Source organism: Tenrec ecaudatus, chromosome 10, assembly GCF_050624435.1.
Source record: "Tenrec ecaudatus isolate mTenEca1 chromosome 10, mTenEca1.hap1, whole genome shotgun sequence".
Classification (NCBI taxonomy): Eukaryota; Metazoa; Chordata; class Mammalia; order Afrosoricida; family Tenrecidae; genus Tenrec; species Tenrec ecaudatus.
Window position 1 is genome coordinate 158,453,711 of NC_134539.1, and position 138,893 is coordinate 158,592,603.

At 52.6% G+C, this 138,893-nt stretch overlaps 7 protein-coding genes, 1 non-coding gene and 1 pseudogene across 12 annotated transcripts in view; 6 read left to right on the plus strand and 3 right to left on the minus strand.

Moving 5' to 3' along the window:
* The first annotated feature begins 1,975 nt into the window (after positions 1-1,975).
* UTS2R (urotensin 2 receptor) lies at positions 1,976-3,073 on the plus strand. The gene has a single exon (XM_075559714.1). It carries the CDS (start codon positions 1,976-1,978, stop codon positions 3,071-3,073), a length of 1,098 nt encoding a protein of 365 aa, XP_075415829.1.
* A 6,024-nt stretch (positions 3,074-9,097) lies between these two features.
* On the minus strand, positions 9,098-25,451 carry OGFOD3 (2-oxoglutarate and iron dependent oxygenase domain containing 3). The gene is made up of 9 exons (XM_075562426.1): positions 25,279-25,451; positions 24,030-24,247; positions 22,599-22,674; positions 22,235-22,277; positions 19,428-19,492; positions 18,942-18,998; positions 14,190-14,343; positions 12,670-12,793; positions 9,098-9,392 (listed from the first exon to the last, which is right to left on the minus strand). Exons 1-9 carry the CDS (start codon positions 25,356-25,358, stop codon positions 9,256-9,258), a joined length of 954 nt encoding a protein of 317 aa, XP_075418541.1. The 5' UTR covers positions 25,359-25,451; the 3' UTR covers positions 9,098-9,255.
* Positions 25,232-39,983, plus strand: HEXD (hexosaminidase D). Of its 4 annotated transcripts, none has more exons than XM_075562423.1 (14): positions 25,232-25,784; positions 25,970-26,016; positions 27,456-27,587; positions 31,485-31,594; positions 34,917-35,004; positions 36,255-36,419; positions 37,214-37,418; positions 38,220-38,291; positions 38,372-38,567; positions 38,656-38,738; positions 39,043-39,121; positions 39,191-39,292; positions 39,389-39,478; positions 39,574-39,983. In XM_075562423.1, the coding sequence occupies exons 3-14, from the start codon at positions 27,504-27,506 to the stop codon at positions 39,743-39,745; spliced, it is 1,446 nt and encodes a 481-aa protein (XP_075418538.1). In that variant the 5' UTR covers positions 25,232-25,784; positions 25,970-26,016; positions 27,456-27,503; the 3' UTR covers positions 39,746-39,983. The 4 variants fall into 4 exon arrangements, with proteins under 4 accessions (XP_075418538.1, XP_075418539.1, XP_075418537.1 ...); XM_075562424.1 differs by having other exon boundaries at positions 25,232-25,740; XM_075562422.1 differs by having other exon boundaries at positions 25,232-26,016.
* A 118-nt stretch (positions 39,984-40,101) lies between these two features.
* On the minus strand, positions 40,102-45,637 carry CYBC1 (cytochrome b-245 chaperone 1). 2 transcript variants are annotated; one of them, XM_075562429.1, is made up of 7 exons: positions 45,619-45,637; positions 44,617-44,741; positions 43,849-43,890; positions 43,568-43,641; positions 42,805-42,901; positions 41,532-41,676; positions 40,102-41,221 (listed from the first exon to the last, which is right to left on the minus strand). In XM_075562429.1, exons 2-7 carry the CDS (start codon positions 44,699-44,701, stop codon positions 41,104-41,106), a joined length of 561 nt encoding a protein of 186 aa, XP_075418544.1. In that variant the 5' UTR covers positions 44,702-44,741; positions 45,619-45,637; the 3' UTR covers positions 40,102-41,103. The 2 variants fall into 2 exon arrangements, with proteins under 2 accessions (XP_075418544.1, XP_075418543.1); XM_075562428.1 differs by having other exon boundaries at positions 45,540-45,634.
* A 7,224-nt stretch (positions 45,638-52,861) lies between these two features.
* NARF (nuclear prelamin A recognition factor) lies at positions 52,862-71,126 on the plus strand. The gene is made up of 12 exons (XM_075562430.1): positions 52,862-52,968; positions 53,409-53,484; positions 54,922-55,002; positions 59,026-59,169; positions 59,811-59,943; positions 63,051-63,185; positions 63,924-64,042; positions 64,502-64,634; positions 65,796-65,859; positions 66,861-66,998; positions 67,187-67,344; positions 67,890-71,126. Exons 1-12 carry the CDS (start codon positions 52,889-52,891, stop codon positions 68,129-68,131), a joined length of 1,503 nt encoding a protein of 500 aa, XP_075418545.1. The 5' UTR covers positions 52,862-52,888; the 3' UTR covers positions 68,132-71,126.
* On the plus strand, positions 54,214-54,375 carry LOC142460679 (U1 spliceosomal RNA). Its single transcript, XR_012786842.1, has one exon. It is a non-coding gene; the product is annotated as a U1 spliceosomal RNA (small nuclear RNA).
* Positions 71,127-91,089: 19,963 nt separating the features above from the next.
* On the plus strand, positions 91,090-119,845 carry FOXK2 (forkhead box K2). The gene is made up of 9 exons (XM_075562431.1): positions 91,090-91,508; positions 107,054-107,248; positions 109,784-109,931; positions 111,103-111,249; positions 114,064-114,257; positions 114,750-114,925; positions 115,478-115,774; positions 115,941-116,150; positions 117,072-119,845. The coding sequence occupies exons 1-9, from the start codon at positions 91,105-91,107 to the stop codon at positions 117,266-117,268; spliced, it is 1,968 nt and encodes a 655-aa protein (XP_075418546.1). The 5' UTR covers positions 91,090-91,104; the 3' UTR covers positions 117,269-119,845.
* Positions 119,846-123,894: 4,049 nt separating this feature from the next.
* LOC142460157 (peptidyl-prolyl cis-trans isomerase A pseudogene) lies at positions 123,895-124,525 on the plus strand (annotated as a pseudogene).
* Positions 124,526-125,832: 1,307 nt separating this feature from the next.
* The window catches only part of WDR45B (WD repeat domain 45B), a 13,426-nt gene continuing 365 nt past the window's right edge, over positions 125,833-138,893 (minus strand). The window contains exons 2-10 of the mRNA XM_075562432.1: positions 135,336-135,410; positions 133,534-133,635; positions 132,806-132,893; positions 131,988-132,082; positions 129,128-129,318; positions 128,521-128,606; positions 127,791-127,892; positions 127,266-127,387; positions 125,833-127,056 (exon numbers count right to left, since the gene is read on the minus strand). Of these exons, the coding sequence (XP_075418547.1) occupies positions 126,950-127,056; positions 127,266-127,387; positions 127,791-127,892; positions 128,521-128,606; positions 129,128-129,318; positions 131,988-132,082; positions 132,806-132,893; positions 133,534-133,635; positions 135,336-135,410 (968 nt within the window). The 3' untranslated portion in view covers positions 125,833-126,949. The remainder of the gene's footprint in view (positions 127,057-127,265; positions 127,388-127,790; positions 127,893-128,520; positions 128,607-129,127; positions 129,319-131,987; positions 132,083-132,805; positions 132,894-133,533; positions 133,636-135,335; positions 135,411-138,893) is intronic.

Genomic DNA, 138,893 nt, shown 5'->3' on the forward strand with positions numbered 1-138,893 from the left:
ACACCACTGGGTGCACTAACTCAGAGCGAGTTGTCCGATGTTTGCCTAGTGGGAAAAATGAGTTCTACGTAACCTCTGACACACCCCGAGTCTGTCTTTAGGGGCACCCTATCATATATAACTCGCTGTCATTGAGTCAGCAACCCTATAGGAAAGGGCATCCTGCCCTGGGAGTCTCTGAGACTAATGCTTTACTGGAGTGGAAAGCCCTATCTTTCTCTCAAGGAGCTGCTGGTGGTTTAGAACTACTGACCTTGCAGACCACAGCCCAAAGCTTAACCACTATACCCCAGGGCTCCTCTGAAGATGATATACATACAGAGTGTGTGTGGTGGACGGGGACGCATGGTGACCACTGGGACGGCGTAGAGCTGTGTCCTGCGGTTTCAGAGACTGTCCATCTTCACAAAGCAGGCATCCTTGTCCTTCTTCCACGGACCGCCTGATGGGTTGGAACCACCAACTTCACAGTTTGCAGCCAGGTGCTTAACCCCCGGTGCCACCAGGGCAGGTGGTTGGTAAGTTGGGGAAACACAGAGGCTGTCTGCTCCCATAAAGATTTACAGCCTGGGACCCATGACTCGGTTGGCTGTGAGAGGGATTTCACTCGATGACCGTTGGGGGCAGGGGGTGATGAACAAAACATACCTTGGGAGAAAGGTCTTGTCTGTCCTAAGGACGGAAAGGTGAGGCCTTGAAGACGTGCCCAGGACCCTGGCTCTGTTCACAGACTCCTGCACCTGGGGACAGGGATGGAGGGGGACACGAGGGGCTGCCCTGCTGTGTCTTGCTTCCAATAAGGACTTTTTTCACTGCAGCCCTGCCCCGAAAGGGGTCCTGCTGGGCACACACAGAGGGACAGCAGGTCCTCCCGTGCCCCCAAACCAAACTCCTAACTTACTGCCATTGAGTCAATTTTTGACTCGTGACTCAGCTGCATCTGCCCTTGGGGGTTCCCGAGGCTGTAAGTCTTGACAGGCGCAGGCAGCCACATCTTTCCCCCTTGGAGCAGCGAGGGGTCCTGGAACTACTGACCTTTCACTTCGTCTGCTACACCAAACAGGGTGCTATCACAAGTCTTTTTTTTTTTTTCAAACGAGTTGCTTTAATTCCAGATGGTACAGAATTCTGGGCATCACAAAGACTGAGCAGCTCTGGCAGGTTCTGGACTGGGTTCACTCTGACCTCACAGCTAAGACAGAAATGGCTGAGTGAGAAGAACTAAACATTGTATGATTTTTCTTCTTTTTTACAAAAGTTTATTCTTAAATGTACAGCAGGCTCCAAGACAAACACTTCATTCTAACTATAAGTGGCAACAAAAGTTCTAGTAGGGAATCCAGATGTCTACACAGGAACGGGATCAAGGGCCATCATTGCCTCAGCCACCAAGAACAGCTCACTTTTTGCCAGATTTCTTCATTCCACCTGTGGCCAGGGCCCCTTCCCGCGGCCTTCGCCTTTAGCTCCTCCAGTTTCTTTTGTTCTTCCTTCTGTTTCTGCTTGAAAGCCTTCTCTTCCTCGTCTGTCTCCTTGTTCTGCTTCTGGGGTTGTTTCAGGGGCTTCTTCTTGCCACCTTCGCGGCCCGACATGGCGCCTGCCGCCCCTTCCCCAGACCTGCCACGGAAAGCCAAGTCTTTTTTTTTTTAAACATTTTATTAGGGGCTCATACAACTCTTATCACAATCCATACATATACATACATCAATTGTATAAAGCACATCCGCACATTCCCTGCCCCAATCATTCTCAAGGCATTTGCTCTCCAACTATCACAAGTCTTAAGGAGAGGTTGGGGCCCCTTCCGACCGCCATACTGGACCCCAGGGCACTGTGCCGTCGCAGGCTGTGTGGGAGTGGAGGGACTGCTGGCCCACACCCACAATGGGCATCTTCTCCTGCAGGACCAGCTCATCACCCACGGATGCCCCTGCTCTCTCCAGGCCCAACCTGGAGCTGAGCAAGAGCGGGTAAGATGGCACTGAGGCCCGAGGCAACTGGCAGGTTCCCAGGCCTGGCCCCGACAGGCAGCACCACTCCTGAGCTACCCAGCAGCCCCAGTATACCCCCCAACAGCTCGTGGGCAAGCCCCATGGCACCCAGCAGCTCCCTGGAGGACCTGGTGGCCACAGGCACCCTGGGGGCAGTGCTCTCGACCATGGGCCTGGTGGGCATGGCCGGCAACATGTACACGCTGGTGGTCATGTGCCGCTGCCTGCGTGCCTCAGGCCCCCTGTACGCCTACGTGGTCAACCTGGCGCTGGCCGACCTGCTCTACCTGGTCAGCATCCCCTTTGTGGTGAGCACCTATGTCGTCAAGGACTGGCGCTTCGGGGACGTGGGCTGCCGTGTCCTCTTCAGCCTGGACTTCCTGACCATGCACGCCAGCATCTTCACGCTGACAGCCATGAGCAGTGAGCGCTACGCGGCCGTGCTGAGGCCGCTGGACACGGTGGGGCGCGCTGGGGGCTACCGTAAGATCCTGGTACTGGGCACCTGGCTGCTGGCCCTGTTGCTGACGCTGCCCATGATGCTGGCCATCCAGCAGGTGCCCAGGGGCCCCAAGAGCCTCTGCCTGCCCTCCTGGGGCCCACGCACCCACCGCGCCTACCTGACGCTGCTCTTCGCCACCAGCATGGTGGGCCCAGGTGTGGTCATCGGGCTGCTCTACGTCCGCCTGGCTCTGGCCTACTGGCGCTCGCGGCGGGCCTTCCTGGGACCGGGGCGGCAGCTGCCCAGCACCCGTGTGCTCTACCTCATCCTCAGCATCGTGCTGCTCTTCTGGCTCTGCTTCCTGCCCTTCTGGCTGTGGCAGCTGCTGGCCCAGTACTGCCCAGCCCTGCCGCTCAGCCCCGGGGCCGCACGCCGCATCAACTACCTGACCACCTGCCTCACCTACGCCAACTCCTGCCTCAACCCCTTCCTCTACACGCTGCTCACCAAGAACTACCGTCAGCACCTGCGGCCTCGCCCCCCACAGCCGAGCAGCCGCCCCCAGCACTCCTCGGCCCGCTCGCTGTCCACCGAGATCACCATGGTCACCCGGGCTGCCCCTGCAGCGACCAGCACCTGAAGGGCCTGGGCTCCTTCCTGGGTCCCCACACCTGACAGTTAGGGTCCCCGTGGGGAGGATTCCAGAGCCCAGGCCCCTGGGGACTCCCTGTCCAGCTCTCCCTCCATCATCTTCTGGACACTGCCTGTCCGTTGTTCATTTCAGCCTCCTTTCCCATAGCAAGCAGCACCTGTTGGGTGGGGTCGGGGTGAGGCCACATCCTGAAGACCCCTCTGAGTGGTCTTGGCTGTAGCTTCCCAATGCTAGTCACGCTCCTGAGCAGTCAGGGCTCCTCTCCCGGCCACCTGCCCCCCGCGGGACACTTCCCGTTGCCGCTGCTGCTAGGCCCCGCGTCTGCACGGCTCCACTCTGTGGCTTCAGCTCTTGAAGCAATAAAGCCCTTTAGCCCTACAGCCTGCCGGAGCCTCACCCTGGGGCGGCATGGGGGACCGGGGAGGACGGGCACAGTCCAGCAAAAGTCCCAAGGATGAGCTCAGGGAGGGAAGGGCTGTGGGTCTGCATGGGCAGGTGGGCCTGGCCTATGGGCCCGTGGCAGGTCCAGCCTGAGCTAGGCCTCTGAGTGCCGCTGCTTCTGAAATCAGCCATCATGAAGCTCTGGGGCTTTCCACGCTGGTGAGGCATGCCCTGATGCTGGTCACTCGTGGCCTCAATGCTGCCCACATGTGGCCGCAAACCTGGTTATACGTGGCTCAAAGCTGGTCACATGTCCCCAATTGCTTTTCTGGCTAATGGACACTGGCACCGAAGCTGTGGGTGTGGTGGGGGTGGAGGTGAGGAACAGACTCCAAGATGGGAGTCAGCAGGAAAGGAGGGGTGTCAGGCAGAGGTGCAGAGCCAGGCGGCAGGTAGGGCCCCTTTTGCTATACTTAGCTGGAGGGGTGGGCTCTTCATCAACGGGCTGGCTGACGGCAAGGCCCCGGGAGCAGCTTTGGTCAGATTCTCTAGGAGCAGAACCAGGGACACACACCTACACAGACCCGTGTCCACATAAGCTCACTGTCCCTGAGTCAATTCCGACTCACTGCAACCCCGCAGGGCCCTGTGAGTGTCTGAGACTGCACATCTTGATGAGAGTAGACAGGCTCACCTTTCTCTGGGGAACTGCTCTGTACCATCAGACCTCCTTTAAACACCTTTATAAAGAAATTGACTTCAAGGAAATTTAGCTCAGACAGTCCTGGAGGTAAGTCCCAAATCTGTGATCAAGTATCAAGCTGAGGTTCCTCCTGACTCACATGCTTGCAGGGGCCGACAAAACGGAAGGTTGCAGGGTGGTAGGAGCTGGGAAGATGTAAAGTCTACAGGTCAGATGTGAGGCTGCTGGCTCAAGTCTCAAGAACAAGAGATCCAAGAATTAGGAGCTATGCAGGACTGAGGGGACGCTTTGCCCAACACCCATAGCTGTTGTTGGAGCCACAGCCCCAAGGAGGCTGGCTGTTTATTGTTGGGATGCTCACGTGATAGCACAACTTGGAGGCTGATGACATGACATTACTGAAGCATCATCAGTCCAATTGCCACTTAGCCACTGGGAATCAGCCAGGTTGGCACACACCATTAACCATCGTGGGAGATCCGGTCAGCCCTCACACTTGGACAGGGGCTTCCTACAGGTCAGCAGAGGGACGGGGGCCTGCGGTTGGATGACAGATACCTGTGCCTACACATGCACACCTGCACCTGTGCTCATACCCAGGTGTGTTCAGCCCTCAGCATTCCCCCAGAAGTTTCTAGATCCCAGGACTCAACACAAGACCTGCCAATCAGATAGTTACTCACACACACGCACGCACACACACACGCATACACACGTGTGCACACACGCGCGGGCGCACACACACCCCATTCCTTGGCATCTGTAGGGCGACTCACTAAGGGTTTTGGGTGGAGGGGCCCTGCCTGTCCCTCCCTGGGGGAACACCCCTGACTACTGTACAAGCAGGGAATGTGGAGAGTGAGCACTGCCCACCAGAGTCCTGACTTATTGGGCGTCCCAGCCAGCGACTGGGGACATGGAAGAGCCAGGCTTTGATCCAGAGCCCTGGTAACTGAAGTCAGTCACAGACATACACAAGGGTACACACACATATCCTCTGACATGATCAGATATGCATTCACAGGTGTATACTTCACATCTCTCCACAGATGCTCACCCATCCACCTGCTCACACATTGTATTAGTCTGGGTAGACTAGAGAAACAAATTCATAAGCACCCATACGTGTATAAGAGAGAGTTTGATATAAAGGGTGATTGTACATTAAGAAAGCATCCCAACCCAATCCAGTCCAAGCCCATAAGTCCAATATTAGCCCCTATGTCTGATACTAATCTAGAAAGTCCTCTTCAGACTCACAAAACACATGCAACGACGCCAAATGCAGGACAATCACAGGCCAGTGGGTAGAAAGCCTTTGGATCCAGTGGCGCTGTAAGCATCTCAGTGCTGGCAGGGGTCTACACGGGACTTCTCCAGCTCCCAGGGCACGGGGTCTATCAGCGTAGTGCCATGTGTCATGTCAGTAGAGAGTTTCCAAGGGAGTGAGCAGAGAGAGAGGTGTCTCCTGCCTCTCAGGAGAAAATCTAGGAATTCCCAGAATCCTCAGGGGAAGGCCATGCCCACACAGAGGCCTTATTGACTATAACCTGATTGATAGACTAGACTCCACCCCTTCACTCTTAATCCTCTCAAGTCCCAAATTGACACAAGATTATGTAACTACCACACATGTACACACACTAACATGTACATCACATGCCTATAATCCACACACATGCACAGTAATGTACACCTTTCCACATACGCAGGCACATGTGAACACCTCACTCATACATCCTTACACATGCACATACACATGAAGCCAGACATGCCTGTTCACATGCTCACAGTCACATGTGAACACCTCACACCCATCTACATATGCTTGATCACACATGTACAGAGACTCACATCACACACACTACTGCCCAAATGCTCACACATGTACACAGGTTCACATGTATATACTCACGCACAGTCTCTCTCTCTCTTCACACTTCCACAGCCTCCAGGCTACTGCATCAGGCTCCCCTGGCCTTCCAGGTCTGGGTCAGCACCTACAGCCTGGACGCAGTGAGCAGTCTGGCCCCAGCTCGGACAGTGGCTGGCACAGCTGGGGCATGATGGATGGAGGCCTCTCCTGGCCCAAGAGCCACTGGCACAAAACCCATGGGCACCCACCCCCTTGCTCCCTGAGACCTGTGGTGGCCGAGGGCTCAGGGCAGCACATCTGAGGAGAGTCTGACACAGGGTGGCCAAGGACAGACTCACCACCTGCCAGAGCCTGAAGATGAAGCTTCTCTTAAACAGCTGACTTAGAACTGCTGCTCACGCTGGTCAGTCACCTGCTCAGAGTTGGCACTGATGAGTCTGGCCCCTTGTCAGCTAGGATTCCATCTCTGTCCCAAAGTGTCCCCCAAGCCTCCTGCGCTGCCTGCCGTACTGCCGCTCTCACCATCCATCTCTGTCCTCATGGGTGTGCCCGTCTGACAGTCACATGAGTGGCCACACCGTACCTGGTTGTGTCCAGTGTCTCTCAGCGTGGCTCCAATACGCCTCCACGTGGCAGGACACACCCATGGGGTGAACGGTATATTCCACACTGGGGCCGTGCCACACTAGCTCCCCATTGGTCAGCCGGTGGACACAGATTGAGCCTGTCTTTGGGGCTCTTGTCAGTGGTGTGAAGTGTCCTCCAGCCCCTGGGTGTGCATGCATGTAGTCCTAGTGCATGTTGTCTGAGTGTGTGCATATAGTGCTGGTGAATGCATCTGAGTGCATATGGTGTGCACGTAAGTACATGTGCACGTGTCTGCACGCATGTGTGTGCATTTAGTACATGTGCATGTAGTACTCATGCATGTGTGGGTGTACATGTAGTACCAGTGCATGTATCTGAGTGTGCACATATGGTGCGCACATAAATACATGCACATGTGTGTGCATGTATATATGTATACAAGTATCTGAATGTGTACGCTGAGTGTGTTCATGTGCATGTACCTGTGTGTATGCATATACGCGTGCACATATCTCAATGTGTATATGCACACACATCTGAGTGCCCATGCATGTACATTGTGCACGAGTGTGTGTGCACACATGCATGTGTGCACATATCTGAGTATGTACAGCTCAAGCAATCTGTGAGCCCAGCTGTTCTCTCCCACTGCTCCAGGCTGACGCGCTGCTCAGAAAACACACACCTCACACGTGCGGCCTCTGCTAAAGGGCCAGTGGCTGGCCTGGCCGTCCACCTGGCCAGCATCTGGCAGGCAGGTTGTGATCGTGGGCACTGGCAGCAGGTGGCCATGGCAGTACCTGGCTGTCCATGGTCAGCACTGTCATGAGGAGCCCCCACCCTGCCACAGAGGCAGACCCTTGCCCGAGTGTGGAGGCCTGGCCAGCCCTCCCTAGAGCAGCAAAACTCAGCTGCAAAGGGAGTTCTGATTCACTGTGAGGAGGGTGTGCTGCAGCTCCAATCAGCCACACCAGCGGTGGGGTAGGGGGCAGGCTCGGAGAGGCTGTAAGATGGCCGAAGGGCATCCTGATGTCAAGGAGGCATGAGATAGGTTGGCTTGGGTGTCTGCAGGGGCCTGTAGGGACCCTTGCTGCTGTGGCCCCCATCAGATGAAGAGAAGAGGGTGGGGGCTGGAAGGCGTGTGGGGCGCAGCTGGACTGGGCTTGCTCCTGCTCTGCAGGTGATAGACGGGCCGTCACTGTCTGGCAGCCACATTCCTGGCCGGCAGCATCTGCTGATCAACCTGGTCAGGGCTACCGCCGACTTCGGGGATTGGGGGGATCCACATCCCAGGCTGCCTGGGGCTTGGCCTTTCCTGCCCAGGGTGAGGCCCCTTGTGGGGGCATACACATTCATTCCCAGAGTGCAGTGTCCACCACCCTCTACCTGCCGCCGGCCCCCATGGAGGAGCCCCCTGGAGAGGTGAGTCGCACCTGTAGTCAGAGACGCCCTGTCCAGGAGCAAGACCACCACCAGACAACCTGGCACACACCGGGCAAGGCCCTCAGGGTCAGGTGGGGGGGGCCATGTGGGGGAGGGAGGAGCTGGCTATTCGTGAGTGATCAAGGGTGTCAGATTGATCAAGAGTGTCAGATTCCAGTCTGGGCCCTCACCCCCCACAAACCACCAATTCAGAATCTCTGAGTGGAGAGCAGATTTAGGGCAAAGGACAGGAAGTGAGGCAGACAGTGGCTTGTGGACCAGCCCTGAGCACCCTGTCCCCAGGTCTGCACCAGGCTGTCCCTCTCCTCCCTGCCTGGGGGCCACCTGGGTGCGGCAGAGAGGTCAGAAAGGTCATGGCTGAGTCCCCTCTCTTGGGCAGCTTCTTCCACCTCAGGGTACCTCCAACTGCCCTGCCGAGACCCTGGCCAGACCAGGGGCCACTTCTGAGTCACCTGCCCAAGGTCACCTCCTCCTGGGGCTGGTTTTCCCTGGTCAGTTCCTGCCCAGTCTCTGCCCGTCCCCTCCCACCTTGCCCTCATCCTGTCCGGCCACAGGCCTCCGTGGGGCTGCCCTCGGACAGGCACCTCTCTGACATCACCAGCAGGCCAGTTCACAGCACTGTGTCCAAGGAGCCCAGACACCTGTGGCCCCGCGCGGCCTCCTGACGCACCTGGGGCCAGCAGCTCTTCCCCAGGAGCTGGGGCCACACAGGTCACAGGCGTCCTAAGGCCAGGTGAGCCGGGGCTCAGCCACTCCAGCATTTTGGCCAATATCCCTCCTTTGGCCCAGTAGAATCACCCCCAAACCCCCCCCCCCCAGGAAAGACCTTCGCTGCCTCCAGAGCTTCCAGGACCCTCTGTGACGGTCACTGTGTGGCTGGCCCGCCCACAGCCGCCTCACCATGGCCACGCTCAGGTCAGTGTGGCATCCGGCAGAAGAGCCCTGGCTCTACCCAAATCCTGAGGAAGGAGGCGAATTGGGGCTCCTGGTCAATGGCACCCCGAAGTAAACACACAAATGCTGGTGACTCCCCGAATTTACTCACAGGCGAGAGACAGGAAAACATCGACAAAGCCAACTGCAGCAGCTCCGTAGGCACTCTGTGAGGGGTGGGAGTGGGAGTGGGGGAGACAGCTGTCCTAGGGGCGGGGATGACGCGGTGTGGGTGTCCAGCTGCAGCTACGTGAAGGCGGGGTCGGCGATGCCGTGGTCGGGATTGCAGGTGAAGGCGATGGTGATGGCGTAGCGGGTGCCCCAGCGGACCTTCTCCACCCTGTGCAGGTTCTCGGACCCCGAGGTGAAGAAGGAGACCCGGCCTGAGAGAGGGAGGGAGCGGCATGGAGACCTGTGCCCCGCGGTCCCACCCCAGAGTCCCCATGCACGTGGCCTTGTGCGGAGATGCCCTTCTGGTCCCAGGTTTGTTCTCTTAGGACCCTCATTCCCAATCGTGTTGGAGGGTGACAGGGGTGCCACAGCCAGGACAGACAGGGCCCACCGTCCAGGGGAGACGTGGGGAGGGAAGGGGAGAAGGGAAGCTCCTACAAGAGGAGCAGGGGACCCTCCGCCCTCCGTCTGAAGAGGGCCAGGGGGTCAGCCTTTGCTTGTTTACATGCTCCCCGGGTCCCACTACGTATGGTGGTCTGAGTAAACACTGGCCCCAGCAGACTGGTTCCCCCTGCTGCCATGTGCCTCCCGCCCGCCCAACCTGCCACTCAGAGCTGGGCCCTCCAAGCTCGGACGCTGGCTCTGGGCCCCTAAAAAGGCTGGAAGTCCACCTAGCAGACCATGCAGGTGTGAACTGAGCTTAGCTGGCTTGTGGGTCTGACTGGCTATCTCTGAAGGCAGGCCCAGGACACCTGGGAACACAGCCAATGTGCCGCCTCGCTGGGCCGGCAAGCGTCTCCAGACTGCACGCAATGCTTCTCTCCATGGGTAACATGGGTCCGTCTGACTTCCTTTCTTTCTTTCCTATTACTTTCTACGGCTGAAAAAATGTGCTCGGTCTCTTCCTGCTTCAACCCAGCCTGAAACACTGAATGAATCCAGGACCCAGACTAGCCTGCCCAGCAGGAGCCGATAGCCAGGGCTCTTGGCAGTGGGGCAGAGCCCGGCTCCTCGGGTCCTGGCACCGGGGAAGGGACGAACGTCCCTGACCACCAGGCAGGCTCTCACCCTGTGAGTGCTGAGAGCCCGGAGCTGGGGGCCAGGCTGACAAGCAGACTGCCGAGTCTGGGTGCCCTGCTGAGGCCCAGGCACAAGCACCCTGCCCACGGCTGCGTGCTATTGAGTCACCGAAGGTCACACCTGCCACCTGAGCCAGCACATCTACTCAGGGGCTTCCCGGGAGAAAGGAGGTACTCACAGACAGCTATCTTCATAGCGGCTCACACCAAACCCCTGCGCAGGTTCATGGACCCTCAGGCCCTGGCCCAGCTGCTCAGGGGGATGGCAACTCTCTCCAGAAGAGGAGCAGGCTTGGGACAGGAGCCCGAGCATGCTGAGCCTCAGACATGAATTCTGAGGCTAGCACCAGCTCCTGGACTGTCCACCAGAGAAGCCAGTTGTCCATGCCTGGGCCAAGTCAGGAACTGCTCAGTTCTGACACCACATTCTTGTAGAGCGAGAATCCTAATAAATTCCACAGTGACTGACAGGGAGCAGTGTGGAGACATGGGCCACAAATCCATCTGTCCTCTTCTTTGTGTCTCTCTGGAGGGGCAGTGCCCAGACCAGCTGGGCCATAGCTGAAGCACCGACATGTCTAGGGGACACCTGTGCACTGACCCCCAGGCCTGGGAACGGTGTCTGCCAACATCTGTGCAGAGCAGGCATCCTGAGGCGCCCAAGTTGAGGCCAGGTGTCTTGTCCCCACTGCCCACACCTTGGACCCCTCCTCATGACAGCTCACCCTTGGTGGGAGTGCCAGCCAAGTCCCCATGAGCAAATGTGTTACAAACCCACATCTGGACCTGATACCCCAACACACCCTGGCATCTCAAGCCACCTGTCTGGAGCCACAGGGCCTAGCTCTGCATGCAGCACGGAGACAGCTGATGGCACAATTTGCGTAGCTGGGTCTCGCCTTGTCAGGCCCGAATGGACACTCTCCAACCCCATGGATAACTTGTAACCAACAGGCGGTGCCAGCTTTACCGGGGCCCTCGGTGAGCCAGCACGGAGTCTGGATGTGCTTCTGTAGCTACTTAGGGACTGACAGGTGGACAGGAGGGATGTGAGCCATGAAGAAATGGTCACCACTGGGCCCATGGCCAGTGGCCAGCACCGGTATTTGCCTGGCGAGGCAAATACCAGCATGTCAGCCCCTTTGGACCTGGTGGAGTCATGGTGATGCATTGGACTGCGATCTACAAGGTCAGCAGTTCAAAACCACCAGCCGCTCTGCAGAAGAAAGATGGGGCTTTCTACTCCCATAGAGAGTTACAGTTTCGGAACACCACAGGGGAAGTTCTACCACCCCCTACAGGGTCGTGATGGCAGTGAGAGGTGGACCCAGTATCAGGAGAGAGCGGTCCTGTCCCCGCAGAAGGACATCACGCTTGGGAAAGTAGGAAGGCGGGGACAAAGAGCAAGGCCCTGGGCGACAAGGATGGACCCATAAGGGTGACTGTGAGGCTGTGCAGGGCGGGGCGGGGGGGAAACAGAGGGAGAGGGGTGTTTCAGTCTGTCGCACAAGGTCGAGGGTCGCGGTGAGTCAGCACCCACTTGACGACACCTCCAACAACGGCAGTAACAGCCCCAACAGACAAAGCCAGGCCTCCGCCTCCCCTGCCATCTGCCCGGTGCTGCCCATCCACCTCTGTGAAGGCAGCCGCTGCCCTCCCAGGGCCCCCGCGCTCACTGCCAGAGGCCGCTGCTTAAAGCAGCAGCCAAGGTGGCAAGTTGACCACCAACACTGCCCGTGTCTCAGCTCTCTGGGTCGCCTCCTCTTGGGCCACCAGCCCCACGGGGCCCTCCTGCGGCCTGGCATGAGAGCGCCCGCCACGGGTCGCCCTTCTCACTGCTGTGTCTGCTGCTGGAAGCCAGACGTGGAGCACCAGTGAAGGCCCCGAGCAGGCAGCTACAGGATGGTGTGTGTGCTGGGAGTCACCCATCCAGGAAGCACTGTGTGCCCCGGGTGCCATGTCTCCGCTCCCCTCTGTGAGGACATCAGTCCGAACAGATCAGGACCCACCCTCCCCCAGGACAGCCCCACATGAACTGTTCACACCAGCAGTGTACCTACTTCCAAACTGGGGTGCCTGGATCGGGTCCTGAACACCATTCCCAAGGACACGCCTTGACCCAGAGCCCATCCTAGGGTCACGCATGGTCTCGCGGTGAAGGGACGGAATGCACCCTACGCACCCCAGCCCCCTCACATCTGTCCCATCCTTTACACTCAGCCTCCCCCCTCACACTCAGTCCCACCCTTTACACCCAGCTCCCCCTTTCACACTCAGTCCCACCCTTTACACTCTAGCTCCTCTCTTACGCCCCAGCTGGCTCATCACACTCAGCCCTGCCTCCCACACCCAGTCCCAGCTTCATGCCAAGCCCCTCCCCTCATACCTACCACTGCCCCCCATATCCTACCAGCTCTGGGCTCCACTGTTTTGTTGGCCCCCTCCTCCATGAACACAAATCGTCCCCCGCCAAAGTCTTCCAGGTAGTCGGACAGGTAGAGCAGTGAGGTGTAGTCGAAGGACCCGTAGGTCACCTGGGGAGCCGAGAGGGGTGAATCAGACCCCAACGATGTGCCCGGAGAACTGCCGCTCTCCATGCAAGGACAGGGTCTCCCAGCCTTGAGCTGGTGCTTTCTGGAGGCTAGGGTGCAAAACGTCCCCAAACATGAGGCCTCCCACGCCCTGCAGGGCCACGCGCCCTGCCCACATGCACACTCAGGCCAAGGAGACAAGATGTCCACTCGGGCTACATCTCCGAGGTCGCCACCACCCACGGGCCATTACACGGGCCAGGCGTTGCATATCCACACGGAACGTCCAGCAAGGGGAAGTGTGGAAAGGGCGAGTCCACGCTGTCTCCCGAGGGAAGCTGTCACGGTGTCACGTTTCACGTGACACCACACACGTAGCAGGCCCAGAGGACAGATGAGAACTGTCGATCTGTGTGGGGGCAGTGGCCTCTTCTCTGTTCCTCAGCACTGGGTTCTGACAGTGGCCTCTGGGCTCAGAGCCCCATGCTCAGGCCTCAGTTTCCACGAGGGTCCTTATCTTGCTGACAGGAAGAGAGCCACTGTCCTTCCTCCCTACGTGGTTCCCCGCAATGAATGACCACTCCATCTCCAGGCCTCAGTCCCCACCGTGAAGAAATGGAAGGGCGAAAGCAGTGAGCCAGGTGGGAGGGGTTCCTGGCCCAGGGCAGGGGGTGGAAGGTCACCCACGCATACGGGTCCTCCATTCCACAGCACACACTTAGACTCCTGCCACTGACCAGTCCCCACCGGGGAAGGGTCCCAGTCTCTTCCCACGCCTGCCCCCGGGGTTTCCCGTCTCCTCTCCTCCTTTCCTCCCTCGGCAGACGCCTTCCTCTGTCCTCCTTTGTGGATTGTTCTAAAGCAGCGGTTCTCGACCTGTGGGTTGTGACTCCTTTGGGGGTCCAACAACCCTTTCACAGGCGTCGCCCAATTCATAACAGTAGCAAAATGACAGTCATGAAGTAGCAACGAAAATAAGTTTATGGTTGGGGGCCTCACCACAACACGAGGAGCTAGATGAAAGGGTCACGGCATTGGCAAGGTTGAGAGCCACTGCTCTAGAGGGACCTGGTGCCCGGGGTCACCCATCACTTTACAGCTGGACGGTGAGGCCCAGGCGGAGTCCACCTCCGGCCTGAAGAGTTCCTCGCTGTCTGCGGCAGAGGAGCCCGCAGAGTGGATTACGTACTCACACCCATGAGACTCACAGTAAAGTGCACCAGCACCCAACAGCACTGGGGTGCTCGCGGGGTCTCACGTCGCTCGGTCCCAACCGCAGCAAACAGAGATGCCCCTTCTACCACGTCCGTGTTGTCTGACCACATCGGGGCACCCCCTCTCGACGGCTGCGGCTGCCCCACCCCATGCACACACACACAGGGACTGGGCAGCTCCCCACCTTGTCGACGTGGGCATGCCAGTACTCGTCGTGCGCCGTCTGGGCCTCGGTGCTGTTGATCCGGGAGAAGAAGGTGGGCTTCGTCAGGTACAGTGAGGATGCGCTGATGCCAAAGGCTTCCGCGATGGCGAGCTGCACTTTCTGCCGCACATCCCTGCCATCCAGAGACACCTGCGTCACCTGGGGCAACACTGTGGTGCAGACAGACCCCACCACGTCTCACAGGGCTCCACTGGGCCACACAGGACAAACAGGAAGTCAGGAAGGTGAAGAGGAACGCAACCCATGGGCCCCCCCACATTCACACACACAAACACCTAAACATGTGTACACATGTGTGCATGTATACATTCCTATACATGTGCAGTGCACACCTATGTACAGAAATATATGCACATGTAATGTGTCTCCTCCTACATATGCATGTGTACCTATGTGAACACATTTACACATATACACACATATTCCCACACACATGCAGTCACAAACATATGTACACAATCTTAAGCAGATGAACACACGTGCACACACGTACACATATGTACTCACACATATCCTTTCATGTACATGCATACACCCGTGTGCGCGCAGGTGCACATGCACGTGTGTGCATACGTGCAAACTGCACGTGTTCGTGTGTATATATGTGCGGGTACAGATATACACACATACACATCCATACACATATGCACACACATCCTCAGACGGAATGTCAGATGCCAAACCAGAAGTCCGATGGCCACTTGTAGGGATAATGACAAACAAAGCAAGCATTGGCTGAGCTTACCTGCACCTAAGGACACGTAGCATACCTGATGTGCATACACACAGACATGTTTGCATACATGCATGCCCACACACATAGGCACACAAGCTTTTATCTACCCGTGTACTTACCCACCTACATCAGGACTCAACAGTCCCAAACAGTTCAGTCATGGCCAATGGAGCAAAACCAGAGCTGAACCCCAAAGCTGAAGCATCAGTGGGAATGCCCAGGAACCAGTGCAGGGGAAAGCCCTGGAGCAGGAGGCGGGTCCCTGCCAGCACTGGGAGTGCCACACAAACATTCTCAGCGGCAGTGCTGCTGCCGTCTTTGATCCTGGCGCCACTGCTGCGACTGTGCCAATCGAGAAGTGTGGTGGCTGTACGGCACCCACGCTGCCCTTGTCTTCAAAAACGGAGGCTGAGTTTCTACCCAGCAGGGTGCCAGCTTGTGATTCTTCTTGTTACAACTAGGGTTCTGGTTCACCCACATTTTATAAATCTGAGTTCGTTCTGACGTTGCTTGGTTGGCCACATCTGAACTGGGAAGAACCAGTTCAAGGCCCTGACCTACAATCAGTTCCAATCCACAGCGACCCTAAGCACAAGAGTGGAACACTGCCGGCCCAGCGCCGTCCTCACAATCGCTCCTGTGCTCCAGCCCGTGGTAGCAGCCACGGGTCTGTCCATCTCACCAAGGGCATTTCTCTTGTTCCCCCCGCTTGACCAAACAGGATGTCCTTCTCCAGAGACTAGTCTCTCCCGACAAATCCAGAGTCTGTGAGAAGAAGTCTATCCACCCTTGCCTCCAGGGAGCGCTCTGGCCGCACTTCTAACAAGACAGACTGTCCTTTTAGCAGCCCGGAGTACTGTCAACAGTCTTCTCCAGCACAAGTCAAATCCATCGGCTCTTCTTCGCTCTTCCTTATTCGGTGTCCGACTGTCACGTGCACATGAGGTGACTGCAAGCACCCTGGCACCTTCGTTCTCACAGCAACCGCCCTGCCTCTCAACACTTTAAAGAGAGGCTGCCCAATGCAAGGCGCCGCGTGACCTCCTGACGGCTACTCCCGGGACCACAGTCGATTCAGTCTGACAAATCCTTGACATCGCCAGTCATTCTGTGCCATGCTGCTGCAGTCGTGAGGGTGTGGGTCTTCATGGCGTTGAGTCGTGCTCCACTCCGCACTGACCGATGCTGAACACTTCACCACCAACAGGAAGCACTATCAGATACTGAAGGTCAGAGAGCAGATGGATGCTTCATGAATGGAAGCAGAACACGGCGACTGTCCCTGCATTCCTTCCAATCCCAAGAGGTCACTGAAGGCATGGATTTTACATTTATAGTAAATCCCAGGAATCCCACCCTGGGAAACGGTTGGCTCCTTCCAACAAAGCCTGAAAGCGGCTTCCTGATTTCACCCACGGCAGGTTCTGCAGCGACAATGCACAGGGGAGCGTGCTTCTAACTGTGAGAGAGGTCACATCGAGGCCAGATGAGGTGGTGACCTCAAATTATCTCCATAGCCTTACAGACACTCTGACGGTCCATTTGCGCTGTCTCAATCCCTTCTAATGTTTCCTGCGAGAGCCTCTGGTTGAAGGCTTCCTTCCCACTTTTCCTCAGGGATTGCCAGGGGCCGTCTAGGTGTGCACGCTGCACCTGCGCCGGCAGAGCTGCCATTCTGGTGAGACTGGCGGTGTCTGGTCCTCTCTGAGCCGCGGCATCCCAGTCTCATTTTTCAGTGGCTTTCACGGGGTGGGGGTGGGGGGTGGGGGCAGTCCCCATTCACAAGGCACCTGTCCGGGGCTCTGTGTCAGCCAGAAAGATGATCCAGAGCGCAGGGCTGTCTGGCTCCTCTCCTTCCTCCCATCCGCTGCAAGCCCTCGGGGTCTCCATCCAGGGTTTCAGACCCCCTCAGTTCTAGGACTTCAACACCCAGCAGCACACAGAATGGCTGGGACCTCCTGACCATCCACATCACACGGGTGGCCCTGAGCCATTCTGCCACAAGGAAAGCAGGCTGTGTCTCCACACTGCCCCTCAGCCACTCGCTGCAGAGATGCTCAGGGCAATCAGGGTGAACTCCCCCGGAGCGAGCCTGGTGTCACCTGTGCCACTGCTGGTCGGAACCATTGGGCCCTGCCTCCGGGCTGTTATGTCCCCTCAGAATCCGAGCTCTAAGCCCTAACCTTGGTACCAGGGGTCAGAAGCGGAATGGGGTGCCTTTTGTTATGCTAATGAGGCAGGATCAGACAGAGAGGGAAGTCATGAGGGGAAACAAGCTGCAGAGAAAGGACCTCCTCTGCAGAGCCAGAGACTGACTGAGTGCTGCGTGTGTGTGCGCGCGCCCGTCCCCAGAGGCCTGTCAATTGAGAGCCCCAGAGGTGTTTGGGGCACAGCCACAGGAGAGAGCAAGGCCGGCCAAGAGCTCCTCAAACCCCTTGGCTGCCTCCTTGCTGGGCCAGTAACCTGGGTTCAGAGGCCAAATCCGGTTCCTTGGAAACTTGATAAGGGGCGATATCAGCTGTAGCTGTATCTCCAGGCAATGAGGTGTGAGGTTAAAATGACCCAGGCAGTTAGGGTCGGGTCAGGTGGGGAGGGCCGGTGAGGGGGTACAAAAGGCAACACCAGGGCCTTGTGAGGAGAGGATGTTCTGTGTTTGACTGGCAAGCCCAGGACCACACGGGGGACCAAATTCACACACACTCACATATACACTCACGCTCACATATACACTCAGGAGCACAGTCACTCACAGAGACACCCCCCGACACAAACACACAGTCACTCATGCATAGACACTCTTAGACACGCATAGATACACAATCACTTACACACACCTCCTCAGACACACAGTCACTCATGCATAGACAAACATCAATACACAATCACTCACACAGAGACACATCTTCAAACAGAGACATGCTAACGCAGACACACTCAGACACAGCAACACTTACACAGTCACACACACAGATACCCTCACGCACACTCAGACACTGTGGCAGTTACATAATCTACTATCAATGTGAAGGGGTGGAGTCTAGCCTGTCAATCAGGTCGCAGCTTGATGACCTCATGGAGCTACGCTGATGGAGCAGAGCTCTGGAGCTGGAGGAGCCATGTGGAGACCCACACCAGCATGAGATGTTTCCACGGCCACTGAATCCACAAGATTTTCTACCCACTGGCCTGTGATCTTTCTGCATTCAGTGTCATTGCATGTGTTGCCTGAGTCTGAAGAGGAATTTATATAGACTGGTATGGGACATACGGGATACTATCGGACTTAGATGGACTTGATCTGGACTGGACTGGGATGTTTTCATAACATACAATTACTCTTTATATAAAGCTCTTTCTTATACACATGGGTGTCTACGAATTTCTTTAGTCAACACAAACGCACAGAGACACATCCATATTTCACAAAAGACAAACGTGCACACAGACAAAAATGCCCACAGAAATGCACACACACAGACACACGGAGACACTCATGGGCAGCGACACATAGGGCCCGGGCACACACACTCACAGTGGAGCTGGGCATCAGTACCCACTCCCTGCATGGCATTAGAGTGTGGTTGCTTTGGTGAGATGGCTGGGGGCGTAGGGCAAGCCTTTCCTGCACCGTCCCTCCCACTGAGTTGGGGCCTCAGCCTCATGCTTGAAGCGTACGTAGCTCGGCCGTGGGAGCTCTGTGGGTGAGCCTGCTTGGCCCAGCGCCGGAACCCCGACAGGACCCTCCAGCCAGGTACTTTAACGGCCATGTTCACGGACGGAGCTGCCTCACTGGAGCAGGCCTTCCTGCCCTGAAGGCCACAGGAGGGACCGTCAGTTTGAAGCTCGGGACACCAGTGTGGCCTCAGACCTCACTGGACGGAGGCTCAGCCTCGTCACCACAGGTTCATGAACTCAAGGGGTCTCTGATAACCCAGCTGCCCACCCACTCCAGTCAACTCAGCCCAGCCTCTCACCGGTACAGCTGGAAGTCCTCTTCCGAGAAGACTGTTTGTATTTTATCCCCAAAGTACCTGTGAAAAAGTCAAAGTCTTAACCAAAATCACCAGTCACTTTTCCTTATTTGCCCCAAATTTAGTCTTTCCTCTAGTTAGCCACGTAAATCCCTGAGTCAGCTTGTCCTTTTTATCTGACAGCTACTTCATTTCCACCTTAAGAAAATGGAAGGAAGGTGGGGGCCAGGGTGAGGAAGGAGGAAAGGAGAGAGGTGGCTGACAGCTTGGGGACAACCCTGCCACCCCACTCTACCCCTGATGGTCAGTGGTACCTGGTGAGAGTGACAGACCCCCAACTACCCACCCCCTGCAGGCTCCTGTTTCTCTCGTGGGTATGAGCAGGCTCACCGCAGGCTCCCAGCCCAGGACTCAGCTCTCCCTCCTGTTAGGGCAGTTTGTGTGGAACCCACCTGTGGCAGGTGCGAGGACAAGCAGCCTGGCTCTCACCTGTACAGGTTCACGAAGTGCTTCCCCACAGACAGGGCCCCAGAATGCAGGTCCAGAATGGAGGCCTGAAAGAGAGGTGCCAGGAGGTACACAGCAGCACCTTGGTAGCAACCTGGTCCCTGCCACTGCCCTGCTTCTGTCTACTGACGGAACTCTGTCACCTGTCTCAACAGAAGTGAGTCAGGTCCCTGCCACCATCTATGGACGGGCCTCTGCCCTTTCCTGCAGCCTTAGTCCCCCCCTTCCATGTGCATCAGATACAAGCTCAGAGCAAACAGGCGATAGGGGAGGCCAGTGACCTGATAAGGCCCTTCTGTGTCACACGTCTCCCAGCACTCTAGATGGAAGAAGTGGATCACGTGACTGCTCACCACCACCAAGTCCACTCAGATCCGAAAGGAGGGTCCGGCTGTGACTGTGCGTGTCTCCCAGGTTGACCAACAGCAGTGGTACAATTCCAATGAAATGCTAATGGGGTGCTCTGTGGGGTTCACAGTTCATTATGAATTTCATACGAAAGAGCAAAGGGCTTAGAAGAGCCCAAAGCATTCTGGATAACAGGACATGATGTGGGGATAAGCCTCACAGACCTAGAACTTCCAGGCAGGCCAGGCTGCGTAGTCGAGGCTGGTGGAAGAGGCTCTGCAGACTAGCACAGGGCATGGAGGTCAACCCCACGCACAAACACAAGGGGAAGGACAATGTTGGAAAGCGGGCGGGAAAATGAAACTGGATCCCTACACAATACACAACACTACCAAAAGTGTAAAGTCTACATGAAGATAATCGCCTCATGATTTTGGATATGAAGCAAAGTCTTTGCACTTCTCCACGGAAACCAGGTGTCGGGAAAATGAAGAAGAGCTTCCTGAGAACACCAGCTTACTGTCGGTGAGGCTGAGCTAAGCTGCTCAGCCACCACACGCGTGTGGTGCCACGGCAGTGCTGGGGGCGCAGCTGTGTGCTGGCTCAGCTTTTCCACTGGTGGCCCACCCCCCACCCAATGGGTTTTGATTTGTAAATATTGGGGCCCTCTCTTCATAATCGTGCTGTGAACAGAAAGCACAGGTGTGTGGTCTCATTCAGGTCTACATCCACGAGCGAGGTAAATGCCACACACCGACAGTACAATTTCCCCATCATCGTTGTATAACTCACTGAGTAAACTTCAGTGTTTCCCATTAAAATGCACAGCTCAAGGAGGAAAAATAAACAAAATCAATCAACCAACTAAGCTTTAAAAATGTAAAGGATGTCTTTCATAAGATATAGGTGGTTCTCAACCTTGCTAATGACCCACCCCTTTCATCCAGTGTCTCATGTGGTGGGGACCACTCCCCAACCATCAAATCATTTTCGTTGCTACTTCATCACTGTCATTTTGCTACTGTGATGAATCGGGCGACCCACAGGTTGAGAACCGCTGACCTAGGGGCCCTCGTGGCTCAGTGGGTTTAGACATTTGGCTGCTAACTGCAAGCTCAGCAGTTCAAAACCACCAGGGGCACCTCAGGAGAAAGATGAGGCTGCCTGCTCCTTTAAAGAGTTTTACTTTTGGAAACCCACAGGGACAGTTCGACTCTGTCCTCCAGGGTTGCTGTGAGTCAGACACGACTCGATCGCCGTGATGGTCTTCTTGATGTTGTTGAGACGATGTAAATAGAACAACCCAAGGCCACTGAGCTGGGAGGACTTCTGCCATCCTAAGGACAGGCCATGGGGGAGCTGTTTTAACACATGCAGCCAGCAGAGGGCAGTCTCAAGGAAATACTGAAAAGCAATATAAAAAAATCAACAGCAAACAATGGGCAGAGAAGCCCATTTCACAGGAAAGAGGCAAGGTTCTCTGGAAGCTGGCTGGGCCCTCAGCAATGCGGGAAGAGGCAACCAGTCTACAGCCAGCTGCCTCCTCACACCAGCAAGTGAAGCTCAGCTCTCCTTTCCGCCATGCACAGTGGCTGGCACCCTGCACACACCCTGGGATCCACTGTGGTCACTGGGCCAGGGGTGTCCTTGGCTGAGCCGGCCCAAGACCTGAGGGAAGCGGAGGTAAAGGGCAGCCCCCTGGAGCTGGGCGGGAAGAAAAGAGGGAGCCTGTCTTTCAGACTCGGGAGAAGGTGGTGCGCAGAGGAGAAACCAAGCCACGGAGCAAGTCTGAAATATTCCGGGGAAGGCCGCCGTCACTCTCCCCAGAGGTCTTCCAACTCGGGCTCTCTCGGGAGCCGTGGTTCAGAAGCCAGCCCTCGAGCAAAGGGACGAGAGCAGGACCTTCCCGCAGCTCCCACCCTACTTGACGGCCCCCATCCTCAGGGTCACAGCAGGATGCCACCAGGACGGGTCTTGGAGGCAGCATGAGCACAAGATGGACAGCCTTCTCCCTGCCCCCGACTGTGGGGCCTGCAGGCCCTGTGGCTGAAGTTCCCTGTAAATGGCCGAGGGCCCCTGAGGCTTGGGGGCTCTCTGTGGCTGAGGCTCCCATATTGTATCCTCCAATTGCACCCTGGGCTGTTCACCACACCACCCAGCCTACTGGATCGCCCCCCCCCTTCAACAACTAGGCCCCCCCTCCCCCCCGCCAGACCACTATCCCAATGTAATGAATACAAAGGAACCCTGGACCAGACACTGTGCTAGCCCCTACCAGCAGAACACAGCCTTTGCAGAGGGACACGCCCATCCCAGGGAGCTCCAAAGGGTGCTAGGCACCAGGGCCTGGCTGGGGAAAGGGCGGTGAGGGGCACAGGGGCGGTGCCTGGTCCCCGTGCCCACTCCCCCAACAAAAGCCACCTGGAAGCAGACACACTTACCCCGCCGTCCGATCCTCCCAGCGCCAAGCCCTTCTCGGCGATGCTGCAGAAAGAGGAAGTCTCAATAGGGCACGGACTGTGTCCTGGCACACATTGGTTAGCATGCCATGCCAGCTGGTGGTGCCTGGACCTCTCGGCGCCCATTCCGGTTCATGGAGCCCAGTAGCCCACGAGGTGCAAGCTTGGGCCGTGAGCTTATGGAGAGAGGCTAGCCTCTAGAATGTTCTCTGTAACCAGCACTCAGAGCAGCAGCCCGTCCCACTCCGGGAAACCGAGACTCACACACACACACACCCTTCCCCCCACCCCCAGACACATGGAGGAAATTTCATTTAAAAATGACAAAATAATGGAGTCTTGCTACCTGCGAACCCTCATCGCCTCCTCCCTGGTGATGACTAAGTCCGAGACACCCCGGCCACACTTCCTGGGAGTACATCCTGGGGAGAGACGAGGCCAGGTGAACCAGGTCAGCCCCAAAGCTGGAGGGACACCCCCAAACAGAGCCCAGCTCCCAGAGGCCTGGCCATGAGGGTCCTGGGCAGCATCAGGGTGGGCAGACCCCATCCATGGTCCAAGAGCTGCTGTGGGCTGAGCACACGGGCTACCAGCAAACCCTCCTTTCAGAAGCTCTGTCTGAAGTCCAGGTGCAATGGAGCACACTGCCTGGCGGGGCACCCTCGACAGAGGCAGTCACTCTGGGAGCGCTGGCACTTCCCTGGCCCTTGCAGCTGCACGGGTTGGGGACACCAGCTGGACACCAGGTGGCAGGGCTGAACCATCATAGGCTGCAGCAGGCTGGGCCGTCGCTGGGTCATACTGTCCTGCAACATCAGGGGCTGCCGCACCTCGCATGCGCGCTCCTCTTCTCCAGCCCTCACAGGAAGAGGGGTGGGCACCAGTCCCTTCCAGACCACGGAGGAAACACTCATGGCCCGGGCTGTCTACAGCCCGGATCCGCTGGGAGACAAACCTCAGCCGCTTCCTCCTAAAGCAAGGGAAGATGGGGGACTTGTGCCAATGACAAACAGCAGCGGGTAGTGAAGCGCAGCAGAGTGGGAGAGGGTCGAGACCTGCAGGGCGAGTGGCCCAGTGCGCTCAGACCAGCTTCCACACTGGGTAGCGGACTTCAGCACCCTGGAGAGCTGCCTATGGACCTTCAGTGGTCATGCAGTCCTCCGCGAGCACAGTCAGCAGTGTGGCCAGGCCCAGGCCTGGGGCCTCTAGGGACGGTACCCTGGAACACCTACAACCCGGCAAGTCACCTGGCCTGGTAGTCAGCGCTGCCCTCTTCCAAGTTACTGGACAGTCTAGGCCTGGGCCTCTGGGACACCTGGGTGCCATCTAGCGGTGACAGCGAGGAGTAAGGGTTGACCACGTTGAAAAAGGCCACCACTCAACCCAGACACACAAATGTATTCACACACACACATTGACATCCATACACATGCGAGAGACAAGCAAACACAAAGACAGGCGCACGAGCACTTGGAAACACACACAGATACGAGCACCCAGACACACATGAGCACAGACACACGCCCACATGTGTGCAGACACATTCACACAGGCACAAAGCAGCCCAGAAACACACACAGGCACACACACACAGGCATGAGGACACAAATACATAGGCACACAGAAACACAACACTCACACACAAGTACCCCTCACATTCACAGAGAAACACACAAGCACACACACACTCTCACACTCACTCACTCTTATAGTGCACTGCCTTGCCCTAACTTGTCAGGCCGTTCCTCTCTGGGGTAGGGGACAACCAGCACTGTACCTTCGAACCTGCGGTGGCTGTCATAGTCCTCAGAGCAGGGCACCTCTATGAACCTGCCCAGCAGGACCTCACTGCGGTGGGCCAGGACGTCCGTGACACCATCATCGGCCCACATGTGGCTCCAGAGCAGGAATGCGGCCAGCAGGGTGCAGGTCCCTAGCACAGAAGTCTTCAGCCCTCTCCTCAGGGCCTCCTGCTGGGCCTGGTCCTTCCTGGTGCTGCGGGCACACAGGAACAGATGTGATGCCACCCCTGGGTGTGCTGACCCTTGGTCCTCACTAGCAGCACAGGTAGGAGCAGCCCTTGCACACACACTCAGTACCCACGTGTGATCAGGGCACACATGCATGCTGGGCAGGAGCAGTGCTGCGAGGAGAATGAATATGGTTACTGGTTCCCCGGGTTTCGGTCTCAGCTCTAGTTCTCTGGTCCTTGCAGGGGCCCCTCGCCCAAGGCTTCTCCTGTAGCCCCCTCTCCAGAGACAATGAATTCAGGCAGGCACCCTCCTGGTCACACCGGGGTAGCTGGTTGGCAACTAGCAGAGCCAAAAGCTGACCACTGCTCCACTGAGCAGGAGGGCATGTGGACTAGACAGGAAAGGGTAGGCTTGGCTGTGGGCAGGTGAAACGGAAAGAGAAGGGTCACCCCTGTAGGTGAGGCACAGGTGCAGGGTGGGGTCCAGGAAAGAAGCGTGCAGCCACACCCAAACAGGGGGACCCACGATTTTCTGGAGTATGAATACCCCAAAAAAGGGACCATCCAAGCCACTAGCTCAGAGCCTCCCCTGTCGGCCAGTCACACCTTCTCCAATTTACCTCGACGCTGACCCACAGCTGGAGGACTGAGGACCAAATGGACTACTGACGAGTGGGGTGGTCTCCCAGAGGCCACGACCACCAGACAGAGCCACACCTCGGTCCCTCCCCTCCCGAGTATAACACGCCCACCCCTAGTAACCACGCCCATCATGGCTGCTCCGCCTCGCCCGTCCTGGCAAGATCTCCTCCGCCTCACCATAGAGCCGCCCCTCCCACCAAGGCTATGCCCACCTAGATGCCTACCTTCCCTCCCTGCCCAACCACACGATTCCCACGCCCCTTTAGGCCCCTCCCACAGAGCGGCACTGCCCCGCCTCTCCCTAGTAGGCCACACCCTTGCTGCCACGCCCACCGCGTTGAGCCACCACGCTCCTTCCAGCAGGCTCCGCCCCCCGCCGCAGCAGCCCTGCGCCCTCCCCGCTGCCCACCACCTGCTCGGCCGCCGCCGCCGCTCCACCGCCCCGCTGCTGCCTTCAGGGGCCTTGGGCGCGCCCCTCCGTTGGGGCGCCATCGGGCCGGGTCCTGGACTCGGGCACTGAGCGCCGCGAGAGGTGGCGCGAGGCCGGCGCGGTGCGGGGCCGCGGAGTTGGAGCGACCTGCTCGGCCGTCGGCGCGTGGACTGGCGACCAGGCTCGAGCAATCGGCGGCCGAGCGGTGGGGCGGGGCCGGGAGAGGGGCGGGGCGCCTACGGGTCTAACCCGAGGGAAGCTGCACTGTCCCGGGGCCTGCCGGTGGCTGCAGACTACCTCCCGGAACTGGCCTAGACTTCGCGGCCACACTGACCCCCAGACCCCTCCTGGTCGATGCTCTAACGCTCTGTGCGCACCCCTCAGCTACCTGAGGACGCTTCCCTGCACTTGGCGGGCCTTTTGCCTCTTCGTTGTCTTCGTGAGGTCTGTCGCCTGGACTGGTCCAGCAGTGCAGGGTGAAATCTGAGGCGAGTGAGGGAGTGAGAGAACGACCCTGTACCTGCAGAACTCAGATGCCTCTCGGAAACTGCCGAACTGCTGCTTTCGCTGACAAAGCAGGGGCAGTGGACCCAAATCATTTTACTGGGCTTTCCCTCTCGCAGGCGGGATCCGGGGATTGAATACCCACTTCTCTCTGCTTCCTTTTCTTTAGACACACAGGAAGGTGTGTTAGTGGAACCATCTGGATGTGCCTAGCAGGTAAGTGATGTATGTTCTGTGCATGGTCGCAGTGCAGAGGTGCCCCAGGCCACTGCAGACCGCAGCTCAGAGCTGCTGCTTCTGCATCTGCTCCTGAGAAACAGCTTCAGGTTCTAGAGTTTTAAAACTATTTTTTTAAAGCAGCTCGGCTTCTCAGTGTAATTATTTCAAACACTCCTCCAGCTGTTAAAGTAGGGGATTGCTTCAGAATCGCGCACCGGGATGGAATTGCACATCATTTCTTTATAAAAAGTCAAGGTAGGTGAATCTGCTTCGATCCTCTGTGCTCACTAAATGGTTGGCAGTTCAAAGCCACCAGCCGCTCTGTAGGAGAAAGAACAAGGTCACTTACTGTGAAGACTTCGGCCTAGGAAAACCTAGGGCAGTTTCACTCTGTCCTGTGGGGTTGCCAGGAGCCCACGTCCACGCAGCAAAACACCCACCGTTCTATAGAGCCCCCCGTGGCATGAATAGCTTGCACAGGACAACGATCCTAAAGTTCATGCTCACTCAGTGGCTCAACAGACGAAAGGGCAGGTGACCGGCTTCCATGAAGATTACAAGGTTTTGATTTACTGTGTTATGGATTCCCTAAGGCTATTGGAACATCCTTACACAGAATGAGTAGAGTGAATTATTGAAGTAACTCTATGTTTTTCCCCAACATAATCCTTTCTGCTTTTATTATACAAAGGGGGAGGACAAGATTTCACTGCTGTTCCATTATCATCCAGATATTTCCTCCAGTATAATAGGAAAACTGTCATCAGCTCTGTTATACTTGTCGTGTGCTGTTTTTTCAAATTATCATTGTCTTATCTTAAGTCCTAACAGATCCCTGGTCTACAGTAAATTGTGTAGCCCCCCACCTCCCAATGTAATGGAGCTGACTTTTGCTCTGGAAGTGCAAATTGTGCTATCCAAAATGAAATTGAGAATCCATCTACAAAAAAAAAAAATCATAGCATGGGGCCTGCTTTTAAAATAACCCGCTTACAGTTTGCTGATCTGAGGAGAGCAATTACATCACATTTTTATTGTTTGCCGCTTCTGAGGTGTCCTAACCTATTAACTCCCCTAATAAGCCGCCTAATTGTAAAAAAAAAATGCTTAGAATTATATCAAACTGTTTTCACTGTCAAGATTTGCATATTTTAAGATGGTTTTTAAGACAGAGAATTTATTTTGCAGCCCTTTGTGCTGTGGGTTGTAGCTGTCTTAGAAGAAAACCATGCTCTTCCCGCCTCAGGGCGAGTTAGAGTCAAAGAGCAGAGTCCCTGCTTGTGTTCATAGAGAAAAGCTCCTTCATTCATGCATTATTTTATAAATAGAGTTTCTGCTCATTAACGATACCAAAGTGAACTGAAACTGACCACGGGAGAAGAAGGGCATAAAGGAAAACCGTGTCCCTGGTTTGTAACTCTGAATGTCTCTGCCAGGAACCAGCGCCCAGGCAGGAGGAATCGAAGCTCACCAAGAATACCGAGATGGCAGGCTCCTCACCGTTCCCAATGCGGGTAGTCCATCTGGACCTTAAAGGAGCACCACCAAAGGTCTCATACCTCTCGGAGGTAAGGATCCCTTTAATCTCAAGAATCACCTGTTGCCTTGGGTTCAGGCTTTAAAGTTGTGAACAATATTCTGTAGAAAGGCGTGCTTCAAGAGAAGAAAGAAAGAAGGCATTCTAGAGAATACAGCTGTAGGGCAGGATGATAGCAGGCACATCGATTCTTCATTCCCCCAAATTCCTTCATGAAAAAGAACAGAGCAATCAGAGTAACAAGGGAAAGGGAAGAAGAAAAAGACAGAGAGAAAGAGAGAAACCCGTTTGCTGGGCTTGCCCCGCATGAATTTACGAATTCCCATGACAGACAGCCTGGCGCCCACATGAGGTTAGCAGCTGGGCAAGAGGTGGTAAAGGCAAGGGAATTCCACTTGTGCAGAGATCACAGGACGTACAGAAGAGCCTGGAAAGCAGAGACTTCCTCTCATGAGGGGACTAGGAAAGTTTTCACAGGCTCAACTGAGGGTGAGGATGCAAGGACCCACAAGAGCATGCTGAGAAGGCCCAAAGCCTCAGAGCTCAAGGAAATACCAGAGCCCCACATGGAGAACAAGAGATTAGGGAGAGACTCTACCTGGAGCTGGGCACCGACACTCAGTGAAGGAGAGAGACGTTTCAGATACCGGAGAAGGGATCCAGGGGGAACAGCTATAAAAGATTGCTGTAGCTACACCACCTTCAGGAGACAGTACCACTCCATGTCAAGACAGCCAAGAATCCTCACAACTAGACCAACAGGTCTCGTGATTAATGGAGAAACACTTGTCAAGAATCTCATTTTGTGGGAGGGAGGGGGATAAATGAGGAGCTGATGCCAAGGGCTCAAGCAGAAAGCAAATGTTCTGAGAATGATGATGGCAACAAATGTACAAATGTGCTTGACACAATGGATGGATGGATGGATGGATTATGATAAGAATTGCATAAGCCCCTGATAAAATGACTTAAAAAAAAAGAATCTCATTTTGCTTGGATCCACAATCAGTGCTCAGGGAAGCAACAATCAAGACATCAGGTGATCTACTGCACAGGACAGATCTGCACAGCCTGCCGCTGTAAGGATGAAAGTACCCCTGTCCACAGCCATGTGCTTTCATCGCCTCATAGGCAGGGAAGTTAGACGAACGCACGCACGGGCATTATGGTGCGGGTGCCGTCGCAACATAGGAGAGCACCAGGGACTGTCAGGAGAACGACAGACCACCTTGAAGGAAGTACAGTAGAACGCTACGTAGAAGCAAGGATGGCGAGATGTCACCGTTCCCTAGAAAAGGGCACCAGGCTTGGTAAAGTGGAGGGTCAGTGAAAAAGAGCAAGGTTGTCGAGATGGATCGACATGGCGGCTGCAACAACGGGCTCAAACAGAACAATAGCGAGACGGCGCAGTGTCTTCTCCTGCTGTGCATCGGGTCCCTCCGAGTCGGAAATCAACAGCACCTAACACGCAGCCCCTGGTTTCTAACACTTGGTGATAACAATAGAAAAGGACCCCTGCGGCTGACCATCTCTAGCCCAAACATACGAACATGTTCTTAGAAACATAAGAAAATGTATATGTCATCTTAAAATGAATAGAGAAAAGGATTGCAGTTAAAGATGTAAGAAAAAGGGTCTTTTAACTAAATAACATTATAAAAATGACAGTGACCAGGAGCATAGAACCGCAGAACACATGGCACAGTGCTGCAGCATTTCATATGAGGACAAGCATATCAAGAACAAGATGGAGACTATCGGGGTGGGGGGCACAACTTGGAAGTAGAAAAATTGTAAAAATGTGATAGACAGCAAGAAGGTGTGAAAAGATTGCTGGTAGAACTCAAGAACCAATTGTAGACGAAAGAAAAAAATTTCCCCCAGAAATGAAAACCAAACTACAAGCAGTAAAAAAATAAAGAGACCCGACGTGAGAAAGCAGCTCTCTAACAAGTTGAGCCAGGGTCAAGAAGGGCTCAGTTGCAATTGAGAAAGATAGATTGAGATATAAGAGAGAAGATAACAGAGGTGAGGCTTTGGGGGCTGGAGCAGCACAGACTCCACGGCCCAGAACGTTACTGATGCACAGTTCTTGTCACGTGTCCTGCATTCCATGACAAGTTCTCACACACAGGATTTGGTGACAGTTTGTTTGCAGGCAGACAAAGAAGCAATGATATTTCAGCCAGTTTGTCTACAGCCTGGAGGGGAGTGTCCCTGGAGCATGCTGTGTCTCAGCAGTCTCCCAGGGACAGGGGAGAAAGTGTTTTATCTTATTGAAGGCAGGACCTTCAGTGTCCAGCTCCCTGGGTAGGTAGGAGCTGTCACCTCTTTCCCAAGGGCCTTGCCTAGCCGGGTGGTCGTGACTTACTTGGAGAAGAAAAGGAGACTCACACTGCCCCATCAATGCACTCTGTTGCTCAGAAGCCCGGGGCAGCGTTCTGCTCCTGGTCTCTGTGTTCAGCGAATGTAGCACCAATATCTTTGCATTCACAGACTTTGGCACGTATTCCTTTCTCAGAATTCATCTTAAGACAATCTGCGCCCACAAGTACCAAAGTGAATAAATTACAAACCCAAACTTACTTCCATCCAGTCAGTTCTGACTCCTAGTGACCCTCTATGGGAGAGGACTGCCCCTTTGAGTTGGTGAGGCTGTAAATCTTTACAGGAGCAAGAAACGTCCTCTTTCTCCTGAAGTGCTTCCAGTGGGTTCGAACCGTTGGCCTTGTGGTTAGCACTCCCGCATATAACACACTGCCACATGGGACTGCATGGAGAACATCATCATCAGAAAAGAAACAAACATGAATAAAGAAAATTTTTAAGCGTTTTCACAAATTGCTAGCTATCGAAGATTGGCAAAAAAGATCCAACTTAGCTATAGCAGGAGTCGCCTTTTCAGTTCCCTGCTGCTGTGTCACAGACCACCTTGTGTCTCTGTGGCTGCTCTGGCTTGGCGGCTGCTGCCTGTGGTTGGAATCAAATCACCTGGCAGCTGGAAATGCCTAATGCCCAAGTGGTCATGCTCTGTGTTTGACAGCTTCTTTTCAACATGGTGGCCTCAGGGCAGGCAGTATCGCAAGAAGGCAAGGGCCGAAGGGTAAGACTTCTTTAGGTCTGAAGATCTGGGACCTCCCGCCTCACACCGCATGTGTTACTTTACTACCTACTATCGATAAAGCAGATCTTTACCAGCCTAGATCAAAAGGAGGGGCATCAACTCCACCTCTTGATAGGAGACACTGTGCATACAAGATCATGAGGTTCAAAAGTCCCGCAAAGAAGAGAACTACATCAATGGTGTAGAAATAATGCCAAGAGACTTCCCATAGAGAAGAGTTTCCTGAAATAAAAGAATTCTTGAATCTTAAGTATTAAAAGGACATGCCACATACCTGGGAATTTTTCTCTAGAATGATACACCATTGTATCTTCTACTAAACATTTCAGACTTAGAACATGAAAGAAAGAAAAAAATCTACTGGGGCCTCAGGAAAAAAGACTCGCTAACTCATACAGGGAGTGATACCCGGTTGGCATGGCACATTTCATCCGGATCGTTCCATGACAGGAGACAAGAGAGAAACAGATTTCAAATAGGAAAAATAAAGGTAAGTCCAGAAGCTCATGTCCAGTCTTGTTGGCCTTCAAATGTAGAAGCCACAAGCCAACTATTATGATATCCAAGAGCTGAATTCACTGAAGCTCAAGCTTCTGATATCCAAGAAAGGGCTTAGAGAAACTGCCCACCGCCACACGCACTCACACAGCAAGGCGACTACCAACCAGCCGCTCACTGTCATAGGGTCGATGGCCCTCTCTTTCTGCATCCTCTCCAGACTAGAGCGGACAGTGTCCCCAAGCTGTGTTTGTCCCTGGGTGTCCAGAGGGCCCCTGTTTCAGAACACCGTTCTGTCGCCTCCAGGTTTTCCCTCTGTTCCGTGCCCTGGGTGCGAACGCCCTTCTCATGGAGTACGAAGACATGTTTCCCTATGAGGGCCACCTCAAGCTGCTGCGAGCCCAGCACGCGTACAGGTATCTGTGACAGGAGCCTTCCTGCAGAGGAAGCAGTGGGGACCCCGGGTGGGGGCTGGGCGGGAACTGGAGGTACACAGAGGTGAGTCCCCCGCCAATGCTGTGAACTTGCTCCTGTTTCACTCGTCTCTAGGACCAGGGGCTTCAGAGAGATCATGGACAAAGTCCACCATGTTTTCATCCCATTTTCCCACAGAAAGCTCTTTGAAATCCTCTGGGACGTTTCTTTTTTATAAGAATACAACCTGTTCGGAAAGGAAAGAAAGCCCAATTTCCAAAGAGGCAGCGGTCCCAGGGGTGAGTCTAGGGTCCCAGTACCCTTTCTGGAGGCACAGTTCCATCCATAGCACCCTCCAAAGGAAGAAAGTGGAATGTGGTCAGTCATGACCATTTGAAAAAGAGTAAGAAAAAGTAGCCCCAAGAGAGGCCTCTTCTGCCAGCACCATTCTGGTCTTTCTCCCCTGAAGATAGGATTGTATGGTGTGCACAGTGGCAGGTCGTGCCCCGAGGGGTGGGGGCTGCTTTTTAGGCCACAGGTGAGAATGTGGGGTGGGGGGGAGCTCTCCATAGGACCAGATGTGGCATGGTCGGAATGCACCCCACTGGCTTTACCAAAATCTCCGTGGAAATCAGTACCCTGCAGAAAACCGGCAGAGGCCTTGACTGAGGCTATGGGGAAACAGGCTCTTAACCAGATATTCAAGAACAGGCGCATACTCTTTGTTCCTACGCGCTCTGCACTGACGACCCCCCACCCCCACCCCAGGCGCACACCCAGCTGTGTGGAGGGAGGGGTCGATAGGAAGGGTGCCACCTCCAGGAAGGCAAGGCCACCTCCAGGCCTTCTGTCTCGGTCCACGGTGAACGGGATTGTTTGAAGTGCAGCAGAGCCTTCTGGGACTTGGACAGGGTCTTAGAGCAGGTAAAGATAGGGGAGCTCCGGGGCACAATGATGCCCCATTGGGCTGTTAACAGACCAGCAGTTCAAGACCCCCAGCTGCTCGGCAGGAGAAAGAGGTGGCTTGCTGCTCCTATATACTAATAATTTATAAATTATCAAGGGCTCGTGAGGGTGGGAGGGAGGAAGAAAAAATGAGAAGCTGATACCAAGGGCTCAAGTAGAAAGAAATGTTTTGAAAATGATGATGGAAACAAATGTACAAATGTGCTTGAAACAATGGATGGATGGGTGGGTTGTGATAAGAGTTGTACAAGCCCCCAGTAAATGTTTTTAAAAAAAGAGTTACTCACTTGGAAACCCACAGGAGCAGTGCTGCCCGCGCTGTAGGGTTGAAAGGGACTTGTGCCGCAGTTCAGCTGCAGCAAGGTCCGCGGGTCCCTCAAGGTGGGTCACGGCGTCGGTGCATGGGAGACAAACCACGCGACTCAAAGGTTGCGGTGACTGTTCCAATTTTATTCATGCAAAGCTTCAACTTATATATTCTTTTTATTGGCTTAAAGTTTATGGCCTGAGGTCATTCATCAGGAAATTCTCAGACCACAAAACCGTGATGTTACATAATCACATTTCTTTACTCTCAGTGAGATACACATCATGATTCTTGGTTAAAAATTAGTACATCTTGAAACTAAAACTGTCTCAACTACAAGGGTGATAGACATAAAGCTTCTAACAACAACTGAGCACACTTCATCCAACTAGGGCACATTGTTCTAACTATGAAATCAATAGAGCATTAATGTATTTCATTATCAATCACAAAAGTTACTTGGAAGGCTTTGGCTGTTCTTTCTGTTCCTTCTTGGGCTGTTCCTCTAGGGTTTTCATTTCTTGTTCTTTTCCACTAAGTTCCCATAAATTAAACTCCCAAAAGTCTTTCTGTACCAAGGTATGAGTTGCCTCACAATAGGTAGCTTTGCGTCAGTGGACTTCAAACATCCCGGAGGCCCCTCTTCTTGCTAACCTTTCCATAAAACTTAAACTACTCAAAGGAACGTGTACACCTTCTTTGTTAACTATTCTTATGCCATTCTTATTATGAGCCCTCGTATAAGGTAAATCAGGGTCAGCAACTCTATTTCTCTTTGGGAGGGGGATACCATATTCTCCCCCCTATGCAGTAACCAATATCAGGAAAGGGAAAACTGTGGGAAGAGGATGATAAACTTTTTTAGGATCTTGCACAAAAGTTTCCAAACGAGCCTCTGAGATTTCCGTGGGTTTCGGTTGCAATAGCTCAGCCTGCTCAAGATCTAACAAATTCCTTAAGGGGGTTTCTGGCTTCCAGTTTCTAGTGTTATTACACAATACACTTTGCACACAGTCAGGACGTGGATCTTTCAAAGCCATAGGAAAGGGAGTAACCTCAAGTTCTGGGGAATTTCCTCAGTGGACATCAGTTGATTCCTAAAAGGGGAGGTGAGCAAAATTATCAAGAACCAGAGAGCAGCTACAATTATCAACAATGATATCAGGCCAGTAATCCTAAAGTGTTCCCTGGAGAGACTTCCTTGCTGGAGCCTTTGAATGCTCCTCCTCCATGAGCTGACTTTGTCAAGGCCCATGGTTGGAAGTGATCTCGGCAGACTTGGCGGCGGGAGCTTTGTTAACGCAGTTTAGACAGTGAGTGCGAGGCTGACGGGCTGTTGGGAGGTCCAGACATGGAAAGGTGCAGTCTCGCCTCCTCTTATGAGGTGGTGTGTTCCTAGGTAGCAGCTCCCAGCTGAGGACAGGACAGTGGCCCTCCCCAGGGTGGCCCCTACAGCCCACGTGAGCTCGAACATGGGCTCTGGGCCTCTTCCAGCAACTAACTACTGAGGAGGGAGGCAGATTCCCAGGCCCACTCGCCACTATATAGAAATGTGGAACGCCTTCTCAGGTAATGGCCAGGCTGCACTTGCCCCTGGCAGGACTTGGCCCTGGGACCAGAGCCGAGTAGCTAGTGCTGAGCAAGGGTCCTGGAGGACCGGGAAGAGCATCCCCCAGGTCACAGCGTGGGAGCCTTCCCTAGGAGCGCCACTCCCCTCTGGCCTCTGCACACAGTGGGCCCTTAACTCCCGGGAGGCCCTGCAGTGTCTGATGGGAAGGCGTGTGTTGGCCTAGGGGAGTGTGCACAGAGCTATGCCGGGGGACAGAGGTGTGACTTCTGTGGGTGACTTTTGTCTCTCCCCAGATCCATTCCGTTGACTCCCTTCCTCTCATGGCAACCCCAGAGGGGGAGGGGGAGGGGGATTGCCCCACAGGGTGCCCAAGGCTGTGAGTCATATGGAAGCAGAAGGCCACCTCTTTCTCCTAGGGGTAGCTAGGGTGTTCCAGTCACTGACCTATGGTCAGCGTGACCCTGGCCCCCGTGTCTTGCAGTCCCTCGGAGGTGAGAGCCATCCTGCACCTGGCCAGGCAGCACGAGCTAGAGGTGATCCCTTTGCTGCAGACATTCGGGCACATGGAGGTAAGAGGACGGGGAGGTGGCCTGGGCCCGCGGGTAGGGCTCTGGCTGAGGCTGGCCAGGCTCAGTGCCCAGGCTTGGGGGAGCTGGCAGGACCAAGGAGCATTGTTTTTGTGGTCTGTGCGTGGAGGTAAACCTTCAAACAGACCTACGGCGTTTCCAAGCTTCTGCACTTCTGGGCCCTGGCCGTGGGTGTCCGCACCCTGCCAGGCCAGCCGAGCTCGTCTGCCTTCAGCCGTCCCCTTCAATTTAACTGGAAACGCTGCTCCTGGAAGAGGCTGTGTAGGACATGTCTGCTTTCTTCCTTAAGCCCGCCCTCCCACCCCACCCCCCACATGCCTGGGATCTCCCTCCAGTGAAGTAGTTTGGTCTCCAGGGTTTAGTGTCTCCCGCTTGCTCCATAACCGTGTGCAGAGTCCCCATGAGTTGGGGTCGACTCCCTGGGCAGCAGTGGCTGCCCTCAGCCACAGGTCAGGGGACTCACAGGCAGGTCATGACACCACTGACTGGACACTTCCTTAACTGGTGCCCTTGGCACGCTTGTCGCCCTGGTGGTGGTGGCTTTTGCTAGTGGGTCAGTGGCCTGCCCTTCCCTCAGCGCCAGGCACTGGTGACCCTGCTCAGGTCGTGATTCCAGGGTTTGCCCTGCCTGCTTGCGGGCTGGAGCGCTCAGAGTGCAGCCAGTTCTCAGGCCTGCCCCGTGTGGGGGGTCTCCCCCGTTAGCTTTTGCTGGGGTATTCATGTACCCCAGTGGTGATGGAATTGCCCAGCGTCTGTAGTTGTCTTGGGGGAGAGGACCTGCTGGCTCTTGTGCTGCTGGGCCAGCCTGTCTGCATGTGAGCTGGAGTGGGCTCTGTCCTCTCCCAGCAGCAACCCTCAGGGTCTGTAACCAGTTGGTGGGGGTCGGGGGGGAGACTTGTGTCCTCAGCTTGTCCAAGTTTGGGCGTCAGGGGACCATCAGCCCAGAGCCCATCCCCCCCCACCACCTGAGGCAGAAGTCAGGTACCCCTCCACACTGACCACCTTAGCAGTCCAGACCCAGCCATCCTGTACGCCACCTCCAGTGATGGCCACACAGACCGCAGCCTGTGTTGACTAAGTAACAGGACAACGCAGACCAGGATCAGGAAGCACCAGTGCTGGACAGCTCTCAGCCCCCTCTGCCCACAGCTGCCCTGGAGCCCCAGCTCTCCCCTCCCTCCCTCCCTGGCCTCAGTGTCCCCACTGAGCCTCTGATGGAGTTCTCTCTGCAGTTCGTGCTGAAGCACAGGGCCTTTGCTCACCTCCGGGAAGTGGCCCTTTTCCCCAACACCCTGAACCCCCACGAGGCGGAGTCGCTGGCGCTCGTCGGAGCCATGGTCGACCAGGTCATGGAGCTGCACCAGGGGGCTCGGTGGCTCCACATTGGTTGTGACGAGGTACGGGCCCTCCCCCGGCAACATTCTTTTTACTGCACTGCTTCTCGCTGCTGCTGCTGCTGCTGCTGCTGCACAGAGAAGCCTTCCCCCCAGAGTAAGAAGACAGGCTCCCCCAGGGACAGCAGTCAGGCGGCTGGGCCTTCCGTGGATGCGTGTTTGGCACGTGACTGGCGTCCACCTGAAGAAAGGTGGTCTGAGATGGTGGCAGGAAGGACAGTTGGATAGGCGATGGCCTGGTGACCCAGAGTCTGAGCAAGCACCCGGCTGCCAATCAGCTGGCCCAGAGCCGCCTTTTCTCCCAGAGAAATCTTCTCTTTCTGGTTGTGGGACACACAGGACCGCAAATGCACCCACGGCTTTGTTAAAACTCGTGCTGGGGTGAGCTCACTCCGCGCCCACCGCCTGGCTAGTTCTGGAAACTGCTCACACTTGAACCAGTCCCGCAACTCCATGCCCCGGCTAACCTGGCTGCCACTGGGTCGCCCCTCACCCATGTGGTGGGTGCTCAGGGCACTGATTCTCATCAAAGGCTGGATGGTGCTCCACCACATGGCTGGGCCGTGTCCTGTCCCTCCGTCTGTTTGTCCACTTGACAGACAAGGTCATTGCAAGTGTGGCCTCTTGTGAGGCGTGGTGCTGGGTTGGAGCTCCTCCCCCACCCCAGTGATTCTCCCCCACCCCCCCGCCCTGACCTGTCCAAGGACCCTTCACTGGGGACCAGCAGGGCCCAGGTCCCCTCCCTCCAGGGGCCACAGTTCTCCCCTCCTAAGGGCCCTCGTGGTTCTCGCCCTCAGGTCTATTACCTTGGGGAGGGGGAGGCCTCGAAGCAGTGGCTACAGCAGGAGCAGAACAGCCAGGCCACACTGTGCCTGTCACACATGAGGGCCGTGGCCAGCCATGTGCGCATCCGGCACCCAGACACGACACCCCTGGTGTGGGATGACATGCTGCGTGACATGCCGGAGGGCCTCCTGGAAGGTTGGACCCCAGCCCACCTAGGTGGGTGGGTGGGCAGACCTGGGCAGGGGGTGGCTTTGAGACCTCTCATTTCTAGAGGCAGCCAGGCAGGCCAAAGCCTGCTGCTTTCAGGGGTCCTTGGGCCAGTGGCCCCAGGTTGTGTCCAAGCCCATGGATCAGGGGTAGGGGCCCATGGGTAGATCTGAGGTAGGCTGGCGGAAGAGGCCCTGGGTGCTGCCGCCCTTGCCCACCACCCTGGCTGGCAACCTCAGCCACAACCCCCATGGCTGGCCTGCCTGGCCAGCCATCTGGGCAAGCCAGATGGTGGCAGAAGCAGCTCCCCATCCCAAAACGACCCAGGCTGGTACTCCCACACCTCCAACAGTCTGTTCCCGCCAGGCAAGAGCCCCGAGCAGACAGCCGACCTGGTGGCACCAGCTGCAGGTGGTCACTTAGCTCTAATTAGAGTGGTCTGCTCCATGTGTCCTCTAATGGCCCCTGCTGGACATCAAGGCACAGCCCACCTCCATCCTCGAAGATACTGCTGGGCTGGTACAGCGCCTCAGTCCCTCAGGGCCAGTGGAGGAGCTCAGCTAGCCACCCATCAGCTGCTCATGAAGGATGCTGTCTGGTCACCGGCCTCCTTGACAGTTGAGCCTCAGAAACCTTGTAGGGCCCCGAGATGGTTCTGCATTTCAGCCCCTTGGAGGCATCTCCAAAGCAGTGTGCGTTTGTGCATGTAGTGCAGGTCCCAAGAACCAAAATCTAGTTGGGACAGGACCTGGGTTGGGGACAGCAGAAGGATCCCCTAGCCCCATGGGAATATGTCCCCTGTCCCTGCAGAGTCCGGGGTGCCACAGCTGGTGGAGCCGGTGCTCTGGGACTACAGGGCCGACCTGGATGTCCCCAGCAAAGGTCAGTGCACATCTAGGCCTGAGCACCCGGCCTGAGACCATCCGGGGGCCCAGTGAGCAGGTCTCCTCTCCCCCCAACAGTCGTCCTCATGGAGAAGTTCCGCTCGTGCGGCTTTCCCCGGCTCTGGGCCGCCAGTGCCTTCAAGGGGGCCACAGGGGCCCACCAGGCGCTGACCCCCGCCGAGCACCACCTGCGGAATCAGCTGCAGTGGCTGCAGGCTGCCCAAGCCGGGCCCGCTGGGGCGCTGCAGGGAATCATTCTGACTGGCTGGCAGAGGTGTGTCCCACTGGGTGAGGGCAGGGTGGTGGGCCCGGGGGCCCCAGGCCCAGAGCAGGGCAGCCCCTGAACCCTCTCTGGGCCACAGGTACGACCACTTTGCGGTGCTGTGCGAGCTGCTGCCTGTGGCCATCCCGACGCTGGCCATCTGTCTGCAGTCCCTGTTGCATGGTGTGCTCTCCCCTACTGCCTCGGCCCAGCTGGGGGAGGGGGCACTGGGCAGGGGTCTTTCTCTCACATCCACCCTGGGCCAATGCCTACCCGGAAGGGCAGGGTTTTCTGGGCGGGGTGTGGGCTGCTACTGTCAGGGCGTGGCGCTGCAGCCCAGGTCTTATATAAAGTCCCACCCCATGGGGCTCATGGGAGTCCATCCCCTCAAGAAGGGGCCTGTGCCCACCCTCAGGCCTCAAGGTCCCCAAGGCGGAATGGGCCGGGGCCCTGGGGCCAGCTTGGTGAGTCCACCCATCTGCTGCAGGCAGCTTCAGTGAAGAGGCAAAGGCCATGGTGCAAAGCTGCCTTGGGGTCTCCAGCCTGGACCTGACTGACTTCATGAGGTACCCCTCCCTCCACAAGCCCCATCCCCTCCCTCAGACCACCATTCTCACCCCCCCCGCTCTTGGCAGGGAGGGTGCTTGCTCCTTTCCCGGCAGTGACATACTCGCCCTCGTCACGCAAGTCGGCCTCCATCTGCGGAGCTCTGTGGAGGCTCTGCTGGACGGGAACAGGTGAGACTCCCCCCCCCCCATTCCTGCCACCTGCACAGGTAGGGTGGGACAGGGCCACCTGGTCAGCTGGACCCTGGATGTGTGTGGTTTGCCCAGGTACGTGACGGGTTGGTTCAGCCCCTACCACCGCAGGCAGAAGGTCATCCACCCAGTCATGGTACCACACATCCAGCCTGAGGTGCTCAGGTAATGCCCACACCCTGAACCTAGTGCCACCCTGCCCCAGGGAGTGCCCGCCTTTGGCGTACCCTGCTGGAGCACAAGGCTTTCTGTCATCCTAGCCTCCTGGGCCGCTGGGCCACCCTGCTGCCGGAGCTGGAGGCCGCCCTGGCGCGCGTCTTTTACCCAGATGCTGTGGAGGAGTGGCTGGAGGAGAATGTGCGCCCCAGCCTCCAGAGGCTGCAGAGCCTGGCCCAGGACCTTAGCCAGGCCATCGGCCAGCCGGGGCCCTGAGTGGGGGTGTGGAGCCCGCAGCCAGGCAGGTCCCATGGACTCGATAGCAGGAGGGGATCCTGAGAGCAGGAATGCCCCAAAGACAAGGGGGAGCCCCATAGTGGGGTGGGACCCTAAGGACACCCCATATTGTGCTGGGACCTGAGAGCCCAGGGCCAGAGACCCAAAAGACTTCCCCACCCATGTCCAGGCTGCTGGCACCTGCGGGGTGTTTGAAATAAAGAGGTGTGGGATCGTGTGAGCATGACTCTTCTGTTCCTCCCTGACCTTCCCCTTGGTTTCCAGAAGGGCCTGCAGACCCTACCCCTGCTTTGGAACATATCCAGCCCTAGGGCTTGGGCCCTTCAGACTCAGGCTATAGCGTTTTGTACCTTTATTTAGAAAAAAGAATATTCAAACTTAACCATGTTTAAAAAAAAGAACTTTGGCATTGAAACCGCCAGGTCCCCAAACTAAGGGTTGCTTGGTGCTATCCCCTGGTAAGGCGGGCAGAGGCTCCTCTCCATCCAGGGGCCAGGCCTCGTCCCGGCCATGGCTGTCTCGTTCCGGGGGAGGCAGCTTGGGCAACGTTAGCCCTCCAGGGCCTCCAATGCAAGGCCTGCGGCTGGTGGTACCTGGGGCAGGGCTGGGACGAGCACGGCACCCCAGCAAGGGCAGTGGGCTGAGCACTGGGCTGCCAACATCAAGGTCGTCCACTGAAGCCCCAGCTACGTGAGGGGACAACACAGCCTGCTTCCAGGAAGAGCTGCTGCGCCTGCTCCCGCGGAGCAGGTCCACTGTCCCGTCGGCTGTGAGTCAGGACGGGCAGTGGATTTGATTGCAGGAGCAGGAAGGATGGAAACCAGAAGACTGCTCCGGGACAGGGCTGTCAGTGCCCTGCCCGATGTCACCGCTAGAAGCAGGATCTGGTCTTTGGGGTCTTGGCTGAAGGTGAAGGGAAGGGCGGCACCACAGCCCACTGTCCCTCCACCCCATGGGCCTTCTGCGACCCTGAGGGCTGTGTGCCCAAATGGAGAAGGGGCACCAAGAGGGGAAGGGTGCAGAGGTTCAGACCATGCTGCAGGCATCCACGTCCACCAAGGGCCTGCGGTCTAGGACCTTTGTGTCTGTGGCGTTGCTGCCCACCAGGGCCACTCTCCACCCAGTGCCCTACACGCAGTGTGGGTCCTGGACATGGTTGGGCGGTTTGAGGGGAGGGGGTGGAGCCCAAGCCCCTCAACAGCCAGGGGAGCCCCAGGCAGACATGCAGCCTTGGGGGGTCAGAGCTCAAAGCAATAAGTCTAGGGCACGTGGTGGAAGGGGTACAGGACCCCGCCCAGTGTGCTAGGAGGGGGCTTCTAGGGGGCAGGCCCGGGCCCTCAGCTGTGGTGCCCTGGGTCAGCCTCACTGTCGCTACTCTGGGAGGGGTCTCCAGGGCTCTCAGGGCGGTGCAGCTCCAGGAAGCTGGTGATGAGATTGGCAATGGCTTCCACATCGCTGAGACCAGTGCGGAAGAAAGAGCAGTTGGTAACTGGAGGCCCCATTTCTGCCCCACCCAGGCCTCTCACCCGGGGCCAGTCAAGCCTCTAGTTCTGCTGACACCCATAGCCTGGAACTGTTGGTACATAACCCGCAGGCACACCACCTTCCTGGGGCACCCCAGGCACCCCTCCCCCCACTGCACCAGCATGCACTCCATCCCTGGGCTCTCTCCTCCTAATCCCACCTATCCCACCAGTGGGTTGATTTCCTGCCCACCCCCAACACTGACCAGTGCTGGATGCCCCCACCCGCCCAGAGCTCTCACCTTCGGTGGCCCATGACTGTGCTCTGGGTGAGGGGGTGGGAGAAGCCTGTTGCAAATCGTAGCACAACCACGTAGCCCTTCCCAAAGTATCGGACCTTCTCCTCCTCGACATTCACATCCCGGATGTCGCTCAGCAGGACCACCACTGCAAGGGTACAGGTCAGCGAGACCCCCACATACCCACTCTGTACCTACAGACGGGGTTCACGTCCACCATCGGGCGAAGGCCCTGTGCCTTTACACTTGGAGGTGCTCCCCAGCAGGCACCACCCAGCCCTCATCTAGATGTCAGATGACCACGAACACAAAAGATTTCAGAGGAGGCTCCTACTGGCCACCTCCAGTCCGGGGGAGGGGTCATCGCACTGACTACAGTCGGCAAAGCAGGTGTGGGGGCGCAGTCAGCAAGGCAGTGAGGCCTGTGGCAGCCTCACCACCATGGAAGAGCTCATTCCTGAGTGTTACCTCTAGCACGCCAGGCATCAGCTGGCCTCGAAGTTGTACCGCCCCACTCTGCATCCCTGCCATTCCCAAACTCACTGCCACCTAGTGGCATGTGTCTCAGCAAGCCTACTACAGGACAGGATAGAGCTGGCCTTTGGGGATTCCAGGACTTTTGATCTTTTCGGGAGCTTCCTCCTCCTCCTCCCCAAACCGCTGGTGGGCTCCAACCACCAGAGCTCCAGTGACTGGGTTATGCTTCCTTTACCCACAAGTTTTGGGGATAGCTGCTGGGAGACCACCCCCATCTCAGGTACCTGGGCCAGCCCCTGGATTCTGCAGCCCTTGGGGGCCACCAGGAGCCTTAGCACAGGCCCCACCCCCAAAGTACCCACAGCCTGAGACCAGGCCACTATCCTCTCCCCACTTCCCTCCAGGGGCCCCAAAGCCTTGCAGGGTATAGTGTCTGCATTCATTAACACAGCAGCTGTTGTGTGTGGGGGGGGGGGGGGAATGGGAGGGAAGAAATGAGCAGTGGGGAGGAATTGTATGGTGGATGGGAATTAAGCACCCCCTTACCCCCAGGAATCTGAATATTCCCCTGGGGCTTCTCTGCACATTGCTGAGTGAGCTCGGGAAGCCAGGCTACAGCAGCACCTGCCTTGCGGGGCACCTGAGGCTCCAGATGCCCTGCTGACTCTCCATGCACAGTAGTCAAGGGCACTGGGGTCCCCTCAAGGGCCCTCCCTCTCTAGCTGCAGGGCAGGGTCTGAGGGAACCAGATGCACCCCTACAAGAGCTCAAATCTGCAGTTGCCCCGTGCCAGCCTCACCTTGTTCCTGGCCTGCCCTGCAGAGAGTCAGAAGCTTCTTGTACAGGCTGGCTGTCTTCAGAACGGCTTTCCCAGTGCCCTTGTTGAAGATGGCTTCCTGGCAAACGGGGCACAGGGTGTCAAGTCTGGCTTTGGGTCTGCATGGTGGCCACCTCACCAACTCCAGAAGGCTTGGGTCCCACCACACCAAACAGAGAACACCCACCACCACCCTTCGCCCCACACAGACACGGGTAGAGTTACAGCCCATCACGCGCTACACTGTCAGTGAGCATTTGGGGTGGGGGGAGGTCTGGTCCCCCTACTGCCCCTAACCCGTCAGCCCAGGGTCGTCTCTCAATAGGACCAAACACCCTGAGTCCTCTTGTCCCTTATGAGGAGAGGGCAGTCACGTTGGCGCCAGCGCCTGGAGAGAAGGGCAGCCAAGAGGGAGGACTGGAGGGAAGAGGTCAGCGCACACTCGGGCCACGGGCAGGGGTGGGAGTGCATCTCCACTGAGGTTGACAGACTTGCCCCATCTTCTTCAGTAGGTGGCACCCAGGGCTCAAGATAGTCATAGGAAGCTTCTGAGAGGAAATGGCCCAGGACAGCCATAGACCCCAAGGTGCCGCCCAAACCCACCTGCAGGGCAAAGCGGTGTAGCAGGTCACATGCAGAGCCCATTGGACATGACCAGGCGGGGACCCGGCTACAGTGAGGTCCTACCATGCCCGGGGGTGCCACCTCCCTGTAGCCCCGTGTGGCCCCTGTGCCCAGCCCTTACCTCCCACTCCTCCAAGTTCTGCACCGCCACGAAGAGGCAGCCAGTGACATAGAAGAGCTTCCAGCCCAGACTGTCTGCAGGGCACACAGAGCTGAGGTGAGGCCTGGCCTGCGCCTTCCAGGCAACAGGGGCCGGAAGGGGTCTACCTGGAGGACTGCTTGGCCTGCAGGGCCCTGCCCCCACCCCACCCCACGCCTCTGGCCCTCAAGTAACCATCTGGGGACTGTTCCTCTTTCCCTTCCCTGGCACCGCGGGTGTTAGCAGTTGAGGGTGGCATTTACCTCCACTGTAGTAGGCGGCAGCCAGGCCGATGGACAGGATCCCTGCAGAGGAAAGCCAGCCCTTATGCCCTGTGCCCACAGCCTTCTGTGGCCAGTGATGGGCAAGATGGAGGGAAGCAGGAGCTGGGGTAGGGGGAAGCAACCAAAATTCTGAAGCCTTCACAAATGTCTATCTACACAGGCTCAGAGCAACAGGCCACACAGAGAGGGGCCCAAGAACGTGTGGTCTGAGAGAAAAGCAAGCCCAGCCCCCAGGAGTCCCGGTGCGTGCAGCAAGCACAGCTGCCACCGCCCCAAGCCTCCTCTCACCTGTAACAGGACCCTGCTGGGGGGCAGGAATTGGGGAGGTACCCTCCCCCTCACCAGACTCAGCACAGGCATGAGCTCAGCAAGTAGGAGCACCCTGTTTATCATATCCCAGCGCTAGTGTGGCATGCAGCAAGCTTTCAGTACAAGTGGTTGGTTCCCGTCCTTGTCACTAGACCCAGTGATAGCTGAGGCAGAGTGTGAGTCACAATCATTGAAGTTGACAAAGGAACCTGATGTGTCTGAGTGTGATGGGGAAATCCTGTGGCCTCAGAGAAAGTGCTGCCAAGGACATGAGGTGGTGAGACAAGACCAAGTGGGCATGAGTCTGTTATGAAACTGGTAGAAAAGAAACGAGTTAGTCCTTGTGATCTGGAGCTGCAGAGCCAAGCGGGAAAAACGGATTCACCTGTATGCTCTCTAGAGGTCATGTACTGGTTCTGCAAAGACCCAAATACTTACCAACAAGAAGAGACCAGGACCTGATGCCGGGGGCTCTCTTCAGGTGGAGGCGGGAGCCTGTGTGCACCTCCACCTGCATATACATCCCGGCCACTCTGGGACCACCCTCCACAGGGCACCAGGGGCTAGGGGAGAGCAGACACATACAGGTGGAGCCCTTGGGCCCACTGGCCAAAGCCAAATGCAGACCAGCCAGTCTGACCCACCGCAGACCCCGCCGTCGTCCCTTCAATTCCACTCCCGAAGGCTAAGGCTTGCTACACCAAGCACCCCAGCAGCCTTCAACCTGAAGCCCACAAGCGCCCCACCCGCACCCCCTACTTAGCCCTGCGCTGACTTCCACCATGAGAGGAAACAAAAAGGAAGGAAGAGGAGTTAGTGCTTCTTCTTTTAGTTAGGTTTCTAAAATTCTGGTCGCAGGGAGTCCCTGACTCGGGCTGCAGCAGTCAGCTCTGCCTGCCCGCCCAGAGGGCCGCTAACAGTCTGGGAGCTGAGAGCTACAGTTCCGGATACTTCCTCGGCCAGACTCCTTCCTATGTTGGGTCCAATCAGGTTTCTTATGTAAGTCATAAAACCACTGCTGTGAGGTGGATGCAGCTCCCACTGCCCTGCAGGACAGAACGCTCGGAGGGGCTTCGGGGCAGTCCATCCTCACGGCATCGGGCGACCCACCCGCGGCAGAGACGAGAACGCTTCCGGGCGCCCCAAACCCAACACTCCCCCCCACCCCACGTCCCCTGCCAATGGACCGGGTGCCTCTCGTCCACGCCGCCAGGCCGCCGCACTGCCCCAGCCGGCCTCCCGAAACTTCGGTGCAGAGCGCAGGGGACACGGGAAAGAAGCGCCAAGCCTCGCCAGTCTCGAGTCCCTGCCCACACCGCCCCAGCGGCACAGGTGGCCAGCCCCTGGCCGAGCGCGCCTACCGAGCAGACAACCGCGTCTGCGCCTCGGCGACGGACCAGAACCCTTGGGGAACGAATGGAGAGCGGGAGCGACACTCACTTCCGGACTCTCTGGGGCGGGAGCGAAACTCACTTCCGGGCCCGCTGGCGGGAATAGCGCTCACTTCCGGGCTGGCGGAGGCGGGCTCTCAGGGACTGGGACGACTTCCGGAGTCGACGCGGAAAGAGGGAACAGAGCCGCTCAGGCTTCCGTACGAGGTGGGCGCTGGCTTCCCTCCCCTCCCCTCCCCTCCCCTCCCCTCCCCTCCCCCCGACTGCCAATTTAATATTGGGCCCCAACCTGCACTACATGTCCCAAGGGCGTGTCAAGAGAGACTAGTCCCTGCTGAAGGACTTCATGGTTGCTAAAAGTAGCGGGCAGCGACAAAGAGGAAGACCTTCCACAAGACGGCTTGATGCAATGGCCTCCAACTCTGAGGATGACGCAGGTCCGGGCAGTGTTTCAGTCTGTTGTACTATGTGTTGCTTTGTGTCAGAACTGACTCTATGGCACCAAACAACTTGGACTGGGACAATGTGAAATAAAGCTCTCCTTGGATGGCAGAGAGAAAGATCAGGTTGTCTAGAGGCCTGTAAAGGTTTACAGTCTTGGAGACCCACAGGGGCCTCTGAGTCAGTATTGATTGGATGGCAGTGAGTCTGGAGTTGGGTTGGCTGTGTAACAGAAGAAATAAAATGCAGTTAGAAAATACAATGTGGGTAAACTGCATTGGTGACGGGGACTTATTCTTCGAGACCCAAGGAACCCCAGATTACCCTATACCTGGTTTAGAAGTATTGAAACTTAAAGATACATACAAAAGTATGGAAGTACTCATCTATGCCCCCCAAATTGGAAGGTAAGTATCTGACCAACCAACTGGAAGAGATCTCTAATGTACCCATTCCAAAGAAAGGTAACCCACAGAATGAAAATATTGACCATTATTATTGATATCAGATGCAAGTAAAATTCTACCAAAGATAATTCAACAACAGTTCCAGTAGTCCATTGACAGGGCACTGACAGAAATGCAAACTAGTTGAGAAGAAGATGTGGCATGAGGGAAATCATTGCTGACAGCAGATAGATCTAAAAGCAAGAGAATGCGAGGAAGATGTTTTATTGTGTTTTATTGACTATGCAAAGGAATTCGATTGTGTGGATCATATGGGATAGCCATGGGAATTCTAAAACACCTCATTCTGTTCATGTGGAACCAGTGCATGGGCCTAGCGGCAGTCTTTTGACCAGACAAGGGTATGCCACATGGTTTAAAATCAGGAAAGGTGTATATTAGGGTTATATCCTTTCATCATACTTATTTAATCTATATGCTGAGAGAGAAAAAACCTGAGAAGCTGGATCATATATGAAGAAGATCACTGCATCAGGCTTGGAGGAAGGCTTATTAACAACCTTTAATAGGCAAATAAGCACTTGCTGATAGGAACTAAAGACTACAGCCTTCAGTATGGATAATAACTCAATTAAAAGAAAACCAACATCTTCACAGCTGGACCAGTAACCAGCACTGTGATTAACAGAAAATATTGAAGTTGTCAAGGATTCTATTTGGCTTGGTTCCACAATCAGTGGTGTGGAAGCAGCCATCAAGAAATCAAAAGGCATATTGCATTGGTCAAGTCTGTCAATACAAGACCTCTTTAAAGTACTGAAGATCAGTGATGTCACTTTGAGGTCTGGTGCAAGCCAGGGTATTTTCAGTTGCCTCATACACATGCTTGTGAACGCTGGATAATAAGGAAGACCAAAGAAGAATTGATGCATCTGAATTATGTGAAGAGAACTAAAAATACTGGGGCTTTCAGAGGCGCCCTGATGGCACAGTAGTTACAAGTTGGGCTGTGATCTGCAAGGTCAGTAGTTCAAAACCACAGCTATTCCACTGGAGAAAGACAGAGTTTTCTACTCCCATAAAGAGTTTCAGTCTCAGAAACTCACAGGGACAGTTCTATCCTGTCCTATTGGGTTGCTATGAGTCAGCACTGTCTGCATTGAGTTTGGTTTGGTTTTTGGCCATAGCTTCAAGATAAACAAGTCTGTCATAGAAGTATAGATCTTATGCTCCTTAGAAGCAAAGATGGTCCCCAGAAGAATTTATTTCAGAGGACAGCACTGAAGCTGCAGCTCAAGGAGAGGGACATGTCTGATCAGAGCACATAGGAACAATTGAAGGGGAAGGAAGAGAGTGGAGCACATCCTGGCCCACCAAGCCTTGAGGACAATATTCCCGCTCAAAACAGCCAATCCACAGAAACGACCATATGGCTGGCCCCACTTTGAAACATGACATCCCTCAGTGACCCATAGCCCTACAGGGAACAACACTGGAGACACAGTGTAGGAATTGCACCTGAACTGATCCCACCACACCGAGGCAAAACACTAAGGGCGTGCAACCGAACAGCAAGGGGAACAGAGCAACAAAGTCCCCATCAGACTCGACTGGAAAATACTCCTAAAGGACAACAAAAGTCCTTGAACTAACTACAGGCTTTTCTTTATTGTTGTTAGGTTTTGGGTTTTTTTTCATTGGCTTGTTGTTGTTTTGGGGTTTTTTTGTTGTTGTTGTTGCTTTGTTTTGCTCTGTCTTGTTTTTGTGCATGTTATTATTTCTGCATGTCTGTCTAAATAAGAAAAGCTGGATGAATTATCTGGAGGAGAAAACAATGGGACCAATGGTTCCAGGGGGACATAGGAGAGGGAGAGGTGGGGAAAAAGGAAGTGGTGTTAACCAACCCAGGAACAAGGGAAAACTAGTGATCCAAATCGGTGGTGAGAAGGGTGTAGGAGGTCTGGTAGGGCATGTTCAAGGGCAATGTAACCTAGAGGAATTACTGAAACCCAAATGAACGCTGAGCATGATAGTGGGACAAGAGGAAAGTCAAAGGAAAGAGCGGAAAGAACTAGGAGACAAAGGGCATTTATAGAAGTCTAAATAAAGGGATGTACATATGTAAATATATATATGAGGATAAGGAAGTATATATGATGGGGAAGTATGTATGAAGTATATATGAGGATGGGGAAGATCTATGTGCATATACTTATAGGTTTAGTATTAAGGTAACAGATGGACATTGGGCCTCCACTCAAATACTCCCTCTATGCAAGAATATTTTGTTCTACTAAACTGGCATTCCATGATGCTCACCTTCCTGACACAGTTGCTGAAGACAAAGGGGGTGCATAAGCATATGTGGTGAAGAAAGCTGATGGAGCCCGGCTATCAAAAGATACAGTGCCTGGGGTCTTAGAGGCTTGAAGGTAAACAAGCAGTCATCTAGCCCAGAAGCAACCAAGCCCACATGGAAGAAGCACACTAGCCTGTATGATCATGTGGTGTTGAAGGGATCAGGTATCAGGCATCAAAGAACAAAAAATCGTATCATTGTGAATGAGGGGGAGTGCATATTGGGGACCCAGGACCCATCTGTAGGCAACTGGATATCCCCTTACAGAAGGGTTACGGGGAGGAGACAGTCCAATCAGGGTGCAGTGTAGCAATGATGAAACATACAACTTTACTTCCTAAATGATTCCTCCCCCACTGAACCCCCCCCCCCCGCCATCATGATCCCAATTCTACCTTACAAATCTGGTTAGACCAGAGGATATACACTGATACAGATAGGAACTGGAAACACAGGGAATTCAGGACAGATGATCCCTTCAGGACTAGTGGTGAGAGTGGCAATACCGGGACAATGGAGGGAGGGTGGGTTGGAAAGGGGGAACTGATTACAAGGATTTACATATAACCTCCTCCCTGGGGGATGGATAACAGAAAAGTGGGTGAAGGGAGACGTTGGACAGTAAGATATGACAAAATAATAATTTATAAATTATCAAGGATTCATGAGGAAGGGGGGAGTGAGGAGGCAGGGGAAAATATTGATACCAAGGGCTCAAGCAGAAAGCAAATGTTTTGAGAATGATGATGGCAACAAATGTACAAATAAGCTTCACACAATGGATGGATGGATGGATGGATGGATTGTGATAAGCATTGTACGAGCCCCCAATAAAATGATTCTTAAAAAAGAAGGATGGTGAGACTGTCAACTAGAATAGTCATCAACTTCCAAGCTTGCATACCCAAGACTGCACTCCTATCATACCCACTCTAGGCAGGTCTTTGACAGACATACGACACTGGTGACTAAGAAAGAATAAGCAACTGTTGGTCCAGGGTTGGATATTGGCGGGCGGGGGGTGGTGGTGGTGGTGGTTGGTTCTTGGTCTTGTTAGTGTGTGTGTGTCTTTGTGTTGCTTTTGTTTGTAGATCTATTCTAAGTCCATTGTTGGCACGTGACCTAGCCACTCCCTCATCTTCAAAAGCTACGGTGAGCATTCACCCTAATATCACTTGATCAACATTAAAAACAATGCTATGTGTCAGAGGTAACAATCTCAGTCCACTGGAAGAAGCAAGATAAAGTGGAACTAGCAAGTAACTAATGCACAGAGCTGAGGCATCTTGATGAGGTTAAAAGGCATAGGAACTGCTGAAAATGGCATTCGGAATGATCTTCGGGAGCTTTCAATGGATGGAGAAATGATCCAGACAGCTGTGAGAAACATTGTCAACACCCCAGCATGTGTTAGTTCCTCTTGGTAGCTGGCCAGCTGGTATCAACCCTGACTTAAGACTGTACCCTGAGGGGGGTCCAGAAGGGGAACTGGGCAGACTGCCATTTCCCATATGAGGTTACAGATGGGTGATCACGAGTGCTTACTGACAAACGCTCAAGAAATCCAATTTGTACCCACTTTAGCAAGAGAGGACTTTATTAGTTGATTTTTCAAAATCCGGCATCCAACTTCAGAAGACAAAATGGGCTGGTGCACCCAACATTGGTTTCATAAGCATCATATAGTCCCTAGCTCACAAGTCCCTCAGTGACAGAGTAGGATGGAGTTAACAATCCTCCTCACACACTGCCTATTTCCTTAATTTAAACTTTCTGTCTATGGGGGCAGATTCCCTTCCGCTGAACCCCCTTGATTAATCAGATTCACATGATGCCATTGCCCAGGTGCAGGTTTTTGGTGATAAATCAAGTCCAGAAGATAAATATTAAGGCAGTGTTTCTCAACCTGTTTGTCTCAACCCCTTTGGGAGCCGAACGACCCTTTCACAGGGGTCGCCTGACTCATCGCAGTGGCAAAATTACAGTTATGAAGCAGCAGCAAAAATAATTTTATGGTTGGGGGGGTCACCACAACATGAGGAACTGGATTAAAGGGTCAGGGCGCGGCATTAGGAAGGTTGAGAACCACCATACTAAGGTATTTGAACTCGATAACACTTTGAAGAGCAAAGCAATAAAATTGAAGCAATGGAAGACCAAATTAGTGAGCTTAAAGACAAATCACTAGAGACTATAACAATCCATAAAAGAACAAAATGAAATCTCAAGTAACAATTTTGTAAAGATGTGAATTCCAAACATGATCTCCAGAGTCAGTGTAATCCCAGTATCAGTATATATGTATTTTTAAATTCAATGGCATTCTTCACACAGAGTAGGAGGACAACAACTGACCTTTAATTGAAGCCTTCAGGATACTTGGGAAACCCAGACATGAATATGCCTGTTTGTGAGCCCATTCAACCTAAACCAAACCCACTGTCATCAGTCTGATAGGACTTACCGAGACCTACAAGACAAAAGTTGAACCATAGGGTTTCTAAGATATCGATCTTTATGGACAATGATTGCCCGTTTTCTTCCTCAGACATGCTTCTGAGTTCAGACCAGGGCTTCAAAGCAATGTGGTCAGCTGCCAGAGTTGAGCAAGGTTCCAATGCCTGTTTACCACTGGGGTCAATAATTCAACATATAAGAGATTTGATTGCTATGCAAGACATTTGTTTCTGCCCACCATAATGGAATTGTTTCGAATCTGGCTCAAAGCCCTCATGTGAACTACTGACCTGTGTTAGCCATTGTGCCACCAGGGCTTCTTGTGAACACTAGAGATGGCAGTTTTTGGGTCACTAGGAAAGTTAGCCCAATCTTTGTTGTTATTCGTGCCACTGAATTGGCTCTGACCAATAGCGATCCTTTGTACAACAGAACGAAACACTGTGCATTCCTGGACCATATTCTCATTGTTCCTATGCTTGAGACTGCAGCTTGTTGGGGGGGCTTCCTCTTTTTTGCTGCCCCTGTATTTTACCAACCATGATGTCCTTCTGTAGGGATTGGTTTCTCCTATCAATATGTCCAAAGATGAAATCTCACCATCCTTGCCTCTATGAAACATTCTAGCCATACTTCCTCCAAGATGTTGGACAGTGTAAGATATGACAAAATAATAGTAATTTATAAATTATCAAGGGTTCAGGAGGGAAGGGGAAAAATGAGCCGATGCCAAGGGCTTAGCCCTATAATGCCTGTATTTTTAATTTCAAGAAAAAAAATTTTTGTTTTTATTCTTTACTTTCAGTTATCAATATATATAACAACCAAAATATATTTTTTAAATTTTGCAATGTTTTTAAATGTAACCAAATCGTTACATTCGTCCATAGATTTATAATACAAGAATAAAAAAATGTACCTTCATGTCTATATTATTTTTCATCTTATTTTATTATTAAATAAAAACAAACTGAAAACTTATTTATAAAATATAATACAAAATTTAGTTGTTTATAATTTTATTGTGAACTTGAACGATTTTTTTCTTTTGTGATACAAAGATGAACTTTGATTTTGTTGCAGAAAAATACTGGCGCACTCTTGCCATTTACATTTTTGCATCTTCCTTTGTGACCTCAGGGTAATGGGGAAGACCATCCAAACGGGTATCTCTTCCAGGGATACTTTTGGTGGCAGGACTTCTTCTCTTTTTGTTAGCACGCTCAACATCAGTAAAGCTAGTAGAAGGTCTGCCTCTTTTTGTTGGTGTATTACTCTTTCCTTCAAGAAGAAGAGTTTCGGCGATGCTCATTTTGAGCTCTTGCAGACTTTGGGAATTTGTGAATTATCATTGAAGTGAATCTTGGACTTACATCTTCCCATCTAGCTCTACTTATCACTTCCGATACAATAGGACAGATTAGTTTGCTCTTCCAATATAAACATGAAACAACCATCATCCTTTTTAAGATGTAAGCAAGCAGTCATCCGTCCTTCGTAAAATTGCCAATATTGAATCTTAACGGAAAATACCAAGGATCTGCCATTGAAAAATGTGCCCTCGTGGTACTGCCTCAGTCCACACGCACCCCGACCAGCGCGCCTGCGCACTGCCCACAAACGCTGAGCAATACTGAGGCCTGAGCGGCGTCTACATGACACGCCTCAGGACGGCGATGGCGGCGGGCAGAAGCAGCGTCACCTCAGCTGAGGAGAGGTGGCATCCCGACACCAGGTGGGCACGGGAAAGTCCGGTTGCGAGTTGCTAGGGCCCCCATGCCGGCCAGACTGGCGTGATTCCCCACGAAACCCCAAGCTGTCGTCCTACAGAAGGGAAGTGAAAACGCCCGCACTGGCAGGCCTGCGGGCCTCGCTGCTTCCGGGCCAGGGTGGACTCACGCTCCGCCCCTACGTGCTTCGATTGGCTCTAGGGCCTGTCATGCCCCTTCTCGATGCTCTCATTGGTGTAGCGGGCTCCGTTTGTGGGTGGAGCCATATCGTGCCTTCGCAAACCTCTATTGGTTTTAGAGATTGCCCCGCCCCATTCCTGCGCTCTCATTGGTCTAAATTATTCCGTGTGAGCGTGAAGCCGCACCGCCCCCGCGCCGGGGGCGAGGACAACAAAGGGCTACGGGCGGCTGTGGTCGTGACCCGAGTCTCCGGTGTTTCCTTCAGGGCCTGGGCTCTACCCTCGCGCCAGTGGCCCGCGCCCCGGGATCTCCAGATGAAGTGTGAGCACTGCACGCGCAAGGTGAGCACCACCTGCTGGGGCTGGGTCGCTGTGAGCGTCCGTTCGTCCGAAGAGGTGACGAGGGTCAGGCTGAAGAGTCAGCCTGTTTGTCCTCGGAAACCTCCAGAGGGTCCCTCCGGAGACAGGGCTGAGGGGTCCAGTCCCCCTGTGAGGGGGTCGGAGGGAGCGGTCGGGGTCAACTCGTTTGTCCTTTGAGGGGCTGGAGGAACAGGTCAGGGTCAATCCGTTTGCCCTGCGAAGGAGTCCTGGGCAGAACCGGAGTCATGGCCGGCCCGTTGGTGAGGGGCCACCCTGATGGGAGAGTTCGGGTTCCTAATAACAGTCCCTGGGAGAAGGGCCTGGGCCCACTCCGCAAGCCACCTTGCACTTAGTGTTTGTTGACTGCTTTGGGATGAATTCTCAGTGTTGTAGGTTTCGGCCTGCTTGTCTGCCCCGTTATAAACTCCTGCCATCTAGTTCTTTCATAGGACAGACTAAAATGTGCCACAGGATGTCCGCGACTCAAAGGGGCAGCAGCCTAATCGGTCTCTCCCCTGACAGGCGGGATTTGAACTGCCAACCTTGCCGTTAGCAGCCCAGCCTTTGACCACAACACTGCTTCCCATACACTTTGAATCAAAGCACAGCAAACCAAAGCCAAATCTCCCACTGTTACCACTCGGGACAATCTTACCAAACACTGTCCTCACTGTGAGGCCAGGGATTTAGTAGTCAAAACTTTGTTTTTGCATACTTTCCTGGCAGGGGAGATACATGATCAGGAAGGTGTTTTTCCCAGGGCGAGGCTCACCCATTGCACTCCGGGTGTGCTGACCTCTGCGATTTCCCCAAATGTGGGAAACTCGACTGCATAATGTGTGGTCGTGGGGGCTGCGTTCGCGCTCTCCCCTGTAAAATAACACCAACTTTGTTTTTGAGGAAGGAGGGCATACTTTTTAGGAAACTTGCTTGTGGTGAGAAAACAGTTACATGCACAAACAGTGCTTGCCTGATGATTTTGCTTTGTTTTTTAGAAAAAAACTGATCATATCATACAGGCTATTCTGTAACTTGTGGCTTTTTTTACTCAACACGATGTGAGATCTTTTCAGAGCCTTGCATGGGGATCTAGGCCATCCTTCCTGATGGCTGCAGCTTTCATAAGTACAGGTGTGCCCAAGTATCCCCAGGGGCATTGCCTTGTTGGTGGAAAGCCACATGTCTTATCATTTGTTGTGATGGCCAACGGAGCAGGTGTCCAGGTAGCCTTAGCAACAGGTACTTTTCTTTAAAAAAAACAAACAACCCTTTTGTTGTGAATTGGAGGTTAACAGAATAGGCACTTTTCATTTCTGTAAAAGAGATTTGTAAACAGACTGAATGATCCAAGGGTATGGTGTTATTTAAGTAGGTACTGTGAGCTGAATGATCGTCAATAGGCTCCCTTGCTTCTTTAAGGAATGCAGTAAGAAAACAAAAACTGACGACCCAGAAAATGCAGTGGTGGCTGCAACGAGTCCGGCCCGGGAAAAGGAAGAAGTGAGTACATTTTACATCAGCCTGGAATTGACTGCCACTGTTGTCTTTCTCTTCTGTGGAAACTCATGTCACTGCTCTCAGATAACCAGAAGTGAAACTGAAGGAGTGAAGAGGGGACTTTCTCAGGGCCTGTTTCATGGAAGCCAATCAGCAGGGTACTTACCCAGGGAAAGGTCTTTCCTAAAGCCCGCCTAGTCAAAGCAAAATGCATTGGAAACAAAGAAAGATGCCACTTTAGTCACTGAATAGTAGTGATGTGATATTTAAATTTCAAACTCTTTTTTTAATGCAGGTTCATTTTTATCAAAAGGAGCTTTCAATGAATAAAATTTAAAGTAATTCAAGATCTTGAATTCTAATAGTAAGACTTTTTTCTTACCGGTTTCTTATTTAATTAAGGTTTTAACCCTCCTCAGCTAGAAGTGATGGCTGTGTTTATGGGTGTGTGTCCTGTGCTGGATACATCATGTGCCTTGGGTTCAGCCCCGCTCAGCCCTAGAAATTTCAGGTAGACCCTGTGGTTATCCTTGCCTTACAGATGGTGGAGACGTGGGGTTGCCCCTTCCAGGAGAAGCGACAGAGGACTGTACAGGGGGACTTCACAAAGTTTGTTGGCAAATGGAATTAAAAGACCATGGAATCCTTCTAAGAATTGTTTTGAAGCCCCCTTGTATTTTCCTTACAGTCCATAACAGATTTTCTCTTAAAGTTTTACTGTCCCAGAATGACATTTGTTCTAATGTCCAGCCCTTCTGGGTCTTTAAAAGGCTCCAGGTTAGAGGGCAAGGAGGCAAGGTCCCTAAAGCCATCCTACAGCAGTGGAGGTGAGGAGAACTGGAACCCTAAAGCTAGTATAGCCCATACATGCAGCAGATCAGGGGCAGCCTCTGGGACAGATATCCAACCCCTGTGCGCCTGACTTCTTATGGGTTGCTCAGGGAGTTGGGTTGGTCCGTCCATGTGGTGAGCGAGATAAGGCTTATACCAGCCCTGAGCTCCTACCTTATCAGCTCGGTAAGTGGAGACTCTGCTTAGAGAAGGGCCAAAGGTGAGAGTTAAGGGTGTGGCTTACTCAGCCCTTACAGGGGTGGTGTGGGGCAGGGGCTGAGGTTCTTTTGGTAGTGGAATTATCAATGGGGGTGTCTGGGGGAGGGGACAGACTTGTGTGGATTGAGGCAGGTGACAGAGCCAGCATGTTTACACTTCCAGGGTCACCCTTGGGGAGTGGCTTTGAAAACCCAGGCAGAGGATGAGGCCTGGTAAGGGACAAATGGTGGTGTGCCAGGGAGGGAGTTCAGTCTGACGCTTATGGACCTGGGTCTGGACAATACCCAAGGGAACAGACTTTAGAGGTTTCCAAGTGGAGGAGGGATAGGACAAGGGAGGGAAGAGAAAGCAATGGGTGTAACTTTCATGGGTGTAAACTTGGGTGACATTAAAGAAGGAGAAATCAAGGAACAAGTGGAGGAATATTGTTGACTTGAGAGTCAAGATAGCATCCAGGTAGAACCACCCACTCGGTGATCCTGTTGTTAAATTAGAAAATTAAGAGATAGGCATGGTAAGCGAGCCTGAGGAAAAAACAATGAACTGAGGGTTCCAGATGGGGAGGAGGTGATGGGGGAAGGAGTGGTGAGCAAACAATGCCATAGACAGGGAAACAACTAGACAATTAAAAGCAACAACGAGGAGGACGTAGAGATCGTGGGGGTGTTGGAGGAACAGCAATCTAGCTGAGGAGAATTACTAAGAGGCAGAAGAAGGGCGAGTGTGATGATGGGACAGGAAAAAGGTACAAGGAAACAGAAAATCTAGGAAACAAAGCTATGGACAGAGGTATAAACATAGGTGTGCACCTATGTAAATATATTAATTCATAAAAATAAAGGTATTGGCCTATATACATATATTTATATGGCAATACATGGAGGAAGTGGACGGACTTGGGGTCTCTGTTCAAGCCCTCCCTTAACGCAAGAACATTTTGTTCTAAAAACCTGGTGTTCTGTGATGCTCATGCTGCCAGCATGATCACTGAAGACAAAATGGGTGCATAAGCAAATGTGACGAAAGCTGGTGGTGCCTGGCTATTAAAAGATATAGCATCTGGGGTCTTAAAGACTTGAAGTTAAACAAACAGCCATCTAGCATAGAAGCAACAGGCCACATGAAAGAAGCATACCAGCCTATGCACGATCATGAAGTGCTGACAGGATCAGGTCACAGGTGCCAGAAGACCCCCCCCTCCAAAAAAAAAACAACAACACACATAGTGTGGAGAATGAGTGGGGTTGGAGCAGAGACCCCAAACCCATCTGTAGACCATAGGATATTCCCTCACAGAAGGGTCACAAGGAAGGGATGAGTCAACCAGGGCCCAGTCTAGCACCGATGAAACACAGTATTCCTCTGGCCCCTTGAGGTTTCCTCACCCCCCACTATCATGACCCTAGTGCTGACTTTCAGTTCTGGCTATACCAGAGCATATACACTGGACACATGAAATCCAGGTCAGATAAACCCCTCAGGAACAGAAATGGGAGTAGTGATGCCAGGAAGATGGGGGAGCAGGGGAAGCTGATCTCAATGATGGATGCGTAATCCCCCTCCTTGCCCCCCTGCCACCGGTGAGATGAACAACAGAAACGTGGGTGAAGGGAGACAACTATCAATGTAAGATACGCAAGCAATAATAATTTATAATTTATCAAGAGGTCACGGGGAGGGAGAGAGAGGGAAAAAGAGAAGTTGATACCAAGGACTCAAGTAGAAAGTAAATGTTTAGAAAATGATGATGGCAACATATATATAAATATGTTTGATACAATTGATGTATAGAATGTTAGCTGTAAGAGTCCCCAGTAAAATGATTTTTTTTTTAATGTAATTTTAAGGATGTTGATCTGGAGCTTGGGAGAGAGGGGGCACCTGGAGTTGGAGATCTGTGAGGTGTGTGGGGCAGGAATGACAGGTGCTTCTCAGGCCAATGGGTACTGAAGCTGAGGCATCTGCTGGAGAGAAAGTTGACACCAAACACCCACAGCACACTTGAGACAAAACTAGTGCAGAATCACGTCCTGCCAAATGGAAGAGATTAGGAAACAAGAGGAGTAAGTGGAAGGAACATGAGTGGGGGTGGGAGCCAGACTTTGACTATGGAAATTTCCATAAGGAAAGGCAGGTGGCAAGGCTGTAGGGTGATGCTGCTGGGCTTAGGGGTGGCTCTGGTATGAGCCCCTCTCTGGGGTGGTTCTGGGACCTTGGTGAAGGTGATGTGCTCCGTTCAGCCGCACACATTTTTTAAGTACCAGTTGGGCCAGGCTCTCCACTTGGACCTGTCCTCCCTTGGGAGCTGGTAGTTCAGCCCCACGCAGAGAGGGAGTGCTGATTAGGGGCCAAGGTGGGGTCAGGAGAGCAGAAAGTGTGCCAGTCAGGAGACATTCTGGTGGGTCAGGGGTCAGAGGCCAGGTATTGATACTGAGCTTTGTGGCAGTGGGGTAAGTGCAATCATTCTTCACCGAGACAGGAGGCGGGGCAGAGAGCTTAGAAGACTTGATGGCCAGAGCTCTTGGCTACCATGTGTGCATCTAGAGCCAGCAGTGAGCTGTGTGAGTGGATAGCTGGGGTGGGAAATGTATGCAGGACGCCCCAAGATTCGGAGTGGCAGGAAGCGAAAGGCATCCTCTGGCTGGCTCTGCGGGTTTCAGGGAGGAAGGTCGAGTCAGCTCAGTTTAGGCTGTCAGTCCCAGGAATGGGATTTTTCTGTCCAGTGCTGGTGCTGAGCCCTGCTGCCCACCCTCGATGTCTGCATGGGATTGGCCAGTATCACCACAGGCTGCACGCTGTTTGGAGAAGACTGTGCCTTCTCAGCACCCAGCCACTTGAGTGCTGTCTCAGCTCTCCCTCCGGTCTCTGCTGGCGGTTTTACATATTGTGCTTTTTGGGGGCCAATCTTCCTAAAGATGCCAATTTTAAAGACCTGTGGTTGAGAAATCAGGGCAAAACGTTGTCCTTCTTTTGTAGAAGGGAGAATTCCATAAGTTGGCTGATGCCAAAATATTTCTGAGTGACTGCCTGGCATGCGACAGCTGCATGACTGCAGAGGAGGGGGTCCGGGTTTCCCAGCAGAACGCCAAGGACTTCTTCCGGGTTCTGAACCTCAATAAGGTAGGTGGGCATTGCGGACAGTCGCAGAGGGGTGAGTGAAGCCTCTGCAGTGTCTGGGGAGTGAGAAGTGCCCGCATGTGAGGCTGTGTGTGTGTGGCATCTGTGAGTGCTTGCATGTGAGGGGAATGAGTGTGTTTGAGAGAGAGATGAGTGTCTCCATGTGAGTGAGGAGTGGGAAAGGGGTGTTGGGAACAAGGGGTGCGTGGAGGTGTGAGTGCTTGTTTGAACAAAGTGTGTGTGTGCTTGTGAATGTGCATAAGCAAAAGGTGCAGGTGTGGAGGCGTTTGGGCCCTTAGCCCTCTTGTTTCATAGCATCATCTGAATATGTGTCTGTGTGTGTGGCGGTGAGCATTTCAACCATGGTTGGGTCAGCTAAGTTGTTCATGGTCAATGGTAATAGTTTATATTTTCCTCCAGGTCTTCAACAGTCAGCAATAACTGTATTGTTCTAAACTCCCAAAATCTTGGACCTGCAGTTTTCCCCTGTTTTTACTCCTGAGAGTTGTTTTCCCCCCCCATAATTACACTTGCCAGCATTCGTCTCCTACTGATCTTTTCACAAAACACCTGGGAGGTCTTTTGTCTCGGGGCTCTCAGGAAGGGGCTGACTACTTTCACCAGGTCCTCTCTTTGCCATTTAGAAATGCGATACCTCGAAGCACAGAGTGCTGGCAGTGTCCTTGTGCCCTCAGTCTCTGCCTTATTTTGCTGCTAAATTCAACCTCAGTGTGACTGATGCTTCCAGAAGACTCAGTGGCTTCCTCAAAAGTCTGGGTGAGTGGATTTCGGGTGTTTCAGGAATTTGTAACTATTATTTCTCTCTCAGGTGCATGTCTGCAGGGCCCATGGCGGAGATATAGTCCATGGGAGCCTGGCTTGTCTTGTAAAGGAGCCAGCTCTGTACTGCTCCACTCCCTCTCCACCTCAGGCACGCAGATTGGTGTGGGGGTGGGGGTGTAAGAAGAGTCGGAAATGATTGCCTGCCACCTGGTTTCCCAAGATGCTCTTTGCGGAGCTGGAAACTTCGGGATTTGCTAGTGATCACTTTAGTGAAACCCAGAAGTCAGTGGGATCCAGAAGCTCAGGTGTGAACTTGGAAACAGGGAGGGCTGGAGCAGATGTCAGAATTCTGCTGCTTTTCTGATTTTGTGAAATGACTGGCTCTCATGCTCTCCTTTTCCTAGACTGAGTTTTTTATTGTGCATATGACAAAACATTTGCATATGACAAAACATTTGCATATGACAAAACATTTGCATATGACAAAACATTTGTAAAAATTCAGTATTTTTATGTGTATAATTCATAATTACATTCGTCACATTGGACATCTCACTGTCCTTTTTTTTGCTAAACTGCTTGACCCTTACTTTTAGGCTATTTTTATTTACTTCGTTACTTACTTGTGAATTGGATGTAAGTTTACAAAGTAGATCGGGTTTCAATTCCATAATTGATACGCATCTTGTTTTCATGTCTTTGGTTACAGTCCCCACAATACAATATGGCTGGGCATTGATGTCTTTAGAATGAGTAACACAGACTAGCCCCAAGGGGGCGCCCTGGGGCGCAGTGGTTACTTTTTGGGCTGGAACCCATAAGGTCTGCAGTTCAAAACCACCAGACACTCCTCAGGAGAACTATAAGCTTTCTACTCCCGTTAACAGTTACGATCTTGGAAACTCACGGGGGCAGTTCTATCCTGTCCTGTAAGGTCACTATGAGTTGGCATTGACTTGATGGCAGTCAGTTTGTTTTTGGATTGAAGCCCAAGGGGATGTGGGGATTAAAGATAACTATCTCAAATACCCAACTCCTCTAGGGTGCTGTTCTCTATTTCTTCCCACTCCTCCCTTAAGTATATTCCCTCATGTCCCTGAGTTTTATAATTTGCTGCAAGATCCCATAGAAATTCACGGAATTTTAAGGACGTATTTCACATGGTGGTAGCTGTTCAGTCCTAAATCCAAAGGTCAGGCAGAGGCGAGCCAAATGCAGGAGCTAGAGCCAGAAACCAACAATGTCAAAAAGTCGCAGCAGGTCTTCTTGGCTTCTGCCAAAGCTCAGTCAGGAAACAAGAGATGTGGCTTTCCAGGTGACGAGATGTGGAAGAATGACACAGTGGTCTCATCATGTAGACTCCATATATCTATTAGGTCATATCCTCTGGTAAAGAGGTCTTAAAAATGCCCCCAACGAAATGGAGTGGTTTGCTTTACCCCTTCTACTAAAGACAAACAAGAAAACTCTCATCCAGTCAGTTCTAAATCGTGGCGACCCGATAGTACAAAGTAGAACTTCCTTATGTATTTCTGAGACTGGGACTTTCTACAGGGCAGGAAGCTCCTCTTTCTCCTACGGAGCGGTTGGTGGTTTGAAACCCTCTGCCACCTGTCTGCTAGTGGAGAGAACACCCTCCAAAGAGGGCTTCTAGACACAGACATAGGCTCCAGAACGCTGCATTGTGTAGCATTACGGTGAGAAGGGCCATATTAATTGACCACAGTCAGTCACTTTTCCCAAGTTCGCCCTGTGTATTTCCTGGTTCCAGTTTTCTTTTTCTAACCGCTGCGAATTTTGTCCTGAGGTGAATGATGCCCTTTTGATTGCAAATGGTTGATTATTCTAAGAAGTGGGGACCTCCCTAGTGTTGTTTCCCTTGGAGCTAGCTGTCTGTTGTGTGGCTGAAAGTTGAGCCAAGGGCTTGAGTTCATTCCTAGAATTGAAGGGTGGCAAAGGTGCAAGGGTGCCACCAGTCTCTCCAACCAGCAAGCCTGGTCTTTTTTTCTTTATGATTTTGAGATTTTTTCCCATATTTTTCTCCTCCTCTCTCTATGACCTTCTAATGGGATCCCTTTCAGAGCAGCTGGTGGCGGTAGCCAGGCGCCATCTAATTCTTCTGTCCTCCGGGTGGGGCAGACTGGTGTTTGTGTGGTCTCTGAGACCAATGGACTAATTATTTCCAAATTATTTCCACGTATCTTGAATTTTCTCCGTGTTTCTTTACTCTGGAGGGAAGGACCAGCAGTCGACCTTAGATGGTTACTCCTCCATGCCCCTTTCTGAGTGCGGCTGAGCTGAAGGTGTGCATCCAGCGGAGGCAGTGTGGCTGGGGCTCAGTGTATGCAATCTACACAGGAGAACTTAGGCACTTAGCCAGAGGAGGGCTTTTCTGACCCAGTGACTTTTCTGAGACTTACGTACTGAAATGAAGGAACAAAGGTAAACGACTCCTGAGAAGAGGCTTCTAAGAGCAGACCCTGCGTCTGTAGGGCCAGCCCACAGCTGCGTCAGATGGCGAGGAGGTTAGATCCTGAGACCTACCTACTTTAACTTACGGCTCAAGCTGTCAAAAAGGTGGCCTGAAGTCTTCATGGTGAAAGGCCCTGGTGTGTGGGGCTAGGGTGGGGAACGGTGGCATGGGGCAGTGGTATTAAAAACATGAAAGAATTTCAAAAAGTGCTTGGAAGGATGCTTCTATCTTTTCATTTTTCATGAAGTTTTTGAAGCCCTCTCATATATAATTAAATATTTTAGGCAATAAGGGCAGTGAGCACGCACTGGCTATGGAAGCAGCTGCGGCCAGGAGAGAACGAAGACACTGACATGCTCACAGAGGGCCTGGTGCCATGTGGGCAGAGTGTTTGCTGAGCACAAGGAGACCCACTAGTGCCCACTTGTGCTTGCCTGCATGCCCCGTTAGCACTGGTTGCCTTGTGCTTACCCGTCTGTGGGGAATAGTGTCACATCCATTTCAACACGCCTTGCTCAGGGGAAATGGTTCCCTCCAGATGCGTAGATAGGCACGAGAAGCCTTGTGGACTGCACACGTGGTTGTGGGGACCGAATGGGGGCAGGAAGCTGACCGACCTCTCCCTCAGGGGTGCACTACGTGTTCGTCACGACCGTTGCTGCTGACTTCAGCATCCTGGAGAGCCAGAAGGAGTTTGTGCGGCGCTACCAGCAGCACAGTGAGGATGAGCGGGCGCTGCCCATGCTGACCTCGGCCTGTCCCGGTAAGTCCAGCACCTGGCACACAGCACATGGGGGCGGGCGGGGGCCCTCACATTGACCCCGTGGTTCTGATTTGTTCTGTGTCACTGACTCATTAGCAGTGTCAACTTGGGGGTGAGGTAGCATCTGAGTTTTAATGATTTTGTTGATTGACTTTTCTGAAGTTTCTAAGGTAAACATCATATTTCAAAACCTGTTTTTTCTGAGAAGTTAAATATTTCAAAACCTCCACAGAAGAAGAGCTGAGAGTTCAGCAAGCGCTGTGTGCCCTGAAGTTAGTTAGGGGTCATGCAGCTGGCCAGCAGGGAGCCGCAGTCTCAGCCAGCGCCGCTTGTTCGTGTCCCTGTGAAGAGTGGGCTGCTGAGGTGTGGGGAGGACTTGCCACAGGCATTTCCATTCCACAAGAGCAGGAAAATGGGGTTGTGGATGTTTAAAGAATAGAGGGTGCCCCCAGAGATGGCATTTGGCTCTGCGTGGCCAGGTCCCGGGGTGAGGGGACTGTGCTGCCGACAGCCCCACTGCAGGGTCTGCTCACGGCCATCCTCACTTCAGCCGCCCCCACGCCCACCCTGGTTTCCATTTGTTCTGACGTCACTGTCGTGCTCCACTCACGGCTGGATAGATAGCGGCAGTGCCATGCCTCCACCAAGGACAGCCTGGCCACCCTGCACAGCACAGGACCGGGGGTGGGGCGAGGGTGACTGGGGAGTGGTGCCCTGGAACCCATTCTGTCTCCCCAGGTTGGGTCCGGTACGCTGAGCGGGTGCTGGGGAGCCCCATCACCCCCCACCTCTGCACTGCCAAGTCTCCCCAGCAGATCATGGGCTCACTGGTGAAGGACTACTTCGCCAGACAGCAGGTAGATGGTCCTCTTCCTCATCCGGGGTCAGGCCGGGCCCTCAGCTGCGCAGGCACTATGGAGGGGGCAACCTGACTGTCCAGAGAGGGAGCGGGGAGCCCACGGACACTCCAGGGCTCGCTCAACTTTGTCCTTCTTGGCCCTGCCGCCCAGGGGGTTATGGCTTCAGGGCAGAGGTGGCTGCCACAGGGAAGGTGGCTGGGGCGTGTCAACTGGCCATAAGCCCCGTGGTGGGGGCACACGCCATTACTGGGCCTTTCTTCACATCTGACTGCCGCGGCAGCAGACTCCCAGGAGGTCCAGGCCCAGCTCCTTGGTTCTTCCGAGACTGCAGTGCCCTGAGTGCCCGATGCTGCCAGGGCAGCCCTAGAGACCTGCTCCGCCACCGGCACGCAGAGCTGAGCGGGAGCCACGGGCACCCATCTGCAGCCATCCGAATCCCTGGCGCTTTCTCCTCAGAACCTCTCTCCTGATAAAATCTTCCATGTCATCGTGGGTCCCTGCTATGACAGGAAGCTGGAAGCTCTACGAGAGGACGTCCACGGTGTGGGCTCAGGCACCGCGCAGGGTGTGGACTGCGTGCTGACGTCAGGTGAGCATACCCTGTGCCCTCTGCCTTCCTCCGGAGGAGTCGCGCTGTGGCTGTTCCCCAGAGACCCCTCGGGAATGACTGCAGAGGGCCTCCTTTTATAACAAACCCACGAGCCCACGTGAGGAAGCAAGCAGGAGGTGCCACAGCAGCATTGCGCTGACAGCAGCACCGGTGGCCCACGGTGGGGGCAGCCGTGAGCACCTGCTGTGGGGCCTGGGCACGGTTGGGGTGGACACACTGCCCTGAAGGTTCCACGAGCTGTGCCAAGCCGGGGCAGGGGCTCTACTTGAAACAACGGCGAATGCAGGTCCCACAGGCGGTGTCACTAGTGGCAGCTTGGCTTTCCCTCAGCAGGCCGTGGCCCTGCCCTGGCCCTGTGGGACAGCGGCCCTCCCTCAGCAGGAGAGCCTGTGCCCCCGGAGGGTGCTGTGGCCATCCCTCATCCTGCAAACCTGAGACTGCACGACAGGTGTTCTGAGTGCAGGACCTGAGCAGACTCGGTGGGGACACGCTGCGACCCCTGCCCCTGCCCCTGGGCCTGCTGGGACTGTTCTTGCGGTTGCTTTCTTTCTTAGTCATTTTACTGGGGGCTCTGACAGCTCTTCCCACAATCCTTCCTTCCGTCGTGTCAAGTACATTTGTACATAGGTTGCCATCATCCTTTTCAAAACATTTTCTACTTGAGCCCTTGGTATCACTACTCATTCTTCCCCCTCCCCCCCATGAACCTTTGATAATCTGTAAATTACTATTATTATTTTCATCTCTTAGCCATCCGCTGTCTGTTGTCCCCCGCCCTGGGTGGGGGAGCCTAGACGTCGACTACTACAATCAGTTCCAGTTTCTCCTCACACCGGGGCAGGCGTTTTCTGCCTAGGCTTCTGCAGGTCTTGCAGAGACAGGCCTCCGGTGTGTGGGTGGGCTGTGCGGTGGGTTAAGAAAGCCCAGCCCCTCGGAGGGAGAAAGAAAGGTTTTCCACTCCCTAAAGAGCTTCAGCTTCAGAAACCCACACAGCAGTTCTGCCCGGGAATTGATGCGATGACAGCGAGGCGCTTGCCCACCCTCGCTGAGTGACCACAGCCACCCTGCTTGCCGAGTTATTTCCCCTGAGTGTCCTGCCCAATGGGGCTCACGGTGCCTGTGCATCTTGTCTGCCTCCAGGTGAGCTCCTGCACATGATGGAGCAGAGTGACCTCACTGTGAAGGATGCAGCTGTGGACACACTGTAAGTGTCTTCTGGGGAAGGATTCTGTGTGAGTGTGGCCAGTGTCATGCCCGTGCCCATGTCCTGTGGGGGGGCCCGGGCATTTGTCACTGCCAGCTCCACCCAAACCCTGCCATCCTCTCAGGTGTATGAGTCAGATAAGGGTGGGCAGGTGGCCTGATGGCTTCCATGATGTGTTGGCCACACTTCCCAGCAGAGGGAGGGGAAGGGGCAGGACCGTGTCTGCCCTGACACACTCCCCTACTGATCCTATCAGCTCCTCGCAGTGGGGCCCAGGCTGCTGGCTGGGGACCTCTCAGTGGTGAGGGTGCTGTGTGTCCCACTCGTGGGAGGAGGGGGCTGAGGTGCCAGGGATGCCAGCAAAGAAGATGCCTGTTGAGTTGCCCTTAAGTTCCTGATGTCCCCTCCGAGTTCTGGGCTTCTCAGAGGACGTGTCCCCGCCAGGGGCAAGGTCTCCCAGGAGGACTTCCTGCTGTGCTGTGTCCCAGATGCCACTGCCTCTCCCAGCCCTGGCCCTCTGAACTTGTTGCCAGGCAACCTTGTTGACACAGTCTCCCCACCCACCCCGCCCTTGCCTTTCATTCCTTGGCTCCCTCCCGAGGGGTCAACACTCACTGGTCCTCTGCCACCCATGTGCTGGGACATGCATGCTTGTAGGGGAGTAGCTGGGATGAGCTACTGTTAGAACTGGGCTGGTCCTGTCCCGCTTCGGAAGCCACATGGCACACAGGCCTGTGGCCCCAGGTCAGTCATCACTGACAGACTGTACAGCCCCTGTAGCCCGCCACGCCCCTGAAGTGCTGAAGTGCTGGGCTTGAGAGCCTGACCAGCCTCGCACCCTGCGGCACGCAGGAGGCCTGTCATCCTGACCCGTGGCCCGAGGGGCGCGCCAGATAAGCTGAGGAACCCGAGCTGCCGGGTTGGTAAAGCGCTCACAGCTGGCAGACCTGTGCTCTCCGCCCGGCTGCCTGGTCTCATGCTGGCCCTCTCTCTGCCCTGAGGTTCCGAGACCTGACTGAGGGAGAGGTCCAGCGCCACGAGGGAGCTGGCTCGGACGGGTACCTGGTCCACGTCTTCCGACACGCGGCCAAGGAGCTATTTGGCGAGGACGTGGAGAAGGTCACCTACCGAGCCCTGAGGTGCGAGGGGAACAGGGTCCTGGGGGCGCGGCTGCTGCGGCCAGAAGCTTTCTGAGACACCCTGTGTGCCCGCCACCCGTGGCTGCCTCACTTGTTTGTAGTTGTCACTGAGCGCAAAGGGCCTTTTTTGTCTCCCCACAGGCTTCTCCTGCTGCCACACTCCGTAACCCCTGTCATTGGTATTCCAGAAACAAAGACCTCCAGGAGGTCACCCTGGAGAAAGACGGGGAAGTGGTGCTGCGCTTTGCCGCCGCCTGCGGCTTCCGGAACGTGCAGAACGTGGTCCTGAAGCTGAAGAAGGGCAGACTCCCCTACCACTTTGTGGAGGTCCTGGCGTGTCCCGGAGGTGAGCGAGGGACAGGGTGGGGCCTCAGCAGGAGGAGGTGGCATGCCATTGGGACCACCAGAATAGGTGAAAAATCAGTCAAGCAGTGTGGCTGGAGGGAGGAGTCAAAGCAGAGGGGTGAGGAGGCTGGGCTCTGGACCCAGTGATGGATGGGTCCCTTAGATGTGACCAGTGTGTATTCTAAGACATCCCCTGCAGTTCCTGCAAACTGGATGAGGGAGCAGGAGGTGCTGAGGCCTTGCTGGGTGGAGTAGGTGGTCGTCGTGTTGGCAAGGGGAGGCCCGAGGCTAAGGGAGAGCCCATGTCCAGGTTGCAAGCTGATCCTCTGCCCAGATGGGAGGCTGTGGTAACAGGGTTTCACTGGCCCCACATGCATGGCCAGACCGTTGGGGATCTTGGTCCAGGACACTAGCCACTCTCCAGAGTCACACACAACCAGCAGGGCCACCTCTGTGCTGCGGGCTCCCTCCGCCTCCTGCTCCAGACCCATTTATCCCTGAAGTGACACCCCCCCCCTAAAGCCACCCTCCCCATGTGTGTTCCAGGGTGCTTGCATGGCAGAGGCCAGGCCCGGGCTGAGGACGGGCATGCGGACAAGGCGCTGTTGCAGCAGATGGAAGGCATCTACGCGGAGGTCCCCACTCGGCCTCCGGAGGCCAGCGCACAGGTGCGGACGCTCTACCAGGAGTGGCTGCACGGGGCCGACCCCCCAAGGGTGCAGGAAGCACTGCACACTTCCTTCCCCAGCGCTGGGCTCGCCACCAGCAGCTTAGACATCAAGTGGTAGAAGAGGCAGCACAGGGGCCAGGGCCTGGAAACCTGGAGATGCTCCCCCGGGCTTAGTTCTGCTCCTTCCTTTGATGGGCACAGTCCTCTCACTTCCACTGCCCGCCTTACCTGAGGCCCCTCACCCGTTTATTGATGTGGTGCTATTTTCATGACAGGCAGGACATTGGAGTGGAGACGGTGCCTGATGTGAGTGGCCTCACCCTCAGACTGTGATAGAACCCCAAAGAAAAGAACAGAGGCAGGCTAGTGTTTTAGGTCTAAAAATAAATCCAAACCATGTCTTTGGGAGAACTGACACCCACACCCCCACCCCCAGGTCTGGCTCATGTGTTTCAAGGTCATCTGAGGCAGAAACGAAGGCGGGCAGGCTATGGCCCCTGGCTGACTTGGGACCTGTGGGGTGGCCTGGGCTGCCCAGTGGTGGCTGTGCCTGCCTGGCTTGTCCCATCCTGAGACTCCAGGTTTTGCTATTTATGTTCCCCTTATAAAGATATTTGTTGAGAACATGGAGCAAGTCACCAGCCTGTTGGGAGTCCAGGGCTTCACACTGAAGCCCTCCGGCCTGCCATGTACAGTACCTTTTACATCCACTCTCACCTGAACCCGAGCAAGGTGGAAATACCTGTGGTGTCCTGATCCAGCAACGAACCGGAGATGAGCCAGGAGTTCTTTCCAAGCCCAGACAACCTGGTGCAGTATTGGTTCAAGGCGGGGGCCGAGTCTGAGGGCCCAGCCCTGATACCAGGTGAGAAGGCTTGCCTGACCACCTCCCTGCAGGTGTGAGCCCACTGGGAAGGAGTGGGTAGGCAGGGAAAGGAGAGCTGGCCGACCAGCCCCAGGAAGTCAGGAGCAGGAACAGGCTAATGAAGGGCTGGAGTCAGCCCTTGTTGAATCCGCCTGTGATGTGTGGGCAGTCTATAACCAGACCTCGTGCTGATTTGTGAGCACTTGGGTTTCCCAACAGGGCAGTGGCATTCTTCCATCCCTCCGAGTAATTAAAGCCTCAGCTGACAGGGTCACCTTCATCCCATCTGATGTCACACCTGTAGACCTGTCTGTTGGGAACCAGGTAGATTGTGTTGAATTGTACACTCAGTTTTTGCTTTCAATCTACATACGATCGGGTGTTCACCCCTGAATAACTGATCATGGAATAAAGCCTTGAAGAGGAGCTTATCTGCTTGTGCAGAGCTGACAACAGATTCTGCAGCCAAGTGGCAACTGGGTGTCACAGGGAGGGACCTGCCTTCCGAGTCCCCACAACCCTCCCGAGCCACTGCCTGCCCCAGCGTGCCACTCCCAGGACACGTTCAGCTGCCGTACTGCTCCAGGCCCAAGCACTGGAGGGCTGACCTTGACCGATGCAAACACTACCACCTGCCAGCCATCGTGAAGACACTGACTTCATGGCTGGAGCAGGCCCTCGTCAGCTGCGAACCTTCACAGCCATTGCTGGAGTCGGGGGTTGGGCCTCATCCGTGGTGTCCTGGCCATGAGTGGACTCCGGCCTCGGTTGTGGGACCAGGGCACAGCCTTCCTGCAAGCTCCTGCAGCTGGCACCTGCTGAGGGCAGCGTCATGTCTGCCTGTGGCCTCCCTGTTTGCCTAAAGCTCAGCAAGTGCAGCCCCTGGGTGCTTGGCCACACCATCCTGTTGCCCCACAGCTGGGGGCACCCATGTTCCCATGTGTTAGACAAGAAAATCCAGCCCAGACAGCTGCTCAGCCAACACAGGGGCCCCCTTAGCCCCAAATCTGCCTTCCCAGCCACCTCTCAGGTCGCTGAGTGGAAAGTGACTTAACTGCCAGTGAGTTTGTGAGGTTTTCCTCAGAAGCAGTTGACTTGCTCCCCAATCCATAACCCCCACTGGGGGCATTCCTCAACCCAGAAACTCCCTTAGGCCCAGTTCTAAATGATTGCCAAGTGCCCTTGGGAAGAAGTGGTGCTCTGGCAGAAGGAAGTCATGTTTTAGATGGAAATACAGTAAAAACTGCGGGGTTCAGTGATCTGGACAACCATGCTCACTTGTGGTGCTCAGTCAGCACTGCCCATTCACTGTTGGAGGACAGTGCTGGTGGGCGGGTCCCAGCAGCAGCACTGATAAGGTAGCTGGGAAAGATCTGTGTGGAAGAAAAGGAAAGATCCAGGAGAGGCTATACTGAGACTTGAACTCAGGCCACTGGATTCCAGAGTACTAACCATTACACCACAGAGCTGTGCAACGCCAAACTCCACCACAGGGTGTCATCAACCCGAGTGCCCTTGGGGAAGGGGTTACGATGCAGCTCCAATCCCTGAGCTGCAGGCTTAGGATAAGATGCAGAAGCAAAGCAAGGACAGGTTCCACTGAGATTTGAACTCATCACTGGATTCAGAGTGCTAACCATTACACCATGGAACCAACCACTGGAGTGTTTGCTGTCTTCTGCTCCTTGATGAGAACCCAGACAGGGCGCCGGTTTCTTGGGGCGTCCATTGGCCCCAGTGCTGGTAGACAAGAGTTCTGACTCTGATGGTCCGTCCACAGCCAAAGGGCACCTTGTGGTAGAATGATCAGGATAGCCCATAGCTGGCCAGAACCCAGCAAGGGGGCACGGTGATGCCCACTTCTAACTCCTGAGTTTCTTCAACTTCTTACTGAGGGAAATCCTCTGGATTCATGACTAATACTCTACTGTTAAAAAGCAAACTAACTGGTAGTGGTTCAATCAAAACAAAGAAACCAAGATTTACTGCCCTAGTATCCGTACTCCTGGCTGATGGCAGCAGTGCTGCCTCCCAGTGGTTAGGGAAGGAAGGACATCTGGTTCTCCCACCCCTTGCAGTGAAGCTTCACTATCGTGAATAAAGGACCCCTTAATGCCGCTGCTGTGCTGGCAACCACAGTCCAGTCAGGAGCAGCTTCTCCCGCACAAAGCTGCTGAATGGGAGCACATCAGTACAATCCCTCGTTTGCAGAGCCCTATAAACTATTCCCCCAAGAACATAAATCCTTGGGCAGAGAGCGTTTTAGCCAGTGTTGTCTTTTAAGGTAGAGAGACAGTGGCCTGCAGCTGGGAGCTGCAAGGAGGGGACGGTAGTGAATTTTAGGGATTATACTATGGGCGGGGCTAAAGGAAGCCTATGCAGAGGGTGCCAGCCTGAGCCCTGGAAGAGGCACAGCAGGGAATTCCACTCCCCCAGGCTCTGGAGAGAGCTTCCAACTGGGCCTGGATTCCTTTGAGAAGGACAGCATGTGGAGAATGCCTCCCAGCCTCTCTCACCAGAGTCCAGTCTCCTGCCAGAGTCTCCAAGGGCCACAGCAACGAGTCATGTGCTCTTGCCCCCTGGGGTCTGGTGGCAGGTGTGGCTGGCAGGTAAATGATGTTCAGCAAACTAGGAAGCCTCTGTAACCCAGGTGTAAGACCACAACTGCCCAAGGCGGGGAGGGAGGAGGAGGAGAATCTAAAGTGAAGGCCTAGACAAAGTTGGTGGGTGACAGGGATGTCTTGCTGGTGGCACACCCAACAGGGCACAAGGCCAGCGATCACCAAGCTGACTGGTCGCTACCGCGGGGGGGAAGGGGACGGAGGAGGCCCGGAAGAGCTCCCACAGGGCTGGCCTGTGAGCCTCAACTGTCACTGCTGGGGTCTAAGGAGATCTTGAGTCTGATCAATTCAGCATTCTTAGAGGTGAAAAGTGGCCACTAGGAGACACTGTGGGAACTCCCATGAGCAGTGTGCCGGGGGACCCTCGGTGGCTGAGACAAGGAAATGCCATCACTCTTGGCAGCAGCTTGTAGTCTGGCCAGACTGTCAGAGAGCTGGTGAGGCTGGGTGATTTGGTGTGCGGATGGACTTCCTGGGGCAGGCCGAGTTTGAGGACATGCATGCCCCACAGGGAAGGAGGCTCACTTGCTCACACTCTCTCCACCTTACTCTCCTGAAGCTGCTATAACAAATCAAGCGAGCAGCCAAAAGGAGCACAGGTTAATGCCAGCCCCAGGCCAAGGCTCTCTGCCAGCTCTCGAAGAAAGTCCTGGTCTCTCATTTCTGTTCCTTGGGGATGGCCATGTGGCATATCGCCTGTTCCTTCATTTCTGCTGGACTGCTTGGCCTGATGCTAGATCTGCCCCATGATGGCTCTGAAGAGATTGATTTAAGTTGTACCTTACATTAATGAGGCCTGTTAACATAACAGAGCCCTGGTGGCATTGTGTTTGTGTGCTGGGCTTTGATCTGCATGGTTGGCAATTCAAAATCACCAGCGACTCTGCAGGAGAAAGATGGGGCTTTCTACTGCCGACAGTGTCAGTATTGGAAGCCCACAGGGGGAGTCACTCTGAGTGAACATTGACTTGTTTAGTATTAACAATGGGCAGCTCACTCAATGCTATCAAGTAGATTCTGATTGACAGTGACCCCATAAACCTGACCCGCTGCCAACACGCTGACCCTGACTCACAGCCTCTAAATGGGACTGAGTAGAGCTGCTCCTGTGGGCTTCTGAGGCTGTAAACCTTAATGGGCGCAGAACAGCCTTATCTGTCTCCTACTGAGCAGCTGGAGGGCGTAAACTACCAGCCTGTCCATTCGCAGTCCAATGCTTAGCCCAACACATACTCAGGGTACTTTTCAACCCCAATCTCCCCGGGCCCTTAATGAAGGCTCCCAATCAGGTGGCCAAGGAAGTTGACAGGTGCTGGTCAGACTCTCCAGCCACCACAGTGGTGTTAGTGTAATCTACATGGCCACAGGGACAGACGAGATCACCACGCTAGGCTCAGCAACACAGGACTCCCTGCTTCCCTCACGAAGGCTGCCCTGGCTGCAGCTCTTGCTAAAGTTCCCAGTGATACCGACAGTCAGTCCCAGCAACGGAAGGGGTGGAGGGGTGCTGGCAGGAGGTGGCTTTCATTGAAACCACACTACAGGAGAGGTGGAGGGTTGGACTGACGAGCTCCCTGCTTCTCTCGGCATCCATGGTGTAATGCTGCTTCCGGGCACAGTGGCAGCAACGGGCAGTGGGCTTGTGGTGGCAGGAAGCCATTTTCCTTTGTAGCGCCTCCCTGTCCAGGCAGAGATGTTAGCGCCCATTTCAGAGCTCCTGCCACGTGTAACCAAAGTGCACCCTCATCGACGGTGTCCTGATTTCCAGCCCCAACGCAATGGCAACCTTTGAGACCCGATCACAGCTCCACCGCTAGCAGGACCCCACAGGTGCTCTTTGCGCGCACACCTCACCTGGGACTCACCCATCGGCATCCGGCTCTGACTCTTGGGGGACACAGCTCCCACCCGGGCAGCGTAAATGGACTCCCGCTCCCACTGCCTTCTCTTGCCTCAGCCAGTGAAAGCCAGAGCTCACAGGTAGCCTGGGAGTGGTTGCTGGTCCTGTGTACATCCTGTCAGGTGAGCATGTACACATCTGCACCAGTGGGACCTGCGAATGCCTGTACTTTTGTGCGTACTTGGCCTTGCACACGTGCGTGTGTGTGTGTGTGTGTGTGTGAAGGCCTTCTGTGTGTGTAGGGGCCCTCCTGAACCTTAAACCCACTTCACTTCCCAGGGTCATTGAGCAGGCTTGTCCCTGTGCCTGCGTTGGCTCAGAAGCTGAGGTGCAGGCACACGTGGCGGACCCCATCGCAGCTTGTACCGGTGAAGGCCGAGGAGTTGCCCTGCCAACTCAGTTCCCCTTCAGATGCCCTTAGACTTCATGCCTCTACGCTGCTGCCCACATCCCCTGAGAGAAGACTGTTGGCCTGCTTCCTGCCACCCCTAAAACTCGTGGAAGGAACCTGTAGCTCCAGTGTTGCCAACAGGTGGCCAGACTCCTTGCTTCCCACTCACCGCCTCCTGCACTGCCCTGCGCCACAGGCCCCCAACCAGTCTCCCGTCCTCACCCCAACCCAAGCTGCGCTCTTCACCACCATTTTCACCTGGGCCTTCAGGAAGCGCTGGACGGTGGCACCGGCGCGGATTCAGGTCCCATCCTGCACTGGCTGGTGGGTGTCCAGGCCAAAAGGAGGATTCAGGAAGCCACCAAAGCCCTAGTGGGGTTTAGACAACATTGTGGTTGTCACTCTGAAGGTCCGCAATGCTGAGTCAATCTTTGACTTGTGAGTCAGCATCCTTCCTTATTTGCCTCTTCTGCCCTCACCTTAGCCAGCTGGAAGGCCAGGCACCGTTTCTGAGGGCTCCCCAGCTCCCCACTGCCCACTGTCTTCAGGCCCTTCCTGCCTGGGGGTCAGACCTGGGACCAGGGTCACTGGTTTGGTGGGGTCTGAGTTGATGCCATTTGGAGTACTTTTTTAGAAGACAAACTAGGTATGAAGATAAGTGCTGATTAGACAAAGAAGAAATCACACCACAGTTCAGATCATACCAAACGAAATGAACTGAAAAGTTGGATGACATTGAATTATAACGCTGACGATGAACATTGAATGGGCTTGGCCAGAAGAATGAGCAGATCTGTCTTAGAAATATGCCCAGAATTCTCTTAAAAATGAGAACTGGGGGCATCATCAGAACAAAAAATCATATCATAGTGAATGGGGGGGGGTGCAGAGTGGAGACCCAAAGCCCATCTGTAGGCAATTGGACATCCTCTTACAGAAGGGTCAGTGGGGAACAGACGAGTCAGTCAGGGTGCAGTGTAGCAATGATGAAACACACAACTTTCCTCTAGTTCTTTAATGCTCCCTCCCTCTCCACTATGTGATCCCAATTCTACCTTACAAATCTGGCTAGACCAGAGGATGTACACTGGTACAGATAGGAACTGGAAACACAGGTAGTCCAGGGAAGATGATTCCTTCAGGACCAGTGCTGAGAGGTGATACTGGGAGGATGGAGGGAGGGTGGGTTGGAAAGGGAGAACCGATTACAAGGATCTACATATAACCTCCTCCCTGGGGGACAGACAACAGAAAAGTGGGTGAAGGGAGATGTCGAACAGGACAAGATATGCCAAAATAGTAATATATAAATTATCAAGGGTTCATGAGGGAAGGGGGATTGGAAAGGGAGGGGGAAAATGAGGAGCTGATCCCAGGGGCTTAGGTGGAGAGCAAATGTTTTGAGAATGATGAGGGCCATGAATGTACAAATGTGCTTTACACAATTGATGTATGTATGTGTATGGATTGTGATAAGAGTTGTATGAACCCCTAATAAAACGTTTAAAAAAATGAGAACTGAGAAGCTTTGTCCCGTGTACTCCTGACCTTCAGGAGGGACCAGTCCCTGACGAAGGGCTGGTTAAAAGAGGATCAGCACAAAGAAGGAAACCTTGAAGGGGAGGCACTTTACCTGCGAGGGAGGTTGGCAAAACATGCTAGTGACAGAGGGCGATGTGGTTAAAGGCGACAGGTACGTTCTGTATCCACACATCCTGAAGGAAGAGTGGGCTAGGAGTACATGCATGGACAGGCACACAGGATGAATGAGTGTGAGAAAGGTGGAGTCTACCAAGAATATACATGGGTTTCACCGAAGACACATGTATTTATACGTTTGCTGCAATTACTTTCATGAATTTAGAGAGGTATACAGGAGGTGAAGCTATGAAAACTTTGTAGACATGGCCCAACACCTTGAGGGATTAAGTTGTAGGGCCTGAGGAACCAAGACCATGGTCTCAAGGGGATATCAAGGTCAACTGGCATAACAAAATCCACAAAGTCAATGTCCCACACTCTGGTGAGTAGTAACAGGGTTCTTAAGAGCCTATGAGTGGCCATCTACTGGTTCTGGTCTCTCCCGGTCCTGAGGAAACAAAAGAATGGAGAAAGCCCAATATACATGGAAACAATCTGTCCAATGGACTGGTAGATCCCACTAACATCCATTTCTACAACCACAAGACCAGAAGAACCAGATGGTGTCCAGCTGCTACAGTCAATTATTCTGAAAAGGGTTGAGTGAGGCAGAGTGGAGGGAAAATGAGACCACCACTCAAAATGGTTTAAAAGAGGGGAGGGGAGGGGCTTGCTAGTTGGATATTGACGGTGGAACACTCGAAACTATGGCCCCTCTCACTTTTCAGGCCCCTCATCACCCCACGGCTCCATTTTCAGCCAAGCAATAATAAATAAACAATAGAAGGGGAACGACAGCACTGGGACAGAGTTACACTGTAGAATAATCAACCATTTGAAACCTAAAGGGCAACATCATCCAGGGGCAAAGTTCACAAGGGTTAGGAGAGGAAGTATAGAAGCAAACCACAGAGCAGAAATGGGATAGTGGCGTTTCATTGTGGGGGTCGCAAGTGAGACGGAAGGAAATGGGTGAACTGAATGGAAAGACTCATCTGCTCCGTAAACTTTCTTTCTTTCTTTTTGCTTAGCTCCCTCCCGGCTCCGGCCCCACTCCGTAAACTTTAACCCAAATCACAAGAAAAAGTAAAAACAATGACAAAAACCCAGGGACTGTTTAAAAAGCAAAAAAAGAAGATCCTCAAGGAGCAGGAGCGACCTGGTGGCTAAGACAACGGCTCCCAACAGCGAGGTTGTGAGGATGGGATGGTGCAGGGCCTCGGCTGTGCCTGGGTCAGGATGAGTATCGACTTGATGGCACCTTAGAGCAGCACGTGAAGAAGAAGAGTCCTTATAAAGATCAAAGCTGGTTCCTATGAGGAGATTAGAAATGACCCCAACAAAAGAAAACACAAAACAAAACAAAAAATGCCCCCAATGGGTTCCTGTCTCGTAAAGGTTGGAGCCCATAAGACTATAGACTTAGTCCCCCCTTTAAGCCTGGAACTGACATCACCCCTGGAGGCCTACAGACAGGTACACACTCCTTAGGAAAACCAAACACACAAGATCAAAGGGCAGTGTTGACCCAGGGAGAAAGCTCAGAAAGCAGGAAGGGTCCAGAAGAAAGGAAGATGAAAATAGAAAACAGGAACTGAGAAGAGTGCTGTGACATTGTGAGGCTGCGATCCATGTCCCCAAAATAAAGTGTGTATGAATTGTTGAGTAGGAAATCAGGGGTCGGGGGTAATGGAGAGCAAGGAGGATGAGAATGTTTGGAAACTGATTGTGGTGACAAGTGTACAATCCTGCTTGATGTGACTGAACTATGGAATGTTACCATATCTGTAAGAGCTCCCAATAAAATGATAAAAAAAATCTGTAAACGTCCACCTAAATCATTACAAAATATCTAAGGGCCAAATGACCCGATTCCCGAAACTGCTTTATCTCTCAGGCATCACTGTTCACACCAGCCGCTCCCCCTCTCTGTGATCCACATCCTGTCTCTGGGTCCCGTGACAACTCACAAAATATACTAAGTGGTCTGTCTAGAAGTAGCAGGGTACAACTCAGGAACAGGACAGCTGCCTCTGGCCCTCTGCTGCCAGGCTTGCTGGACAAGTGCCACACACAATGCTCTGCTCTGTAGGTTGGCAGGTCCCTGCAGCCATCTCTTTTTGTTTCAGCTTCTCCTTTTCTCTCCCTAACCTTGTGTCCAAGCCTGGTGGGATGACAGACTGACCAATCACCTAATTAGGGTGCTGTGTACATTAGTCTGTACATTAGAGAAACAAATCCACAGAAATTAATATGAATAAGAAAATTTTATATAAAAGGTAAGTGCACATCAAGAAAACATCCCAACCCAGTGCTGCCCAATTCCACAAATCCAACATTAATCCATATGTCTGACACCAATCCACAAAGTCCTCCTCCATCCCGCAAAACACAGGCAATGATGCCAACTTTAGGAGGAAAACCAAATAAGTGAACGTGTAAGCATCTCAGTGCTGGCAGGGGTCTCCACATGGGTGCTCCAGCACCCAGGGCTGCATCAAGGTAGGTCCATGAGGCTTCTCCTTGGGGATGTCTTGCAGGAAAGTGAGCCTTGCCAGCTGAAGCAGGGAACTAGCTAAGGCAGCTGCACCCTGGTCCAACCATCAGAAAACAAGAGACCCAAGAACTAGAAAGGCGAGGCTCACTGAGCCATTTATCTCTCCGCCCTTCAATTAATCCCACATGTTTATTGGCCAGGTTGGCCCAATAAACTTTAACTAACTCAGGTGCCATGCATCTTATTTGCACCCCCCCCCCAAGAATGAGTCCCAATTCATAAAGACCCTATGTACAACACAGCAAGGTTGGGTGGAGTTCAGCCTGTAATCAGGTCACAGCTTGATGACTTCATTTGCAGGTGCCACCCATAGAAATGGCCTGCTAGAGGCAGCCCCCTCTCCCTCTGCCTTCACCTTCACACTGAGACCTGCACCAGCCCTGTGATACTTCCACTGCCCTTGGATCCACAAGACTTTTCACCCACCAGCCTGTGTTCTTCCTGCAGTTTGCATCATTGCTTGTGGCTGCATGAGTCTGAAGAGGGGTTTGTGGACTAGTAGACTTATGGACTTTATCTGTACTGGGTTTGGATGTTTTCCTGATATATAACTACTTCTTGATATAAAGCTCTCTCTTATATGTATGAGTGTCCTTAGATTTGTCGCTCTAGCCAACCTGGCCTAGCTCAACTTATCTTTCTTTTCAGCACAGTTAACACCTGTCTACACTCTCACCTGTTACTTCCCCTTTTCTCCTTTCCGCTCCCACCAATGGTAACTCTCAATCTTCTTTTGGTATGAAAAACTTTTCCTGATTTTTTTAAAAGTGGTCTCATACAATATTTGCCCCTTTGTGATGGATTCAATTCAATTAGCATAATGTCTTCCAAGTCCAGCTATGGCATGAGGCGATCCATTCACAGTTTCATCATAATTTGTCAACAACACAAAATAGCCCACTGTGTGCATGTACCCGAGTGGATTTAGCCATTCTTCCACGGTGGGCATCAAGGCTGCATCATATTCTTGCTATGGCGCCATGCTCACGTTTCTGTGGTTCACCCCTCCTCCTAGCTGTTCTGAGAAGGTACCTGGTACATTTTTTCCCGATATGATTGTATTTCAAGTACAAGCTTCTGCATGTGCTGTGGAGTCTTCCTGCCTTTTCAGGGCTCTAAAGAGAGTCACTGATTATTTTTTAATCTAAGTAACCCTTTTGGTTGAGTGACAAGAGCAACTGAAGGTCAGAGGGAGCTCGTGCTGCAGCTCCAGATGTCATCAGAGGGACCTCCTGGACGGGGAAGGCGTGCACTGGGAATTTGGCAGTGGAAGGTGCACAGCGGGTCAGTCAGCCTCTCCCTGATCACTAGCTTTGTGTGAGTGGGTCCACCCAATTCCCACTCATGGTGGGTGGGCATGAATGACAACTACCCTTCTTGGGGGCAAACTAAGGACGAACATAGGTGAGGGCCTTCTGGGAGTCACTTTCTCGCATGGTGTTCAGGGCCTTCTGGATGAAGTTGAGTGTGAGGTTCAGTGTACCTGTGGAATTATGCAGGGAGCTTTTGATGGAATGCCTGTGTTCACCACGATTGTTCCCTGCAGGCTCCCTGGCTCTGCCGCAGCTTCGGATTAGCTTCCACCTCACCCACCTTGCCATCTCTAACCCATAAGGTTGTGTCTCCAGCACTCAACCTGACCCAGGGGCTGCACCTGTGCACGGTTTCCAAGCTAGTCAGTGCTGGGAAAATGACTTTGATGTAAGTAATGTCTGTCTTAAGGAGCCCTGGTCTTTAAGAGGTTGTGTGCTGGGCTATGATCAGCGTGGCAGTTTGAAACCTCTAGCAGCTCCAAGGGGAAAAGACTGGGCTTTCTACTCCCATCAATAGTTACAGTCTCAGAAACCCAAAGGGGGTCACTATGAGTCAGCAACGACTCAATGGCAGCAGGTTTGGAATTTGTCTTTTAATGCCTGTCTTGTTGAAAAGCATGTAAAAGCAAAATACAGGCTAACCAAGAGCACACTACAGCTTCAACACGAAAAACGGAACAACTTTTTCACTAGCTGAGTGAAAAAAAGCAGATACCAAAGGACAGATATTGGAGAGTCCCTCTCATTTGAGAGCTCCAGAGGAGGAAATGCATACACAGGAGGGGATTTGTGGTTCCCAGGGTCACCATGGAAGAGAGGGAATGGGGACTGTGCTGAACATGCACTAAGAGTTTCTTTGGGATGATTTTAAAAAATTTTTTAATTGGGGCTCATAAGGCTCTTATCACATTCTGTACATACATCAATTGAGCAAAGCGCCCTTATACATTCGTTGCACTCATCACTCTCATAATTCACCTTCCACTTGGGTTCTTGGAATCAGCTCGGTTTCCCTTTTTTTCCCCCCACCCCCCTTCCCTCCCCGATCCCACCCCTGGTCCCTTGATAGTTTATAAATAATTATTATATCTTATCTTACACTCCCCGGCATCTCCCCTCACCCGCCTCCCCCTTGCCAATCTCCCAGAGAGGAGGTTACACATAGATCTCCGAGAGGGATGATTTTTTTAAAATTGTTTTTAAATAGAGGTGATGATTTTACAACATTGTGAATATAATTCATATCGTTACACTACATGTTTAAAATGGCAACTTTGTACTTGTATTGCCATTGGGGTGTCTCTGACTCATGGTGACTACAGATAGGAGAACAAAAGACACTGCCCGGTGACCCTGTGCTGGGCCACTGTGCATTCCACGTGGTTTCCAACATTGATCTTCCAGCACCATCCTCCAGCAACACTCTCTTGTAATCCACTGGGTTCAGTTGTCGGCTGGTGTGGCAGTTACATCATCTGTCTATTTGCGAAGGCGTGGAGTCTAGCCTGTCAATCAGGTCGCAGTTTGATGACCTCATTTGGAGGCGCCACAGAGCTAAATAGCTCTCTGGAGACAGACTGCTTCATCTTCCTGCTGACAAGAAACATGGAACTACGCTAGCATCCTGGAGCTGGAGGAGCCACGTGGAGACCCCTGCCATTGTTGAGATGCTTCCACTGCCACTGGATCCACCAGACTTTCCACCCACTGGCCTGTGATCTTCCTGCATTCAGCATCATTGCATGTGTTGTCTGAGTCTGAAGAGGAATTTACAGATTGGTATCAGACCATAGGGGCTAATATTGGACTGATGGACTTGATCTGGGCTGGGATGTTTTCTTAATATATAATTACTCTTTGCTAGAAAGCTCTTTCTTATACACATGAATCTCCCTGGATTTATTTCTCTAGTCCACCCAGACTCACACAGCTTGTTTCAGAAGTAGATCACCATGGGCGAACCTGCTGGTGTTTTAAATACTGGATGAGCATCTTCCACCATCCTAGCAACATGCAAGTCATCACAGTACAACAGGTTGAAAGGTGCTGTGCATATATTTTATCCTGATCAGAACAATGTTTTTATCATGGTGAAATATACACACCAAAATGTTTGCCAACACCACTTCCACAGTTACACTTCAATGACATTGACTAGACGTGTCATGTTGCACCAACCATTGCCCTTCTCCTTTTCCAAAATATCCTACCACCACTAAGCCGCACTCAAAGTACCCCAGCAAAGACTCCCAATCTTTCCCATCCCTGGTTTCAACTAAAAATCACTGGTTTCAAAGCCTGTGTTTCTTTCATAGACGTGAGGTCACACAGTATGGACCCTGTTGCTTCATATTCCAGTCTGCATAACATCCCAAGGTTCAGCTTTGTTGTGTTGCGCACCAGGACTTCATTCTCTCTGAAATCTTTATGAAATATTCCATTGTATGTACAGATTCTGTTTGGTTTATCCATTTACAATTCAGTGTTTAAAAAATTATTTCAAAATATTTTTCTGAGACATATTCCATTTGCCAAGTGGATGTTTCGTCTGATTGTAAATGATGACATCGCAATGGAAAAAACAGAAACAAACACCTTTCCTTAGCAGAGTTAGGTGAAGTTACTGCTCCTCCTGTAATAAAAGGAAGGCCATAGGATTTCCTGGGGTCCCCAGGCTTGTCAGGGGAGCAACAGCGAGTGACCTGCCTGCTGGACTCTGGGCCACACACACTGAGGCTTTCTTTTCTGTTACCTTCTCCTCCCTTCGGCTTTTTTCTCCCCCTCTCCTCCTGTCCAGAAGGTCCTGTTTCTGGTAATATTCGTCCTCTCTGAGCAGCTATTTTCATTGTACACATTTGTCTTAGCTAAGAAGTTTCTTTTCTCTGTCTTCAGGATTTGGGCCGTTAAGAGTCTTTGCCTTCATGTGCAAACACCATCCCCACTGTGTGACAGTCATCCCTCCACACCCTCTGGCTTCTGGTGAGTGCGCGAGGGACTCTGCAACTGGAGCTCCAGCTTCCCAGGTCCTTCGCCACCAGTAGCCATTTGGGAGCTCTTTCCTCTGGACGTCCCCATGTTGGCAGGACAAGCGGCCTCAGGTGTGTTCACCATGTGTGTCCTACAGCACAGGCATTCTGGGACAACCTAATCGAGGGGACATATTCGTTACTCTGGCAGATGTGTCCTGAAGAGTGACTTGCTTCCAGGGGGCTGTTCTGCCTGGCACCAGGTCCACTTCTGAAGTTGGATGCCTGCAACCCAGACCAAACGCTGGCTGGGCACTAGACTGCTGAGCTTGTCTTGACCCCTCCCGGCATCTGCTGGGGTACCCATCAATGTCTGGTTTCTACAATTTGCCAATCATACAGGGTTTGTCACTTTGTGACTGACTGATTTCACTCAGCATGACGTTGCCAGGGCTCATCAGGCCTTCATCTCTCTTTATGGCTGAGTCATGTTCTGGTGAACCAGGCATCCATCTGCTAATGGACATCTCTCAGCTGTGAACAACTTGTCGTTTGTTGTCGACGTTGAGAATATCCTCAGCAAAACCTAAATCGATGTAGCAGTTTCTACGCGGACCATCTGATAACACTGATTGCATCTGTGGAGCTGGGCAACCATTCTCACCCTCTTTGGGGGAGTTGTTCTTCTTGCATCAACGGAAACGCAGTGCCCCGGGGTCTGTAGCTGACATTCCAAGTCGCGGCTGCCAATTTGAGAGCCCTTATGGAGAAAGAGGCGACAGTCGGCTTCCATAGTTTCACAGGCTTGGAGAGCGGGGGAGTAGCCAGAGTCAGAAAGGAAGGCACGTCTGGCTGTGGCTTCATCTTTTGGCGGCTGGGGGGGTCAACCTGCCACTATTTTTTATGAGAAGTCAGCGTTTACTCCTCTCACTTCCTTCGATGCCTTTTTATGGTCTCCTGGTAAGGCTTTCCTATCTTTGGTTTTCAGAAGTTAGACTATGATCAGCTCCCTGGTGTTTTCCCTTGATTTTTTCCCCCTTTAGGACTTGCTGAGCCTTTGGGATTGATCCATTTTCTTCATTGAGGGCACATCTTTATCTCTTTAAGTATTTCTTCTACTCCATTTCCTTCCTCCCCTCCTTGGGAAGCTCAGTGTCACATACGTCAGGTCATTTGCTTTTACTCCACAGGTTTCTAAGGTGACTCGGTGGACTCTTCGGTTCAAGCTCCGGTATTTATGTGAAAAGCCCTTACTCCTAGGGTGTAGCGTCTCTGGATCTCAACTCAGGGCCAGGGTTACACCACAGTCTCTGCCCCTTGCCGGGCTGAGCTTGAAAGTCCCCAGCCTTGTAAGACCCCTGCAATCTCTGTTCATCCTTCCTGACACCCTGCAATAAGAGGCTGTTCAAAGAACAAGGTTCGATCATTGTAATCAACTTCCAGCTCTATTTACTTACGTTTCCACGCCTGCTAATAGCTAGAGTTACCGCCGATTCTTTACCCCGTCTCAAGTCTCCAAGCCAAACTCACTGCCATCGGGTCTACTTAGACTCAGTGCCCAGGACACCGAACCTGTCTCCTTCCAGCATCAAGTAATTCTCACCAGTGGACACACGTTCCAGCTGTCTAGTGCTAACAGAGACACCACAAGTGGGTGGCTTTAACAAACACATTTATCTTCTCACAAGTAGCTGCCATTGATGAGCAGAAAATAATTTTCTCACAGTTTGGGAAGCTAGAAGTCCAGATCCGGGGTGCTGGCTTGACGGGAAGGATCTGTCAGCTCTGGAGGAAGGTCTGGCTCCGTGGAGCTCTCTATGTGACTTGGCACCTTCTTACTCCATCGCTGCTAACTGGATTGCTTGTTTAATCGAATTTGTAGCTTTCCGGAGGTTGACTGGTTGAACTATGGTACTGGGGAAGAATATTAAGAGTACCATGGACTGCAAAGAACAAACCAAGCTGTCTTGGCAAAAGGATAGCCAGAATGCTCCTCAGAGGCAAGGATGGGGAGACTTCATCTCATGTACTTTGGAGATGTAATCTCCAGTCCCTTGATAATGACATCACACTTGATAAAGAGGAAGGCCTGCACACAGCGGGCTCGAACAAAAGAACAATTGCGCAGAGGGCGCAGGGCCGGGGCTTCATGCTGCATGTAGGGATACTATGAGTCTGACCCGGCAGTCGGCAATACAGTAATCCTGACTCCCTCACAGAACAAAGACGACCCGTCCCAAATGGGATTACACATGCAGCCAGGGAGGCGAACCTTGCTTAACAACATAGTCTTCAAGATATAATTCAAGTCGTAACCATACATGAACTAATTGTCAGGAGAGAAAAAAGTTCCAGGCATTAGATCTCCAATATCATCCAGCTTTTAAACTCAATAAAAAATTGCATATGTTAATAGTGTTTGGATCAGTTATGCGCTAATAATAATTGTAGTACTAATTCAATGCAGGAGAAATGATTTTCACACTCTTTAAGATTTAGAATTCCAGGACATTAGAAATTAAACAGATGCAAGTGTGTATGTGGTCTGACCGGATGTATGTGGACGCATAAGCACATATACAGGCATATACAGAAGAAACCTGTTGCAGCCCAGTGGACTCTGTCTGTGCACACTCAATCTCCCAAGAGACAGCCCTGTTAGTGACTCACCTAGAAACACTTGCATTTAGAGGGGGAGGGGGGGGCGGAATGTGTGGAGACACTTCAATGGAAATGAGTTCCAGAGAAAAAGATACAATTTAAACTTCTGTTACCCAAGAGATTGTCTCTTATGTTTACAAACATGATGGTAGATTTCAGAATATTGTAGTGTTTAGGGTGCATTTGAGACAATAATGAATGATGTCATGGTTTTATTGTAAAACTCAATATCTACAACATTTGGAGAATTACATCAATTGCAATTTGTTTAATTACATCAATGAATTACATCAATTGAAAATTTATAAGCACTTGAATTTTTTTTTTACATTTTATTAGGGGCTCATACAACTCTTATCACAATCCATACATATACATACATCAATTGTATAAAGCACATCCGTACATTCTTTGCCCTAATCATTTTCAAAGCATTTGCTCTCCACTTAAGCCCCTTGCATCAGATCCTCTTTTTTTCCCCCTCCCTCCCCGCTCCCCCCTCCCTCATGAGCCCTTGATAATTTATAGATTGTTATTTTGTCATATCTTGCCCTATCCAGAGTCTCCCTTCCCCCCCCTTCTCTGCCATCCGTCTCCCAGGGAGGAGGTCACATGTGGATCTTTGTAATCGATTCCCCCTTTCCAACCCACTCACCCTCTACTCTCCCAGTATCGCCCCTTACACCCCTGGTTCTGAAGGTATCATCCACCCTGCATTCCCTGTGCCTCCAGCTCCCATATGCACCAGTGTACAACTTCTGCCCTATCCAGTCCTGCAAGTAGAATTCGGATCATGGTAGTTGGGGGGGAGGAAGCATCCAGGATCTGGGGGAAAGCTGTGTTCTTCATCGGTACTACATCGTACCCTGACTGACCCATCTCCTCTCCTTAACCCCTCTGTGAGGGGATCTCCAGTGGCCGACAAATGGGCTTTGGGTCTCCACTCTGTATTTCCCCCTTCATTCAATGTGGTATACACACACACACACACACACACACATATTCTTTTTTTTTTTTTGCATGATGCCTTATACCTGGTCCCTTTGGCACCTCGTGATCGCACAGGCTGGTGTGCTTCTTCCATGTGGGCTTTGTTGCTTCTGAGCTAGATGGCCGCTTGTTCACCTTCAAGCCTTTAAGACCCCAGACACTATCTCTTTTGATAGCTGGGCACCATCAGCTTTCTTCACCACATTTGCTTATGCACCCGTTTGTCTTCGGCGATCGTATCATGGAGGTGTGCAGCCAATGATATGATTTTTTGTTCTTTGATGCCTGATAACTGATCCCTTTGGGACCACATGATCACACAGGCTGGTGTGTTCTTCCATATGGGCTTTGTTGCTTCTGAGCTAGATGGCCGCTTGTTTATCTTCAAGCCTTTAAGACCCCAGACACTATCTCTTTTGATAGCCGGGCACCATCAGCTTTCTTCACACTTACTTGTTCACCCGCTTTGGCTTCAGCAGTTGTGTCGGGAGGGTGAGCATCGTAGAGTAAGCACTTGAGTTTAACATGATAGAAAGATGGTGAACAATCTGGAGTGAACAATGGGACCAATGGTTCCGGAGGGACATGGGAGAGGGAGAGATGGAGGAAAAGAAGGGGGATGCCAACAAACCCAGGGACAAGGGAAGAATAAGTGACTAAAATTGATGGTGAGGAGGGAATAGGATGCTGGGGGAGGGTGGGGAGAGGGGGAGGCTCGATCAAGGGCAAGTAGCTGAGAGGAATTACCAAAACCTGAATGAAGGCCAAACATGGTAGTGGGACTGGAGATAAGTAAAAGGAAACAGAGGAAAGAACTGGGAGGCACAGGACAGTTGTAGAGGTCTAACCAGAGGCATGTATATATGTAAATATATGTATATACAATGATGGGAATAGAGCTATATACATATATTTTTTAATAAAGTATTACAGTAGCAGATGGACATTGGGCCTCCACTTAAGTACTCCCTCAATGCAAGAACAATTTGTTCTACTAACATGGCACTCTGTGATGCTCATCTTGCCTGACACGATTGCTGAAGAAAAATTGGGCACGTAAGCAAATGTGGTCAAGAAAGGTGACGGTGCCCAGCTATCAAAAGATATAGCATCTGGGGTCTTAAAGGCTTGAAAATAAACAAGCTGAGAAGCAACAAAACCCACAGGGAAGAAGCACACTAGTCTGTGTGATCATGAGGTGTCAATGGGATCAGTTATCAGTCACCAAAGACCCCAAACAAAACCAAAAAACAGCTTATCAATGGGAATGAGGGGGAGGGCAGAGTGGAGAACCAAAGTCCATCAGTAGTCAATTAGACACCTCCCCCATCAGAATGGCCATAAGAAGAGAAGAGCCAATCAGGGTGCAGTATAGCACTGATGAAACATACAACCTTCCTCTAGTTCTTTAATGCTTGCCCCCACACCCCCACTACCATGACCCCAATTCTCTCTTACAAATGGTATAGAGAAGAGCTTGAAACACAGGGAATCCAGAACAGATAAACCCCTCAGGACCAATAAGGGGAGCAGCAATACTAGGAGGGTAAGGGTGTGGTGGGGAGGATGGAGGAAGAGTCTGATCACAATGATTGACATGTGGCCCCTATCCCAGGGGGATGGACAGCAGAAGGATGGGTAAAATGGGATAGCAGTTAGTGTACAACATGGGGAAAAATAATAATTTATAGATTGTTAGGGAGGCGTTGGGGAGGAAGAGTGAGGAAGGAAGGGGGGGATGGAGGAGCTGATGCCATGGGACTGAAGTAGAAAGAAATTGTTTTGAAAACAATGATGACAATATATGTAAAGATGTGTTTGACAAAATGGGTATATGTAAAGATTGTGATAAGAGCTGTAAGAGCCCCCAATAAAATAAAATATATATTTTTAAAAGACGATAGAAAGAATGCAATTGAAGGGCATTCTTTCTATCATCTCAAATGCAGGTGCTTATAAATTTTCAGAAAAGTCGTTGAGTACTTATGCAAAACGTTTTGAGGGCTGCTGGTCTAGTTGCCCTCTTATATTGAGGTCCTGTTTTCAATTTGCAAACAATTTGTTCTTTTTATTTTATTTATTGATTTATTTTATTTTATTGGTTTTCTTTTTAAAAATAATTTTATTGGGAGTGCATACAATTCTTATCACAATCCATATCTCCATCGTGTCGAGCACATTTGTACATTTGTTGCCATCGTTTTCAAAACATTTTCTTTCTACTTGAGCCCTTGTTATAAGCTTCTCATTTTCCCCTCCCCCCATGAACACTTGATAATTTATAAATTATTATTTTTCATGTCTTACACTGCAAGTTGGTCTTTTTAAACTAGATGGGTTCACTCCTGTTTGAAAGACCCCAGGGCTTCCAGTTGGGCCCAAAGCCCTGAGAAAGCTCCTGGTTGCTCTTCCTCACCTCCTTCCAGACCCTCTTGCTTCTTCAGTTCCTCCAGCCCCAGCTGAGGCGGATCCTTCTCCTCCTCTGGTCCACATCTGGGCTCAGGCTCCACTCTGCAGCAGCAAGTACTGAGCAGTGGGTTTAGTACACACATGGAAGTCCCTCTAGCCAGGTAGGTGCCCCTTGGTCAGGACCTCTGCCTCCTCCATTAACACGAGGTGCACAGTGCACATCTCTTGGATGAAAGAATGAACTTTCGTAAAACCTGGATGTACATCTCCACCTTTTAGCACCTTCTAGCAGTGGTGAGGCAGCTTACCTTGTCAGCATCTTCGGGGCCAGGCAGACATTTGACACAATGGGCCAGGCGCGCTGGCTTCCTCTCATTCCTCCTCCTTCACAGGGTGACTCCATTCTGCTAAGACTGTTTCTCAACTTGTTCACCGCAATCTGATGCCCGGTATCGAGTGTGCGTGTATTGAACGTCTACAGAACAATGGACAGCCCAGTGCCAGCCATGCCCATTTCTGGAAACTTCTCTACCTGGCCCCAAATTTTGGGGTCTTTTTCCTTCTAAGAACGGTGTGTGTGTGTGTTGGGGGGGCAAGAGGATTTTTTAATTTTTATTTATTTATTTTTATTTTTTTAATTTTAACAATTTATTAGGGGCTCATACAATTCTTATCACAGTTCATACATATACATACATCAATTGTATGAAGCACATCTGTACAGTCCCTGCCCTAATCATTTTTTTCTCAAGAGGATTTTTTTAAAAAAGAAAAAAGAACTGTGTAGTTCTTTATGGTTTGTTTGCATAAGACCCGCCAAAGCTTGTCTTTTTGATGTTTGCCATGGGAAGGCGCACCGCATTAGGAAGACATCATTAAGATATGTCAGTACAGGCCTGAGGTCCTTCAGCAGATGGGCACGTGGCTGTGTATGAGAACTTGTAGCAGGGTCCTGGCTAATGTGCACAGAGCACAAAGTCAGGGCAGAAAGTCCCCATGCTCAGGGCTCCAGGAGACTCATGATAGTCACTTTGTCCACAGTGATTTGGGAACAATTGCTATTGATACTCTGTCTTGAACACGTGTGCTGTTTCCATCCTTATTTATCCCAATACTTCCTGAAAGGTCTCTAATATGCAAGTAAGCACTTAATGAAACATTTCTTTCTCTTCAGGAAGGGTTGACACACTTATGGTTCAAAAGGAGTTCCATTCCTCTGACAGTTCGTTGTTACATCAGAGAAGATGTATGTCAAGTGACCCAAAGACCACCTCCTGGCCTCTCCTCACAGTTCTGCCCCCAAACCTCCTGCTAGTACAAGTCCACCCCCCTCTTCTGTCTGACACAATTTGCTCCCAATTCCATTCTCATGGATATTCTCTCCCATTTAAATCGCTGACTCATCTGCTCTTTGTAATTGTTCTTTACCGCTGAGTAATCAGCAAACATAGCACTTGCTTGCGTTTGTATGCTGGCTACCCAGTCTGTAGGGACTTTCTTCCCCTGGCCACCATGTTGCAGTAAGAGCAGCATTCCTCAGTGGCCTGCTTCCTCCCCTCTAAGACGACACAGACCCAAGGCCTTGTAGGTGACGTCTGAGCTACTGCACTAACCACTGGCATTCCCTTCCCTTCATATTCTTCCCATGCTACAAATCAAATGGGAATTTTCATGATGCCGATCTTTGAACAAGGAGCCCGGTGGCACAATGCTTCAGCACTTGCCTGCCAATGGAGGGGTCGCTGGTTGGAAGCCACCATCTGTTCCTCCTGCAGGAGAAAGGTGGCAGAGACTCTAAAGATTTCAGCCCTGGAACCCTGTGGGGCAGTTCCACTCTGTCCCATAGGGTCACTAAGAGTCCTAATGGACGCTGGTCCTCACAAGTGGATAAACGCCTCCTGGTGCACTTTCGGACCCGCCTCTGGGGACACCTGAGTAAAGCTGCCACAAGGCTGCTGGGGAATTTTTTCAATGGAAGAAGTTTCATTGACTAGTAAACAGTAGCCCGCTAATCATCTTGATTTTGAGGATTTAAAAAAAGCGAGAACTGCTAGAACTGAATTATTTAAGCTTAACTCTGGCTCTTTGAGGCCGTTCGGGTAAGCGCTAAAACAGTGAGCATGATTTGAAACCCTGGGGTACACTGACATATAACATGCCCTGTGACCTCAAAGGTGTTCCATCATGCTGTCGCCGGCCTGAGGGGAAGGTCCCGGGAACCCGCAGGCTGAGGCCGCGCGGCCCGGCCCTCGGACGCCCAGGCCCCACGCTGACCGCGCCGGGCGCGCGCCGCAGGATGGCCTCTGCGCGGCGGGGCGCGGCGGGGCGCGGCACAGCCACGTGTGCCAGCGTCCGCGGTGACCTTGGGCACCCGCCCCCGCCCGGGCGCCCCCCGCGTGGATAAGCGGGCCTCGGGAAGGGCGCTGGTGAGCCGATCCCACGCGGGCCCGCTCGTCCACGCCGGGTTTTCCGCGCCGTCTGCAGCCCAGCGTGCGTCGCGGTGTCGCGGTCGGACGTGCGTCGGCGCGCGGCGTGGCCCGTCATTGGCCAGCGCTGGTAACCCCACCGGCGTGCGCCGCCGCCACAGGCGCGCGCGGCCGTCAGTCAGCGCGGGGCGGGCCCGGCGCCGGTCGGTGGCGCGCCGCGCTCCTCCCGCCCCTCGCCGCCGCTCCTCCTCGCCGGCCGGCCGGCGCCTCGCTCGCCCTCCTCGGCCCGGTGCGCGGCGGCGGCCTGGGCCTCGGCCCGCCCCGCCCGCGAGCGGCCGGCGCACAGGCGGGATGGCGGCGGCGGCGGCGCTGTCGGGCTCCGGGCCCCCGCCTGCGGGCGGCGGCGGCGGCGGGGCCGGGGGCGGCGGGTCCCCGCCCGGCGGCTGGGCCGTGGCGCGGCTGGAGGGCCGCGAGTTCGAGTACCTGATGAAGAAGCGCTCGGTGACCATCGGGCGTAACTCATCGCAGGGCTCGGTGGATGTGAGCATGGGCCACTCGAGCTTCATCTCCCGACGCCACCTGGAGATCTTCACGCCCCCGGGCGGCGGCCATGGCGGGGCCCCCGAGCCGCCCGCGCAGACCCGGCCCGACGCCGGCGGCGGCGACTTCTACCTGCGCTGCCTCGGCAAGAACGGTGTGTTCGTGGACGGCGTCTTTCAGAGGCGCGGGGCACCGCCGCTGCAGCTGCCGCGCGTGTGAGTGCGGACACCGGGGGTGGCCGGGGGCGGGGCAGGGGACCCAACCCGACCAGCCAACCGTGCCCCCAGCAGGCCCGGACCTCCGACCCCTTGACCAGGCCTGCTCAGTCTCACGACACCCCCAGACCCGGGCTTCTCTCAGTCCTGATCAGGTCTATACCTCCAACCCTTCTGACCCAGACCGCAGACCTGACCCGTGACGATATCCCCATCCCTGAGCCTCCAACCCTCCCACTCCTGGCCAGACCTGGACCTCTGACACACAAGACCTAGACCTCCCACCCCAGTCCTGAGCCTCTGACCCCTCCCACCTGTGGCCAACCCGATACGGCACCTCCAATTCCTCAGACCCAGACCCTTGACACACCTCATGACACAGCCCTGCCTGTACCTACAGCTCCCCCACTGGAAAAGGCTCGAGTAGACCTCCAACCTAATCTCATCCCTGACCAGGCCCGGATCTGTGACCCTGCAACTCTCAGCTCAACCCCTAACCAATCTTACGATTCCCCCACCCGGCTAAATTCAGACTTCTGACCTGGCGCCTCACTTTTTACTCCACAACCCCTAGTTCAGCCTGGACCAGCACCTATGATCACAGACTCACCTGGAACCTGACTCCAGATCCTACCCCCAGCCAAGACTGGATCTAGGCTACTGACCCACCCCCAGGACCCCACCATCCCCCAGCCAGGCCTGGACCTATACCCCACCTCCTCCAGCTTGGAACCCAACCATAAACTTGGTCTCCTGCCTGATTTCTGACTCCATCACCCCTGCTCAACCTTTGACCTCTGACCCCACGCATGGCCTGGCCCCCAACTTGTGGCTTGGGCTACCTTACCCTCCACTCTGCAAGAACGCAGTGCATGCCCTCCCCTGTCTGACTACCCCAGCCTGGACTGCAAAGAGGACCTCATAGGCCTGACCCCATTCCAGGGCCCCAAATACAGCATCTTCCATTTGGCGTGTGACTCCTGGGTCTCGACCTCTCCACTCAGGCCCTACTGAACTGCTGATCCCCAGTACTGTACCCTCAGCGTCCTCGTGCTGGACCTAAGTTTTCAAGGTCTAAGTGCCGGTTCACATGGTTTGTACTGAGCAAGAAATGCTCCTTGTGTGTAATGGAAGAACTGCTAGAGCTTAAGGCCTTCGTCGATCATCTTTTTGCAATTTTACATGTTTCAACAAACTGCAAGAACTTCTCCCCCCCCCCCATAGTATTTACAAAGCCTAATCGTTGAAAACTGCAGATATGATGGATTTCTGCATTTTGGAACATAGAAGATTTAATGTATCATTAAAAAAATGATGATTTAGAAATTGCTTATAAATTACTTCAGTGTTAAATGGGAACTGTTGATCCTGCCTGCTAACGGGAAACTTGCTCTCTAGGAAATACTCTTCCTAAGGGTTCCCTTCCTAGGTACCACCTCTGTCCACAAACAGGGATTTTTTAAAACTGCTTTTGGTGCTTAAAGATGCTGACAGAAGCTTGTTGCTTTTCTTAATTCTTTGTTATTTGGGGGCTGGGGGTGCGTGCTCTTATTTAGCAGGTAGTGATCCTTAGATCTTGATAATACCCAGTTCCAGTAGTTTTGGTGGCACACTGGTTAAGCGCTCAGTGGCCACTCCTGACAATCTGCTCCCGTGCAGATGCTTGCTGTGAAGATTTTTAGCTTGGAAACCTTTGGGGCCAGCCTCACTCACTCCTTCAGGGCCTCTTGACTGAAACGTGACTCAAGGCAGCAACAACTAGAACTTATAAATAGCTGACTTTTTCACATCCTGGAAAACTGAAGGGTTGGCAGTTTGAAACCACCAGCACAATCTTAGAAACCCACAGGACGGGTCTGCCCTGCTTTATAGGCTCACTGTGAGTTGGAAACAATTGCAGTGAGTTTAGGCTGCTGATAACTGCATGGTCCAGATTCCAAACCACCAGCTGCTCCTCAGGGGGAAGACGAGACTGGCTGCTCCGGTAAAGGTTTGCACTCAGAGTCCCAGTGGGGCAGTTCCACTCGGCTTCAGAATAGACAGGTTTTGGTTTTCAGATCACTCTTTCTCTTTATTTCTTAACTGCGCTAACAAATATAAAATAAAAGGGAAAATTTTCTCATGTCCACTTGCAGAAACTGAGGGGCTCTGCAGGAGATGGGAGCACAGGATTCAGAGCAAGTGGCATGCAGGGTCCACCCGTGGGGCTGAGGGGGAACCTGGCTAGATGCAAGGCCATCCTTCCGGACTGGATGCATAGGGATGTCGCTTTTCACCAAGGAATGGTTCATCACCTCCTGGGGCTGGGAATCCTTTTCAAGGTTTGGGTGTAGGATGGGAACAGGTCCAAGTTACCAGAATCAAGTCTGATGAGAAAAAAAAAAATGGTAAATGTAAATTAATTGTTTTGAATCTTCTTGAATTTAAGCTCAATATTTTACTTGATGTTCTAAGTCAAATTGCATGAGTGTAAAAAAGCACATGTAACTTAAGAGCAATTACACAGAGTATAATTTTATTGCTGTTTCTCAGTTTTTCTGAACGGAAGCACTGTGGAGTTCAAAATAAGAAAACTTAGAGTTGGTCTCGCATTGAACCACAATGATTTTATTCCAATTCCAAATTTAAAATGAATTTTACATTTTGAGACTTACATTAAAGCTACAAAGAATTGGGCGGGTAGACAAGTTGTGGAGCCCAAAAGAGTAGCTGATGGTCTATTGATTGATGGTGAGAGGAAGAGGAGGCCTGGTTGTCAGGTGTGACTTGATTTGGGAAGGCCTGAGGGTAAGCAACGTTGCCATGGTGATGAGTCTGCAGAGGTTGGCGCTGTCTGTGTTAAGGACTTGGGTTTCCAGGGAACCGTAATTTCTGAAAATGCTGGATTGTTGGCCAGTGTGCTGGGCTATCTGTAGGGAAACCTAGCTTTTCCCTCCCTGAGAGCGTCTGACTCTACACACGGCCTTGGGGTGCCTGCCGAGGCCAGTTCTCAGCAGGGAGTTCATTTTTGGAGTTTTGTCAGCGGTGGTGGTATGTGCCATCGTGTTGGTTCCAACTCAGAGCGACCTTTGGTGCAACAGGGGAACACGGGCCCATCCTGCACCATTCTCACAGGTGTTAAGTGTGTGAGCCCGTTGTTGGGGCCACTGTACCCATCTCGCCGAGGGCCTTTATCTTTTTCACTGCCCCTCTACTTACCAAGCATGATGTCTTTCTCCAGGGACAGTCTCCAGACAACATGTCCAGAGTGTGTAAGACAAAGTCTCGCCATCCTCACTTCTAAGGAACATTCTGGCTAGACCTCATCCAAGACAGATTTGTTTATTTTAGCAGTCTGTGGTACTTTCAGTATTCCTCCCCAGCATCATAATTCAGGCACATATATTTTTCTGAAGTTTTCCTTATTCAGTGTCCAACTTTGACATGCCTATGAGGCAATTGAAAATACCAGGCCTTGGGTCAGGTGCGCATATGTCCTCAAGGTAACATCCTTTTCAATACTCTCAAGAAGTCTTGTGCGCAGATTTACCCCATGCAAGGTGATGGTTGATTTCTTGACTGCTCTTCCCATGAGCATCCAGTGTAGATCCAAATAAAGAAGAAATTTTTGACAACTTTCTTTGTTCTATTCAGTTACCTGTGGGTCCACTTGTGAGGATTTGGGTTGTTTTCACCTTGAGTTGTAATCCATACTGAAGACTACAATCTTGATCTTCATCAACAAATGCTGGTGTCTTCTGCATATCGCAGGTGGTCCTTCCAATCCTAATACTACATTTTTCCTTCATATAAGCCAGCCTCACCAATTTTTTGCTCCGCATACAAATTAAGTATGGTGAAAGGACTCAACCCTAATTCACACCTTTCCTGATTTTGAACCATGCAGTATACCTTTGTGTTTGAATAACTGCCTCTTGATCCATGTATAAATTCCACGTGAGGCCAAATGAAGTGTTTTTGGAATTCCATTCTTTTGGAATTCCATTCCCTTGTTTGTTTGGACCCACTGCCCTGGTATAGTCAGTGAAACACAAACATCTTCCTCGTAGTCTCTGCTTTCAGCCAAGATCCATGTGACATCAGCAATAATATCCCTTGTTCCACATCCTCTTCAGAAGATCCAGCCTGATTCTGAAACTCTAGCAGCTCCCTGTCAATGTACTGCTGCAACCATTGTTGGATGATCTTCAGCAAAATTTTACTTGTGCGTGATATTAATGATATTGTTCTATAACTTGAACGTTCTGTCGGGGGCCACCTCTTTATGGTAGGTAGCGCATTTAGACCTACAGTCATCGGAATTTCTGGCACATTTTGAGAGGCAAGCACCTGATGAGTGCCATCACCCACTGTGTCACACGTGTGAGACTATCAGTGAGTCTGCCTGGCACCATCTCTCCTGGCCCACATGGCCAGAATACACACCACCCCCACCCTAGACGCACGCACACACTGTCAGGCAAGGTTTACCTTTGTCTGCTGTATTTTGTTTGCGATAAAATGCTTGTGTCTCACCCACTGAAGGATATCTGGGTCAGCTGTGGCTCTCACCTGGAGTGAGTTTGTCCCCAGTGCCTTGCAGGGGTGCTTCTGATGCTGGGGAGCAGAGCGGCCCTGCCGGAGTACCCAAGTGGATGGTGAGGTTTTTAAATTGTTTTTACAAATAACATCTGCATAACACCAAAGGGTTCATTTCAAATTCAGTGGCAGATGCCTTCCTGAGCAGAATTTGGGGTGAGGGTTGGTGTGACCAGCTAGCTCCTTCAACCCCAAGCAGGGGGAGCTGTGCCTGAATCTGATCCTAGGTTCAGCCATGCCCTCTAAGCAGTAAGCGGCAGCAGCAGCCTGCTGTCTCCACTTGGGAAGTTTGCTTGGTACCTGTTGAGCACAGGGACCCCTGTGTTGTATGTGCGTAGCAGACCTGTGCTGGCTGGTTTTCTAGGCTGTGACCTGGCGGAAGCAGATCACCAGGGCTGTTGTCTGAGCAGCTCTGGGAGGCTGCACACTGCCTAGTAGTCCTTACACCCAGTGACTGGTGAGGTTGGTGTGATTGTTTGGAAAATATTTGTGGTTAACAGGGAATAAAACCTTGAATTTTCAGACTGATGTGAGTTTTTATAGCTGAGTCGTTCTGGAGGGGCTGCGAACCTGAAAGTGCAGTGTAGACTTTAGTGTGACCTCATGTGCAAGTCTGCCTGTCACCATCTTCTCTGTGTTTGAGCCCCAGTAGCTGGCAGTTAGAAAACTCATCTGTTGGCCCTAGAGTAGGTGGACTAGAGAAAGCCCTAATAGGGAAACTGAACATGTACCGTTAGGTTTTTCTGTTCTGTTTCAGAGCAGAGTGGCATTTGAATGCCGTGAGGATCTTATAAGAATTGTGGAGAGTTAGCACCCACTGAAGCAGCCGTCAGAGAATTACACACTATTGAAGTGAGCAATATAGTGCAAAAGATCTCTTTGAAGTGTTAAAAAGCAAAGATATCACTTTAAAGACTAAGATGCGCCTGACCATGTTTCTCCTTGGGCTTATGCTTCACTTTGGATTAGAAATGGTTGGTTAGTCTAAGGCAGTAGTTCTCAATCTTCCTAATGTTGCGACCTTTTCATACAGTTCCTCAGGATGCGATGACCCCCAAACCAGACAATTATTTTCATTGCTACTTTATAACGGTAATTTTGCTACTGTTATGAATCGTCATATAAATATCGGATATGTAGGCTATATTTTCTTTTTTTAAAAAAACGTTTTATTAGGGGCTCATACAACTCTTATCACAATCCATACATACATCATTTGTGTAAAGCACATTTGCACATTCATTGCCCTCATCATTTTCAAAGCATTTGCTCTCCACTTAAGCCCTTTGCATCAGGTCCTCTTTTTTCCCCCCTCCCTCCCTACTCCCCCCTCCCTCATGAGCCCTTGATAATTTATAAATTATTATTTTGTCATATCTTGCCCTATCTGACATCTCCCTTCACCTCCTTTTCTGTTGTCCGTCTCCCAGGGAGGAGGTCACATGTAGATCCTTGTAATGGGTTCCCTCTTTCCAACCCCCTTTCCCTCTACCCTCCCAGTATCGCCACTCACACCTCTGGTCCTGAAGGGATCATCCGCCCTGGATTCCCTGTGCCTCCAGCTCCTGTCTGCACCAGTGTACATCTTCTGCTCTATCCAGATTTGCAAGGTAGATTCAGATTATGCTAGTAGGGGAGGGGAGCATTTAGAAACTAGAGGAAAACTGTATTCTTCATCGGTGCTGCATCACACATCACACCCTGACTGACTCATCTCCTCCCTGAGACCCCTCTGCAAGAGAGATCTCCAGTGGCCTACAAATGGGTTTTGGGTCTCCACTCTGCACTCCCCCCTCATTCACTATGGTAAGATTATTTTGTTCTGATGATGCCTTATACCTGATCCTTTCAACACCTCGTGATCGCACAGGCTGGTGTGCTTCTTCAATGTGGGTTTTGTTGCTTCTGAGCTAGATAGCCGCTTGTTTGCCTTTGTAGGCTGTATTTTCATTGTTACAAATTGAACATAAAGCATAGTGATTCATCACAAAAACGATTTGTAATTATATATTGTGAAATACTTATTTCTAATTACAAATCAATGAAATTTTGTCTTAAAGCATGGTGCAGCATGGGTAAATCTTAAGGCTGGGTACTCATAGGTGGGCGTAACTGCATGTGGGCCGACCTGCCTGGAGATAGATGGAGGAGCGGTGTCACGGATCCTAAGACCATCGGAAATAAGTGTTTTCTGATGGTCTTAGGTGACCCTTGTAAAAGGGTTATTCAATTCCCCCAAAGGGGTCGCGACCCATAGGTTGAGAACCAACCGCTGGTCTAAGGTGTGGGAACCGTCCTGGCCTTACTGCTCATCATGTAGACATCTCTGTTGTTCAGCTGGAATTTGAGCCACTGAGGAGCATTCATTTCCAGACCTAAACTAAAGGGTGCGCTAAGGGCCATAGTCTCTGGGGTTCCACTAATCTACCCATCAGTCTTGGTCATAAGCTCCCTCCTGAAAGGGTTGGATGGCAACCAGTCATTTTTGGTACTGTGGCTGGGCAATTCTTCTGTCTTTTTATTTTTTAAAACTTGGCATTGTTAATTGAGTGAAGGTTTACATAGCCGATCAGTTTTCCATTAAATAATTTATGCACATACTCTTTCATCTCATTGCTTGCAATCCCCATACTGTGACATTACTTTTCCCACCCCACCCCCGTTTCCTGTTTCCCTTCATTTTCCTTTCCTGACTCTTTTGAACTTTGTTCTTGGGTAAATGCTGTAATTTTTAGTCTCAGTGGTTTTATGATGCTTCAGTGTCTGTACCTGCCTAGTGCTATTGGTCTCCTGATAGATCTGTCTGTGGTTTGGCTAAACATTGGGCTGTGGGCTGACCTGAAGGGGAGTCGCAGCCATCCTCTCAGGGGTTCCACCAGTTTGTCCAACTGGTAAGCCTTGGAGTGTGCATGGGGTTGAGTTTTTGTTTTATTTTGTTTTTTACACATCATCAATTTTATTGCACTGGGAACTGGGATGACAGAATTTTTATAAACAAAGATGGAAAAATTGTGTACTTAAGTGGCTTACTGAAGGATAAAAACAGGATTTTAGTTAGAAACATGCTACTCTTGGGAATAACTATTAGCTTTACATCAAAATGATGTATAGCTAATAATTATTAATACTTTAAATTGATACTTGGACAAGAGTGGAACTCAGAGGATATTTCCTGGATATAGACATACAATTTGATAAAAGCTCTATATATTATTTAAACACATTATAAGAAATATTAACCACTAATCAGATGCCAACATAACTGAGAATTAAAGCTTAAATTTTTCTTTTAAAAAGTTTTGAAATCAATGAACAATCTGGAAGAGAAAACAATGGAACCGACAGTTCCGGGGGAGACATGGGAGGAGGGGTGGGGGGAAAGGAAGTGATGCTAACAAACTCAGGGACAAGGGAACAACAAGTGATCCAAACTGGTGGTGAGGAGGGTGTGGAAGGCCTGGTAGGGTATGATCAAGGGTAATGTAACAAAGAGGAATTGCTGAAACCCTGGTGGGGACTGAACATGATAGTGGGACAGGAGGAAAGTCAAGGGAAATAGAGGAAAGAGCTGGGAGGCAAAGGGCATTTATAGAGGTCTAGATAAAGACATGTACATATGCAAATATATTTATATATGAGGATGGGGAAATATATGTGCATATATTTATAGGTTTCGTATTAAGGTAGCAGAAGGACATTGGACCTTCACTCAAGTACTCCCTCAATGCAAGAACACCAGCCTGTGTGATCACGAGGTGCTGAAGGGATCAGGTATCAGGCATCAACAGAACAAAAAAATCTTACCATAGTGAATGAGGCGGGGAGTGCGGAGTGGAGACCCAAAGCCCATTTGTAGGCCACTGGAGATCCCCTTGCAGAGGGTTCTCAGGGAGGAGATGAGCCAGTCAGGGTGTGATGTAGCAACAATGAAAAATACAACTTTCCTCTAGTTCCTAAATGTTTCCTCCCCCCCACCCCCCACTATCATGATCCCAATTCTACCTGGCTAGACCAGAGAATATACACTGGTACAGATAGGAACCAGAAACATAGGGAATCCAGGGCTGATGATCCCTTCAGGACCAGAGGTGTGAGTGGCAATACTGGGAACGTAGAGGGAGGGTGGGTTGGAAAGGGGGAAACGATTACAAGGGTCTATATGTGACCTTCTCCCTGGGGGATGGACAACAGAAAAGTGGGTGAAGGGAGACGTCGGATAGGGCAAGATATGACACAATAATAATTTATAAATTATCAAGGGCTCATGATGGAGGTGGTAGCAGGGAGGGGGGAAGGAAGAGGACCTGATGCAAAGGGCTTAAGTGGAGAGCAAATATTTTGAGAATGATGAGGGCAATCAATGTGCAAATGTGCTTTACACAATTGATGTATGTATGGATTGTGATAAGAGTTGTATGAGCCCCTAATAAAACAATTTTAAAAAAGTACTGAAATCAAACTTCATTGTAGTGCTTGGTAGATTCATACAATATTATTTTATTATATGAATTATTTTATAAACAATTTTATTGGGACATAATCCAAATATATAATTCAATAGTTTAATCATATCAAGAAGTGTTATGTAATCATTACTGCAATCAAGTTAAAAATATCTTTTTTTCTTGTACTCATATTAGCTCCCCATTTTCCCCCAAACACCCTTGCTGTACCCACAAAGAACCATTAATCCAGTTACTGTCTTTGTAGAGTCACCCATCCTGGATTTCATATACTTTGTGTATGTGATAAGATTTCTTTCTTGTCTTTGCAGTCTTTGAGTTGATTTCCTTGGGTACTTCCACACTCCTTGGTCAGCCTTGTCTAAGGACAAGAAAATATGCCACTTACAAGGCGAAAGCCCCAAGTTGGCCAGCCCGTGCGTACGATTATCCCCGAGACAGAATGTCTCATGGTGTTTGGTTTTGTTCCACATTTGTCTCCCACTCTACCCAGGACCTTCTAGGATCCTTACAGCTGCTTATGTGATACATTAGCTCAGTGGACTAATGTTGCACCTGTGTTCCGTTTTCCTCCATCTTCTTTTTTTCAGACAGGGGGAGGCCAGTTCCTTGGGTTGGCTGCTTGTGAGGTTTTTTTGGTTGCAAGTATCTTTAATGTTGCACCCGTAGTAAGAAAAAAACAGTTCTGAGACACAGCCTTGTTTTAGGGGAACTCAGTCATTTCAGAGGAAGAAAGTAACAGCCTCCAGGTAAGAGGACATCACCCGTGCACTTTCTGTAAGTCTGTATCCACCAACTATTTCCTTTGATAACACAGCCCTTACTCTAAAAAGTAATCTGGTGCTTTCAGCTCATGAGCCTGAATTTTCTCTGCAGTGCTTTGTTAGTTGTAAACCTCTTCTCACTGCCATTGAATTGATTCTGACTCATAATGACCCTATGTAGAACTGCCCTGTGAGTTTCTGACACAGTAACTTATTACAGGAGTTGTAAGCCCTAATGTGCTGGCTGGACTTGCTTCTCTTTGGTCAGGCGGGTGATGTCAGCTGAATGGTGATTTTTCAGACATAATTTGGCCCCAGACCTGTTGCTCCCCACTCCTCTACAGCCTCTGCACCCGCCTCTGTGGGGCTCCCACGGGCCCAGCGAAAGCCGAGTGATCAGTCCATGCCTCTGCGCTGGCCTCTCCAGAACCAGGATGCTCGTGAGCTCTCCAGTCTGCGGCCCCTCCTCACCAGAGTAGGATGTTATGTGATGCTTGTTGACCATGGGGTCCTCTGACACTGTGGCACTGAGCCAGGGGTTCATAACCTCAAGGTGCTTTATGTTTAAGAAGTTTTTTTAACTCTCACACCCCACGTCTCCCCCGCCCCCTGCCCGTTCCACCATCTCTCGTGTGTCCTTTACCATCTACCATTTTGCCTGCAGAATCCTACAGGGACTCTTTAGTTCTTTTTCTTTCAGCTTGAGAAATGTGGGGTGTGCTCTTCCCTTTTAATTTTAACTCCCGGTCTTCGCACATTTCATTGTTATAATGTTTTGTCTCCTTGAGCTGTTCTTTGAAATCTTCTGTTATCCTTACTATTCAATGCGTTCAGTCTCTTTTTTCCAATCTCTTAGTAAGATAGTATATAAATTCAGGTAAGGCCTAGAAGGGGCTTCAAGAGTTTGTCGTGTCATCTTTTCATTCCATTTTCCCGTGAACTTTCTGAAGCCTGTTTGTGCTCAAGTCGTGCTTTGCTCTCTTGGGCTTACTTTCCCCCACTTGACCTGGAGAAGGAGTGCGCAATGGTCTGCTTGGTACCTGGCCCTTGCCTTGTGGCTGCTGGTGTTGGGCTTCTCTCCACACTTGTCGTCCGTGTTGTGCTTCCTTTGGGAGGTAGAGTCACCATACATGTTGTTGAAAAAGGTCTTTCTAATGAATAATTTGTTGGTCTTACAGACTCCTGCCATGTCCTCCAGTACTGCGTCTGTCACTGAGGCCAATTTATCCAGTCACCAAGCCTCCTTTGTTTCTGACTTTTGTGTTCAATCACCAATAATGATCAATGCATGTGTACTGAATGCATGCTTGGTAAATTTCAGACTGCTGAAACTGGTAAAAATCTTCTATTTTTTCATCTTTGACCAAGTGTTTGGTGGGTAAATTTGAATAATGGGTGTATTAACTGCTTTTCCTTACATGCATCTGGATAGTGTCCTATCATTGGCAGAGAGTGTCAGACTTTTTTTTTTAATCATTTTATTGGGGGCTCGTACAATTCTTATCACAATCCACCCATCCATCCATCCATTGTGTCAAGAACATATGTGGTGTCAGACTTAAGGTTAGATCTTGAAATGTTCCTTTTGACTGTGAATGCAACCCTGTTCCTTTTTAGTCTGCCATTCCCAGCATCTTAGACCATGACTGTCCAATTCACAGTGGCAAAATGCAGTCCTTCCCAGCTCCCTGGGGCACAGGATGTAGTCCATGGACATGCCATTTAATTTTTGACAACTTCCCGTTTCCTAAGACTTGCTCTTTGCTACAGCCTACGTGTTGATTACCGATGACCGTTTACAGTTGTCCGTTCACATTTTGAGCTGTAAGGTCCTTGAAAGCATCACTCCATCCTGGCATCAAGGTCTACTTTGAGGAGGCAGCTCTGCCCTCGCTGTATCTTGGTCTTCCAGTCCAAGGGGCACATTGTTTGGGGCGCTGCCAGACAGTGTTCATACGATTTTCACTGGCTGCTGGTTTGAGAAGATCACCAGGTTTCCCGTCCTACTCTGGACACTGCTGAAACCTGCTCACCCTGGCTGGTCCTGCTGGTATTTGAAATACCGGTGGCATAGTGTCCAGCACCAAACACGTGAGCTGCCATGGTTCAGTCACTGACAGTGCAGGATTATAAAAGTCCTTCCTGTCTGTTGGTCACTTCTGAGCCTGCTGAAGGCTCTTAAGGGTTGTGAGTGCATCTGGCTCTCTGTTCCTCCTGAGTCCTTTGCCCTCCAGCCCTCCCTCTCTCCCTTTGCACTCACCTGCTGTGCAGGTCACTCACTTGCCCCAGTGCTGGGCTGACTCTTGGTTGTTAGGCTGTTTGCTGTGATTACCTTGACTTTGAATGGTACTGGGTTCATATGTGAGTGGACATGATGGGTGTCAGCTCAGAAGCCTGGTTCTGGTAGCTCCCATTGTAAAGATTTTGAGTAGTGAGATTCACTGTCTCATTCCACCCCCTGCCCCCCTTTGTTCTGTTGGCGGTGGCAGCAGTGGCACTGTGAGAAAGAGGGTCCATGGCAGGGGCTGTGTTTACCCAGCATGGGGGACAGCAGCAGTGACACCCCAGCCTTTGGAAGGTGAACACAGACCTGCTCAGGGAGATGGCAGCTCCGGATGGAAGTTGTGGATGCCGCACAGGTGAACTAGAAGCAGAAGAGGCCCTTTGGGATGAACTGTGAGACTGTGGTGTGTTTGAACACCATCTTTTCCTTCCCCCCTTACCTGTAACACCCTGCTCATTAGCCTCATTTACGTGTGTGTCCTGTCGTCACTGCCTCACCAGGCAGCCCCCGACTGCCCACACACTCCTGGGGCTGTCGGAACTGATGATCAGGCCAGCACTGGGGTGTGGGCTGGGGCTGGGTTCTTTGTTCTCTCCACAATGGCGGGGACCCGCGTGTCCAGCAGAGGCGGCACCGGTTATGGGCTGGCGATTGAGAGTCCTGTATTTGTTCCGCAGTCCTGGCTCTGGGGGCATCCTTGGGCCGACAGCCGCCCTGGACTCCTGGGTAGTTGCCCCAGAGCAGACTCGCCCGCCATGGGCACAGGCTTTGAGGTGTCCTCCAAGTGTGACTCCGCAGCCGTCCTGAAGTCGCTCGGTTTCATGGTGGTGTGGTCATGAGCAAAGGACACTCATGAGGTTCTGACAAGTGATTTGTTTCAGACTTGATACAGTCTGAAGGGTGTTGATCCTGTGGAGAGGGGCAGTCACACTGACCCGGAGGGACAGTACTCGGATCAGCAACCACCTGGAGGTCATCTTTTGTTGTGCATGTGTTTTTCCTGTTCATTCACTTGAAAAGATCTGCTGCCTGTGCCTGGTGCCATATACCTGCGAAGGAGGTAGGAAATCTTTTACTTGGAGGGTATCGAGAGGCCAGCTTGGTCACAGCTGTGGATGACCCTGCCGCCTCCAGGGTCACATTCGGAGGTCTTCCCGCAACCACATGCCAGGCTCTGTTTAATAAGTCTGTTTTGCCTTCTTGGTACTTCTGAACCCCTTTCTCCCTCTACTTTTTGGGAATGCTACACGAGTAAAGTCAGACATGCTGTCAGCATGGTTATTTAGAAGGAAAACGTTGTGGTTTGGGCTCCTACATGGCAGGTGAATTGATTGAGGGCAGGCAGTTAGCTGCACCAGGGGGCAGTAGGTGGGAATCTCCCGGGACTGAAGAGACAGAGCTTTCCTCCTCGGGGTGCCCTCGACCTGGCCACAGCCCTGAGAGGTGCAGATGGAAACTGGAATGGCTGGGCTGGGGAGCCGGGAGCATGGGAGACTCGTGTTGCACTCTGGTAATTATCTGATGTGGACTCTCACCTGCTCGTGACTGTGACGACAGGTACTGACTGCCGGTCTGTCAGGAGCAGTGGCATTAATGGACTTGTGCAGCAGGCCAGTTCTGGAGACCCTCCTGGGGAGGACACTGCCAGGTGAGGTGGGGCCCAGGAAGCAGCCCATGTGGCCAGAACAGAGGACTCGCCAAGCCAGACACACTGGAATGTCTACTGATGGGGCTGCTTCAGAGCTTGACTTTATGCAGCTTTGGTTCTGCAGAGGGCGGGGTGGGACCTGTGCCTGCATAAGACAGGAGCTAACTGAGGGAAATGTACATGCACGCTCCCAGATGGCCAGCCTGGCCTGGCTGTAGAGCTTGCCCCTCTCACTCTGTGGCCTTCCTACCCATGCTGGCCACCACAAGCTGTTGCCTTGCTTTGGACTGCTGGAGTAGAAGCCTCGTCGCCGTTAGTCTTCTCCAAAGGCACCCGTCTGACTCGTGGGCAGGCTGCCTGTGAGCCCTGTCAGCACAGGCACTGCCAGGATGTGGCCCAAGGGCTCCAGTCTGGGCCTGGTCAGTAGGCTGCCCCTGAGGCCCAGCACAGGCTGCCTGCTGGTGGTTGCCAAGGGAAGGCCTCTCTCCAGGTGGGAGTGTGGCAGCGAGAGTGAGCCTGTGTCTCGTTTCAACCCCTGGCGGAAGCCCCAACTGCTCTCACTGGGTATAAAAGAACCATTGCTATGAATATGACCGATGATCTCATCCTCATGATCCTTGGCTTTGTTTGTTCTTGATGGTTGGTTTTTCACTCTTGCAGCAGAATGGCAGTGTCGATGACAGTATTGCTATCTGTAAAATTCTGCTGTAGGGGTTGGCTCTGTTCATTTTCCACTTCTGTGACTTGCTGGGGGCAGGGGTGGGCATATGGGGTCAACCCAAGGTACTTCAGAGCCTGGGTGCAGGCCAGGGAGTCCCCTGCTGCCCAAGGTTCCCAGCCAATTAAACGGACTAGAGACTGACTGATGGGTGGGTCCCACATGACCAGCCTTGGACAACACCCCCCTTGTGGTGAAGGGTCTGCCAAGCCTTTTAATTTAGGGAGACAGAGCAAGAGACACAATCTAGGCCTAGGCAACTCAAGTGCTGCTTCGTCCTGCTGAGCATCAGGGAGTGTGTGTGTGTGTGTGTGTGTGTGTGTGTGTGTGTGTGTGCATGCATACATGTAGTGGGAACTCAGGTGTGGGGGGACCTGCAAGTGAGGCAGGAACGTCAGCCTGTCTCCTGGCACTTGTTGGCTTGGGAGAAAAGGGTAGGCATTTTAAAGGTAAAAGGAATGGATTTTTTTCCTTAAATAAGAATCATCCACTAATTGTACATTGCCAGTGTGTTTCTGTATGTTTTGACAGGAGACATACATGCTAAGTGATATTTGAGTCTTTTAAAACTGCTGCAAAGAGTGGGGAGCTGATGTCAAGGAGTTCTAGAAGAAAGAAAATGGTTTGAAACTGATTGTGGTAGTAATTGTACAATACTGCTTGATGGGATTGAACTACAGAATGTCATGATATCTGTAAGAGCTCCCAATAAAGTGATTTATATATATATATAAAATCTGCAAGATCCGCAACAGGTTTATGCATTTCATCTTGAACTCACTGCCGTTGACTCAATTCTGACTCTCAGAGACCCTGTTGGAGAGTGTGAAACGGCCACCTGGAGCCTGTCAGTCTTTAAGGAGATGGCGTCATCTTTCTGACCCTGTGGTCAGCAGCTCAATGTGTAGTCCTCTCCACTCCCAGAGCTTCTGTGACTTTTAGGCACTTAAGTCCCTTCACATTTCTAAACACTGTCTTCAGTCCTGATGCAGCTGTGTGTGCCCTGGAGTGAGGGAGGCAGGAGGCCGGGGCCACTGCAGAGCATTCCTCCTGCAACCTGCAGGTGCGCTCACATGGCTTCCCTTTCCAGGTGCACGTTCCGGTTCCCCAGCACCAACATCAAGATCACGTTCACCGCCTTGGCCAGTGAGCGCAGGGAGAAACCGGAAGCGCCTGCATCCCCTGTGAAGCCAGTGCAGCCCCAGATCTCGCCGCTGACCATCAACATTCCAGACTCCATGGCCCACCTCATCAGCCCCCTGCCTTCCCCCACAGGCACCATCAGGTAGGCCAGCGGCTGCTACTGGGCTGGTGGCCACGGAGAGGGAAGAAATACAAATATTTACACAGGTTAATTTCACACAATGGAATTGGCTCACACAATTGTGGCAACTTCCAAATCTGGGTCAGGCAGCAGGTTGGAGGCTTCGCCTAGCTCATGTGGTTGCAGGGACTGATGAACTCAAAAATCTGTAAGTCAGACAGAAAGCTGTTGGCTTAGGTCCCAAGAACCCATGGTCAGAGATTGATAAGTTCGATGCAGTATCTGGAGATGGGAGGTGTTGCCAGAGCATGTAATGGATACAAAACAAACCACTAAGAAAACACCATTTCCCACAGACTGGCTGCTCATATTAGATCACAAAATAGTGGATGATTACATATATTTGCCAAAACTATCATAGCCTAGCCAAGGTGACACATGACCTTAAACATCACATGATGTGACATGGATCCAGCTTTAGTTATTTATTTGTTTGTAAGTGGAGATACAGTTGTCCTAGCAAAAAAATATTGAATAGACTCTTTTTACCCTTTGGAATGAACCAAGCACTGTTGTCAAAAACTCAATTGACCAACAATGAATGGGTTTTTTTCTGGACTCTCAATTCTCTTCCATTGCCCCAGTGCAGTGCGATATAAGGGCCTGAGGAGGGCAGTGCTCGTTTCCAGTCAGAGCTTTCTTTCCCTCTTTCAAAGGGCGACCCTTTAGCCTTGCCGTACAGCTTATAGGGCGGATGACATGACCCTATAGGCGCATGAGAGAGCCTGGTGCGTCAAATCTGCTGCTTCTGGCACTTCATACTGACCAGGCCCCTGAGCCTCCCATCTCTCTGCCCAAGTCCAGGTGCAAAGAGGGGAATTCTTTGTGGGCACACCTCCCATTTTTGGTTAGCAGTCAAGTGCCTAATCCACTGTGTTAGCAGGATCTCTTCTCCTTCGGTTTGGAACAGTTCTTCAGTATTGACCTTGACTTTCAAGACTTTGAGATGGTTGAAAATAAATTTTCCAAGTATGTTGAAGAATGCTTTTTTTTTTTTTTAGGTGAAAGTAAGCTTTTATGAGTGAAAGTGAAGTTTTTGATAGCACGTTCTCACAGATGAGAATGGCCATCTCCGGAAAGCATGGAGACACACGGAGAGACAGGGAAGGCGGAAAGGGGTGTGGAGCCAGAAAGAAAAATGGATTTTCATCTAAATCCTGAATCAGCCATCTAGTTGGCAATCCAGCTGGGAGCTGTCTGACTTCTATCGCAGACACCACCAGGGCGGCTTTAACCGGTCCCCTGTGTTCTCCCAGCTCAGGGGCCAGGGATGGGGCCTGTCCCTTTGCTGCTCCTGAGGGAGCTTCACATGGTGATGCCCCCCCAGCCTGGCTTTACCTCACGACAGGCCAGCATCCAGGTGAAGCGAAGCTCTCAGCTCCTGTTCTGACTCCGTATAATCCAGGCTTGCTCGGGGCCATGCATATCCGAGCTACCCAGGGACCGGGCACACTCTGGAAGCAGGGCCTCAGTGCTGCCCACGAGCTCGCTCTCCACAGGGCAGGAGCCCGGAACCTGGGCTGGACTCCGTGTGACGTCACAGCAGGGTGTTCCTGAGGAAGGTGTTGGGGTGTCACAGGTGGGAACCCTCACCTTCCATGGGCAACCAAGTTTGATGCCAGTTGTGCGCACTTCCTACTCGGCCATGACTTCCGTCAGGGAGCCTGTAGGTTCAGCTGAGCTTCCCGATAGAGGGTTCCGAAAGCCAGCCCATGAAGACTGGATCACAGCCACCTGACACACAAGCAGTTCTGTTGTGCATAGGGTTGCCTCGAGTATGGGGGAAAGGGGGTGGGGTGCGGGGATAGGGAATGGACAAGTGTCTCTGTTGGCAGCTAGTAATGAGACCACACTGTGGGGTATGAGTACTCTTAGACTCAGGATGGGAACAGTCCACTTCTCTCATGCAGGCCTTGTGCTGCCCAGGCCACGCAAGGGACTGCTGGGGACGGGTTCACCCTGCCTACTCGGAACTGGCCCAATGTGGAAAGGCAGAGTAGGACAAAGTGGGCCTGGGGGAGAGAGGAGGGAGGGAGGGAGAGCCTGCAGCCTCTGACTGCACTTTCAGGGTGCACAGGGCTGCCTCTCTCCCCACTCACCCAAGTGGAACACAACCCTCCAGAGTGGGCCCCTCGTAGTCTCTGCAGGGGGCTCCCGCAGGCATGCAGGACCAGGCTCAGCTGAGCTGCAGACAGGAGGGGCATGGGTGAAGGTCTCCATGTGGGATGGAGTGGACGTGGATACGGAGGGCTGTTCTGCCCTCACCCCTCTGTGGATAAGAGTTTGTTCTCCATATGCGAGGTGGCCCCCGGAAGCAGGTTCCCGCTGGGGCAGCTCAGCCCTGAGGAAACTCAAGAGAGAGCTCCTCTGTCGCCAAGAAAGGCCAGAGCCCTCTAGAATGTAATGTCGTCACTACTCCCGGAACCAGCCTGATACCAACCAGCTGTCCAGGTATCCCTGTAACAGTAACAGGAATGCCTTTCTTGTTTCCTGCAGCGCCGCAAACTCCTGCCCGTCCAGCCCCCGTGGGGCAGGGTCTTCAGGGTACAAGGTGGGCCGTGGGATACCATCTGACCTCAGTTTGATGGCTGACAGCGCAGCGCCGGAAAACGAGAAGGAAGCCTCAGGTGGAGACAGCCCAAAGGTAAGGTCCTGAGGGCATGCCTGCCCGCCCAGGTACCCCAGCACAGGTGTGGAGTAGCCAAGGCCAGTGGTGAGAGGTGTCCATAGCTGCCTTGCCTCTGCCCCCAGGAGATCACAGCTGCAGCTGCTCCCTGTCTTCCACGCGGGGCGCCCTGTCTCCTCTCTGACAGTCCGTGCCAGTAAGCGCTACCCTCTACAGGAAGTAGGCAAAAATATACACCCGAGTTTGTATGAACCAAAATGTAAAAGATCCTCAATGGCCCATAAGAAAATTACTATAATGCGGTAGGTATCATGATGCAAGATTGTGATGCAGAGTGTTCACGGCCAAGAGCGACTCTCCATCCAAGGCTGAGGCTGAGCGAGCCACGGCTGTGGCCCACCCCCACTGCAAAGCCTAGCAGGGCCTTCCCTGGCCTGGGCAAGCCCTGTGTCAGGTGCAGGAGCAGGTCAAGCTCACTCGGGCTGTCCGATTCAGTCTCTGTTGGTCGCTTAATAAATCTTCGAGGTTAGGAGTGCCAGCTTTCAGGACCAGGGCTGTTGTGTGTCTGAGGAGGGGCACACAGCCCTCTGGACCAGCCAAGTGTGGTTATCGAACCTCTGCCACAAGCTGCTCTCTCTCTTACCTTTAAAGTCCTCAGGAGTGTAAAACATGGGCTGCCAGGAAGTGCTCCAGACAGCACGCCCTGTGGTGCGGGGCTGATGCTACGTGGTCGCCTGGCTGGGAGATGGTGGCCATTGACACGGAGGTCTCCAGGGTGCCAGGTGGCTGCACAGAGAAGCAGCACCTATCCTCCTGGTCCCTGCGTGGGTCTCGGGCTCTGCTTGGTTGGAAGTGTCACATACACAGCACGGTCTGGCAGTTTCCACAAGTCCCTGGCGGGCTGGGGGAACAAGAGTGGATGGAGGTCTGGGCTGCCACACGCTGCAGGTGGGGACACCTTGCCTTCACACAGAGCCTTCAGCCCTGCATCCCGGTTTTCTTGTTGCCATTCTCTGAACTGTTCTACTCATTGCCTCCAAACTCCTCCAATCAAGTAGTATTTTTATAGCATGTAAAAGTAACTTCAGGGCCAAGTTTAAAATGCTGTGGAGACAGTTTGGTGGATTGAGAAGTCACCATGGAGTGGGGACAGGCTGCTCACCATGTGTCGCCCCTTCTTCCCTCACAGGGTGACTCAAAGCCGCCTTACTCCTATGCACAGCTAATAGTCCAGGCGATCACACTGGCTCCTGACAAGCAGCTCACGCTCAACGGCATTTACACCCACATCACGAAAAACTACCCCTACTACAGGACGGCGGACAAGGGCTGGCAGGTATGCCGATGCCGTTCCCTGGACACACTGCTCCGGCTCTTAACCGATGGTGGTCAGGAGCGGGGTGGAATCAGGCCTCTGTTGTGTCCATTCAGACAAGAGGGAAAAAGTTGAGTGTGGGGTCTGGTGCTGGCATCGCCATGGCAGGGGGAACCTGTGAGGGAGAGGGAGCGCTTTCCAGGCCCCCCACTCTTTGGGTCTCTGGGCCATGCACGTCCACACTGGGTGCCCAGCAGCACTGCCCTCACTGGCAGTGTGGGAGACCCATGCCAGCCTCTAGCCGCTGCCAGGATGGGGCAGGCTCCTTGTGAGGCGTTGGTTCAGCGAAGTAAGTGTTCCTGGGAATGATCTGTGAGGTGGCCAAGTGAGGGGTGGGCTAGAGAGACTACCCTGTGTGCTGCTCAGTGCAGGAGCCCCTCCATGTTGAAACGTGCCGTCAGGACAGCGGGCCTTTGTTGGGGCAGGGCCTCGGACATGGGCCGTGCGTGGCCTGTTGCTGCTTAGGTTCCTGTTTCCGGAACTTGCTGCGGAGCCCTGATTGGGGGGTGGGCTTTCTGAGGACTCCGCCCTGGGCCTCTCCTGGCCTTGGTCCTGGGACTGAGGGGCAGCTGGGAAGGCTGAGGGCCCCTGTGACTAAATGTTTTTTTAATTTAATTTATTTTATTTTTTTAATTTATTTTTTTTACAAACCCTGTGTCGAGGGCTGACTTGTGACTAAATGTTTTTATGAAAGCCCCTCTTTGCTGTCCGGAGCTGGTGGGGCCACTCTTGGGACCACTCTCAGTAGCTTGGGGACCACCAGGCTCAGTTTCTCTGTCCTCGTAACATTCTCGGTAACTGAACAGCGTCTGCTGGTGGCCGCTGAGCCTCCCTCTGGTCCCCGCCCTTCTGGCTCACCAAGAGCCAGACCCTTTGCCGGAGAGAAAACAGCAAGCCGAGGTTGTTCTGCTCTGCTCTGCTCTGCTCTGCTGTTCGGGGCTGCACAGCAGCCTGCCGTGCTGGTGGGCCTTCTGTGCTGTGGCTGCGGTCGGCGCCCCTCAGGGTTCTCACAGCGGAGACTCCCAGAGTAAGATGAGGGGCTGAGGGGGCCTGTTTGCAAGGACTAGCTCTTTCCTTTGGTTGTATTTTTCTGATGATTTTATAATGACAGTTGTCCCCAGTGCAGAGTTGAGGTACTTGCTAGAGGTTGTGGAAAGTTTGAAAAGACTGGCTTCAAGAGGGACCAGCGTGAATTTCCCTTTGGAGAGTTGGGCTGCCCTGTGCCCCGCTTGGGTAGCATTAGGGGAGCCTCTCAGACTCCTCCCAGAGGCAGTGATGGCTGTCCTCAGGAGGCGTGTGTGAGCCGTTGGATGCTCACACAGCAAAGTCCCACAGCGCCCTGGAGACTGGGGCCTGCTCCGTGAGGCAGTGTGGCGCGGGTGGAGCTGTCGGCAGGGAGGAGCTCCGTGCGGGAGGCAGAATGCTCATTATGCCGCATTCCTTGGGGGCACGTGAAGAACTGAGTCTTAGGATCAGAGTCCACATAGCACCAGATACAACCTGGTAAAGGCACGTGCTTCCTGGACGTCCATGTCAGTCTGGCCTTTGGAGCTGCCTTAGAAACAGGTTCTTCATCCAGCTACCAAGTTAGGTGTGGCCTCACTAGCAAGTCAGCATGCAGAACCTGTCAGAACCTTGTGGACTCAGAGTGAGAGCAGCTGCTAGTGGTTCCAGCCAAGGACGACTGGGCGAAAAAGAGGTGCTGCCTGTCTGACCCAGCAGCCCTGTTACCCTTGGTTCCCCTCAGTCAGTGTAGTCACACCGGTGTGGGTGCCGGGTCCCAACAGGACAATGAGGAGGAGGGTGGCTGCCATCGCTACTGTTGGCACGCACAGTGTTGCCGCTTAGATTTTCAGATTTGCCTTCTGATTCCTGTCCTGGGAGTCGTCTCCTCCTGCTCCCGGCCTAAGGAGCTGTCAGGGCAGTTGCTGCACCTTCTCTGTCCTCACTTTCGATGTGGGGGCCAGGCAAGGTCCCCCTCTGTCCTGAAGAAATGGGTGGAAAGGTTTGTGCTTGTCAGCCACACCCTATGAGAGAAAGCGAGTACATGTGTTTACAAAAACATCTTGTCGTCCTAGGCATGACCACACCTGCCCTCTGATCCCTGGTGTCTGCAGGAGGGTAGAAGGGTTTGTTGGTGGCTGTCATGTGCCTTCCTCGCTGGGCTGCCCTGGGCAATGTAGCCTTCCAGGTATGCCCACAGGCCTGTGAGCCAGTCACAGGGGTACGGAGTCAGCCGTGGAGCCCAGCACCTTTACTTAGAATTGTGGCCACCAGCACACAGGTGCTTGGTGTGGGTGTGGCTGCCTTGAGGTGCCTGTGTCCATGGACACAAGGCTGCCCTGAGGGGCCACCATGGGAGGCTGGAGGCACGGAAAGTGCTGGGGGGTGAGGAGCACAGAAACGGGGGCAGAGTATCAGCAGAGGTTCTCTACAGGTGAGGGCCACGTGAGCAACCCGTGGGATGAGCCACCTGAGGCCGTTGCCCGTGCACGCAGCTGCCCGCCCACTGCGTCCTGAGCTGATGGAGTATTTCTTGGGGGTGGGCAGGCCTGTGGGTGGGGACCAACAGCACTGCCCAGGTGTCTCCAGGGGTCCCCCTGCCATTTCACTGCCTGTGCTGTGTGTGGGCTGAGCTGCCTTCCCCTCCACGGGCGGCCTGCCCGGGAGAAGGCTGTGCTGCTGGTGCAGGAGCATCCGCTCTGCCTCTGCTGTGCCAGTGCCTGTTTCTCAACAGAGAAAGATAGCACTTCGATGTGTTTTCATGTTTTGTAGAATTCCATTCGCCACAATCTCTCTCTGAATCGTTACTTCATCAAAGTCCCGCGCTCCCAGGAAGAACCAGGCAAAGGCTCCTTCTGGAGGATAGACCCTGCCTCGGAAAGCAAACTGGTTGAGCAGGCTTTCAGGAAGAGGCGCCCTCGGGGCGTGCCGTGCTTCAGGACCCCTCTGGGGCCGCTCTCTTCTAGGTAAGGACAGAGGACCCCCTTGTGTTCCCTTTTGAAAGCAAAGGAATGTGGGTGCATTCACAGTCATGAGGGGAGTGTGGGGTGTTCCTGGGGTCTGCTGTGTTGCCTGCTGGTCGGAGTTTGCTTCAGGGCCTCGAGGACCACAGCATGTTGCCTACCAAGGCTGTGTAGGGACTGGCCATAGTCCCCCTTGTCCGTGAGCAGCTGTCTTTGTGGAAGATCGGCTTGCACAAGTGTTGGGCTGATAGGTTGCCTTGACACCTCCCAAGGTGCTTTCTTTGTAAACCAACCGCAATGCCAGTGGTCAGCCTCCCGACAGGTGTAGTTGCTATGCTGCAGCTCTCCACCCAAATGCCAGCCCCACCAGCCTGTCACAGCCTCTCAGAGCCTCCGGACGTGCCAGGCACGCCCCCTTTGATGGCCTCTCAGCAGGCAGCCAAGGTTTGTTTCCCAGACAGCTTGCACTGGCTGCTCTTTCTCATCTTCTCTCAGAAGTGCCCCAGCCTCTCCCAACCATGCGGGAGTGCTATCGGCTCACTCTAGCGGTGCCCAGACCCCCGAGAGCCTGTCCCGGGAAGGATCCCCAGCCCCCTTGGAACCTGAAGCGGGAGCCGCCCAGCCCAAGCTCGCTGTCATCCAAGAGGCACGGTTCGCCCAGAGTGCACCAGGTGAGGCACCTTGAGACCTCAGAGAGAGTACGTCTTTTAGTGATTCCAGAAAAGACACCCTCGGATGCCACGTACCCAGCTGGGATGGTTTCATAGAAACTCCGGGGCCATCTGGACACCGGCTCTGTGTGCAGGTGCTCACAGGAACGTGTGCCCCCAGGAGGTGGGGAGAAGCCCCCATGGTTCACGGGCCTTCCTGGCTCAGTGAGAGCGAGAGCGAGTGGGCCTAGTTCAGTACATGGGATTCCAGGGTGCCTGGCTCTGGGCAGCACCGAACCAAACACCAGGAGAGGGAGCTGTGGGACACGGTTCAGGGCAGGCTGCTCGCCGGGTTGCTTAGCTGAAAGGTGGGGTCTGCTCAGAGACACCGTGAAGGAAAGACCTGGCACTTCTGAAACTGAGCCACTGTGAGTCCAAGATGCACCTTCTCCTCTGGCCCCGGCGTCATGGTTGCTGGGTGGCACCTAGTTCTTCTCTAAAGGTCTACCTTTCTCTCGTTGGCATTCCGCGATCTCTGTGCCTGTGCCTTAACAGTGGCATCTCTCCCTGCAGGCTCCCCTCTGTCCAGTCAGCCTGTTCTGATAACTGTGCAGAGGCAGCTGCCGCCAACAATTAAGCCTGTCACCTACACGGTGGCTACCCCTGTGACCACAGCGACCCCCCAGCAGCCTGTTGTGCAGACAGTCCACGTGGTCCACCAGATTCCTGCGGGGGCAGTCACTGGTATGACCGGGTTGGCACCGGCAAATGCTTATGCAGTGGCCGGCCCCGCTGTGGTCACCCAGGCAGCCGTGGTGACCCCTCCCAAGCTGGAGCCACAGGAGAACGGAGACCACAGAGAGGTACAAGGTAAGGCCGAGCTGCCGTGTCCCCTGGTCATTTCTGAATGGGTCCCTCTCCTCCCCCCTCACCTCTGGATGCTCCCCGCACCATCCCCTCCTCTGCCGCTCCTGTTTCTGGTTACCTGGCTCACCGTCAGCCCTCTCAGGCTCGCCTCTCTCTCCCCTCTTGCCAGTGAAAGTGGAGCCTCTACCTGCTATTGCCCACCCCCCACTGGGCACTGCTGGCCGGGTCATCCAGACGTCCCCCCCGACCCCTGTCCAGACGGTCACCATCGTACAGCAGGCCCCGCTAGGCCAACACCAGCTCCCAATCAAAACCGTCACTCAGAACGGGACTCACGTGGTACCAGTCGCCACTGCCGTCCACGGACAGGTGAACAGCGGTAAGAGCCCCTGGCCCAGCTGTGAGTGACAGGAGCAAAGGACCCCAGCAGCTGTGGCCCAGCAGTCGAGTGCTCGGTGCCCACATCTGTTGTGTGCTGTCTGAGGAAGTGCTAGCATTGCTCAGTCGTGGGCCTGGGCTCAGGCGAGACTGCACCGTTCCCAAGAAGTGGAGAGGGCAGCAGCTCTCACGAGATTCCCACTTGAGGTATCCTGGAGCCTGCCCCCTTGGGCCCTGGCTAGTGGACCTAGGCTTAGTGTATTGGGGGAGAGCTGCCAGGTGTACCCGGCAAGAGGGCGAGTGACAGTGAAAGTGTGTGCTGGAGACTGGCTGCTGGGAGCTTGATTGTAGCTCGGGCCAGGAGGATGTGGTGCACAAGGCCACCCAGTTTGCAGCCCTGGGAGGAGTGGGGAGGGCTAGAGAGGCCTGCGGGGCTGGAACTTGTGCCGACAGTGGCGGCCATTGGTGCCAGCTATCAGCCGCATAGGCCGTGGGACCTGCTCCACCATGCTGCCCAGCTGCTGTCCTCACGGGCTCAGTCCTGCCCGGCCACGTCGTTGGTGGCCTCCTTAGTCACGGTGGCTTCTTCACAAACATGCCAGCCAGGTCTCAACACGAACTCCTGGCCATCGAGTCCATGCCGACTCAGAGTGACCCCACAGGACAGGGTAGAACTGCCCCTGTGGGTTTCTCTCTTTTGTAGTGTCCTGTGCTTTTGAACCACTGACCCTGTGGTTAGCTGTCCAACACGAGCCACGACGCCCCGATGTCCTGTGCTACTTGAAGCCCTCCTGCTAGCAGAGATGGGTGCCTGCAGCTTCTGGTTCTTCAGCTGTACGACCACACAGGAGAAGCTGTGGCCTGGTGGGCTCTGGGCTCAGAAGAGCCTGAGCCGTGGTTCTGACTTTCCGTCTCTTTGCAGCCGCCGCCAGCCCCTTACACATGCTGGCTACCCACGCGTCGGCATCCGCCTCCCTGCCCACAAAGCGCCAAAACGGTGAGTCACCGGAGCAGCCGGAGCTGAAGCGGCTCAAGACGGAGGCCGGGGAGAGCATCGTCATCGCCGTGAGTGTGGACGCGCCGCCCGCAGCTGCCCGGGAGAAGGGCGTCCAGAACTAGGTGCGCTCCTTCCTGAGGCGCCGCCGTGGTGCCGGAGGGAGGTGAGGCGCCGTCCCCGTGCAGCGTAAGGGCCCTGCGGTTAGACTTCACCTCTCAGCACTGAAAACGCAAACCCAGGCGGCCTTAAGACTCTTTGTTGAAACAGAGACCACACTTGAAAAAAAACCACACACAGCAAAACCTTGATCCCGAGGCCACGGTCTCCTTCCCTGCCGAGCCGCTGGTCACCCTGCTCAGCCCGCCAGGCCTCACTCCGCGCTCCTGAAGTGGGACAGAGGCGGGGCTGCCCACCCGCTGCCCCACGAGAGCCACCTTGGTGGGCACTGGCTGACAGTATTTTGTGGAATTAGAATCTTTTGAGTGGAACTTTCTTTCTTTACAAACAACGGGGTCATTGGCATTTCAAATCCCTCCATTGCTACTCGGGAAAATTTTGAATCCTCCCCCCAACCTTTCCCGTGACCCTCACCCGGGGAGAAGAAAGCGCGGCTTCTGTTGTGTGCACTCAGCCTGTGGGTCGACGTGCTCTCGTCCGTCCTGTCAGAGCTCAGGTGACTCGACGCGGAGCTGCAGATGGTCCGTGTCAGAGCTGCTGCCTGGGGCACCGCCTGCGCGTCCGAGTGCGACAGGCCGCCGCTCCTGGCTGCATGTGAGGAGGAGCCGAGGGCAGGGTCCCAAGCCGCCGCACTTAGCTATTTCTTTCTGGCTACTTCTGTCGTTGTTTCTGTGTTGACTGCCCCTGCCATACTTTTCTTCTCTGAGTAAAGCGGATCTGAAAAGTATCGTATTATGTTTAAAACCACAGAACTGCTACCATTTCATTTGGAAAAAAGATGAATCTTTTGACACACACCCTTTTAAACAAGATCAAAGATCTCTTTCGTGACGCCAGATCCATCGGACACCTTGCCCCTGCTCCCTGCGGCTGGGGACAGAGCTGTGTGGAACTGTGGTGGCAGGTCTCTGGCTCGCCATTGGAAGCCCTGCATCTGTCGGAGCGCACTGGTCCCGAGGCCAGCAACAGGGTGAGGGGGACACGCAGGCCTGGCGTGGCCTGAGCTCAGCTCGCTCCCAGGACAAAGCACTCACCCCCAGGGGGCACCGGGCAGGCGGAGCAGCTGTGCACTCAAGAGGGCTTTGGCCTTTTTAGCGTCATCATCATAACATTATTTATTTAAATGTAGTTATTTTGGTATTTAATTTTTTTAAGAGAGGGGAAAAAAAACCCTGTATTTTCCTGATGGAATGAAACAGCCCGAAATGGTATATTTAGGTGATTTAAGAACATTTATTAATTTACCTAAAGACCAAATATGATGAATCGGTGCCCAGTGTTGTGTGTCGATCCACCATGTCCCTGCAGATGTGCATCTTAAGGGTGCACACAAGCTGGGTCTTTCACTGGGCCACGGCGATGACGGAGAGACACCGAGCCGCCGAATGCCAGGAGGGAGGGCCCACAGAGCGGGAGTGCGGAGCTCCAGTGTCTTGTTCCTGAGGGCACCAAGTGGGGGAACTGCTTGGATTTCTCTGTGTCCTGTGTGGAGTTGGCACACTCGAGAGCCAGCACAGGAGTGGCCTGTGCTCATGCCCCCAGGCAGTTTGGCAGACAAGTGCACGAGGCTTGGAGTGGCTCTGCCCACAGTGGCACTCCCAAAAGTGGGTGATTATGAGCTGGGTGGGGCGACGGGGTCCCTGTTGGGCAAGAGCTGCCTTGTTCTCAGAAGACTGTGCCGGAGCTGCTGGGCAAGGAGGCCTCACTTTAAACTGCCCACGTGTGCCCTTGGGTGAGGCTGGCACATGCAGGTCACTTAGTCATTGCACGTAAAACTATCAGGGAGCGGGCAGAAATGGAACCGTAGGTTAGCAAGCTACCATGCCCTGGATTTTGTTCCCAGCCCTTAAGGCATTGTTTGCCGTTAGAATTGAGCTCTCCAAATTCTCCAAAGCCCTCAGGGCATGGAGCGTTAGTGACTTCCTGTCAGAATGTGACTGGCAGGTGGACCATGTCGCCATCCCATCTCTCCTTTTGTCTTCTCACCCTGATACACGTGCTGTGAGCTCCCAGCTGCCCACTTGTGACTCCTAAATGTTTTATTTCCAAGTCTCTGCTTTGTCCTTTGCCAAACTTATGAGCTCCCTCAGGGAATAGAAACTTAATTTCAACAGCTTTGGCCAGAACCAAACAATAATACAGAAAGGACAGTCACGTCGGATCCAAGTTGCGTGCTGCATTCCAAAGCGTCCACAGTGGTTTCCGGGCTGATCTTCCTCTTGCTTCAGTAGGGCGCGCACGTGGACACTCGAGCCCCTCCACATGCCCGCCACCCACTCCCGTCATTGTCCTCTACTCGTGTACCAGAGTCGTCGGTAGTTTTGGTCAGAAAGGGGGGTGGGCGGGGCAGTGTCAGGACTTGGGATATCTATGCTGTGTCACACGGAACATAAGTAACGATCTTGAAGTCCTGACTTACACTCTTCTAGAAAGTACAGTGGTGATTTGTGTGCAAAGATTTGAAATTTTAACGGAAAAGTACCAATTCCTGAAATTCAATAAAATATTTTTATTAATTTTAATTGAATATGGAGTACAATCATCTTTTGGGTGAGTGTAAATTTAATCTGGCATTGTTTGCTTCTTGACTTGAGGCTCTCCCTAGTGAGGGGTCATTTCCCACACAGCAGCGTTTGATGACTTGTGCGAAACCAAAACCAGACGAGCCGCCCTGTGTCACTTCTGGCTCATAGTGACCCTGTAGGACAGGGCAAACCTGCCGTGGTCAGAAAGCCGCCTCTGTCCCATTGGTGGCGAGCAGCTGGTGGTTTCGAACCACTGACTGAGATTAGCGGCCCCATGCTTACCCCACCACACTACCAGCGCTCCCGACTAGCAATAGGAGCTCTGCTCATAGACAAAGGTTTGCCCGTGAAAAAGGTAGCGTCTCAGGCAGTGCTGACAAACTTGTCCTTTTACCTGTGACTCATGTTGGGGTCACATGCCCGTGCCAGGCAGCAACCATCCCCGTTCTGCAAGCCCACTCGGCACTACCTATAAGGGTCAATGCTTTTGAACAAAATGTCATAAAATGTCATGAAAGAAGCTAGCTTGAACATTGGAATGATCCAATTTATGATTTTTTAAAAAGAAAAGATCAAAGTAGATGTTTAAAAAAAGTTATCCAATTTGGACAACAAAAACTTAGGAAAATGAACAATTTTGTGGACAGTATTAAAGGTCTAATATTTGTATCTGAATTCCCAAAGGAAAAAAATACATTGGTTTGAAGAAAAGTTTTATATAGTGGTTTAAAACTATGAATTTGGTGAAAGACATCGATTTAAAGATTCATGAAGAAAAAAAAAAAAAAGCTCATGAAGCTTAGTGAAACCCAAAAGGAATAAATCAAAATGTAGCCACATCATAAATTACTGAAAATCAAAGACAAAAATCATAAATGTAGCCAAAGGAAAATGACTCATGACATAGGGGACATGAACAATTTGAGCACATGTTTTTCATCAAAAACCATGGAGGGGGTAAAATGTTAAGAAAACAGTCTCGAATGTATCCTCCAATAGGGGGAGTGCAGATTGAATATATTTGTATGTAAGAATTTGTCACTTAAGATGCTCGAACAAATGCTAGTGGCATCAATACTGGGGCAGAAACCTTTAGAGGTTGATCTCTTGGCAAGGTGACCTGGAAAATTTGGAACCATCTGTTTTGGAATTCTGGAGCATGATCAGGCACTTAAGCCTGGGGGGTAGGCAGGGGTTGCACTTGTTGACCTGCCCCAGGTGGGCCTGTGTTCCAGGCAACTCTGCTGCCGGTCTGAGGTGGCAAAGGCAGGCCTATGTGCTTAGAGCAGCTTCTGGCCCCACAGAACTGAGAGTCTAGGCCTTAAGAGGAGCCTGGACCACATGTGAGCTGAATTAAGTAGCCAACTAAATAAGGCAATCAAAGTACTGGGTCTGAGAAGCAGCAAGAAAACAGACAAAACAGGAAAATCTGGAATTGTGGGGATGCCATTATAGAACCAAACAGGACAAACCCAGAGACCCATTCTGGTGACCCTGCTGAAAATGCGCTACAGGGTCCTCGGAAAGTCAGCACCCATTCCTCATGAACATCGGCGGCCAGAGGCAGAGGCGCACTGAAAGAACTTCCAGTCAAGCATCCACATCCTACACGGCTCATTCAGGAATGGAGAAATGATACTTTTTAGACTCCTAGAAGCTAGAGGAATTCATCATTGCAAGACACATTCAAGTTTTTCAGGGTGAAAGGAAATAAAAAGGTCAAAGTTTCACAAGAAAAGATCTCTTGAAATGGCATGGGAAAATGGGGTTTGGGGCTAAGATGACATGGAAAGAATTATGTGGACTGCAGAAGTATCAATCAGCACTTCTGAGATAACAGCGGGAAGGGGCTAAAGGAGCCCGAGTGGCTCTATTGCCAGTAGAGAACACAAAGACTAAAATCCGTTAAGATCTACTGAGCGTCTTCTGCCCTTTGCGTTTTCTTGTTCTAGGGCTGCACATTTCATTATATTTTGTCTTCTCAGGCTGCCCTTTGAAATTTTCTGTTTAGCTCTTGAAGCCATTTCTTCCATTAACTTTAGCTACTGTACAATTTAAGAGTAAGTTTCAGAGTCTCCTCCGACATCCACTTGGATATTTTTATTTATCTCGTCGTTTGAATGACCTCTTTTCCTTTCTTCCCGAGGGAGGTTCTTGATGTGCTCCCGCGGCACAGCTCATCGGGTCTTCTGTCAGAGTGTTCATGCAGCAAATCTGTTCTTCAAAGTCAGGTGGGATAGACTCAAAGTCATATTGTCACTCTCATGGATTTGTTTTTCATTTCCTTTAGCCTTAACCTCAACTAGGTGAGCAGTTGATGGCCTGCTCCAGTTTGTCCCTGGCCTGTTTTTAACTGCTCCATCATCTCTTCCCACAGGTGTAATCTGATTTCTGCATATTCCATCTGGAGAAGTGCTTGAGTATAGTCGCCGTTTGTATTGTTGAAACAGGAATCATTGCTCTTGAAAAATTCCATCGTGTGATATCCAGCTTCATTCCTATCACCAAGACCATATTTTCCTACTGTTCATTTTTGTTTTCAACTTTTGCATTCCAAGCACCAATAACTATCCGTGTATCTTGATTGCACGTCTGATCAATTTTCAGCTAAAGATGTTGGTGGAATTCTTTCGTTTGTTCATCACTAGCTTTTGTGACTAGTGTATACATGAGTAAAAGTTGGATTGATTGGCTTTCTTTGAATGTGGATATGTATCCGATTACAGACAGCATTATACTTCAAAATCGACCTTGAAATATCCTTTTGGACGATGAACGCAGTGCCATTCCCTGCTCAGTAAATTGCATTTCCTGTTTCAGACAGCCAATCCCACTCCGACTCAGCTCACCAATTCTAGGGTTTTTCATTTTTGATGACCTCCAATTTTCCTGGATTCATCTCTCACACATCCCGAGTACTAATCATTAGCAGATTTTTGCGGCTTTATTTCTCCTTAACCTTGAAATTTGCCTCATTGGCGAAGGAAGATCCTGAAGGCCCCAGTCCCATGGACTTTACCCATCCCAGCTTATAGCTCCACTCCCAAGAAATCAGCTCCTCCTCAGTCACAGTTCAAGTGCCCTTGGACCCATCCTCGGGCACCCTGTCAGACAGTGTTCTGCTTCAGTTCATTAAGCCTTCAGTGCCTTCAAGCCTTCAAGCGATGCCTAAGGTTTCGGCGGCTGTTTCCTCGAGTGGACAGCCAGTTCCTTCTTCACTGACTGTTCTTGGTCTTGAAGCTACTCTGATGTGCTCACTGGGTGACCCTGCTGGCATTGGAAATACCAGTGACATAGCTTCCAGCATCACAGCCACACACGCCAGTCACCACAGTACAACAAACTGACAAGTGATTGGAAAGTGTGGATGGAAGTTATAAATTATAAGCAGAAACAGGACTCGATAGAGGCTTTCTCTGGAGAAGCCAGGATAAGGGAATGCTGCTTTCAACAACCAAAATCCACATACGCTGACCACAAACATCATCGTATTCTTATACTGTCTAACCTCGTGTAGGTGGCCTTCCTCAGCCAGGTGATGTGCCTGTCTTTATATGGTCTTTGTCTCCTTTAAGGCTTAATAAATGTTCTCTTTAGTCAAAACCATCGTATTGTTTTTTGACCCATTTTGAAGAATAAAATCTTGGCAAAGCCCAGGTTCTACAAGGAATGCAATGAATCAAATGAGACTAATGAAAAAGCTTGGAAGCAGGGTGTGGGAAACACTGTTCTGTAGAACATGCATGGTAGCAGGAAGCACATAGGAGACCTAAGGCCACACAACGATGGAGACAGCCAGTGCCAGCAGCAGGAGGGAGTAGCTGTGGCTGGAAGTGCTGTCACACCAGAGTGGGGGCCTCATGCTGTGGCGTCATCAGTGGTGAGGTGTTGCTGAGAAGGGATGTTGACTCCCCATCATGGTGCTTCTATCCCTGGTTGAGGGAACAGACCAGAGCTGGAAGCGGAAGGGCTGATGACAAAGCTGACGGAAAGCAGGTAAGCTTTCACATCTGTGCCAGAGAAGCCACAGAAACAGGACACTGGATGGGCTTTACAGATGCCGCCGCCTGAATCTATAGTCTTGTCTGGTCCTGCTGTGCCCAGCCATGGTCAACCCTACTGTGTTTTTCGACATAGCCGCCAACGGCGAGCCCCTCGGCCGCGTTTCTTTCTAACTGTTTGCAGACAAAGTTCCAAAGACTGCAGAAAACTTCCGCGCTCTGAGCACTGGGGAGAAAGGTTTTGGTTACAAAGGTTCTTGCTTCCACAGAATCATTCCAGGGTTTATGTGCCAGGGTGGTGACTTCACATGCCATAATGGCACTGGTGGCAAGTCCATCTATGGAGAGAAATTTGAAGATGAGAACTTCATCCTGAAGCACACAGGTCCTGGCATCCTGTCTATGGCAAATGCTGGACCCAATACAAACGGTTCCCAGTTTTTTATCTGCACCGCTAAGACTGAATGGTTGGATGGCAAACACGTGGTCTTCGGTAAGGTGAAAGAAGGCATGAACATTGTGGAAGCCATGGAGCGCTGTGGTTCCAAGAATGGCAAGACCAGCAAGAAGATCACCATTGCTGACTGTGGACAACTCTAATTAAATGTGATCAGAATTTTCTGTTTTAAGCACCAGACCATTCCTTGCGTAGCTTGGGAAATCACCCTTCTATTCCCCGTGTGCTTGCAGTATCGGTTAATCTTGTGCTCTCACTCCAGTTCTTTGAGTTTCCTACTTTCCTTAATCTCCCTGAGTCCAGCTGGAAAGCAGAGTTAATGATTATGAAATAAAAGATAAACAATAAAAAAAAACAAAAACAGGACACTGGATGAATAGATTTCTTCAGAGAACAGTGTGCTGCTTAAGGTTTTCATTTTACACATTTTAGTTGCCCGTTGATAAAAATGAAAAAAATTGCACTTTTTAGTGGCTACCAAAGGAAGGGCTTGTGCAGTGCAGGCTTCATGCTGCCTTGCTTTAGCAGACCACCCGGGACCTAACCGAGGAAGGCAGGCACTCACTTGTAAGCAAGTTGGGCCTCTGGCTGACTAGAGACCTAGCAAACAAGGTGCCAACCCTGTGCCTGTTTTCACCTGAATCAACTTTGAACCCAAACGAACCCACTGGATGCTCCACCCACCAGCTCTCAACACTGTCTTCAGATAGCGCCATGGTGCCTCCCCTTCAGTTACCTTGCCACCTCAAGCCACCTGCAGGCCCCATCACAGACCACACGCCTTGGCACGAATGTGCCATCCCTTCATAGGAAAAGGCCTCTGGGGTCCTTCTGCCATGAAGCCTCAAGCTGCCAACTGCTCAGCTTGGCAGAGAGCACGCACACTGGCTAGGCATGCCACCCAGCAGTATCCCATGCTGCTCGGTCACAGGGCATCTTTAGTGGTGCTGAGACCCACTGTCCCATCTCAAAAGACAGAGCAGGTCATCCTGTGAGGCTCATCTGGGTGCAGGCAGACCTCTTGTCCCAAGCACAGGCTTACAGCTTACACAACTTCAGAAAGTTCTCACACTGAGACCCGTCACCGTGCACCCCTCCCCCACAAAAAAATATCAGGGTGAGGCTCTGCACTGTGGGAAGAGCACTCTCCCTTTCCTCTGGGGACAAGAACTGTATCCAGGGAGGAGCACATAAACCAGCAAGCACATCGGTGCATCAGGAGGAAGCTGGAATGGCACACAAACAGCTGGAAGCATTCGCCCAGACACGAGGCCCCCACAACAGGCCACACCAGCACAGGAACAGTGACCAAGGACAACCCTTCCTCTGCTCCCCAGGTGGGTGGCACAAGTTTCCCACTGATATCTTGTTCTGCTCTCCAGGTGTGCCCAGTGTTGGGGGACAGACATGGGGAGCCCTAGGCTGGGCTGTGTTCACAGTGCCACCCAGGGGAAGTCAGTGCCTAGACAGTACAAGGGGAGTACATTCAGTTTTCTCTAAGGAGAAATTCTAGTTCCCTTTGCAGATAGAGTACAACAAAATTAGTCACTTTTATTTAAGAGAAACATTATAATAAGTGTGCAAAATTAAATGTCATGATTAAATACACATAAAAGTAACATGCATACTTGACATCAAAATCCACAAAGTTGGCTAATTACAGGACAGAAAGGAACTGACAAACAGAAAGGGCTGTGATGCGGATTTTAAATCAGCAAACTGACATAAAACATAAAATCAAGTCTCTTTAAAGGAAACCGAGGAAACTCAAATATATACCTCAAATAGTACTAATGACATAAGAGCCCATTTTACGTATTACCAAAGGTTAAAAATATGCGCCTTTCCAAGTGTGTGGCTATCCTTACAGAGGTCAGGAAGGAAGCAAATGTTGGGGGGCTAAGAGAGCGTTGGCAGGCGGGGCGAGGCTGAGTCCACGAGCGGCGACGGGGCACAGTGCTGCCCGCACTAGCCACGTCCATGATGGGGTGGAGCCTCGGCCTCACCGCTGCCTTCACATGACAGAACCATGAGGTTGCTGCAGCCTCTGGGGAGGAGAGCTGTACTGGGGCCTGTGTTTGCTTCCATTCCAAAAGCACAGACACGGGACACACATGCCAGACGACATTACAGACACGCAGAGACCATGACTCAAACTTACAGCAGGGACACATCCAGGACGTGCTGACAGTGGGTCTCTGCTTCAGTGCCGACTGGGGAAGGAAGCCCTTCCTCCTGTTCTAAGGCTGCTGCTGGTGGAATTACTTTCGTATCTTGATCCTGTGACACTGGGGGATTCACGCTCACATGTGATGATTTTCCCAGGGATGATGATGTAATGGAGTCTGCTGCCAAAAACCAAGGTCCAAGTGTCCGGGGCTCTCAGGCCGCCCTCTTCGTGGCACCATCTGGTGTGAAGGGTGCAACCAGTTGCTGAGCCAAGCCACAGGTGACAAGTGGATCCCTGGAGAGGGCATCCCAGTGCTCAACAGCCGCACTGCTCCGTAATACTGGAAAGGGCACGCTTTCTGGGGAAAGCAGACCACCACATATGGCTTCAAGGTGAGGGTCACCGGGCCACCCCAGGAACTAGGGGGCAGCTTGGGCACCTGTGGCATCAGCACCGTGTCCGGGCCAGGAGGCTTACAGCTTGTCATCGGTCATCTCCAGGAACTGTGCATACACGTCCCGGATGCACTCCCCCTTGGGGTTGAAGAGGAACTTGTAGTAGCTGCCGTCGGCGCAGATGGCTACAACAGAGGGAAGCCCCTTAACCACGCTGCGTCCAGAGCTCGCCTGCCCAACCCAGCACAGGTCTTCGACCAGGGTGCACCCGCGTGGTGCGAGTGCCAGGAAACCCACTTGGGCTGTCTGGGCAGAAGATACTCGGTCTGCCCCAAGGAACCCGGGGAGGCCTGGCGGCCAGGGGGAGTGCACAAAGGGAAGGAGAGGTCCTCACCAATGACAGCGTTGGGCTCTGTCCCAAAGGCACAGATGCACGGTGAGCCGGAGGGGACCTGGAATTTGGAGAAACTCCACTTGGAGCTGAAGTATTTTGGAAGGAAACTGGCAGATGCCAAACTGTGAGGAGAAACAAAAGAAAGCATCTCACCCAACAAGGTTACAGAAGAAAAGCAAAGGTCACAGAAGACTCGCCTGCTACGAGCCTGATTGCTACTGACAGGTCAAAAGTGCTTCCTTCAACCTTTTGCCTTTGATCTCTTATTTCTCATGGGAAATTCTTTAGGAAGGTTCTGTAATCTCAGGAGAGGGCAACACTAACCCATCACTCAGTGCCCAGTCTTCCACCCTACTCCCCACCTCGGGAAGAACCATGGGAACAGGAGAGGGAGAGGGTGAGGGAGAAGGAAAGGGGAGGAGAAGAGAGGAGAGAGTGGAGCCCAGCTTGGACTTCAGGAATGCAAGATGCACCCACCAATCTTTGATTCTGGTCTCTGCTTGCCACGGGCTTCCACAAACCCACCTGGACTGCTTGTTCCTTTTTGGGTCTTCAGCAGCAAAAATGTGCACTGTGCCGTGGTCGCTAGATACACAGATGAGGGACGCGTCCTGGTTGAAGTTGATGCTGCAGAGTGAACCAGGAGGAACAGAGAGCCTGGTAAGACCTCAAGCCAGAGAGCTTAGGATGGGGCATGAGGATCTTCCCCTCCAAGGTCCACGGCTCTGACCTCAAAGTCTCTGGTCAGTTCTGTGCCTGATTCTCGAGGCCCCATGAACTGGCTTCCCTGGCCCAAGCCATGTGCCAAAGAGGGCCCACAGAGGACCAGGCCTCCAGGAAGCCTCACTGACTCAAGACAGCATACTGAGACTGCACCTGCTCTGTCTATGGGGGCCCAACTCTGCCCACTGTGTCTGCTGTGATGATAGCCACCAGCAGCCCTGGTCCGGAGCCCCTCAGCTATAGCTCAGGGTGCCAGGATTGAGACCACCCAGCCTGGTCAGGTCCCCGTGAAGCCCCAGCTTCTGGAGATGATGTAAGACTGACTCTGTGCCCTGACTGCTGACAGAGTTAGGTGCCACACACTCCCTACCCGTGTGGACCTTTCTCTGCTCCCATGATAAAAACCAGAGATTGTTTTTCAGAGCTGGACTCTGCTGCCCAGTGACCAGCTGCTGTTTCTCCCCCGGCCCCTCAGCACCGCCTGCTCTGGTGCCCTCTCCACTCGCTTGCCAATGCTGAGGGTGGTGCTTACCAGTAGATGTTTGCTGCCTGAGAGCCTCTTCGCAGCTCCTGGATCAGGTGCCCTGATGAGGTATCAAATATTCTGATAAGGGTCCCCTTTGGAAAATAGCAAAGGGTTTCATTATCAGAGGCTTGGGAAGCCGGCAGGTCACACACCCACCCAGAGCTTCCTCCCCCTTGCCCACAAGGCCCAGGTGACTGTCCAGGGGATCATCCATTCAGTGATAACCTTGGGGCAGCGAGAACAACGGAGGTAATCACAATTGTCCTCAGCCAGCAAGGCCATAAAATGGCCCCCAGCTGCTCTCAATTCCTTTCCTGGGAGTCTGGAGGCTGGACTCCAGAAAGGGCTCTGTCCTGAGAGCCCAGCACACCCTAATGGGGAAAACGACTTGGTCAACATCTCTTGGAAGATAAACCCATTTCCACAGCCCAGCTGCCCCCACCTGGGAATAAAAGCCAAGGCATGGCCATGCATCGGCCTGTCTCATTTCGGCCCTTACTTAATGATTTTGCTTAGACTTTCCAACTTGGTGGCGCAAAGGGGTGGAAAGGCCACTGCCCAGCTAAGGGCCCATGCGACTCTAAGAGGAGGACCATCTATGCAGGCAGCTCACCTTCTCAGATGCAGTTGCGATTCGAGTCCCCTGTAGGTTGAGGGCAACACAACTAAGGACACCCTCGTGTGCGGGAATGTCCACGGGTGGCTTCTCCGTGCTGGCCAGGTCCACAAGCTGCACGTGGCCCGTGTGTGTGCCCGGGAAGGCCAGGAGGGAGTTGTTGCTATTGGGGCACAAGACACACAGACCTACAGAGACAAACGCTCGAGTGACTCACGACCGATTTCAAACTGGCTTCCAAGTCAGCACTTACTGCTGGTCCCCCAGCCCTGGCTGCTGCCAGCTCCCCAACCTGGGGCCCTCTCTCCCCAGCCTGGATCACCTCATCACTGTGAACGCTATTTCCTGGGCAGGGCATTGCGGCCGTGAGGAGCTACCCAGACCCACTTGTCAGACAAGGCAAAGGGGCTCCAGAAGAGGGCTCTGCTCTCAGCAGCTGCCAAGGGCCCCACGGCCCCTGCTGTGGGATTTTTGTCACTGCAGGGCTGTCCATGTGAAGTGGGGACTCAAACCATGGGCACACTCCATGCCACTGCCAGCAGAGAAGACCTGCTCCCTAGTCTCCTGACCCAGCTCTGGACAACTCACCTGCCCCCCGCCCCCACCCCCCAGTGCTCTCTCTGGGTGTGTTCCCATGAAACAGCACTGCTCCCTGCTGCTGACACGTGTCAGGACTAAGCGGTGGCACACAGTTGCTCCGGGCTCTCTGCTGGGCAGTGCCAGCTCTGCTGCAGCTCCACGAGACCTTCGGTGCCAGGATCCCCGTTATCTGTGTTCTTGGCACTCTTGCCACCCTTCCCACTGAGGTCCTGGCCTGGGCTGCCCATGTGCACGTGATTTGGAAGGGTCTGGTGTGAAGACCAACAGGAAGAGGTGCCACAAGCCACTGGGCTCAGTGTATTTGGTCTCCAGTACAGCAACACCAGCACCAACACCTAGCCCCGTGCAGGCGCTCGCTCTTCTCCTGGGGACCAGATCGTTCACGGGGACCTGGTGCCCCCTCCTGGGGGTGCCCAGCTTCATGAGAAAGTGAGTGTGTCTTGCACACATACACAGGGGCACCCGGATGGTCAGAGATGGGGACGACAGTTAACTGAACACTTAAGCCATCCCAGAGCATAGACACAAATGCTCAGTGCCAAGCAGTGCAGTGCAGTGCAGCTTCTCTTCCACTTACACGGGGGCGATGGCAGTCACGCTGCTGCCCCCAAAGTCCCAAGCAGATGATGCACAGGGTGGTGTACAGCCCCAAGGATGGCCATTGCTAGTGCCAAGCAGCACAAACTCAATTCCAGAACATTCCTCAAGGAAAAACAGCCACAGCAACAGGTTAAGAGGACACACTCTGAGAGACTGACCATAATGTTCAGCCTCCCTTTACCCCAAGCAGAAAACCAGACATGGAATCCCTGCGGGCCGTCTCTCACACCCACCAGGTGTGTTGGGTCGGGGGCAGGAGGAAGGTAAGGTCTAACTGGTGCACTTGCCCACCCAGGGGAGACACATAGGGACTAGGCAAGGGGGACACCCACCCACAGAGAGAGCCAGAGCTGCCTGGCCTGCAACAGGCTCCCAGAAACTGACAACATGTCAGTCTTCATTGCAAGAAAAGCTGCAGCTACTGGGGGACTGGCCAGGACATCTGTGCCCTTTACTGACAGCCCCATTCTGGGGTATGGGAGCACCGAGTGAGGTTCCGGGGCGTCCAGTACCGTGAGGATTAGAGGGAGGGTTATACTCATCGCACTGTAGGCGTCCAATGTTTTCAGATTTTACACTATCATCCAGACCTATTTATCTTCTAGATGGGAATGTATAAACATGTTTGACGAGCTTCACCTAGCCCTTCGCAGAAAGAACTCAACAGTAAGATAAACCACCGATTACAATTGGTCAAAGATCTAACACTTCAGAAGCCTGGTGTCACAAGCCAAAGCGCTCACAAAATCACCATGGACACCATTAGTCGGGAAGGGTGAGCCGAGGCCAGTGGCTCCACGGGAGAGAGACTGCCCAATGCTGTTGTGCGGGGTCCAACGAACGGGGCCTCTGGCAGCTTTCCGGGCAAACTTAACCCCTGTGCCAGGGACAAGCTGCCTCTTTTTTCCCCAGCAGTAGCCAACGGGCGACAACCGCTGACCTTGTGGTTTGTAACTGCACGCTTACCCAGCAGCACCACGAGGGCTCTTGGGAAACCCACAGGAGTAACTTGACCTGTCCGAGAGTCGTTATGAGTCAGAATTGACCTAGCCTCAGTGGGTTGGGTTCGTTTGGTTTGGACTCTCCAGAGAAGAGGTCACCCAGTCAGTAGAAATCAAATGGAGAGATGCCAAGGGGGCACTGGTGCCTACACTGCAGGGGCCCTTGGTCCAAGGAGCAGAATGATGTTCCTCCAGTGGGAGCGCCATGCACACACCTGGGCATCCACAACACCTGGGTCGGCAGCGAAGCAGCGTTCTATGTATCAATCATTGTACCCAGTATAGCAGCCACCACCTCACCTGATTAAGAGTCATGCTGATTAGACCTTAATAAAGCTGGAAAGGGGGCAAGGGATATGAACGGACAAGCGAACAAAGTCAGCACTTTGCCACCACACAAGGAAAAAGGTCTGAACCACAGCCCCCATGAGGGGGGGGGCTCCCTCTTGGCAGCCCCTAAACAGGTAGAAACCTGGGATAGGTGCGGGGGAAGGGTTGTGGTCACATGAGGCCCCACACTTGGAGGACAACTTGGGCTACATTACAAAGCACTGACCAAAGGGAGTGGGGTGAGCTGAACTGGAGAAGAACAGACCTGGGGGAGGGCAAAAGGGAGGGCGAGGGCCCACCTCTATGGCTCCCCTCGGATCCCTTACCTTTCGGGTTGTAGCAGGTCTCAAAGACGTGCAGCTGGTGGGGGTTGTGTGTGAACGTGAACACCTTGATCATGGAGTCCAGGACCACCACAATTCTGAAAGGAAAACAGTCTTCCTGTCCCACGTGACTCTTACAGTGTGTGGCCTTTGTGAGTATTAGAGCACATCGACAGGAACACTCCTGAACTGCATCATGGCTCCCTGGAGTGGGGCCCCCCCATACTTCCTGCTAAAGGAGTCTCCTCCTTGGAGGGGGCAACTTTCCTGGATATCTAAACCTGTAGCTTTTAAAGACATACTCTCAATGATTCTACTTACACCGCGGACAGAGCAGAACACAGGACAGAGACAACACCTGTGCACTCACCTGTCTTGATGTTACGGAAGGCAGAAGAGTGTGGCTCGGTCCTGCATTTGCCTCTCAGCCTTTGTACACTGACACCAATGGACATGACATTCAGGCTGGGAGGGCGGGTGGGGGGACTATATCACAACCTAGTGTCTACTGAGCCAGTCACGTCACAGGGCAAAGCCTCACTGCACTGTGTTCCATCTTTCAGGGCAAGCCCCTACATACTAAGACACCACTAGGAAGGCTAAGGGCACAGGTGCAGTCTTACCTACCAAGGCCCTGTCCATACACACCCAAGGGCCATGGAAGGAGGGACACTGACCCAGTCAGGCAGGGCCTGCCCACTGAGAACCCATCCTAAGACCTGCCCCGTGCAGCAGCATGGAGCACCCTCCGTCCTCTGGGCTCTGCACTGCAGGCGCTGGTGCTTCCACTCCCTGTGGAGGCCTCAGAGGGCAGGACCCACCTGTCCCGTCGAAGTTTGACGGCCTTGACTTCCGTGGAGAACTCAATCTCGATGACAGTCTTCTTCTTCAGATCATCCCAGACCATCACTGTGGGAAGGGGCCGTGTCAGAGCAGGACACCCTGGCCACAGGTGAGCACACACAGCCCCGTCTCCAGCCCAGACCCCCATCCACCACAAACAGCCACACACCCACACTACTCTGGCTGCACTCTCCTTTCCTGGGTCTCCCCCTCCCCAAGCCTAGTCCCCATTCCGCAGGTTTATGGGCAAAAGGTACAGGCTGAGGTCATGAAAGTTTTCTGTCCACTCCACACTGAAAGGACTGGATGCTCACATGGAACATGCCCAGATGAGCACACACACACAAAGCCCACCACACAGACTCCAATGGGCTTTTAGTTCTATGGGTGACCAATCTAACGGGCCTACAGGCAACAGCTCCAGTAAAAACAAAGCTAAAAGCACCCAACAGCAGCCTGTCCCTTGCTCGCCCACAGCAGCCACCACTGAGCCTCAGCCCAGCCTCTCGTGCTTCCGGCCCATCTCCCTTCTAGCCTACTAGGCAGAGGCACCCGGGTCAGGAGTTCCTCCTCAGGCCTCTCTCGATAAAGGACAGAGATGTCCACCTGTCCACCTCTCCCCCCCAGGGAGGAGCCCTTCAGCACTCCCAGGATGGCTGGCCAGAGCAGTGTGGCCACTGACAGGGCAGAGCCCACCGGAACTCACCTTTATTGGGGGGGTACTTCGGCTTTTTCCCACCACCTACTAAAGCCAAGTAGTTGCAGCGAAATAACATCTCCACATGGCCAACTCCTCCTTCCAGAAACTCTGAAAAGACAGTGCTTAAAGGTTACTTTAACATTGAGAATGGGCCAGCCAGGGAAGGACCAAGACCTGGCTTCTTGAAATGTGGAGTGCAGACAGCCAGGCACAGACAGAGCACACAGTACCTCAGATGTCAACCATCAAAGTCATGCAGCGGCCTTGCCAGTCACACCACCCACTCCCCACCCCCGGCTGAACATGGGCATCCTGGGCACGTCACACTTTCCAGGTGTCGTACTTGCTTCTCTGTTCAAATGATGGCTGCTGGACCTTCCCACAGAGGGCCTACTATAGTTGGGAGGGCCTTAACCAGGATGCAGCCCTCCCCCGGCCCCAGAGCAGCTCTGAGGTGGCAAGACATGCATCCTGGCCATGCATCACCCCCATGGCCTCCCAGCCCTGCCAGGGGCAGCCTCGCTGAAGGCCGAGACTCCCTGGGGAGGATGCCCATAGCACTCCGACAAGAACCCGTCCAGTCAGTGACAGGCCACCCGGGAGCGGTGCGCTGCACACGACCCCAGCACGCAGGCTCCTCACCCACACCATGGTCATACTGGGAAACACCCAGCCGAGGTCTCCAGCTTGTACCCGACCACCCGGAGGGGTGTGCTGCACATAACCCCAGCACACCAGTTCCCCACACGCAGATCTGGAAGGTGGGTGCCAGGGGGCCTTGGCCTGGGGCAGCAGGACCAGAACTGGCAGCGCAGCCTCTCAAAGGTGGGTTGCTTTGGACATGCTTTGGCAAGGTCCACCAGTCACTGGAAACCCAGGTGCACTGAGGAAGCCTGCCGGTGTGGCATCTGAAAACATATGCACACAGGGGTACATGTACATGGGACACAGCACAGGATGCAACGCAGATACCATAGGGGGCACACAGCAGGGCATGTGGGCATCTGCAGGCTCAGCATGCAAGGCAAAGGTGTACTGTCCTGAAACCTGGAAGTTTTAAACACCTTTGTCCAACTTAATTTCACTTTAAGAAATTCCTGATTGTAAAAAAAAAACCCACAAACAGCAAACCTCTTGCCATCAAGTCAATTCCAGCAGAGAAGGACCTTACAGGAATGAGTGGACATGCCCCACTGGGCTCCCAAGGGAAGCAGATGGCCACATCTTCCTCCAGTGAACTGGTTACAAACATTTCGCCAATTACAAAGCAGCTGCTAATGCAATACACTGCTAATAATGCAACCGTGAAACCACTTTCTGCACCCCTTCTTTAAGCCATTCCATCAGTCAGCACCTTTCCTGTGGGATCTCCTCATGGGGTAAACCGACACAGACAACTCAGCACCTCACTGGGCAAAGGGTTCTGCTGCCAAGAACATGGGAGGCTCCCCGAAGCAGGCTATCAGCTGGGGATGTCTGGTGCTGTTTAGCCAGTGCTGGGGAGTCAGGACAAGCTGGCAGAAAACTTCTGTTACAGACGAAGAGCTGCTCTGAGGAGGAGGCAGAAAGAAGGGTGCTCTCCTGTGTTGGTGACCTAGTGTGGCTGGACATCTGTTTGCAGAAGAAGAGCCAAACGGATGGAAAGTCTGAAAGGGTTTAGGCTGCTGTCATCCCTGGAAAGGGAGCTGGCCAACTCCAGCACTAACTCACTCCTGTAGATGTTCCACAACGCAGGCTCAGCAACAGATAGGCGACAGCTAGTGTATGGGCCACCAGTCATTTCCTCTCCCCACCACTCTCCCCCTTACCTTGCTTCTCCTTCTCCTTCAGGGGGTCGGTGTTGTAGACCCGGAACCCATTCTCCATTCCACACGCAAAGCATCCTAAGAGCAGAGGGAGAAAACCAGTCAGTCAGGGGAGGCTCTGTGGGAATCTCCAACACCATGGGAGGCTCAGCGGTTCAGTCCCTCCTAGATTTGTACAAAGTTGCAACTTCTATCAGAGAATGCCACGGAATCTCTCCCATCTGAGACCCCATCTGAGGCTTCTTCCTGTGTCCTTCCCAGTGCACATGCTCCCCAGGGCACACCCTGAGGGGGACAACTGGCCACATACCCCCTGCCAAGGCAGTCCACATTGGTCCCAACCACTTCCCAGTGACAGGAGCACTTCCTGCATGACAAGCACCTTGACAGGTGCTGGTGCTGGCAAGCAAGATTAGATAGAGGACAGTGGCCCCGAGGTATATAGGGAAAGGGAAGGCAGGTCTACAGCTGTTAAGGACTGATGACAGCCCCAACTTTCCAGCTATGGGTGCATCAATCCCTGAAGCTAGACTCCTCTGACAGGGCATGCAGCTGCAGTGCATCCATCTTGAGTCACGCTGCTGTCGGCACCCACTTGTCAAGTGAAGTGTGGCAAAGTCTGACAGCTCAAGCCGCTATGCCAGGGAAACTCCTCTAGTTCCACTGCCCTGGATCTGTCCAGCCTGTGCAGGCCATGGATAGCCTTCTCGAATGTGACTCGTATCTAACAGGGAACGCACGTGGGCCCTGTGGAGCCAGAGTCCACGCTTCGCAGTTGGCCCTAGGCTCGGAGAGGCCACGTTTCTGGGTCTGAAAGTCACCTACACTGCTGTTACTTATCGCCTCTTAACTGATTTTACCTCACTGGAATTACAGTCAGGCCAGGGGAACCGAAGCTGGCCTGGCCAGAGAGGATGGCTGCAGTGGCAGGACTGAGCCCTCAGCCAGCTTCGTGCAGGCCTCCTTTTCCTGTCAGACACATACTCTGGCCAAAGACACATCACTCTTGTAAATAACTGCTACAAATCCAAAAGGCAACAAGCACACAGCCCAGAAAAAAAGTGGGCAAGTGGACATTTTATAAGGCACCGAGAGAGTAGAAAATAGGCAACTCAACGCCCAACCTCAGCACCATCAGGGAGGCAAGCCACACCAGGTCCCCCATCACCTCCCAAACCAAAGAGACTCAGTGACCCTACCGAGCATGTTTTGAGACTTTGAAACTCGGCAGAACAGGTATCCCCAACTCTTCCAGAGTAGCTGAGCCACAGACCCTGCATCTTGTGATCCCATGCTTCCCTGAAGCAGCACCACCACCACTAAAAGGGCTGACATGAAAATAATCGACTGCCACGTGGCACTGCCCTGGGTACAAGCTGTACCAGGGCTGTAGACACTATTTGCACTGATTCTACACTCAGGTACACATCCTGCAGGAATGTGCTAGAAGAGTCATGGTAATGCTATCCTAACAGCCAGAAACCAGAGCATCGCAATGCTCCACACTGGTAGATCGGCAGGATGGACTCTGAGGTAGCCAGCCACACGAGAGGTCACCTACAAAGACACGTGACAATACCAAAGCCTCAACAACCGGGTGCAGAGTAAAATCCCGACCCCAACAGTGCCGGTGGTGGGGTTCTACTGTTACCGAGCAGATGGAGCGTTGTTGGCTCTCCCCAGAGACCTAGGCAATGCGAACTCAGCCTGGGACCAGGAGGAGCCCCAGTGTTGTTGGTCACAGCCATGCTCAGGCTGGGCAGGCCAGTACCCAGTGAGGGGCGCACACCCACTGCCCATGAGAACAGGGAGGAAAATTAAAGCAGCCTGAGAACGTGGGAGGGCACAAATGGTAGCAACTGAAAAGCAAGAGTCAAAGTTTTAAAAAAATTTTTACTGTGACTTTTGATGAGAATTTGCAAATTGATTTTCCTTTAACAATCCTGACCTGTTTTGTGTGGTGACACTGACCACAATCTCTTCAGTGCCTTCTTACTCATCAGACTTCCTCCCGGTGCTGACTCCCGTAAACACTTGATCTCAGAGACCCACAAGGGGTCGCTATGAGCAAGCATTGACTCAGTGGCAGTGAGTTTGGTTTGGTTGGCTTGAATTTTGCAGGAGTATTAGCTGTGTGCAGCCAACAGTTTACTCGAGAGCATTTTCTTTTTGACATTTTTATTGGCACCTAATCCACATATCATATAATTCAAGAGTTCAATCATATCAAGAATTGTACAATCATTACCTTAATTAAAAAAAATTTTTTTTGCATTACCTTTTTAAGCATTCCCCACCCCACCCCCATGGTGAAATCACCTTTAAAATGAATCATGTAATCAGTTCTGGTGCTTCCTCCCCACTGTCGTCTTCATTGTTTACTCCTGAAATCCCCAACCCCTCGCCCCTACATCTCCCATAGAGCATATTTCTTAAAGAGTTGTCATGTCATTAATTCCTTAAAGGATTCTCAACTATTAACCAAAACCCATTGATCTCCTTCTGTTAATTAGAATCCCCAATACTCAGCCAGATAGTGCCAAAGTGAGGCTGTGCTGGGCCAGATGTTGGTTGTTGAGGTTTGGGTTAATGGTTGAGCAACATTTAAGGATTTGCAGCAAGGCTGGATTGAAAGCATCTTTGGGCACTGGGAACTGCTCCTGCCTCATACAGAGACCTTCCTTTCAGGCTTCCCTCCATGAGGCCTTTGGTGGCCTCTTTAATCTTCTTGAACCTCCAGGTGTGTGGTCAGCCCCTTACTTAGGTTTTTCTTGGAAATATTTAATTCCCCTTCACCACAAGCAGGCTGTAACCCTCCTCGGCAAAGTCCTAGAAGTCCTCAAAACACCACAAAAAACTGCAATCGGTTGATGTTAATTGTGACGCTATAAGGCAGAGTAGAACTGCCCCTATGGGTTTGAGACTAACTCTCTACAAGAGAAGCACCGTCTTTCTCCCTCAGAGCAGGGAGTGGTTTGAACGGCTGACTTTTGGGTTAGCAGCCCATCTAACCCAACATGCCACCAGGACTGCTTCAGGTGCCTCGCACATCCTAAAGCACCGATTATGTCTGAGCGCTTGCCAACCAAGAGGCAATCACTGGGCTACTAAAGTCATCTCCACAAATATCCGGTCTCCCTAAAGTGCGTCCGGGACAGCAGTCCTCACACCCAAACGCCGTCCTGGATGGTCCGGGAGGGCCTTGCAGCCCACCTGCAGCTGGCGGGCTCCGGGCTTCCTCTTCCAGCAGGTAGGACTCGGGTGCCCCCCAGATGGATCTACTCAAGCCCTTCGGCGCCCAATTTTCGGACGGACTCTCACAGGAAACTGAGGACCTGCGCCTGTAACAGCAGATCCGCACTTCCAACGGGAACAGAACTGCCCTCAGGGTCCCCAGTGCTCAAGGAAGCCGACTGCCAGGACTTTCTCCCGCGGGTGGCTTTAGCCCGAGGCCACCAGGCTCCTTGAAGCGGAGAGACACTAGGGCGAATTTGCCGAAGACCCCAATCGCGGCACAACCCCCTAAAACGGGGCGGGGGCGTGGCGGGGGGCCATGGACAG

What these genes read in the sequence shown, in the direction of transcription:
- UTS2R (XM_075559714.1), top strand. Translation starts at nt 1,976, where the DNA reads ATGGCACTGAGGCCCGAGGCAACTGGCAGGTTCCCAGGCCTGGCCCCG.
- OGFOD3 (XM_075562426.1), bottom strand. Translation starts at nt 25,358, where the DNA reads ATGGCGCCCCAACGGAGGGGCGCGCCCAAGGCCCCTGAAGGCAGCAGC. An exon ending in CAGCCACCGCAGGTTCGAAG is followed by an intron (nt 22,675 to 24,029) that starts GTACAGTGCTGG and finishes GTCTCTCCCCAG; the next exon opens with GATGTACTCCCAGGAAGTGT. An exon ending in AACAGTGGAGCCCAGAGCTG is followed by an intron (nt 9,393 to 12,669) that starts GTAGGATATGGG and finishes TCCCTCTCTCAG; the next exon opens with GCCGGGTCTCCTTCTTCACC.
- HEXD (XM_075562422.1), top strand. Translation starts at nt 27,504, where the DNA reads ATGGCAGGCTCCTCACCGTTCCCAATGCGGGTAGTCCATCTGGACCTT. An exon ending in AGACATTCGGGCACATGGAG is followed by an intron (nt 35,005 to 36,254) that starts GTAAGAGGACGG and finishes TTCTCTCTGCAG; the next exon opens with TTCGTGCTGAAGCACAGGGC. An exon ending in TTGGACCCCAGCCCACCTAG is followed by an intron (nt 37,419 to 38,219) that starts GTGGGTGGGTGG and finishes CTGTCCCTGCAG; the next exon opens with AGTCCGGGGTGCCACAGCTG.
- CYBC1 (XM_075562429.1), bottom strand. Translation starts at nt 44,701, where the DNA reads ATGTATATGCAGGTGGAGGTGCACACAGGCTCCCGCCTCCACCTGAAG. An exon ending in CAGGGCAGGCCAGGAACAAG is followed by an intron (nt 41,677 to 42,804) that starts GTGAGGCTGGCA and finishes GTACCCTTGCAG; the next exon opens with TGGTGGTCCTGCTGAGCGAC. An exon ending in ACAGTCATGGGCCACCGAAG is followed by an intron (nt 41,222 to 41,531) that starts GTGAGAGCTCTG and finishes CACTGGTCTCAG; the next exon opens with CGATGTGGAAGCCATTGCCA.
- NARF (XM_075562430.1), top strand. Translation starts at nt 52,889, where the DNA reads ATGACACGCCTCAGGACGGCGATGGCGGCGGGCAGAAGCAGCGTCACC. An exon ending in CGGCCCGGGAAAAGGAAGAA is followed by an intron (nt 55,003 to 59,025) that starts GTGAGTACATTT and finishes CTTCTTTTGTAG; the next exon opens with AAGGGAGAATTCCATAAGTT. An exon ending in GGGTTCTGAACCTCAATAAG is followed by an intron (nt 59,170 to 59,810) that starts GTAGGTGGGCAT and finishes TTTGCCATTTAG; the next exon opens with AAATGCGATACCTCGAAGCA.
- FOXK2 (XM_075562431.1), top strand. Translation starts at nt 91,105, where the DNA reads ATGGCGGCGGCGGCGGCGCTGTCGGGCTCCGGGCCCCCGCCTGCGGGC. An exon ending in CCGCTGCAGCTGCCGCGCGT is followed by an intron (nt 91,509 to 107,053) that starts GTGAGTGCGGAC and finishes TTCCCTTTCCAG; the next exon opens with GTGCACGTTCCGGTTCCCCA. An exon ending in GTTCGCCCAGAGTGCACCAG is followed by an intron (nt 114,926 to 115,477) that starts GTGAGGCACCTT and finishes CTCTCCCTGCAG; the next exon opens with GCTCCCCTCTGTCCAGTCAG.